At 40.3% G+C, this 126,621-nt stretch overlaps 3 protein-coding genes across 4 annotated transcripts; 1 reads left to right on the top strand and 2 right to left on the bottom strand.

Annotated features, from left to right (window-relative positions):
- Positions 1-7,414: 7,414 nt before the first annotated feature.
- On the bottom strand, positions 7,415-38,173 carry LOC140122231 (transient receptor potential cation channel subfamily V member 6-like). Of its 2 annotated transcripts, XM_072142871.1 has the most exons (15): positions 37,907-38,173; positions 35,949-36,040; positions 34,944-35,066; positions 28,227-28,367; positions 25,907-26,005; positions 24,432-24,604; positions 22,239-22,385; positions 20,161-20,361; positions 18,668-18,754; positions 17,594-17,670; positions 16,455-16,620; positions 15,170-15,236; positions 14,121-14,389; positions 10,794-10,903; positions 7,415-7,677 (listed from the first exon to the last, which is right to left on the bottom strand). In XM_072142871.1, exons 1-15 carry the CDS (start codon positions 38,014-38,016, stop codon positions 7,551-7,553), a joined length of 1,989 nt encoding a protein of 662 aa, XP_071998972.1. In that variant the 5' UTR covers positions 38,017-38,173; the 3' UTR covers positions 7,415-7,550. The 2 variants fall into 2 exon arrangements, with proteins under 2 accessions (XP_071998972.1, XP_071998974.1); XM_072142873.1 differs by lacking the exon at positions 28,227-28,367 and having other exon boundaries at positions 7,416-7,677.
- An 11,187-nt stretch (positions 38,174-49,360) lies between these two features.
- Positions 49,361-80,764, top strand: LOC140120607 (uncharacterized). The gene is made up of 7 exons (XM_072139576.1): positions 49,361-49,517; positions 56,179-56,329; positions 63,151-63,244; positions 63,411-63,529; positions 66,029-66,171; positions 68,133-68,330; positions 80,256-80,764. Exons 1-7 carry the CDS (start codon positions 49,507-49,509, stop codon positions 80,368-80,370), a joined length of 831 nt encoding a protein of 276 aa, XP_071995677.1. The 5' UTR covers positions 49,361-49,506; the 3' UTR covers positions 80,371-80,764.
- A 12,528-nt stretch (positions 80,765-93,292) lies between these two features.
- LOC140122230 (transient receptor potential cation channel subfamily V member 5-like) lies at positions 93,293-125,904 on the bottom strand. Its single transcript, XM_072142870.1, has 15 exons — positions 125,862-125,904; positions 124,162-124,256; positions 116,691-116,813; positions 114,448-114,588; positions 111,163-111,264; positions 108,549-108,721; positions 104,196-104,342; positions 100,665-100,871; positions 100,469-100,555; positions 100,272-100,348; positions 98,378-98,543; positions 96,202-96,268; positions 95,077-95,342; positions 94,753-94,862; positions 93,293-93,456 (listed from the first exon to the last, which is right to left on the bottom strand). The coding sequence occupies exons 1-15, from the start codon at positions 125,882-125,884 to the stop codon at positions 93,312-93,314; spliced, it is 1,929 nt and encodes a 642-aa protein (XP_071998971.1). The 5' UTR covers positions 125,885-125,904; the 3' UTR covers positions 93,293-93,311.
- Between the last annotated feature and the right edge of the window lie 717 nt (positions 125,905-126,621).

Here is a 126,621-nt window from a genome sequence, read left to right as displayed (position 1 = left end):
TATTTTTGTTAGGAGAACAAAGCCCCTATCGCCGTTTTATAAGTTATATTAACTTATAACTCGGTGCACCGCACTTGGGCACGGCGCACCATGCGCGTGCCCGTGCGTGCGCCGGATTCTAACGCGCTGGAGAGCCGGTGACGTCACCGAGCTCTCCAGCACGTTAGAATCTGGCGCACGCGCATGGTGCACCCTGCCCAAGTGCGGTGCGCCGAGTTATAAGTTAATATAACTTATAAAACGGCGATAGGGGCTTTGTTCCCCTTACAAAAATATGCTCTGGCACCAGCTCACCCCTTTTAAGTGGTAGGTTTCCTTTAATGTTTCCTTTGATAAAAGTAACAATCACTTATATGGACAACATGGGAAGCAAAGAAATCACAGATAATAAAGTGCTTAGTGCATATCCTCTATTGATTTTTGACATATCTTTATTACTGTCCGTTATGCAGTTTCTGAGAAATTCCCATTTTACTCTATATGCTAATGAGGCGGTTGGTCGTCCGGAAGCACTGGATTCCTAGCTGCACCTGTAATCGCTCTCTCAGATGAGCAGGAGATTTGTCCTTTGAGAAGCATGGGGAGAGACTGGGAGAAGAGATTATTGATTTAGGTGGGGATAGCAGAGCTCCGGCTGTTGACATGTCCAGGTGTGCCAACTGCCTTGTTGGCATGACAAAACATGTAAATTTTTTTTAGAGATGCCATAATGACCAGAAATAATAAAGGTATGCTGCAAATCACATTGCATTTCCCTACATTGTGCTCCCTGTAGATTATCATGTTTGGCGGCGGTAATTTTTTTTAAGATTTCTATTTAAAGGGAGCATAATAAATGCCATCCTGTAAATGCTCAGCCGTCTTCTATGTCTAGGTAAAGGAAATCTCCCATCAAAATCAAGCATGGATAAACCAGGGGCACTTACTCATAGATTCAGGCATTAACTGTGGTAATCTTCTTATGTTATCTGTGACCTCCTTCCTTCTAAAATTTACTTTTAACTTTGCCAAAAATAGATACCTGAGGTGATATATTTAAATATTTTTTCCTCTACACGTACAAACTTGGGGTCAATCCATATTGTGAGAAGGTATCCACCAATGTACAGTTCCAAAATAAAACACTTATTTCAAATTCTTTGAAAATATCAAGGTGCTATGGAGGTATAAAAAATTGTAGCTTCTGCCGCATTTCGAATCAAAAGTGATTCTTGGTCATAGATAAGTGTTTGTTTGAACAACTAGTAACTTCCGGTATAGTTTAGTATATCTTACCATGTATCAAAGACACGTCTACATAGTACTCACAAGAGTAAGTTTGTATAGAAATACTATGTTACGTTATCAATACCAATTATATTAAACATAAGTACAGATAAATTTGTCAGTAGATGTACATAAGGTTACAAACGGGCCTCTGGATATTGGTAATTTCTTGTACTTTAGTCCTAGGCTACAATGATCAGCTGTAACAGTTATCAAATGTGTCTGTAATGAAGCTTTAGTGTTAATATTGATTCTTATGACAACCCAACATTTTTAAAATCCAATTGTCACAGAGACAAAAAGTTCTGGCTGGGATTACAATGATAAAATATACAGTTCCGACTTACATACAAATTCAACTTAAGAACAAACCTACAGACCCTATCTTGTATGTAACCCGGGGACTGCCTGTACTGCCATACTGTAGTATGGAAGTATATGGTAGGATCAATCAGACAACCAAGGGTTAAAGTATCCTAGGGGGTCTGAAAAATAATAAAAAATATATATTTAAAAAAAAAAAACTAAAATTTCAAATCCACTTTCCTTAGAAGTCATATAAATGTAAATAAACAGGAAAATTCATAAAAACATTAGGTATCGCTGTGTCTGTAAATGCCTGATCTATCATAATATAATAACGGTTTTTCACTGTGTTTAGTCCTCTAACGGAAAATAGCACCCAAAGTCGCAAATGGCTTTTTTTTTTGCCATTTTGATAGTTCCACAGTCCTAAAAATGGTTATATTGAAAACCTGATCAAAAGTCGCAAAAAACTACACCACCCCCAGCTCTGTACACCGAAGTATGAAAAAAAGTTATTTGCAAAATGAAGAATTTTTTTTTTTTTTAACAGGAGGTTTTTATTTTTTGTAAATGTATGAAAACAAATTTGTATAAGTTTTATGTTATCTCCGTAATCATACTGAATAAGGTAGACCTGTAATTTGGGGCAAACAGAGAAAGCCGTAAAATCGAAGCCCACAAGAAAATGGAGCAAATGCTTTTTTCATCATTTTCACTGCATTCAGATTTTTTTTCCCGTTCCCAATAACATGGCATGGAATAATAAATACCATCACTATGAATTGAAATTTTTTTTATGCAGAAAACAAGCACAAACACAGATCTTTACATGGAAAAATAAAAAAGTTAGATTTTTGAAAGTGGGAAGTAAAAAATGAAAATTAAGAAAGTCCCTGGTCCTTATGGGGTTAAAGTTGTCTGATTACGAGCTATAGCTGTAGCTCCTGAGATGTGTTCTGCGATGCGTTTTTTCAGTTTCCTGATCGTACATCCTTCATATTGTACATGACATTGGGTACAACTTATTGTGTATATTTAATGATATCTCTGATTTTGTATACTGTGGATGTAAAAAAAAAGTACGATTAAGAGTTTGATATATATTTCCATATACAGGCAGTCCCCGGGTTATATACAAGATAGGGTCTGTAGGTTTGTTCTTAAGTTGAGTTTTTATGTAAGTGGGAACCCTATACTTTATTATTGTAACCACAGTGAACGTTTTTTGGTCTCTGTGACAATTGGATTTTAAAAATGTTGGATTGTCATAAGAATCAGGATTAACACTAAATCTTCATTACAGACACCTGTGATAACTGTTACAGCTGATTATTGTAGCCTAAGGCTAAAGTACAGTAAATTACCAAAATCCAGAGGTCCGTTTGTAACTAGGGGTTGTCTGTAAGTCTGGTGTTCTTAAGTAGCGGGCCGCCTGTATTACATCTCGGTCCATTACATTTAAAACTGCCGTCCAGGGATAGCCAGTTAGTATTTGTAGGATTTTGGTGAAACTGATTAGGGGCTAATACATTGGCTGGCGTTTTTGATCTCCTTGAAACAAATCAACAACCTAGTTTTAGAATCTGAGACAATATTTTATCTTCATAAAGAACTGGCGGAGTACTGAAATGCTTGCGATTTGGCAACAAGAACAATGGATTTTTGCATTGTTTATTTGAAAAGCGGGTGTTCTCAATCACAAGCATTGCAGATGAGCTTCTATTGAAATCAGGATAGCCCTCCACATCGCACTGCATTTCAAATAGCAATACAAATGCAGCATAGTCCTCCCACCCAGCTAACCAGTAGCCTGACTAAAAGGAGGAAAACTGAAAGCTGCACAGAAATGGTCTTTTTAGTTTAGCTGATATCCCTAGCGATGCTCTAGGTCAATTAAAGCATAACGATTTCCATGGTATCATAGCTATCCAGAGGTGACACTATAGAGAGAATGTAGCTAATTTACATATTTCCAGTGGGTGGCTACATTTCCATCCAGGGGCTACATCAACATAAGAAAACCCGGTGCTCTGAGCACTTCATCAGGTAAGAACAGAAGCTTAGAAGAGGGGTCATTCAGACTTCTATGGAGGTCCATGGTCTGCAAAAAAATAGTGCATGCTGCACACTATTGAAAAATGTAAAAAGACCGACAGAAATCAATGGTTCAGTCTGCTGCCCCCCCCCCCCCCCAAAAAAAAAATTGGAAAGCAAATTGATCCTGAATAAGTCTAATGCTACGGCACTAGGCACACGACACGTTTCATTCATACCTAAAACAACCTATGTGTCGCCTGTATTTGCCCTCTGTCCTGTTTTTCTCCAGTTTCTTCCCTGTATGGTCTGTGCATCTCTTACATTGTGTATAAAATACAGAAGACTGGCAAATTCTCACTTGTTTGTCCCAGTTGCTTAATTTTGTGTTATTTAGCAACCGGTCCGCAAATATGGAGGGCATATGGAGATTTGAAAAATACTGATGCCACGCGCAGATGTCCAAAGACTTCTATGGAAAGGAGGAATAGGACCTTCTTTAAAAAAAAAGAGGTGGATGTGACATGCATATAGGGACCTGTAAAAAAAAAAAAAAAAAGGGGGGGGGGGGGTGCCTACATTGAATAACCTTGTCATCCATATTTTATACAGTAGACTCCTGTTTCACACGTCAGTTAACCCTTTCCCGACATTTTGACGTAATAGTACTGCATGGCGTATTACTGAACAGAGCCGTTACCAGAAGCTGCCTGAGACACTTGTCTCTAACACCTGCGATCAGAGTTTCCTCTGATTTGTGGGTTTTTAGACTAGATTGGGGGTGAGGTTGGTAGCTCCAAGGGTCCTGGGTTTGTGCGATGTTCTCCGCAACACACCGGGTCCTATAACACACTGAGCATAATACATCTGTATTACACTGTGTAACATGAATAAGAGCTTGAACAAGCGATTATAGCATGTTCTAGCCAACCTGTAAAAAAAAAAAAAAAAAAAAAAAAGTTTGAAATCTTTTTAATGATTTTTATAAAAAAAAAAAAAAAAGTCCCCTAAAAACCAACATTCCCTATACACATCAAATAAAGTACAAAAAAAATCGCCAAAAAAACCCTGCATATTTGGTATTGCCGCTTCCTTAACTATCTGTACAATAAATCATAAACATTATTGGACTTGCTTGGTGAACGTTGTGTTAACAAAACCTGACAAACTTGCTAAAATAAAATTTTTCATAAAATCCCTTCACAAAATTGTTCCCAAAAGTGATCAAAAAAAGTTATGTGCGCCAAAATGGTGCCACTGAAAAGGACAACTTAACACGAAAAAAAAAAAAAAAAACCCCTAAACCAACTCTGTCAATCAAAAATATTAAAGTTCTGTCTCTGAAAAGATGGCAATATGAAAATAGATTTTTCTCTATTAGGGTTTCTTCAGTAAAATTGTAAAAATACCTTATTTATCTATCATTTAATATATCGTTGTAATCATAGTGATCTATAGAATAAACATATTTATTTTCATTGCAACAACATAAAAAGAAAAAAGGAAGCTGCCCGCTCACCCCTTCCTCGTCACAATAGCTTGTACTGCATCCAGGTAACCGCAGGTGCTGATAAAATAGTCCAAAGTCCACAGACCCACAATAGTAGAAAATGTGGCGCACTGAACCACTCTGGGATAAGAGTACATCAAAGCTTCTTTATTCCATGTAATACTTGCTGACAAACATGCAAGTACATCCAGATCATTGCGTTCAACAAACGCTGTCGATTATGGTGTATGGTCCCAAAAAACAATACAAATAGAAAGTAAACCAGAAATCATGATTTTCTTTTCTTCCATACATTCAAGAGTTAATAAAATCTCATCAATACATTCATTTAGCCAAAAAATAAATTAAATTTCAAAATTGCACACTATTTTGTTTTAACCCCTGTAAAACAGTTAAGGGGTCAACAAACTTCATAAAAGTTGTTTTACATACGTTGAGGGGTTTTGTTTCTATAATGGGGGTTATTTATATTAATTTATGGGGTTAACTATTATTTAGGCCTCTCAGATCTGAGCAGGTCCCTCAAAACCATGATTTTGCGTTTTATGAAATGTAAAAAATTGCACCTTAAATTCAAAGCCACACACCATCCTAAAAATATTTAAGGAGACATAAAAAACCCATGTCAACATAACTAACATTTACCGAATATCTGCTTTATCAAGTTTTTTTTTGCTGTTATGACTGTGTCGAAAAAGTAGAACATTTGGAATTTCGAAGATTGAGAATTTTTCCAAATATCAGTTTGTTTGGGTTTTTTTTATAAATAAAGCAAAACCTACCACCAATTTTTATTTTTTTTGTAACTAGCATGAAGTACTAAGTGTCACAAGAAAAAAAATTTCAAAATCACTTGGATATGTTAAAGCGTTCCAAAGTTATAACCACTTATAGCGACACTGGGGAGATTAGAAAAAATGGACCATGTCAGGAAGGTGAAGAGTGGCAAGGGGTTAAAAATAGTGTGCATGTAGCCTAATAGATGGGCTTCTGGCACCAGCGCGTATTAGTTTAGGAGCATCTCCAGTCAGAAATGGTCTTGTAATAATTTTACTAGCAGGGGTAATTCAGTAATATTAAATTCTCCTCTATCCACTTGGTTTTACTGATCAGCTATTCTTAGAATAGGTGATCAATATCTGATCAGAGGTAGTTCAGGCATCCATGCCAAACCGTCCTCAAATTTACAGCAGATTTCAAAAGAGTGGCATCTCTTGAGCCTGCCAAGTACAGCTCTGTAAAAAGAGAAAAAGAAAATTTGGTTGCAGCTCACCCAAAGTTGTCCTGGATTGTTCGGCGTCTCGGATTCCATGCGGACCGGGTGCGTGTGCATTCACAAATGAGGAGTAGGTAATGAATCCAGCGTCTATATCCAGGTGTTAATTTAAAAATTCATCTATATTAAAGGATACTTGTTCCAATGAAAAATAAAATGCACGATACCGCGTGTGTCACTTGTCATCCGGTGGCTAAGAATAGTAGCCAAGCCAGACTACTAACATTACATAGCCAGCTGATGACTAGTGACACAAGCGGTATCGTGCATTTTATTTTTCATTGGAACAAGTATCCTTTAATATAGATGAATTTTTAAATTAAAAACCTGGATATAGATGGTGGATTAATTACCTACTCCTCATTTGTGAAAGTACAGCTCTGTGACTATTATTGGTATTGCAGCTCATTCCTATTCATTTCAAATGTGAATAATTGGCAAGCAGTCTTTATCTTATACACGGCCATGAGGTTGCATGCCTGTGTATCGGAAATGGGGCAGATTAGAGTACTGCAACTATGTGTGAAATGGGTGTTCGGTTTGGGCATACCCCTGCCAATCCTTAGAATAAGTGTGGATTCACATTTGGCATGTCTGTTTCATGTTGTTTTAATTCTGTTTTGCATCCGCAAACAAAAAAAAAATTAAGGTTTTATATTGGGTAGAAAACACAACACAAAAAAAGCAGACCTATCTTATTTTGGGGGGTGGGGGTACATAAAAAAGGGACAGGTTTAAAATTTTTTTCCATGGACAATGGATCAGTGGAAAAAAAGCCAATGTGAAAACACCCATAGAAAACAATGGCCCAGTAATCCGTCAGTGAAAATCATATAAAAATCTTATATAAGAAAAGGATCAGTGATCAATAGAAAATATTCCTTCTAACAACTGAATCAGAGACTTTACCATTTGCTAACATCTATGTTATTTTGAGTGAGGCTTTGTCAGCATGTTAAGGGTATTACTATATATGAATCTACAAATCGGCTAGCGCAAGGTACAATGTATGGAGAGGCTAAAAAGTTTAGTTCTAAAGTATTTTATTCAAATGATATTTTTCTTGGTTTTACAATATTTACATTTAAATGCCGAATGTTCTTTCAGAAGATTCCTGGAAGCTGATAGAAAGCAGTACACACATTTTATTATACACGATTAATCTCCACTTATATAACCTGAGACGGAAATCCTCTTATTGGAATTAAATTGCATTTTGGCTTTTGCTGAATGTGATTGTATTTTCTTTCTGTCTGGAGAGAGAGTATCATTCTTCTCCTCAATTCTGAGAGAAAACAGAATTTAAATGTTACTATATCATTATGTAAACTTCTACGAGAATAGACATATTTTTGGGAGTTAACCCCGTCCTGCTTACAATTGGTACATTGGAATTTTGGTGTGAGGAACATCTCGCCTAATGGGGGTCTTTACTATCAGAATGGAACAATAGTGCTGGAGATCTATGCCACTTGATACTTTACTCATGTAGACTGGATGTTTCTGAAATGTATGTTTTAGCAGCACTGAAGTCCAGGTATGCTGGTCCGTAAAGGGGTTGGCAGTTTCTTTAATAAAGTAGATAAAGATACGCACCATGCTACACATTTCAAGAAAACTTCTATAGCATCCTATCCAGGTGGCATAACACACCTTCTGTGTTATATTGCATGGTTTTGGTAATTATAATTTTTGGCAATATGGTCAATCTGATGGGTCACATTTTGCAGGTCTTCTGGGCTTGTTTAGGCATCTATAAATTCTGGGTAGGATGTAAAGCAAACAATTGACCACATCAAAGATCCACCCTCTAAAAGCAAAATGGTTAGAAAAGATAGACCAAATATTCCGATTAGAGGACTTTGCCAGCAAATGGGCCACTTCCATCGCAAATACCTGGGAACTGCGACAATTCAGCTTTAACTCCCTATCTTTTAGTAGTTAGCCTACACACACACACATGTATGGGGGACGTATGTATGGCCGATATACGTCCCCCATACACTTCTATGGGCTCACGGCCCTGTATGTCCTATATTTTCCCGTGATACGGGGCTGTGTGCTGTATCTTCCTATGGAGAGGGGTGGGGTGAGCAGCACTCATCCCCTGCTCCTCTCCACAGCGCCGATGTATGCCCGCCGTACTACAGTGTGGCGGGCATACATCGTGTGAATGTAGCCTTAGTTATAACTACATGCCACATGTAACTAATACACTCCTAAGTTATAATTTGCAACATTAGTAAACTCTGTTATTTTGCTCTCTTAAAAGTCTTCATGACCTGATGCTATTCATGTTCTCCTTTCCCTTCACTTACATTTGCCCTAATTCCTTATCCTTTCTGCCTCTATTCATCGCCCTTCACTTTATAATGAAATGTATACTTTGGATACTTACTTAAGTAAGGTTTGTTTTTCTCTCACTGGAGAAAATTAGAACATTAGCCTCTCAAAAGTCAGTCTTAAAATTCACCATGTTAGCCTCTTAGTAAATGTGGACGAAAACTCCGCCAGTATGGTTCTGTAGACCAGAGTTTTTTGCTATAGTCTTTAGTAAATGTGGTGGAACGGCAGCCATGCCCTGGCCCACCCTCCATCTTTCCTGCTCCCAGACATATCCAAAGTGCAGGTGGGAGAAGCCAGAAAACTTATGGGGAGGGGAGATTCATGTGCCTTCATCGACAGGAACCTGGCGGAGAGGGGGAGATTTGTGTGCTTTCTCTGACAAAACATAATGGGGGAGATTCATTATGCCCTTTCCGCCAGTTTTCTGGGTGGACATACGATTGTACTGTTTCTCCCGGTTAATGGAACGTTACCATTTGATGTTTGAATCATTTAACTTCAAAAGTGGTTAAAGGGAGGGTGGCGTGGCCGCTGTTGGCCTTTTTTCTAATAATGAAAACATAATTGTGATGACCTATGTGTAAAATGTATAAAACCTTTTATTCTTAATAAAAGTACAGTTAAACAAAAAAAAGGGAGGGTGGCGTAAAAGGAGTTATATTGGCTGAGGAGTGGGAGAGGGCAGAGAGCTGTGGACGGCCAAGCCTCCATGAAGTAACGTCACATGGACATCCACAGATTTTTTTTTTTTAATTTGCCAAAAACAAACAGTGGTGAGCTACAGGTTGGAAAAAGGTCCTTTCATCATCGCAACAGTTGCTGAATGCAGGTGTGTGATTGACACTTTATTTAGCTTATGCTCTTTGTAATAGCTCACCACTATTTCTCAATCCCTTTCTGTCCCTAAAAGAAAATTGTATGAATCAATGTAACAACCTCAACTTCAATGTTGGAAAGGAATACAACTGGCAGTCGCAACATTAAGACTCATCATAACATTTGCTGAGTTCATTTAGTCTTGCCTTTGGAACACTATAGTGAGAACTTAATTTTTACAATAGTAGAATTTTGTGTTTCAATTTTCAATATGTTTAGGATTTCTGCTTACTGGCAGTAGGTGAAAGGAGTCTTTAGGGGAAATGTATCAGGCAATGCTGTATTATGCACCAGCACTCGATGTGCCCATGCATTTGGACAAATCTATGCCAGGAACTCTGCGGCTTGGCAAAGCCCACTCTATGTCCACTTGGCATGGAGTTGGTGTGTTGGGGAGGAGTAGCAATTCCTGGCCATGCCCAGGAATTATGTCTTTATGAAGGCTTGTATGCTTCCCCTTTTGATTGCAGTCAGTGATATGATTTGACCGGTCTTGCACACAGTACTAAACCTGGTTTAACATTGTGCCTTGTCTGCATTTCCAGACCGCTCTAAAATCGCCCTTTATGAGTAGGGCAAGATCTGGAGGGGTAAAATTTAAAAAACAAATGAAGGTTCTCATTTTCAACAATAAGCCGTTACCCTGCAAATAGCGAGGGAGCGGAACAAATGGGATATTAGAGAGTTTAATTAGTTTAGGTTCATGCTATAAAAGTATTCAGGTAAAAATTTAATGTCTAACTTTTTTCTCATGATATTTCAAGATTTTTTTTTTCATAGAAAAACTAGGATTACATATACATAATCACCTTGTATAATAACTTCTCGTGTGATATAAATATATGCACCATTACATAATGAGATTTTTTTTTACGTATATGGGCGTATATAAGGGCTAAACACATACTGTTGGGGATGGAACTTGGAACATATACCATAGATACATGATGCACGGAGTTACTGCTTTCACAGATATGCAGCAGAGTTGATACTGTAATAATTTATGTCAGCATTGCTGCGTATCAGGGAAGCAGGAACTCTGTGCATCATATATCTATATGTTCCAAGTTCCATCCTCTGCAGTGTGGTCACTCCATGACATTGCACTCTTCACATTCCGTGATTATGACAAGTGTATTTTAGCACTTTATTTCAAGTGATTTAATTCTATTACGGTACCTGAAATACCATTTACCAGGTTCTAGACCAATCATTTCTCCAGGTGTCCCACTTCTAGGCCAAAGGCGACTAGGAATGATTCTTTCCAGCATCACAGAAGTAGCTGCAACCTAAGAGAACATTGACATACACAGTACTTTATTAGTGTATTTTAAAGCTGTCCCTTTGGGTACAAATGTTATAATTTCTTATAAAATAATTTAACACCCTCATGAGCATAGTAATAATCTAACCTCTGAGAATCTAATATTACAACTCCTCTTTCCATAAAGAATAATACATGCAGTACAAGTTTTCATTTGATCCCTATGTTTATGAATCCCATAAAGGTATATTCATACATGAGAATGCCCCCTCCACCGGCTGTCATGCCTCTCCATGCTCACATAGTGTGGAGGTGGCCTATTTGCTATTTTAGTAGCAAATTCTGCACTGCAAAAGAATTTGCTATTATTTAACTACTTCTATGACAAGAGTATCTCCCTCATTTTGTGCAACATGCAAAGTCTTGGCTTCACTCATTTCCCCTTGGCTTATTAAAGAAAGCAAGTTGGTGAAAGTACTAACTTTTGTTTAATATTAGTGGTTTAAGGCTACCATCCCAGTTTTTAAAGCGAATCTGTCATCAGGATTGCACATTTTTTTCTAATGACATAACCCATAACCTGTTTAATACCAAGTTCCAATGTGCTTTTATAATTAACATTTAGTGGTTCCACTCATTTATAAAAGTTGATAAAATTATATCTGGTTCCATGCCAGCAAGCTATATTGAGTCACAGAGTCATCATGATTATCTTCACAATGCTGTTACAACTCTACTTTCTGCAAGGGGAGCAAGAAGTAAAATTGTAAGAGAAAGGTAAAGATAATGATGATGACTCCGTGACTCGATATAGTTTGCTGGCAGTGAGCCAGATAATCTTTGATCAATTTTTAGAAGTGAGAAGCGAATGTTGATTAATACTAATTCCCAATCTTCTTGTAAGCAGAGATGTAATTTTCAATATTCCACATATTTTTGGGAGCATCGTAAACGTTATAAAAAGGCATTGGACCCTGGAGAGGACTTTGCTGATTGTGTGAAATACTGAATAAAACTTTATAGATCATAAGCTGTTAAATTTCTGATGCAAGACTGGTGCATTGTGCGTCTTCTTCATAATAGGCACAGCTGGCACATGACATGTCAGGTGTATTAAGTGGTTTCAACCTCTTGGTATTTACAACACAGCAATTATGTGCCATAAGTGAAATCTACGCTAGGTCTAATAGTGGTGTGCGAAAAGGTTGCAAATTCCTTATTGTAGGTCAGGAAATGCAGCGGCTTCATGCCTTCTAAAGCTAAAAACTGGCACAGAAGGCATGATGCTTTACCATAAATGATATCCACACTGCTAAATATTATTGTATCCTAGGGTTGCACCGCTACCAGAATTTTGAGTGTGATACGATACCCAGAAAAGTATTGCAATACTCGATACCGATATGATACTTTCAAGGAAATAAAAAAAGTATCCTCTAAATGATTAGGTTGCGGTCACATGGGGCGTTTACATTGCGTTTAGAAATGCAATGGAAAAGTATGGGGAAGGGCTAAGCCTGATAGCATTTACATTTCATTTAAAACACTTCCGATCAGTAGTGGTCACCGGTGATTTGCCAGGAGAAGCTTTGGTGCTTTATGACAGTAGTATATGTATTGTAAAGGTTATCCTGGTAATGTTAATATAAAATACTATAATAGTATAATTTAGGGCCCATGTAGACGGGCGCTTTTGATGTTTGCATGTTATCCTTTTTTTCCTCTGGGTCTGTTCACTTGTTCATTTTTTTTACGGATGTGCAGACAGTGAGAAAAAAATAGCATGCGTTGTGTCTCACATGCAGACCACGTACATCCATAGAAGTCAATGGATCTGCAAAAAAATGGATGGCACATGCATCACCTCCATATGCAGAGTGTTTGTTTTTTTTCTTCAAATGTTTCAACCAACTGGGCAGGGCAAGAAGTAGATTAGAAATCCATCAGCCTTTTTTGCATATGTGAAAAAAACCTGATACAATGGGGGTCATTTACTAAGGCCCCGATTCGCGTTTTCCCGACGTGTTACCCGAATATTTCCGATTTGCGCCGATTTTCCCTGTATTGCCCCGGTATTTTGGCGCACCTGATCGGATTGTGGCACATCGGCGCTGGCATGCATGCGACAGAAATCGGGGCGTGGCCGAACGAAAACCCGACGGATTAGGAAACAATGCCGCATTAAAAAAAAAAAAATGTGTCACAAGACTTGCACTTACCTTCACCAGGAATAGGCCGGTGAACTTGAGTGCATTTCGGCGGGCATCAGGGAACTTCAGCGCAGCAGCGCCACCTGGTAGACGTCGGAGGAACTACCTTAGTGAATCCTGGCCGGACCCGAATCCACCGCAGAGACTGCGCCGCTGGATCGCGGATGGACCGGGTAAGTAAATCTGCCCCAATATGGTCTGAACACAGACATCACGTCCACATTTTTTGCAGATGAGCAGTGGAGACTCCCCTCTGAATGACTCCTTATTTTTTGTCTTTGTCATTTAATTGAACTGTATTATATACTTAAAATATTATAATCTCTATAATAATAATCATCAACATCTCAATAATAAAAATCTCCTTAATAATATCAATAATAATCATCTTAATAATAATCTCAATAATTAATAATAATCTCAATAATTAATAATAATCTCAATAAAAATAATAATCTCTGAAAAGATCCTTCTCCATATACCAGTATATTCAGCCTGTGTCACAGTGAAGCTCTTAGCTACATGAAAGTGGATAGAGGCTCTGTCTCTCTATGACGGGTGGAGTGTAGGTTCAAATCCTGGGCTGGGCAAAAAATTATTTAATTGAATTAAATAGAGACCTTGTGTCTGGGAGCTGTGGAGATCATGTATGGACAAATCATGATGTCTCTATGAGGACGTGGTCCCTGCTCTGCCGCTAACCCCACACATCTCTCAAAAGGATTCCCTGTCCGATGTCTGCTCTGGGGAAGCCCTAGGAGATATACAAACACCATATATGGACAGATGGTGATGTCTCCCTGATGACGTTGTTCGTTGCTCTGCCGCTAACCCGACACATCTCTCAAAAGGATGTCTGTAGATATAAGGAGTCTGTAGAGTCTGTGGAAATCATTCAGTACCGCAGTTAACAGAAACCTGGTATTGAACTGTTTTGGTTTTGAAAGCATTGTATAAGTACAGAGATTTTGATGCATGATGCAACCCTATTGTACCATTATTGTATTCTTCCGATAATCACTGACCTCCTACCTGAGCATGCCACAATGTAGTGCGTTCACTACTGACACGAAAATGAGTGTCTGTCATGAGTGCAATTAAAAGATTCAGAAGGAGCACAAAGGCAAAGAACATGTAGACCGTGTAGAGGAGGAGGATAATCTTTGGCACTTGCACTTCAGAAGGCATTGGTAAGTTTCCAAGACCCATCATTAACTGGAACAAGGTAAAGAGAGTGATGGGGAAGTTTCTGAACTGGGTGAACAAGGTGTCATTCATGGCTTGAAAGTGGACATACAGAGCTGGAAAAAAATAAAAATACTTATTACACTCACTAACCAGAATTCCTGTACATTTGGTGGGTTTACACATTCAGTCCAAATCAGGGTGAATAATAAATAGGCTGCCTTACAATGTAGCTTAGTGGCAAAGTATCCCTTATCCCATCATGGATGTGCATATTTCATACAGGTTGAAAAACTATAGTATTTCACTTTTTTCCACTTGCTCCTAGTTTTGGGCTTATAAGATCTTAATGTGTTAAAAGAAAAGTACAACTGCTTTACTGATTAGGTTTTAGTAACAAATGCCACAAATTATTGATTCTTCACCCTTGTTTTTTGAAGAAAATCTGTCCGAACTCCTGGAAGGACTATCCATGCACATGAACAGTGTCTTTGTCCATATGCTAGCTGTTGTTTAAATGGCTAGCGCGTGGCATGTTGTATATCAGTAGGTTCATAAACACACAAACATGGGCATGGAAAGGACATCACAGGTTGATCACACGTGGGTCCATTGTGTCTGGGAAGCCTTGAACCCATGGAAGTGAATGTATCAGTGGCCAAGCATGCAAGTGATTGCTTTATCCATGGGATATTCAGCTGCTGTGGTTAGACCCCAGTAGTCAGAATATAAGAAGACTGCCAATTAACTGCATTTGTAAAATGAGTATTCAGCTCAGTATTTTGTCAAAACTAGGAGTGGGTCAACATCAAATCTTCATTCTACTTTTTTCTTATCGACTTCTGGTTATGGCTTACATATACAGGTGTAAAATCTAAAATGTAAAGATGTACTACCTGAAGAAAATCCAATAAGAACGGTGAATAGGATGACACAGAATCGTAAAAAGTCATCTACTATCATCTAGAAGGGAAAATGCTGTCTGTTACTATATTGCCACATGCCAAAAGACAAGAAATCATTAAATAAACGTTAACAATACTTAAAGTCATTATTAACAGTAAAAATTAAAAGGGGAGAACACCGGTGAAGTTACATTACAGGACTAGGTGGAAATAAAGGTGGGTTATTACAACTACTACATGGGACTTATATATTTGGCTATTGGACGTGTTGATCACATGATCAGTTGCCTCCCTGTAGGCAAATACCACAGCTGAAATATAGCTATATGCATCACCTGTGACTATAAATATTGTATGAAATGACCAATACAAATATTTTTAATACTTTGTTTTGCAGTAATCTAAATAAATATATTTTTTTAAGATCCCAAACATTATACAAAAAAAGTACAAAAAGTTTTATCTCAGGGTTATAACTCCAGTGCCTACCCCCCAGTACTGTAGGTATACAGGCATCATAGAGGGGGTCCGAGACGGAGGACCACCCTTCTGTGATGTCAGTACATTGTATTATGGGGACCACTATTTATCTAAATGGCTAACCTATGATACTAAGATCCCTGTAGAAGAAATACCCACTGGCCCTAGATATCTAAAATGAGACCCTAAGTGCAGCCCTAAGTGTAATGAAATTTTTGGTATTTGGTGTTTGGTAGTGCAGTGGGTAAAAAAAAAATACAATTTATCCATCTCATGTCTGAAAATTGATCATTTAGGAAATATTTATATTTTTAATAGGTTCAAACAGATCCTGAAGAGATAGCAAATGGCTATAAATTTACCTTATAGTTTGCTATAAATATAATGGAGCTGGTGAGGATGGTTTCCTGCTGCAGGTGCTACCCTGAAATAACTGGCGTGCTTATATACCAGGTCATGGCAGGACCCAGAGCTATCACTTATATAGAAGGTAGGACAAACTAATCTCAGCCTGCTCAGAGACAGACATAGGGTCATACAAAGCAGTCAGCACCTCCATTACACAGTGTAGGCTGAGAGTTATAGAATGCTTTGCCCTCCTCTACAAGCTTTGGTGAATGATGGCTTCTCTTAGAGAGGTAAGAAGTTTTATTGATTCCACCATGAAAAAGAAATATATATTGAGAATCACTGATTTATAGATATAATCCCTGGGTTCTTCACAATAAGAGCTGAGCTGTGATGCTGGTAAGTACAGAATATGACCACTGAGGCCAGCGTGTGCTTTTTTTTTTACCTTTTGAATCATTATACATAGAGGACCAAGTAGCTGAAATCCACGAGCAAAATAGATCAAGTTGCACCAACCACTTATTAGAGCCAATGACATCACGGTTGTCTCCCCTTCTGTGTTTAGCAAGCGCATCATTATTATGCTTATGATAAAGCAGGCATAAAGAAGCCTACAAAACAGAGGAGAAGAAAACTCTCTTATCCAATGCCAACATCATCTTTTTGGTTGATCTCCTAAACATGAGTCCAAAGATCCCTAGAATGGTAAAAAAGTCCTTAAAATGTACTACATCAGAGCACCACTCCCACCAGAAATGATGGGTTTAAAGGACTGCCCACTTTACTTAAAGGGAAATTCCCATTTGAGCAAATAAATGTTTTTGTTTGTATAATGAAAAGTTATACAGTTTTCCAATACAGTTTTTGTATCAATTCCTCATGGTTTTCTAGATCTCTGCTTGCTGTCATTCTTTAGAAAGCTTCATTGTTTACTTCCAGTGGACAGAAATCTGACCATGGTCACACAGGTGCACCGCTCATTATATCACACAGCTCTGATTACTGTCTGTGATATAACGAGCTGTGCACCTGTGTGACCATGGACAGATTTCTGTCCACTGGAAGGAAACTTAGAAGCTTTCAACGGAATGACAGCAAGCAGAGATTTTTAACTGCTTTCTTGAAGTGTAAAGTAAACTCCTTGGTCAGAAATATCTTTTACCTCTCGAGCTGTCATTCATCTCCATAATATGCTGATATATGGAGGTTTTATGTGATCCCAAATGTCCATGTCCAGTCTACCTTCCATGACCTTATACTAGTATTCATGATTACAATCTTAAGGTCCTGGAAGGTAGATTAAAGGTGGACAGTTAGGATCACATGACCCTGTTCGTCAAGCTATTTTATGTACAGGAATGACTTTCTGATTTCTGACCCAGGAGGTTTTACTTTACATTTCAAGAATGCGGTGCACAGCTATGAATAAGTGTATATTGGTAAGTTACCTAATATTCTTACAAGAAAATAAAGTAAAGTGGCCAACCCATTTAACCTGTGTAGATAAATGCCCATATGGATGTTAAAGATCAGTCAAGTCAATCTACAATAATGTAGAATAATACTATACAAAATGTCACTTACATAATAATATGAAATGGTCCTCCTCTCACTGTATTTCCAAAAAAGCGTCTTGGTCCCTTCCTGACTAACTGGGCGACCTAAACAGTATGAACCATTGAAAAAAAACAAAACAAAATTGTGTGGGAGAAAACCAAAGCACCTGGGGAAATTTACACAAGGAAGAACGCGTACACGGTAATTGTCAGAAATAAACACTGTCAGATATGCTGAGCTTCCATATCTGCTTAATATATTCTAAAGAGAGACGGATCGCTCATTGGTTGACCAATAGGTAATTTATACCACACCCCAAGACATGCTCTTCCCCATGCAAAAAAGGCAGAACTTCATTTTGCCACCATTACATTGATTACCAACCTTGAATCTATGCTGCATTAAAGGGGTATTCCAGGAATAAGCATAATTCATATTCAAATGGGTCATTAAAATATAAGCTAATATGTAATTAGTTATTTAAATTTTGCTCCCATTAGCAGAAAAATGCTGTTGACATAGACTGTAATGAAGAATTAAAATGCTACTGGCCCTTTAATCACTCATGTGACTTTGTTCCTGTGGAGGAAATGCATGAGAGAAGATGGCCGCTGGTCACATGTTCATATCACATGTCCTGCACCTGCATGGACAGATCATGTGATCACCACTATGTTTGGCTGTAGTCGGGTGGTTGCAGTGCATCCAGTATGGCCAGTGTTTTGGTGAGATGTCATCTCAGTGAGATAATGTGCAGTGATGGCAGTTACACACATAATTATTATGGTAACAGAGCAGGACAGTCTGTTACATCATCACTGGGAGTATAGCGTAAGAGGGAGGAGGAGTTACTGAGAACTGCCGGATTATGAGACTTGTAGTTGCAGATGGAGGCCATCTTGGAGATAACTCCGCCTACCTTAGCCCATAAAATTTTGTTCATAAAAGCAAACTATTTAAACTCCGTTTTGTGATTAATGACATTGAGTTTTGTTGTATACATTTATTTATAGCATTATGGGTTTTTGTTTCAGAAGTTTATATTCTCAGAATACCCCTGTAATTGTTAATATGTCTTCGATGTGTATCCGACATACATACCTCAATTATAAGAATTAGAACTCCACCAAGAATCACAATTACTTCTCCACTTAATCGTAGATAGTCTTCTTTTGTGTCATACGAATCCTAAAAATGTCAATGGTAATTGCTTTAGCATTACCTAAACTGGGAAACTTAGCATTACTTAGTTACAAAAACCTTGGACCTCATATACACAATCTTTTAAGAGCATTATTTGTGTTGTTTTGTTCTTTTTTTAAGAAGTTCCATAACTTGTGGTAGTCTGTTATTGGTTCACCTCTTGCCTAATAACCACCATTACACTAATTGCACTGGCTAAGTAATGTTTGGTGCCAGTAAGATTCCACATTCTGTCATGCCTACCCGAACAAAGGGGCAGGATACCCCACATTTATCAAGCACCATCTGAACTAATCTTCTAATGACCTAGCCAAATCCAAATTGTAGAGCACTATGGTACCATGCTATGTTCACCACAGATGATATCATTGATAGTGATATTTGGAAAGGTCACATTTATATTTTTTGGTTCAGTCTTTACCACCTTCTACTTTCATGTCTCTAAAACCAAAATTCTTCAACTTACCATCTATTTTTCTTTTTTGCTAATGAAAGTTTTACAAATTGTTTTTATATCCCCTTGCCCATCTCCCTTCGCCAAGCTCTAAGATAAATATTCAGGCAAAGTAAATCCTAAAATATTTGATTCAGTGCCTTACAAATGCTAGATTTGTACATAATCTACAAACCAATGAACTGATTTCATCATCTCTATTTTTGGTTAAAATTTTGCAGAGGTTTTACTGTCCATTTAAAACCCTAAAGGGCAGTGGGGGATACAAACTTCTGGAATAATTGCCAATACAAGAGGGCATCTACAGCCAAAATATTTAGCTCACAAGTAGAAAGTTTAGGTCTGGTATAAATATTGGTATTTTTATGTTCACAAAAACTAATAAAGTACTACTATAAGTACATTAAGTATTTGATTGGTGAAGGGCATGACGGATGGAGCTGTAGAGGATTGGCAACCACCTCTCCTTTAACAGTGGCCACAAGACTGAGACCACCAGAAGACCTTGAGATAAGCGTGAGATGAAAATGTCTCTTTAATTTGTAATAAAATAATTATAAATGACAAGCTACAGTCACATCACTTGGAGCTATTACATCAATGATACAACTCTATATGAGTATCTCTTCAAACTGCCTCACAATAGTTTATCAGTTGCTAGTTATAATATAAAACTCATCCAAAACACATACTTCATACTTGACATTTTGGGAAGCTTTTAATTAGTGCTTGAATAAGCAATAAACTATGGTCCAATTTATGGTTTTGGAGAAACGCTTCTAATCTGAGCAGCAAATGCCTGGAAGCCTTTTATTAGCAATGGGGTCATTCATTGAAAGACAGATGTATGAGTACATTACTGCATTGTGCTGTCTCAAGACATTCTGCAATGAGGATGGATCGCTGTAATGAAATGAATAGAGCATATAACACTTACATAAAATGGCCTTGTGATGATCTTTCTATTTTCTCCATCTGTGATCTCTTTCATTAGCGGCCGATACAAGCAGCATAAAGTCAGGATTATAGTGTAGAGAATGTACAGGAAAGTGCACAGCAAAAAATATTTATATCCAAAAGTGGACCATTTGTACTGAAGCAGCTCCTTTAAGGGTGTAATTTCCAATAGATTCCTTGCCTTAAATTGGATGAGAAAAATACAAAGTAACATGTAAGAAGTTAGAAGGGAACAATACTTTGTGATGGCTTTTTCTCATTAGGGTGAGACATAATATAAAATATTCTTTTAGAGAAAAGATTAACCTTTAAAACCTAAATTAACCTTAGTGCAGACAGAATGGAGGCTGTAATACAAAAGATTAGCCATCACTTGTTATCAAATTGGTAGGATATGAAGCAAGTTTTCATTTGGACAAATTGAACAATTTAAATTAAATTAAAGGTCATCTTAGGTACAATACAATCTTTTCTTTTCCTGTTCTAGATGGCCACTGCACAAACTCCAGTGAGATGTCATTTTCTAAGGAGAGTTCACAGTATTATCTATGGTTGAGAGGGTGACTCAATATATAGAGCTCACTGGTATTACACTATACCGTAGTCCCTGATTATTTTTGGAAATTAATATTACCAATAGATCATTTTGAGACACTATTATTAGTAATTGGAGACGTTATGTGAGATGTTATAATAAAGGGATTTTTCAGCTTTTTTGAAGTGTGTTGTTAGTACCAGCAGGACTGTAAAAATGCATTTAAATTTCAGGATTGTATCTGGATATGAAGAAGTATGGTGCATATTGTTGCGAGAACTCTTCAATGTACCGCTGCTGCGCTATAGTTAGTAAAGAGATCTTACACACCAGTCCACAAAATTACCCCAAGTTCAGCTACAATCCTGGAATATAAATGCATCCCCCCCCCAAAAAATCTATATGCTACTAACACACACAAAGGTAGGATTACACAGATCTCCAGGATCTCTACTAATTAACCTACCACCACAGATCTACCAATTAAAGTAGATCTGGTGCCAGGTTTCTCTAATCTATAGTAGTATAGCCCTTTTACGGCTAATCCTTTAGTTGCCCAAATCTTTTATAGTTTTTAATGGACCTAATATGCAAATTTAGTAAAGAGGCTACCGGGGAGTGGAGTAGCCAGAGCTGAGGCTACATGGCGCGGCTACTCCATGCCTCAGTAGCCTCTTGCGATCCGCATACCAATCCTTCTTCAGCTCCTCATAGCTTTGCGCATACGTCCATGAAGATGTGTTCAGCACTTGCCCAGGCTGGCAGTTGCATGGTCCTGCTCCAAAACCAGAGCTACTGGCACTCACAAAACCCGGCTTTGCCGACAAGTGAAGCTGGATTGATAGGCAAAACGAAAGAGGCCACTGGGGCGTACTGTTAACGCAAATGTTAACAGTAATGTAATTGGGCAAATCACCTCTACTCAGCTGTTGTAATAGGTTTTAAAATGCAATTAAAGCGCAATTAAAAAGAAATGTAAATGCTAAAATTTCAGAATTTTCAAAAAAAACAGGTTACTGTGCAAAATTTTAAACATTTAAAGCATGTGTAATAATTCCAATTTACATGTTAATATATTGTCCATGAAAAAAAATCCTTTCTTTGCACTTGCCCTGGACCAGGTGCAGATTTGCGCATAAAAAGTCGCAAAAATAATCAAAAAAGTGATACAAAAATGAAAAGTTGCAGGGAACATTCTTATGCTAAACTGGTTAATTGTGTTTCAGGGTAGCTTTATTAACCTGTTTTATTACTATTTTTATGACAGGATCTGCTATGATTACTGCTTGAAACAACATTTTATAATCTAGACTTATTCCTTTTTTTTTAGAATTGTATATAATATTTTCTATCAGCGGCGCAATGTACATTGTCTCTAATTAGACTCCAGCCACTATCTCAATAGCTCTCCAGATGGCCTTAATTATTCTGTGCAGTTTTAGAGCTCATTATTTTTTTCATCTATTACCTATTACTCACAAAGAATGTTGCTACGTGATGCTATCCCGAAGTTCCATACTCACAGCACTATTGTCGCTGGTACATATAATATCTATAACCGATGATTTGTCTCTCCAAGAGTCTATTCCAGTTAGGTCATAGAACGTGGACATCAGCGGTCCGAATGACCAGAACACGCGCTTCCGTTTTTTCATAAAATAATTAAACATCTGCAAAATATATAGTTATTGAACAAGGGTCTCTTTATATTGTACACGATAGTTCATTGTTTTTAGCATAAGAAACAAAGGGACACAATAACATTATATTTATATAAAACATGACATGTTTCTAAAATTCTTGCTAATAACTGTTCTTTCATTTTATTTGGTAGGAGACCACTTTACAAAGCCAGTTTTTTGGATCCTCTCCAAAGTATGAGTGGGCAGGTGAGCGAGGTTAGTGAGAGGAGATAGGGCAACAGAAGACTCAAAAATAGTGAAGTATCTCAAAGGAGGAATGAAAAGAGATTCAGCCGGTGCCAGATATGGCTAGCGTAGGTGGTGCTTCCATAAAGACTTCACAGTCGTGTAGATCATAAACGATTCTGACACAATACAGAATAATTTATGATCTACTTGTCTGCAAAGTTTTTACGGAAGTGACCCCTACCCTAAACTTGTCCGGTAAGGTGAACATCTCTCTTCATGAAAAAAATTAAGCAATGCCTCTCTTAATCGCCTCAACTTCTTTGATCCTATTTATTACGTATTGCCACTTAAGTTGAGAAATGTATAAGAATTCTTTTCTGTGTCCCAGGAGATCAAGCATGTCCTTGTTCTCCTTGCTACTGGAATGGCATTGATATGTAGGCCCACTGTGCCACCTAACCAGTGTAGCTTAGGGCTAATCTTGTCCCAATAACAACCATTCCACCTCTGTTTAGGGATCTTGAGTCTGCTGTAACAGGGTAACCACTATTTCTTGAGGACATAAGGAAAGAAAAGTACTCCAGAATACCACACCGGTACTTAAAAAAAAAAAATTTACTTTATTCACACAGAGTGGGGTACATCAAATGGAAGACAGCAAGTTGGATTGACGCGTTTTGACGCTACTGCATCTTAATCATAATTATTGATTATGATTAAGACGCAGTAGCACCGAAACGTGTCAATCCAACTTACTGTCTTCCATTTGATGTACCCCACTCTATGTGAATAAAGTCAAGTTTTTATTGAAAAGCACCGGTGTGGGATTCTGGAGTGCCGTTCTTTCCATATATCCTGAAGATTTTGGTTGCTGAGCCGATAACCTTAAGACGTGCACCACCACATGGACTCATCACATGAAGGCAATCCTAGGTGATTGGGTGAGCAAACCGGACATTTCTTTGTGTTTAACCACTATTTCTTGGAGTAGTCATAGTATAGATGGCAGCTGAGCAAGGTGGTGCAAACAAAAAGGGGATCAGGCAAAGAATAGAACTTATGCACAGAGCCTAGAATCTGCCAAAAGATAAAAGAAAGGAGGGAGAAGAGAATAGGTTTTGTCTACTGGGATAGGTTAAATGCAGAAAGACAAGGACCACCAACATCTAGCCATGTGTGTGGCTGCAAGACTGCTATAGTAACCTCCTTGGCCTTCTCTAACCGAAAAATGAAGGGATCAGTAGGAATTAACAAAGCCTTAAGGGATTTTACTATCACCCAACTCAACCATGATAACATTGTTTAGAGCACTTTAAAAGCTTTCCAGACATATCTTTCTTGTTTACCTTTTTTTCATTTTAAGTTTTAATATTTTTGAAATGAGTTTCCCTGTGCAGCCCCTCTTTGCATGGACGGACATACAGCAGAACACTGAGTTTTTTCTCGAACATAACAAATCACTGGGAGACAGAAATGGTATTTCTGGAAAGCTATAAACATGCTGGTGTTACTTGTGGGTGAGTCGGGAGGGGGCAGGCACCCTTTAACAAACTAGTGTGGGCAAGTATACAATTATTATTCATTTTGAGGTTCATTGTTCCTTCAAAGATTTTCTAAAGAATAATTAACAGCGCAACCTTACATTGTTTCAAAGACCTAAAATTAAACACGATACAGCTTTGCAAAATACTTTTACAGATTTATTTGTCTCTTTTGTTATTGAGCACAGACAGTAGGTGTACATTTTAGTAACCATATACCCTTTGTGTTTTATTTATTTCCCAATGCCACATAATATCATAATCTTATTAAAATTCCAATTTAACGTGAATCAGCTTGTCTTACCATCACATCACCTTCTTGTGCCGCCAGTTTTAATGGTGTCAGTCCTTTGTCATTGGTGATATTTTCTAAATACACAGTTTGTTCCTTTGATATCAGTGACACTAAAAAATCATATGTCTTGCATGCCATAGATTTATTTGGGTGCAGAACAAGAATATGGAATACAGTGTTACCTAAAGACAAAAACAGAAATGTGTAGGTTATACACTGTTATGCTTAAAAATAATTGTGTGCTATAACTTTTAGCCACTTCGGGCTCATTCAGTGTGTGTGTAGTCTGTATTAAATCCCCATCCGTTTGTTTTCACATCTGCAAAAAAAGGTTGGTTTACTAATGTTGCTTTTGCCCTGCCAATTTGGTTTCATAGCAACATTTGTGAAAAACAGACGCAAACGGATGTCCTCCGTGTGCCGTCCATTTTTTTATGTCTATTGACTTCTATGAAGCATTGTGGACTGCATGTGAGAAAAAATATAGTGCATGCTGCAATTTTTTTTCTCAAACACTGCACATCAATGTAAAAATAGGACATGTGGACAGACCCATAAAATTCAGCATGCTATCTGCAAAAAAAGTCAGTAACGGGTAACATATTGTGGTCAAAAACGCCCATCTGATTGAGCCCTGTCAAACTAAATGCCTAATTGACCAAATGGTGTAAAATTTTTTATTTATGTGCAGTTCATGCTTAATAGATTGTATGATAATATATAGAACTAGATAATGTCACCCAGTGCCCCTGAAAATAGCACATTATAGTGCACATGTGTATGTAGTGCATACCATAGTCATAAGTCTTATGCCCCTTTCACACTTTCCGCGCATGCTTTTGATGTTCCAAACTCACATTACACTCTGTCTCATTGTTTTCTTTGGGCTTGTTCTTATTTGCATTTTTTTTTCACGTGCCTACATGCGTTTTTTTCACATGCTCTACTTTTGCATTTCACCCCCCATTAAAGTCTATGGAGACACAACAAAAACTCATTGCACTTGCAAGCATTGCAAGTGCAATGCGTTTTAAATGGATGGATTGCTAGGTAATATAAAAAAAAGGCAGGAAGCAGCATGTGGGTACCAATTAATGAACATGCGCATGAAAAACGCAGCGAAAAAGCAGTAAAAACACAAAAACCCTAATGACTCCTAACAAAAACGGACCAAAAAACGCAGTTGCACTGACCGTGGCATTTAACGGGGTTAAACTCCTGCGATCAGAGCCCACTCCGACCGCAGGTGTTACTCAGGGATGTCACCGGTAGATTACTGCTGACATACCGGGACTTCCTATGACGGTTCTGCTCCGGTGCAGAGCCGATTTGGCAGCAGTCCAGTGCCGTTGAGCGCTAAGGGGTGAAAAAGTTACCTTTTAATCTATGTCAAATCTTTCTTAGGAAATAGAGAAACAAAGGTTTACAAAGTCCAAAATATACAATAACAATTACAAAAATTTAGATGTCAGGTCATTCATCACCTTGATTATCTTTAGCATCCAGGGGGGCTCCATTTTCCACTAGAAATTTTAGTATCTCCTGATTCCCCACGCAGGCAGCAAATGAAATGATGTGTTCTCCTAAAATAAGAGCAATCATGGTCTCGCATCATTCAGGTTACAATTTCCAAAAAATTATGTGAAAAGTTATTTATTATCTCAAGCAGGAGAGGAGTGGAGTGACCCATAAATGCCTCAAGCAAAGCAGCCAGGGGTAATTAAATCCCGGCAATGCGTGGGCGCTACCATATTGGATTGGATAGCTGCCCCTGTGAGTTATCGGTTACTATGAAAGCCTCGGGTCATACAAAGACCCAAGGTTGTCTCGTTTTACACCAAGAATTACAATGTTTGATTTGCACTTTGTAATAGATGATGTGGAAAATCCTCATATACTGCCATACTGTAGTTTACATATTTACGGAGATTAACCCTGTAATGGAAAAAAGCGCCCAGAGTCTAAAAAAGCCATTTTTCTGACATATTGAAAAATATTAAAAATTCAATAGAAAGTGATCAAAATGCCATACAGTCCTTAAAATTGTAGCATTGAAAACGTCATTAAAAGTCACAAAAAAGACCCCCCACAGCTCTGTACACCAAAATATGAAAAAGTTATTAGCGCCAGAACATGACAAAATAAAGAATAATTTTTACTTGTAATTTGTACAGGAGGTTTTAATTGTTGTAAATGTATGAAAACATTATAAAACTTATGTAAATTTGGTATCCCCGTGATTGTACCGACCCAAAGAATAAAGTAGACATGTTTTACTATTACTGTGGTAATAGACCAATGTGATTCTTTTTTGCTACTTTTGTACTTCATTAGGTCAAGAAATTCTATGATATTCCCCCCTTTGTTTCTATTCTTAGTGGGGTTATTTAGCATTCGTTTTCTTTGGCTTTTTTAGCGTAAGAAAAGGTTTCAAAAAGTCGCGTTGAGGTTTTTTGCTACTTTTCACTGCTAAAATGTATCACAAGACTATCTCGAGGCTATCTCACTATACTGGCGTAACCATAGAACCACTATGGAACGCCATGCAAATCCATATTCATGACTTTAAACGGAGGGCTGGCGTTGGATGCGTTAATGTGGGGATCCACAGGTATGCATCAACGTGGCCAATTTCGCTTGATAAAGGAGGTGTATAGTAGAATGTCTCTCACCTGGTTTAGTGCAAAGTGCAGCGTGTCATAAATAGATTGAGGGGCTGCTGCTGACGGGACTCAGGTCTGGACAATCAGTGTTGGCGGACTCGGCTGTGTAGCGAAGATCCGCGAGGAGTCGTCCCGTTCTGGAAGGCGCTGTCACGCTCAGAGAATGGACCGGAGTGGTATATCCATAAAAGTAATTTTAATAAAAGTAAAGGTAAAACACTAAGCTTTTCGGCTCCGGGCTGGAGCCTTGGTCAGGTGGAAAATTACATACCTTTTTTTTTCAAATACACATAAGGAATGACAGTCTCACACCGATATGTTCAGGACAGGAGCACAAGATCTCAGGAGCTGGTTTAGTGCAAAGTGGAGCGTATGTAATTTTTCACCTAACGAAGGCTCCAGCCCGGAGCTGGAACACGTAGTGTTTTACCTTTACTTTTATTAAAATTGCTTTTATGGATATACGACTCCGGTCTCCGGTGACAGCGCCTTCCAGAACGGGACGACTCCTCGTGGATCTTCGATATTCATGACTTTGAAATTATTAAAAAATCATACAAAAGGTTGCATAGGCTCACCAGTCCCCTACTGGTGACTTTTTATGCATTTAACAACTTTTTTTTTTTTAATAAAAAACCCAGTGTGACAGCCTACCAGCCTGTGAAGATACAGCACAGAGAAACTCTGGTAATGCACCCCAGAGCCCTTCCGTCTTATTGAAATAATTTTAAAAGTTGATTTTAGAAGTAAGGAGCCCATGGATATAAAATATATACGAAGATTACCACAGTCACATTACCTGGATCTATGAGGAAGCGCCCCTGGTTGTATCATGCTTGATTTTGATGGTAGATTTCCTTTGTAAATCTACCATGTTCCCTACATATATAAGTATACAAGTATAACGTAGCATACATCAGCGCTTTTAGTGAAATGTTCCCAATGTGTACATGTAAAGGAAGGTTAAGGCTATAGACATGGGCTTATATTCCAATTTCAGTGACAATCTAAATATTCCGTTTTATTTTTGCTCTTCTTAGTCAACTTTCGTCTACCAATATCCATTGGGGTTGTGAAAACAAACTTTTTTTGTGTTTCTGTTCACATATTGATCCAGAACTCCATAATTTATATATTATACCATAATAATATCGTCCTTTGTGTCTCGGAGCAAAAAAAGTCCCAACAGCTCGAGCATTGTGCATGTCAGCCTTCCTGTCTATGAGCTCCTTCACCATCTCTAGATTCTGGTTCACAATCGCTATGTGTAGAGCCGTCTCCCCTGGGAAGAAGGAATGATAGGAATCATAAGTCTTTGATTTAAAGCCCATAACATTACTAAGTAACCTTCCACTTGCCAGGTCCGGTACATCTGATCGGCCTCAAGGAGGAATAATTTTCCATCCCTTACTCCAGATTTATGAAGCTCTTTTATACTGTTTAATATCATGTTAATCTCTGGAACATTATATTCTGTAAAAACAGATAATGTGATATTAATAAAAGGTAATGTTGCGTCAAAGGCAATGAATGGGGCATTTCCAGGATTGATGGAAATGATTTGCTAATAAGATAGAATCACAATTATCCTATTCATTAAGCTCAGGCGTGATGGTGCCAGTAAATGGCTTTCTGGTATTTAAGTCATGTTTAAACTTGCACCCATGCAAATCTTTAAATGTTAATGATTAGTTTAGAATTAGAAACTTATTCCAAGCCAAGTATTCAGTAATAGCTCACATTTCATTGGCTGCAATGTTCTTCAGAGAATTAGATATGCGTGACACATTACAAGGCTGTAGCAACCGTCACTAGTATATTGGTGGATTTACTTGTCTTGAGTTGTCAGTGATGCATCTTCTATACAGTATGTATATTACATTTCTATGTCAACATTATGCTATATGGAAATGTATGCAAATTCATAATATGCTCTCATGTCTCAGTCTCCTGACAGCTAATTAAATCATCAGCACAAACCTCAGTCCTGATAGTTTGCTACATTGAATCAGAAGGTACAACATATCTTTTTACTGCCCAGGTTGTATAGCTCTAAAATAGAAACGTACTAGGCTCTGATCACACCTGCACTGGGTGCTCTGTTCGGAATCTACGTTTTAGATTCCAATTTAAATGTCGGATCTAAATTTTTTCCAAAAAACAAGGACACAATCGCACTCTGCACACCCAATGAATTTAAAGAGGACATGTCACCCGAATATTGGCTGAGGGAGCTGCTTACTAAAGTAAGCAGCTCCTTAGCCCTACCCCAGTAATAGCAGTGTTAAATCGCTAGCTTTATCATAACATACCAATAAAGCTAGCAAACCCTGCGGTACATAGCCGCTCCGAACACCAGACCAAGCTTACAGCGGTGTGGCATATTCATGAGGGGTGGTCCCCTCTCCTTAGCTTCTCCCCTGGACTGCCCCTCCCATACCACAGGGCGGTAGTGACTGCCAGGCTTCACCGCCTCCTTGAACCACCCCCTCACGAATACGCTTGTAAGCTTGGTCAGCGTTCGGAGGGCTATGTAGTGCAGTGTTTGCTAGCTTTATCAGTATGTTCCGATAAAGCTAACGGTTTAACTCACTGGGGTGAGCCAATATTCGGGTGACAGGTCCGCTTTAAGTCACATATAAATCACTTTTATTAATTCAGAGCCACACAACAAACACATTAATATTCATAGTCTCAGTAGTCTTAACGGACACTGTTGTAGACAATAGGGTGTTTTGGGCCCTGTTTCTAGGACCTTCCAATTTTATAATTTCTCTGCACTTACATTGGAGATCAAAGTTAGAGAACTTATTCCTGTGGAACCTATGGTTGGCTGGGTTAATATATCTTTAGAGTATTACCATATAGGGCCACTAGGCCAATTTTAACCCTTGGGTGCCTATTAAAATTTAACTTTTAATTCTTTGTCTAAAAATATCGAGAAAATGTGACTCAGTACTTTGTTGTTTGTGAATAGCTCTTTCTCTGGATAAATTCCTAAAGGGCTATCTTTTTTAGCCCTATATTGCTGTGGATGGCGTTCAGACACACATTCAGCACTCTAACATAGGAAGTTAGTAGGGTTGGGGAGAAATGTAGGATTGGGGTAGGTCAGTTCACATCATACATGCATTCATTTCACCTATCTACCTCTTTCCCCCTTTGATTTTCCCTGTGGAGTTGGTGTCCCGATCCTCTATGTCTCCTAGCTATCTCCCTGCTTGGCTGGTCTCGTGCCCTGGATTTAAAACCTAGCGTTGCCCCCCCCGACATGTTTCGCCACCTAATGTGGCGTCCTCAGGGGTTTTGGGGCAATAGCAGCTGTATGATGCATGTATGATGTGAACTACCCTACCCCAATCCTACATTTCTCCCCAACCCTACTAACTTCCTATGTTAGAGTGCTGAATGTGTGTCTGAACGCCATCCACAGCAATATAGGGCTAAAAAAGATAGGAATTTATCCAGAGAAAGAGCTATTCACAAATAGGCTGATCTCGAATCCCTGATAATTTTAAAACAACAGTACTGAGTCACATGTTCTCGATATTTTTAGACAAAGAATTAAAAGTTAAATTTTAATAGGCACCCAAGGGTTAAAATTGGCCTAGTGGCCCTATATGGCAAAGTTAGAGAACACACAATTTCCTAAAAGTCAAAGTCATTTTGTAATCCTATCTGAATATATCGTAGTAACATGAGTAAGGAGATAAGTATTTTAAGCTCATTTCATAAATTGTATAGATTCTAAAGCACAGAATAAAAATGTAAATGAGTTAATTGAAAACGAACACTGCTCAAAACAGAGAAAACTTCCAGATACCTTCAAGTTATTGGTGTTAAAATGCTAATTTCCTTAATTATCTGACAAACCCTATGTAATTGGCAGCATAACTTTCAAGTTTCCACTGACTGCTTGAATGGTGTGCCCTTCCAAAGTGACTGAAACCCTCCTGCAGCAGGTTGTCCAGATGAAGGCAAGGGGGTGACACTATCAGCCATCGCATGTTGGTTGTTTCAAGTCTGTCATTTCATGAAAATTGCATCTTTACAACTAGAAAGTCATTGAATTAGAAACTCATTCACATCCCCAAGAAGGCTGGTCACCCTCAAGGTGCAAGAAAGGATAGGATAATGCAGAAAATCTGGCTGAAAAAGACTGAAAGCAAAGTGTCTAATCAAGTCAGTGGAAGGTGGAGGAACTGTCATGGTTTGGGGAATGTTTTCTGCAGCAGGAGTTGGATCTCTCCTACAGCTAAACGGCAGAGTGAATGCAGATATGTTTCAGAACCTTCATCAACAACACCAGGGCAGTGTCATAGACTAGTGATGTCCTGCTGCCGCAAACATTCAATTTATATTTGGTTATATTGTACAACACTGTTCTAGTGGTGCAATGTACCCCTTACAAAAAATTCTTCAAATGTTGATAAATGGAGATTATATTATTTCTGAAAAAAATCAAGTGATCATAAATTGTTCTCTAATTTTGATCTCCAGTGTATAACAGACAGAACAACCACAGCCTAATTGCAAACACATTTATTAATTTCTAAACATTATACCTTGTCCGCCAGGCATGTTGAAAGTTGCAATTCCAGGCACACGGACAGGAGTTGCAACATTTGGTCATGTTTTTTACCTACTATATTTACCGGTACTATGGTCTCCACCTGAGCTACTCAGTAAATGCAACACGCAATACATCTGGTAAATTCTGGTACAGATTCATAAATCCTTCTCACAATATAATGGAAAATTAAAAATAATGTTTTTTATGGTCTTTTCCTATGGTATATCATAAGTATGGGAATACTGGGGATCCTACTGTTGGGACCTCCACTGATCCTGAGTCTGTGCTCATATGATGCCTTTGTATTGTGTTTTGAAACGCATTGCAAACATGTAACATGTAAGTTTGGCTTTTTCTGTCTGTTTTTTTAGACTTTTCTTGGCTTTCCTGCTGGTCACATGTATCTGAACGTTTTTTTTTTAATTGATACATGTGGCGTTTGGTCTGTAGTGAATTTGCAAACAATTGCTCAGCTAATTTCTACGCCTGGGCAGGGGCAGCCTTAGAAAGTTGTAATCTGGATTTAGGTGATAACTCAGGAAACATTGCACAAAACTAGACAATGGAGAATTTTGAAAGGAGACAGTTTTAGGTGCAAAATGAGCTCAAGCACCATGAAAAGTCTCAAAAATCCAAGAAAAAGGCAAACCAGAAGTGTGATACATGTGCCCCAATGTCTGTTTACCACATGTTCTTATAACATACAGCACTTGGCTTCACTTAATGCAACACTTTTTAATGGATCAGTGCCCACAATCTTTTATTTTTTTTGAGCATGTCCTAGTCAGAACCATGTTTAACAGATCACTTATAGGCAATAGTTTATAAAGATCTGTGTAAAATAAATGCCAGATTAATGCAAATCAGCCCTGAAAAAACAGATGTTAGCGTTAACTATTGGCTTGTTTGTGTGCAATGATCTATCATCCAACATGCATATACAATATACCATTCCTGTTCTCTCTTACTTTTAGGTTGGTGTATTACCTTCATATAACCTATAAGTGGCACTGTTGGTACTTTCCTTTTCCTAACAACTAGCAGCCACTACCCATTAAGGTTTTCCGCCCACCTAGAGCAACTATGATAATAATGGCCATCTTACAGCCATTGTTTATGATAATTTTAGTTACTTTATTGCTCAGTACATATTCTTCACACTATTTTAATAAAGTTCATTCCATAATAGTTTTTTTTACTTCAAAGATTTTTGTTTTGATGACCAAACTGATGCCAAAATAGTAGACCAGAAAATTTTACGTAACTGGGCATCCCTTCTGACTGCAAGAATAGGGTAGTATATGAAAAAGTGATCAGTCACACATCCATATAGTTGTAATTGGAATGGAAGGAATGGCAAGGACCCTGCAATCTACACAAGTTACTGCCCCATCTCTCTTCTGAATGTTCATCTTTCTGAAAAGGTTCAAGCCATGAGGTTATCCCACTTCCTTGCCACTCTGATTCACATGGATGAAAGTTTTAAACGCCCTACTCCAGACCCATAGCCAGAATGTTCCCCTTTGTCTCCCTTTACCTTTCCCAGTTTCCTGTCTCCCTAACTGTGCTCGGTGTTTCCGGGAGGGGTGAGGGACACGCTGTCTGCCATTTTTACTATTCTTTTGCCATTTTCATCTACTTCAGCCCATCCTTGCCCATCCAGTACTACTGGACGTCTGGTCCCAGACTCCTTTTGAAAGCTGGATCCATAGAATTAGGGATGTTTAGACAATAGCGGACCTCACCGCTACTTTTCACAACACACAGGACTCTTTCCTTACTGCCTGGACCTGCTGGATTATGTTTCAGGGTACTTCGACCTACTTTTCATTTTCCCTTACCTTTACTCTCTCTTTCTTCCCTTTTGTAATTTCCTGCTTTTTGATCTGGATATATTTCCTCTCTTGGGGCTTTACTGTAAGCTTTAGACTACCTCTCATTGTTTATTGCACCAATCATATTCTCAGTCTAATGTACCCTTTGCTTTGAAAGTTATATTTTGTATTAGTATCCTCCTTATGATTGTTCATAATGCTGCACATTCTATTGTGTTTCTTTTTTATAATGTGATGTTCTGAATATCTTGTATTCTTTAAAATATAGAATTAAAATAAATCTACCTCCCAAATCCATCATGATAAACAAGGGGGTACTTATTCATAGATCCAGGCCCTATGTCTGTGGTAATCTTCTTATTAAAACATCATCTTCTGCAATGAGATTACAGCAGGCAGAGGGAGGGAGAACTGCTGAGGGCGCAGAAGGGGAGGGTGAGACAGTGTTACAACCTCTAAATCTGCAGCACAGAGGGTCTCTGGTAATGCCCCCCAGAGCCATTTTGACTTATCAGCGGTGCCTGGATCTATGAGTAAGTGTCCCTGGTTTATCATGATGGATTACAATGTTATATTGTCTTTAAAAAAATAAAGAAAACTGATCAGTACTGTGCTTATACATCCCAATTTGTGATTCTTTTTTTTTTTTCTTTTTTTACCAATTATTTATTCTAAAGCTCAACATTCATCAAGCAAAAGGTGAAACAGCAAAACAATTTGTCAGCTTCCAATATTACAAAAGTGGTAGGGAAAAGTTCAAAGTAGAGCGGCTAAGCGTGAGGACAGGAATTTCTTGGGCCTGTATTGGAGAGATTCTTCCAGCGAAGGTGAATAAACATACTCAATGTTACATTCTTCATAAAAGGAAATCTACCATCACAAGCAAGCATTATAAACCAGGAACACTTACTCATAGATCCAGGAACCGTGGCTGTGGTAATCTTCTTATATTTATTATCCATAGCCCCCTTTTTTCTAAAACCAACTTTTAACATTATGCTAATGAGTGGGAAGGACTAATCCCACACAGTGGTTGTAGGAAGTGCTCCTGGACAGTGTAACAGCCAGCTAGTAAAGCTACAGCATGGAGGTGCTCTGGTAATGGAGGGGCTCCTGTAGCTCTTCTGGCTCATTTGTGTCACTTGAAGAGTTGATTTTAGAAGGAAGAGGCCACATAGGAAGATTACCACAGTCACAGTGCCTGGCAGTATGAGTGCCTGGTTTATCATGCTGGGTTTTCATTGTAGTGTATAAATCCAAAGTTTCTCCAGCTCATCTTAAACTGTTGTATAGTGCTTCCTCCAGCAGGGATCCCACTTGACTGACGCAAGTGGCCATGTTATGACGAATAAAGGCAGTTTTATCATTGAATTAAAGCTGGATCCGTGCATTTTTCTATTGGTTTCATTGTAGTGTTCCTTTAATGTATGTGCCATTCACTCCTGCTTACCTTTATATATGTCACATTCTATTGGTGTGTTTATTAAGAATGGGAAAGCATCCAACAATGTAGCTAGAGCTTCTTTATTATTGTGAAGAGCTGCAACATGGACTGCATTTTCTCCCATAGCACCTACAACAAAAATGGTCACATTTCATATTTCGGCTGAATAATTTATTCTCAACAATCCTGTAAAATAAATCTCCAGAATAACTGTATGAATCCCAGTAATAGCTTATAGCTGGGGTCACTTGTGCAGTTTTGTGATCCAAAAGCAACATAGATCCAGTAAGATGATGGAGTGTAAGTCTTTCCTTTATAGTTAGGATTCCAGTCCATGCCACAGACTCTAAAGAGATCTTGTGTGGTTTTAGCATTAAAAGGGTAACCTGGGTTTTTCCCTCTATAGACAGTGGAGGTCACAGCAGTCAGACCCTCAGTAGATCTGGAGTATGGGGGTCCATTGTACCCCAAATAAATAGTAAAGTTGTGCTCCTCTAGTCATTCTATGCATACAGTCTAGGCTTCTAGCACCATACCAACATTATCGAGCTCTTGTATATTACTATATACTGAATATATAGTCCAAACACAAAGACCTACGGCATTGATCAATTACACTTTTATTTCCTTATTATTTAGAAAATTAATCAACCATGATCAAAGTAGTAATAAATAAGCAAATATTAAGCCTTTTAAGATTTTATTTGGCCTGAAATAGGCCATGGCCAAGAATTGCAACTATTTCCCCACCCATGCCACCTCCACGGCAAGTGGGAGTGTAGGTGTGTGAAGGTGTTGTGTCCCATGGCAGAATGGGGCGATGTGGGGTGTTCCTGCCCTCAGGCTCAAGCTATGGTACAATTCTACGCCAGGCCTGACCCTCTCGATAAATGAAGCAGGTGACGGACAGTGAGGATAACATCATACACTGGCACAGATAGCACCAGCGCATGATAAATCTCCCCCATTGACTTGTTTAGTATTCACTGGAATCTTGAGCCTCCAACAAACCTTTCAGAAGTGGATCGGTGTTGGCTCCAATCAGCCTTTTCAGAAGTTTGACATTATTTTCCTTTGCTGCTTTGAAAAAGAGATTGTTCTTCCTGTCAATATCAAAATAAGCGGAAACATTTACACAGACCTGGTGTGTGATGTATATACAATGTAAGGCTCCATACACACGAACGTATGGGAGGCGTACATACAGCTGCAAATTTACAGCCACATATATGTCCCCCATAGTCGTCTGTGGCCACCAAAAAGATAGGGCCTGCTCCATCTTCGGACGTCAATTCTCTATGGAGAGGGGAGGGTCGATCAGCGCTCTCTTCTCCTCTTCTCCACTGTGCACAACGTGTGCCCGCCTGGTACACGTTCGTGTGCATGGAGCCTAATTATGATGAATTACACAAATACAATGCACAAGATGCTTCTTAATTAGGAGTCCCTCATATAGATCTATAACAGAATTACTGCTATGGGAGAAGTTGGAGTAGACTAGACTAGCCATATACAATTATCCAGAAACCTGAAGTAAGGAATCTGCTATAGGACATATAGGGATTTACAAGAGATGCCACAGCACAGGTATAATTGATACAATTAAGTCACTGTATAGGGATGATATACACAGTGATGTCATAGTACAGGGTTACTACACACAGTGATATCACAATACTGAAATAATAAACAGTGATATCACAGTACTGAGATAATATACACAGCGATGTCACAGTACAGGGGTAATACACACAGTGATGTCACAGTACAGGGGTGATACACACAGTGATGTCACAGTACAGGGGTGATACACACAGTGATATCACAGTTCCGTGGTAATACACCCAATGATGTAACAGTATAGGGATAATTATGCATGTGCATGGATAATATACACTGTGATGTTCCAGTACTGAAATAATTTAGTGTTATATATATAATATAATATGTGATCACTGTTCAGGAATAAAACCCACATCATGGGAGATTTATCAGAAGTGTTTTAGGGAAAACTGTTCTAGTTGCCCATGGAAACCAATCAGAGCTCAGCTTTAATTTTATAAATAGCTGGGGGAAAATGAAAGCTGAGCTCTGATTGGTTTTCATGGGCAACTAGAACAATTCTCCTCTCAGACGCTTCAATGATTGATGTCACAGGACTTTTATTGCTGGGCAAAAGTTGTTTGTCCTCAGTGTAAAACTTCTCAAGTCAAATTTCAGAATTCCTGCTTTCTCATGATCAATTTATTATCCAAATACTAATACGGTACATAATGTACAGTAATGCTAATGTAAAGCATTTTTTTATTAAAACCATACCGTCTGGTGCATTTGATGCATAAATAGTATTATATGTTTGGGTAGACTTCAAAAAAGAATTAATAACATCTAAAGCAGATGATAATAGAAGATATTCTGGTTGTTGTAGTTTGTGAAATGTATCTTTATGTTATTATACATAATATGCATAACTAGTCAATTTGAGGAAACTCTCCACTACAACTATCAGTTGTTTCCATTCTGTATAGTTATAGAAAACTGTCTCTAAGATTACTACTTCTTGGGGTAGGACATTCTACTACTTAACAAGTCTAAGCGTAAAGAACCTTTAGCTACATATCACCGGAGCCTAGGTGCATGACTTTACAATTTATCAACAGAATATTTAATCTGCATGTACTTGCCAAAGTTTCTACAAAATACATTTCCTCATCACCTTTATACAATATTTAATTAATGTGTTCAGATGAATGAAGTCTTCGCTGGTGATTCTGCCCCGGTTGGTTTTAATCTTACAATAATATGGTGCACGTGCCTGCGCCTATTTATATGTTTCTACAAAGTTGTCTATTTTAATAAATGATCCTGGGTATTAAATACACTGTACAATCATCACAACTATTCAGTACATACTGTTACTATTTGGAAGCAGACGTTATCACTGTGTACATATCATGGAGAGGACTTACCTTTTTCTTCTGTGGTCTTGGATGTTCTGTATATTAATCACACTTTTTACAGTAGTCATATTGCCAAATGTATGTACAGACCAGATGTCCCGGCATTGGTGCCGTTTCATAACCCTGCTTCGCTTTATAGATAAATTTGTTCTTTTTGTTCAGACTCAAAAGAGTCGATATGTCCAAATGTGATTTAGTCTGTGTCATGTAACTACACATCCTGCAGCCTCCCCGGAGGCTGTGTACAGTAAACAGCTATGCAATATACCTGGCATTTCCCCCCTCACTCTTGTCTTCACATCACATACATATCACTTGCTGGAGTTGACCGTCTGCCTTTCAAACAATAATCAAAATAAAGTGATTCATAACTGAGCAGGTTGTGTATTGGCTGCGGCTCGGCCTTCTGTCATCTGGAAAACCTCAGTACATCACATGTATAGCACGTGGCTTCATACTAGATGTAACTGGATGTGCTCACGCCTGGAATCCACATAAGCACGTGTGACAATCACAACTAAAAGTCAATGGCCCAATAAATTGTAATTGTGACATAATACAAATATTGTACAATTAACAAACTGGTAGTTTTCCACTGACCTGAATCATTAGTAGTGAACATCTCTTATTAGATTTTGATGTAGTACAGCCTTTTGATACCATCCATTGTGGATGCTATAAGATAATGTTGTGACTTCTACTATGTTAACACAATTTCTCTTTTTATAGGTATATAAATAAAAATGAATTGGATTCCCTTTGATTCTATTTGCATGATGTATTATATTTTTAAATTGTATTCAACTTTTTAACCTGTGAGCCCCATTATACAGATGTAGGTTTTGCTGCCTATTGCAGCAAACACCCACTGCTAATACCCTGTGACGTAATCAGGGAGCGCCAATCGGTTGCCATGACAGCCAGTGGCACATTGTAATGAAGATATCCAAAAAGGCAGAAAATACAAAAAAATACAATGCTTCACAGATGAAAGACGTCAGTCCACACCCAGATTGCAAGGACATTTCAACAAATAGATGACATTGTCTGTTTCACAGTTCATGTAATGTCTGTTAGTACCGGTATATGTATTCTCTTCACGGACAAATGTCTCACCCTCCCTCATATATTAACAATTTACAAATGTCCTACATGGGAAACTACCTGTCTTCTGCCTCTAAAGTCGACTTTGTGTTTGTATCCCCAGAGAACCCACATTCGATTTAACCAACCTATCTTTCAACCTCTTAGACTTTCTGTATGACATATATGCTATATGTATTCTGCATGACAGGAGGATTACAGAATGCTGGAACATCAACTTCATGTCTATTTAAAACTGTCCAATGTTTCCTTATAATAGCTGCTATCTCCGGATTCAGATCATTATATGTGGAGACAGATGAAATGCTATCAATGGTATTTCTCTTCTCACCAGGTTTCAAAAGTTCCATCTGACTTATATTTGCTACCACATTCTTATTCTTATCAATGACACATTGAGAATAACACCCTAGCTTTACATTTTTATTTAATGTGATGCAAATTTCTCTCCAAGAATTGTAGTTAACTGGAGATACTTTTGACTCTCATGAACTGACTGTGCCGAAGAGATTCTTTCATAGGGTTAGGGGGACTGCTTTGAGAATGCAACAAATTATTTCCAGCTTTGTAAACTGGTCAGTACTGTAGTCAGTCCTTGTCCCGTATTTCTTACAAGTACGTCCAAAAATTGAAACTCTTTGTCTGAGTCTTCCATTATGAATTTGATGCTATTATCAATGTTATTTAAGCAGCCAAAAAAGGCCTTAGAATCTTTCCAGAGGAGGAACACCATCTATACACCAGAGGATACATCATCTATGTATCGCCACCACTGAAGCACATGGCTAAAATGGTTGGAAACATAGATGTAGTCCTCCTCCATAACTATTACCAAATAAAAATAGTTGGTGTATAAAATTAGATGCCATCATTAAAGAGAATATTTCTTAGTTTTTTAGAAATAGTCTGTAGACCACGTACATGATCACTAAGATAATGTAACATATGTAATAAGATGTATATAATGAAGTTACGTCAAACGACACAAACCAAACCTGTTCAAAATCCAAACTTTTTACTTCATTCAATTACATAAAAAATCTGGTGTCTATCTAATTATTGATCTATCATCTATCTACATGAGTCCTTCTCGAGCTTCCCTGTATGAGAAAGGCTCATGTAAGAGCTGAAATCAATCAATTATTTAGTAGAATTCAGTAAAATAAAGTAACAAGTTTTTTATTAATTTATTTGCCTGCTGGAGTGCTTTTTTTCCACTGTCATTTGACATTCATTAAAGCCTTTTGCGCCAATTTTCTTTCAGATTAGTGCGTACATAAAATGCTCTTCCGGTGCTCAGTCGGACCGTGTGCCACATTTATTACCGTGACTCGACAGCAGAGCCGGATCATCATTGGCGCTCTTGGAGCGCCAGCCTGGGGGCCCCCAATCAATAAATTTGCAATAAAATTGGGGCCCGGTGCTGGTGCTCCAAGATCCAATGATCCGGCTCCTGTTGTGGCCCCCGGCAGGCCTCGACCATCGGCAGTCGGGCAGGGGCCTCCATCCGTCCGGACTGGAAGCTCCTGCCCGTCACTATATAGTGCTCGATGCGGCCATTTCCGGCCGCTCGAGCACTATTACTGGAGCGATGTGGCCGGAAGACAACCCTGGCGCACATCGCTCCATGAACTGGGATGCGCGGCCGCGTGATGACGTCACCACGCGGCCGCGCACCCCTTCCTTCCCGGACGCGGCAAGAATAAGCAAGACACGGGACCTGAGGTGAGTAAAATGTTTTTTTTTTAATCAAACAGTATTAAAAGATGGTGGGGGCAGAAATATCTAAAATAATTAATTTGTCGTGGGCAGCACATTAAATAGTTTATTATGGGGGGGCAGCATATTAAATAGTTAATGGTGGCGGGGCAGCATATTTAATAGTTAATGGTGGGGGGGCAACATATGAAATAGTTAATGGTGGGGGACAGCATATTAATTAATTAATGGTGGGGGGCAGCCTATAAAATAGTTAATTGTGGGGGGGCAGCATATAAAATAGTTAATTGTGGGGGGGGGCAGCATATAAAATATTTTATTATGGGGGGCAGCATATTAAATAGTTTATTATGGGGGCATTAAGTAGTTAATTCTGGGAGGGGCAGCATATTAAATAGTTAATTGTGTGTGTGTGTGTGGGGGGGTGTAGAATATTAACTCCCTCACACTCTGAGGTTTACATGTATGGCACAGAGGTGCGGCGCCACCATCTTTATTCCTATCATCGGTTGCCATAATAGCCTTGGGTGTTCATCAGACCCGAGGCTGCATGGCATCTGCAGTTTTGTTACAATGTACCAGTGGCTCATTGTAATGAATACTTTATAAAAATGCCATAAACTGCAATACATATACAGTAGTATTGTAGTATATGGTAGGAATGATAACACCATCTAGGGTTAAAGCACTCTAAAAAGTAGTAAAAAAAAAGTATAAAAAATAAATCCCCCCCTTCCCTAGAACTGATATTAAATTTAATAAACAGTAAAAATCACAAACACATTAGGGATTGCGCATCTCAAAATATCTGATCTATCAAAATATAAAAACAGTTATTGCTGGTGTTGAACCACATTACTGAAAATAGCGCCCAAATATCCGAAACGCAACTTTTACACAATTTTACATCACATAAAAAATGTAATAAAAACTGATCAAAATGTCGCACAGCCCTCAAAATGGTAGCAATGAAAACGTCAGCTCATGACTCCTCACACATCTCAGTACCTTATACACTCAAGTATAAGCCAACCTTATATAGCCTTCCTCCTGCCCCGCAAACAGCCAGCCAGCCCCCATATATATCCAGCACCTGCCCCCGATATAGCCTGCCCCTGCCTCCGTATATAGCCAGCTCCTGCCATTGTATAGCCTTCCTCCTGCCCCGTATATATAACCAGATCCTGCCCTTGTATAGCCTTCCTCCTGCCCGTACATATAACCAGATCCTTCCCCCATTTAGCCTTCCTCCTGCCCTTATATAGCCAGCTCCTGCCCCTATAAAGCCTTCCTCCTGCCCCAGTATATAGCCAGCTCCTGCCCCAGTATATAGCCAGCTCCTGCCCCGTATATAGCCAGCTCCTGCCCCTATATAGCCTTCCTCCTGCCCCCGTATATAGCCAGCTCCTGCCCCCGTATATAGCCTTCCTCCTGCCCCCATATATAGCCTTCCTCCTGCCCCCGTATATAGCCTTCCTCCTACCCCCGGATATAGCCTTCCTCCTGCCCCCGTATATAGCCAGCTCCTGCCCCTGAATATAGCCAGCTCCTGCCCCCAAATATAGCCAGCTCCTGCCCCCGAATATAGCCAGCTCCTGCCCCTTGTAGCACTCAAAAAAAGAAAGTAAAAACGCACCTTTACTGTGCTTCTCTTGTTCCGTCAGCAGCGTCTACGGACCTGCCGCAGGAAAGGTGTATTTTGACTTTCTTTTTTTTTTATTGACTCGAGTATAAGCTGAGTTTGAGGTTTTAGCACATTTTTTGTGCTGAAAAACTTGGCTTATACTCGTGATGAGGTTTTAATTTTGTAAGATGTATTAAAACTCAATAAAACCTGTATAAATGTAGTTTCCCTGTGATCTTACTGAACCAAAGAGTAAAGTGTACAAAATTCATTTGGGGGCCCAGTATACTGCATAATTAATGGAGGGGGCAGAATATAAAATAGTTTAGAGGAAGCCAGTGTATGAAATTTATTGGGGGTGAGGCCCAGTATGTAAAATAGTTCACAGGGTGGGGTGAGGGGGCAGTATATTAAATAACTAAATAGGGGGGGCAGTATATTAAATAATTAAATTAGAGGGTCCAGTCTCTAAAATTCATGTGACGCCCCAGTATATTAGAAAGGGCCATAAATCGGTAAATTAATTCATTAAATGGGGCAATATATAAATTAAGTCATGGGGGAACCATATATTGTGTAATTGGGGGGTGACATATAATTAGGGGTACAGTATTACTCAGGGTCTGTAGTATAGTAATATATGCAGGGAACACAGAGGTTTTATTGTGGGGTATATTTGGGGGGGGGGGCATTCTGTTATCCAGGTGACATTATACTGTGAGTAACTGTGGTATTTTTAGGTGAACAGTGTGGGGTATGCGCTGCCAGGAGCAAAAGACATCTGGTGGAAGATTCTTCAGCCATAGGTTACGTCGATTCTGGCCCTGAAGTAGAAGAAGTAGAAATCACCTATGAGGTGCTAGACGCCACTTCTGCAGTACCGGTGATGTATTAACTGACTAACCTTCTAGCGCGAGACATCTCTGAGCTTGTACTGTACATGTCCTGTTATATTCCTAGTGTCTATAGTGAGCCAGCATTGTGGTGTGGGGTTATTGTCATCAGTTATTGTTATGGTTTTCAGCGTTTTCTTAGTTATCAAGCTTGATAAAGGTTCCCTGTGAGCCAAAACATCGCTCTACTTTATTGTACTCTTGCTTAAACATGGAATAAAGAAGACTACTTGTTTCACCTTACATTGGATATTTTGGAGTGGGTGTGAGGGGTATATATGATATATGTGGGGGCACAGTGTGGGCAGTTGTGGTGTGAGCGGTATATATGATATGTGGGGGTACAGTGTGGTCAGTTGTGGTGTGAGGGATATATATGATATATGTGGGGGCACAGTGTGGTCAGTTGTGGTGTGAGGGGTATATATGATATATGTGGGGGCACAGTGTGGTCAGTTGTGGTGTGAGCGGTATATATGATATGTGGGGGTACAGTGTGGTCAGTTGTGGTGTGAGCGGTATATATGATATATGCGGGGGCACAGTGTGGTCAGTTGTGGTGTGAGGGGTATATATGATATATGTGGGGGCACAGTGTGGTCAGTTGTGGGGTGATGGGTATATATGATATATGTGGGGGCACAGTGTGGACAGCTGTAGTGTGAGGGATATGTATGATACATGTGGGGGTACAGTGTGGTCAGTTGTGGTGTGAGGGGTATATATGATATATGTGGAGGCATAGTGTGATCAGTTGTAGTGTGAGGAGTATATATGATATATGTGGGGGCACAGTGTGGTCAGTTGTGGTGTGAGCGGTATATATGATATATGTGGGAGCACAGTGTGGTCAGTTGTGGTGTGAGGGGTATATATTATATATGTGGGGGCACAGTGTGGTCAGTTGTAGTGTGAGGAGTATATATGATATATGTGGGGGCACAGTGTGGACAGTTGTGGTGTGAGCGGTATATATGATATATGTGGGAGCACAGTGTGGTCAGTTGTGGTGTGAGGGGTATATATGATATATGTGGGGGCACAGTGTGGACAGTTGTGGTGTGAGGGGTATATATGATATATGTGGGGGCACAGTGTGGTCAGTTATGGTGTGAGGGGTATATATGATATATGTGGGGGCACAGTGTGATCAGTTGTGGTGTGAGTGGTATATATGATATATGTGGGGGCACAGTGTGGTCAGTTGTGGTGTGAGCGGTATATATGATATATGTGGGGGCACAGTGTGATCAGATGTGGTGTGAGGGGTATATATGATATATGTGGGGGCACAGTGTGATCAGTTATGGTGTGAGTGGTATAAATGATATATGTGGGGGCACAGTGTGATCAGATGTGGTGTGAGGGGTATATATGATATATGTGGGGGCACAGTGTGGTCAGTTATGGTGTGAGGGGTATATATGATATATGTGGGGGCACAGTGTGGTCAGTTGTGGTGTGAGCGGTATATATGATATATGTGGGGGCACAGTGTGGTCAGATGTGGTGTGAGGGGTATATATTATATATGTGGGGGCACAGTGTGGTCAGTTGTGGTGTGAGGGATATATATGATATATGTGGGGGCACAGTGTGGTCAGATGTGGTGTGAGGGGTATATATTATATATGTGGGGGCACAGTGTGGTCAGTTGTGGTGTGAGGGATACTACTACTATATGGTTACTATATGCTGGTAGATACTGGTCTGCGTGTGTAGGTTATTATGTAGTATTGCAGTATTATCCAGTCATTATGTAGCGGTGATAATCAGGATGTAATGTTATTATTTGGGCTTGTACAGAGGTGTCACTAGTGATATTGTCCTGTGCTGGTTGGTGTTTGTATTATAACAATATGGCTGTAAAGATCAACAGTAAATGGAGTTTATATGTGGTAAATTATTGGTTTTACTGGTCACGTTGTGGTAATCCTGTGGGTCAGTTTCAAGGTATCCTTTGCAAATAGTAGCGCTATTGTTTGGAATTTTGGTCTTATGGTACTTTTATTTGGTAACAGTATTGTGGTATCATTATTCGGTAATAATATGGCGGGAGTGAGGTGCTCCATAGCACTGGGACCCTTAATCTGGCCCTGCTCAACAGAATTGTGTCACATGCCCTATGTGAAAGGTGCACCAAAATAAGTTGTTGGAGCAGACCAGGTAATGCCAGATTCATGAAGAACGTGCGCCACAATTTACAACTCTATCGCACTCTGCACACTACACTGGCAAACTGCACATAGTACAGTTTACACTGCTTTTGATAAATGTGGGCCATTCTCTCTTTGGATTGAACTTTCTAAGACGTATCTATCATAGAGAAGCCTATTGCTGTGTTGCTTCAGGTGGGTATCATCAGGAAAAAGGAGAAGGTATTCTCCATGGAATTCATTAAAAACAGAGCTTTATGCCATAATTGATTTAAAAAACCATGATGGTGTGCACAATCTCAGAAAATAGCTGACGCGTTTCAGACGGGACACCGTCCTTAGTCGTAAGCAAGTACATAGTGAAAGTAGGACATGTTTATACAAGGAAGGATATGAAGGAAGGGGAGGGGAGGAGAAGAAAAAAAGGGGGGTTGGGGAGAGGAGGAAAAAGAAAAAGAAGAAATGAAAGGAAAAAAGAATGTACGGATGTAAGTCAAGATATGCGGAGGTACACTAAGAAAATGTATATAAAAAGACATATTGAAAGAAAAAGTTAGTACAAATATAGCATATCTGTTTTTTGATTTAAACCAGATGGGTATTGATGATCCAAAAGCCTTCTCGGAAAAGGAGGAGTTTTTTCTAATCTCCACCCCGAGAAGGAACATTAACTCTTTCTATGCCTTGCACATGCATGAAGCAAAAAGAGGAGGAGTGCATGTCGCGAAAATGTTTGGACACACTGGACATTTTTATGTTCAATAAAGAGTTGACATCAGTGTTGGCAGCGTTATTGTGTTCCATCATTTCTTAAGCTTGCGAATAGTGCAACCAATATGTTGTATATTGCAAATGTTGCAGGTGATGAGGTAAATGACATGAGTATTACAATTAATGGACCTATTGAAATGATGTTGTGAGTGGTTAGAACAAGAGGTAAGTGAGGTGCCACTGTGTATATAGCGGCACATGCCGCACCTTTTTTCACCACATGGATAATTGCCTTTGTGTTGTAGCCATGTGTGAACAGGGACATACTCTAAGGAAAAGACATTGGGAGACAACTTATTGCCCAATGTAGCGGCTCTTTTAGTTACAAATCTGAAATTATTGTTCAAAATTTGAGCAGTAATGTTGTCTTGTTTTAGAATAGGCAAATAATTACATATGATAGAAACGATTTTTTTGTATTCTGTACTCTAGGTGGTACTAAATGTAAGAAAAAAGAGACGGGTTGTCCGGCATCCAGGCAATGAAAATAAATATTTGTTGAATTAAAATTCCACTTTTATTTGGAAATCTTTAAAAACATGGAGACGTCTGATGCGTTTCGTTCGGACCAGCGTCGGTCCTTAGTCGTAGCCAGGCTCTTTTTCTTTTGGTGTTACCACTGGTCCCCGCAACGGCTCAATACCAAGGCGGTCATGTTAAAGGGGTGAGTACTATGGTACTAAATGTAACTTGGTCTTGATGCTGTTCATACTCAGAAGAGGAATGATTGTTAGAATTGTAAAAAAGGTAATTTTCACGAGATATGTTGGATACAATTGTTTTGGCTCGATGTAATATGGGTTTGTGGTAACCTCTATGTGTGAGTCTGGCATTGATACATTTCTATTCAGAATGAAGTTCGTCATCTGAACTGCACGAGTGTTTAGCGCGTAAATATTCACCTATAGGTAAATTTTTTGGAGTGTGTTAGTTATGGCAGCAAGGGGAATGTAGTGTAGAGTTTCCAGCAGTAGATTTTCTAAACAGATGTTTCGATTTTGTGTGACAGATTGTGACCAGTTAATAGAATGTCCAAAAAGGAAACCTTTTCCTTTTACCTGATAAATCCATTTCTGACAATCGTAAGTGGCCATAGCTAATTCTGAAATACTGAAGCAATTATAAAATAAAACAAGTAACATACAGCATGTTTTGCTGACACAGGACTGAAGTCCGAAACGTGTCCCCTCTATCTTCATCCCACTATTGTGTCTTGCATATTGCATGTTTTTTTGTTTCCATATGGTCCCCACGTATTTTTTTAATATTTTAAGTTTAAGTTTTTTTTATATTTTTCATTAAAGATGTAGCTTTTTTAGACTATTTGACATACGTGAGTGCTGGAGCCTTAAACGTTTTTATGTTTTCATGGATTGTTCTCCCTGGCAGCAGGACCAGCACTTTGGATTCCATGCACTCCAGCACCTTATCACACCTATACTATATTCCTGCTAGCGGAGAGCTGATACCTGTTTTCACACATATGATTTATCTTACCATGAAAATAAAAATCTTAAAATCAGTATGCCAGGAGAAGCAGAGCAGATTGTACATATCTGCAGGCAGCATTTAATGGAGCTGATAAGATTGTGCAGCTAGCAGTATGTTTTAGAGCGGAAGGGGCTGAGCAGTTTGTCCACAGTCCTAATGGCACTATGTGATAGAGCAGAAGGAGCTGAGTAGATTGTACATATTGTGGGTCATTTCTCTTTATTTTTCTTCATGTTTTTTCTGTCATTTTTGAGACATTTTTTTGGCGCATTGCAATGTTTGCGCCTTTTTGGGGAAATTTTGAAATGTCCGATGAACATTTGTTTTGCGTCAGTAAGACACATTTATCTTCCATTCCAGATGTGCTAAATGTTGCAATTGAAATGTATCATTTCAAATTGTCTAAAATTTGCGCCATTTTTTGTGCAAAAAAACTCCAGACCAAACCATACTTAAGGAAACTTAGAAAATGATAAGAATTGACTTGAGACATTTGTGCAACATTTTTGAGATCTGAAAAAAACCTCATTTAACACAAGGAAAAAGTGAGATTGATAAATTACCAAAGAAGCAGACGGAAAAGTGACAGGCAAAAGCTAGGCAAAACAAACAGGGATAAGATAAATAACTTCCAGTGTCCTATATGCAGGCAGCATGTTATAGAGCCAGATGATATCAACGGATTGTGTATTGTGACCATCTGCACAGCATGTTATAGGGCAGGATGAGCTGAGCAGAGTGTACATTGGGGCACATTTACTTACCGGGTCCTGAGCGATCCCCGCTGTGTGTTGTCTGACAAGGATGAACTTTGCCGTGATTCACAAAGATCGTGTGCCCGATTTCCTGCATGTGTTGCTTCCCCGCTGAGGTCTGCCGGTTTTCACCTTCTTGTTCCCGGTGTATGTAAGTTTAATATTCTCGCGACACAATTTTGAAGTCAAATCCCACGCTCTCTCCGAATCCGCCGGATCGTCCGACGGCCCGCCCCCCATTTCTGTCGCATGAAAGTCGTCGCGATTGCGCCAAAATCCTATCGTGTGCGACACAATCCCCTTCTAAATAGCTGTCACAGCGAAGCAAATCCCAAAAATTTCTAGAAGCCGATGAAAGTGTGATATAAGCACCATATCTGCAGGCATAATGTTATAGAGGAGGAGAGCTAAACAGTTTCTACAAAGTGCCCTATCTGTAGGTAGAATGTTATAGAGCAGAACAGGCTGAGCTGATTGTCCATAGTGCCTTATCTACAGGCAGCATGTTATAAAGCAGGAAGAACTGAGCAGAATGATATAAAGCTTTGTGAAAAAAAAGATTCAGAATAACTTATCCATTAAAAATAAAATGATTCATAATGGAACAGGTTGTGTATTGGCGATTTTAAGGGGTTGCCTTCTGAACATCAATGCCATGTGCTTTCATTTATGTATAAATACTTTGTATGTTTGTGAATTACCTCCTGCTTGTAGAGTTGTGTGTAAAGAGCTAATTATATATTATAAGGCCCTTAAAACATAATTAGTGAATGTCTGCATTAACAATATTAATAATAGATGTATATACTTAGTGTTGCCGCTTCATATTACTATAACATGCACAGGTGGCGACGCTCAGGTACCAGCACGATGCATGAATAGACAAAGATGATAAGAAGACACATGGATCTCTGGACAGCGGAAATGACGGAGTGTTACCAAGTAACAGATATTGTCCCCTGGGAAACTAGATCCATGGAGTCTTCCTAAAGATCCCACAGTTCCTGCACAATGCCGGCAGCAGTGGGTCCGCTATGGTGAGCACAAAAGACAAAGAAGTTCTGCAAATGAATATCACAAAGTAAAGGAAAGAGACATGTCTGAGAGGTAAGAGCGCAGAGGGAGATGTTCTGTCTTATTTCTTTACTACCAATTCGGGAAGCAAATGAAAGATAATCTACTGTTACAGGATTAAGTGTCTTTTTCAGAGACCTGAACAGCTGATAGAGGCTGAAATGAAAAGAAAAAAAAGAAGCCCTTTAATTGAATGTTCGATCTAATTAAATTAACCTTAAACTTTGGATGGCGGCTTATTTAGGAGGCTTTTTATATGAGCAGATTTAAGTGCCCCTGGAAATAGATTGAAATCATTTCTTCAATTCAAGCCCCATTTAAAAGTCCTTGGAATGAAGTTTTTATTTTACAACTAAATCTCTTCTGTACAGCCCGGCCCTGCGAGCAGCATTATCCCTAATAACAGCTAATTGCTCCCTGGAATGTAAAAATACAATGTTATCATTTTGAGCTATGCAATCCCATTACATCTCATTCCGAATGGCCTTGGAATAATGTAACATTAAATGCGTATAATAAAATCTACATTACGTATCATTTTACACCAAATGCACAACATTGCCATACGTTGCCGTCTATCTAATTGTGTCAGTCCTGAATGCAATCACTATCGCTTGTTGTATCGTAGAGCATATAACAGCAATGGATGCGGATTATGGCAGTGTCATTCTTCATATTTCTTTACACGGGAAGCATATGGCTATAAAATGCAGATGAGGACAGACTGAAAATGAATGTGTGTGTCCGTAGGAGGTTTGCATTGCCACAATAATCTCATAGATCGCATGATTTGCATAGCTTAGTAGACCTTCACTTTAAAAGAGGACGCTTATGAAAAATGCATGTTGAAGTACAGGACTGAAACTATTGTATTGCTGTAGTGTCAGAGTATTTATCACAGTAGAAATCCCAAGGACTGCAAAGAGTCCTGCAGAAATGAGAGAATATCTAAAAAGGCAAATGTACATTCAAGTCTATGATCAGGAGGCAGGTAAACTGCATATCTAGGTTTTATTACAACTACATCGTGGTACAGATACATGAAGCTATAGATGGGTATTACATGTGCTGTATCACCAGGTCAGGGGTGAACAGAAAGGGAATTTCACAGTTTTCTCCATGACACCTTAACCCCTTCCAAATGCCATTTTTCTCTTAATTATTCCTTTACCTAATACCATATTTTTCGGACTAAAATCCGCACAAAAATCCTTTGATTTTCTCAGAAATCAATGGTGCGCCTTATAGTCCAGTGCGCCTTATATATGAACCGTACTTACAGACAACAGCTGCCTTGAAGTGTGCACAGGTCTGCCACCTGCTGGTCATTCATCCTTATAATCCGGTGCGCCTTATGTTAGCAGGCATTTATTGATGGTGCACCTTATAATCCGGTGTGCCTTATAGTCCGAAAAAATACAGTAATAATGCTTTATTTATATACCACACACAGATTACACAGAGTTTTGCCAAATAAATTCTCTAAAAAATCTTTAAAAATCCATAACTTTTTTATATTTCTTTCTACGGAGTGATATAAGGGCTTCTTTTCTAAGCAGCAAAAAAATTTCAAATGCAATGAACTTGATGAAAAAGAACTTTTGCGCCATTTTCTTGTGGGCTCTGCTTTTATGGCTTTCCACTCCAAATGACACCATCACTTTATTCTTTGGGTTATTGCAAATATGGCGTTACTAAATTCATATTGGTTTTACTAGGTTTTAAAAAATAAAGGTCAATTAACGAAAAATAATTATTGTATAACTTTTTCTAACTTTGGGGCCACAGGACATCACTAGTCTGTCACACTGCTCTGGTGGGAATTTGGTTCACTTTTCTTCCAGTCTATTCCACAGTTTTGTGACTGTTTCGGGTTTTATGAAAGCAAATTAATTTCTGTCCGACAATCCGACAGATTCGGACTGAGTGCTGGATTTAACTTTAAAATTGGGTCGCAAGATATGCACTTACATATACCAGGAAGAAGAAGGTGAACTCTGGTGTACCTGAGCGGCGATGCGACAGATGCAGGATATCGGGCGCACAATATTAGTAAATTATTGTCGGAAGAATGCACTTCGGGTGAATTCCTCGGACAGGTGAGTAAATTTGCCCCCATGTGTCACCAGTCTTTTTGTGTAACACTCAATCCATCTTGCCCAGGGGAATCGGGGTCCCTATATTCTTCCTGTCTCTCTGTATTGTCTTAATCTTCACACCCACAGACAAATGGTCCAAACCATTGCAATTACAGTTTCTTGGCCATAGGTTTGTCACCAGAGCGCTCGGGTCAGCCGTTGAATTGTTTCAATGTTTTCTGTTTCAAGAAACTGCTCTACCCGTTTTGCTGTGTGACAGGGGACATTGTCCTGCAAGAAAATTGCTAGTTGGTTTAGTGAAGAACCAGATGTTGTTGAAGAAGGTTCTGATACAAACTTTCATTCACTCTACCTTGCAGCTGTATGAGAGGTTCAACTCCTGCTGCAGAAAACATTCCCCAAACAATGACACTTCCTCCACCACCTTTCACTGACTTCTTTACACATTTTGGGTTCAGTCTTTCCCCTGTTTGTTGACAAGCATAACGTTTCCCATCAGATCCAAATAAATTAACCTTTCATTCATCAATAAAATTAACTGTGGACCTTCTTTGTCTACACAACATGCTCCTCAGCAAAGGTGAGTCTTTGAGTCTAAGTGCCCTTAAATATAAAGACACTGGGGGATAGTTATCAAACACCGGCGCTTGTGCGCTGGCATATAATAGCCCCGCCGCTGCTTTTTTGTAGCGTGATTTGCGATACATGAGGAGGCTGAAGCCTCTTGATGTATCTGGTGGGATGCTGCACAGCGTTTATTTCCACGCCAATCCCTGCCTGGTATAGAAAGAAACGCAGTTGGTGAATTTGCAAATGTGAAAAGTCGCCAGCTGCAGCGAGTGCGCGGCCTCGGAGACAGTAATGGGGACAGCGTGGGGACTCTGTAATGCCGGGCATGCCCCATCCCCCTTCACACTGACATGAAGGTGGCGGAGAGGGCTAAATAATCGCAAGTGCTAACAATAAGCTAGCATTTCAGGGCTTCTATGCCACTGACGTGGTGCAGTGGCCCTGATTAGTATGCCCGACTGTGTGACAAGACATATCCTTACTCTGTTCATTGCTGAACTGATGACCAATTCCAGCAGCAAATTTAAACAATTACCCATGGAGATTCTTCTGTCCAATCTTGCATTTGTCTTTCGAGGGTGACCAGCCTTATTGGGGGACTTGAATGATATCTCCGCCTACTTTAGAAAGCCCATAAAATTTTGTAAATCATAAAACTAAACTATTTGAGCTACATTTTGTGAGTAATATTATTGAGCTTTGTTGTATTGACTTATAGCATTATGGGATTTTGTAGCAGATGTTCATATTTCTGGAATACCCTTTAAGGAAATTGTGTGTGTTCTCTAATTTTGATCTACAGTTTATGTATATCAATATATTTCTGTGTTACTGCCTTTCTACCCTGTTACATCTCTTACCATTATAACTTTTCGGATAATGAAACCAGAAACTCTGAAATCCAGAATGCTAATTTAATATATTACAGTATGCCATTGTACTCTAAAAAATTAAAAATGAATCATTTTTTTTGTCAAAAACAAGACAATTACTAGATATAAGTAAGGAAGTTCGGCCCCCTGTGCATTACATGACCGCAGTTTGTTTTCGACTTGTAAGATCTACGTACACGTTGATGCCAGTAGATATAGCACCTAAACATCTGCAGTGGAAACCACAGTTGTGTGTCTGAGCCCATGGAAATAATGGGGACGTGCGCAAGCCATTTAAACAAGTGCTAACACACATCCAAAATGAGGATTGAGACCTCCAGATTCAGTTATTGTTATAAATCAGATTACAGGCAGTCCCCGGGTTATATACAAAACAGGTTCTGTAGGTTTGTTTTTAAATTGAAATTGTATGTAAGTCAAAACTGTATATTTTATCATTGTATCTCCAGATTTTTTTTGGTCTTTGTGACACCTGAATTTTAAAAATCTTGGAATGCCATAATTACCAGGATTAGCAATACAGCTTCAGATTCATTGCAGACACCTTTAATAACAGTTACAGCTGTTTATTGAAGTCTAGGGCTAAAGTACAGTAAATTACCAACATCCAGAGAGGTCTGTTTGTAACTAGGGGTTGTCTGTAAATCGGGTGTTCTTAAGTTGGGGACTGCCTGTACACTGTGTAATGTGGGACCATACTGATGTTGGGATTTAAGGGTAAGACACTAGTGTTTTGCTTTGATGAAGAAGGCATCAAACCAATGAAATCAATAGTTACTACAAAAACAGAGATGTGTAGGAGCTTTTTGATTGTGACTCAACTCCTGGGATACATAAATTTGTTTGTTTCATGTAGACTTCATAGATTGTGACCTATGAAGTGATCCACGCATTATCGATAATAATAATTCCTTTATTGTGTAAAGTACTTTCCCTATGTTTAATATCCATAATGGTGAAGGCTGTAATCCAGTACATTATTTAAGACTTCATGATCTAGAGGCTCAAAGAGAAACCCCAGGAGATATCATCTAGACTTGGTGTAGATGGTCATTATAGTTGTCATTCCCCTGCACTACAGCTCTAAAAATCACTATATAAATAACACAAATCAGGAAACTACTGTAGTAAGAGACTAAATCAAGCAAAAATAACTATTTATTACACATAGTTCCTCCCACATCCTTATCTTCCTTATCTCATGCACATGACCATGTGCATTTTGTGGTCCGCAAACAACAGGCTGGGAGCCCTACTCATCCCACCGATGTCTATAAGAATTGACTTGTGGACAAGTCTCTACAACTTGCGGTGCATACAATTGGCACATTCATGCTATGGTGACACACATTGCATGCACCGTGCCTCCCTGCACCGTGAATATGCACAATAGATATCAATCGGGCTCACAGCACTCAAATATAGTCATGTGGATGAGGCCTTAAACTATTGTTATGGCAGTTGCGCATGCATCCTACTACTTCATTCAATAATATGGGGGGGATGGTAATTTCTGAGCACAGTAAGGCTGGGGTCTTGTTTTCTTGATGAGTGTAGGTCCCAGAAGAAGGGACCTTACCAAAATCTTGTTAACTCCTATCCTATGGATAGGGGGTGACTTGCTAACTTTGTGAAAACCCTGGGGGTGCTAACTTTTGCTGCACCCTTTGCTGTGTGCAACAAATATTTGGTCATATATCCATTGAATTGGCTGGATTGAAAAAATATGCAGGAATATTAAATATCAATAAAAATACACATATATCCTAAGTTTACCTCTTCACAGTATTTTCACATAAGATTTTGCACAGAGGTATAAAATATAGGAAATGTAAAAGCAATCAGATAATGATCCCGATGCGTAAATGGGGGTTATATTTGCTAAGTAATAGGAAATTCTCCTATCAAGTGCTTATGATGACATATTGGTCCGTAATTTATTTGGCCATGGTGTAGATATATAAATACTAGGGGTGTTGAAGAACAACTGTAAATCAATAGATCTGAGGATGTAGAACAGCTTTTCCTATCATCTTTGTTACCTATACCCAGCAGTTTCTTTGCTATATTCCTCAAATTATATCAGTTCTGAAGTAGCTCCTTACTCTGCCTGTGCTGATAAGCCCTGTGGATCCACCAGATAGACAAATCTATGCATTCCTCGGAGGGAAGGGGTTGCTGCTCCCTTCTCATAGAGGACAAGGTCTCTGCTCTCTGTGTATGTAGCAGAGCTGGAGTGTTCAGGATTGTGGATACAGATGTCTCCTACACAGAATAGTGAGGTGCAAGATCTCCCCTGTTCCCTACCAGTTTATCCATCCGAGTCTGTGATTCTACAGAACTTTATTTGTCTCTCTCTGCACCTCATGCACATGTAACCAGTTTACTTATGATTTCTTCCACTTATTAGATATTCCTTCATGTGATAAAAGCTGCTAGGCTAGTCACCATATAAATGCAGGGTTCAGTAAATTTATTTCTGGGAAGTTAAATTACTTTGAGTTAGAACACAAGGTATCATGGGATCTGTGGGCAGCTTGAATTGGACTCAGCTTGAGGGCAAGTACAGAAAGAGCATTTTTTTTCTCACTTCACCTTTGGTGGGAAAGATTTTTGTCAAACACCTTCAGAACAAAAAATGCCATAGGGCCAGCATCACAATATGGGCATTGTTCTGTTTGTTGTTAATGGGGGAATCACATATGAGAATTTGATAAAATCATTATAACTTTACAGTTATGCTTTAGGGTATTAATCACACTTGTCGCTGTTGGGTTCAAAGGCCGACAAACACTGAAGAAGACACCAGTATTATGCCCGCCATATGTCAGGTAGGGGCCTAAAATAGGTTTGACATTGGGGCTGAGGAGTCACTGTCATTGTCACTGATCAGCTCATGCTGTAATATTTGTATGGCAGGAATAAATGATATGGTGTAGAAAAGACAGTTTTCAGCTTCCATTTTCTCCAGCTGCTTATTCTTAGATGTAACTTTCCAAATGATGTGCTTTGTGAAATGAAATATTATGCATTAGCAGAAGGCTGACATCTGTTTGAGAGACGAGGAATATAATGCTGAAATGAAGCATAGCTTGTGATTTCTATGCCCTGCTTATAATATTATCTCTTCAGCTCCTCAGGTGTGAACACAAGCAGTAACAGCTTCTCCAAATCCTATTCATCGCACTGCTCTGATCTAAGCGAAACCAACACGTCTTTACCAGTCTTGTCAAGTAACAGAAGAGCGTTGCTGCAGAGCTGTGATTCCGGCATTTCGTCTCCAGTGAGTATTTCCCTATTTTCATATGTATACATGTAATGAGTTGGGCCGAGTGCGGCTACATATCTTGTTTCTTTATGCTGTGTTCATCTCTAGTTCAGTTTATTCTCTTCTCCATAATAAAATCACCCTATAAGTTGTGATGCATATGGACAAGTCGTGACTAAATACAGTGAGAAAATTAATCTAAAAGTTAAATCTTTATTGAATTGAGAAAACTAAACGAAGGAAAACAAACAGGAATGAAAGTATACCCTATATTCTCCATATTCTATTAACATATAATTACCAAATAGATTGTTTCTAGATAAAAGCTTTATAAATAAAGACCAAAATGACCAATAATATCACTGTACCAGGACAAAATAATATATTACTTTTCAAAACGATTATGAGATTGTTTTTTCCTCACGTTTTGTACTTCATTTTAGTGGTAAATTTTGGCTGATAAGTTTTGAATAAGTTGTTATGCAAATAATATTTTCTCATATTTTCCAAAATTACCCAATTGAATTGAAGTCATTGTAATTTCCCAATCATCAACTATTTGAGTATAATTGAAATGTTTTTGAACAAACTGCCTATGATAACAGGCTTTCAGATCAGACCTTAGGGCTGCCATAGGAACAATCGGTGCCCCACGTAGCCCACTCCGCGGGTGTTACTTTGTTCAACAGCAAAAAAATTTGATAACTAACATTTACTGAATGTCTGCTTTATGTCTCCATGGTGTTTTATGCATCCTCTCATTTTTGTAGGATGTTATGAGGCTTTGAACTTTTTTCATAAAAAATGCAAAATCACACTTTTGAGGGACCTGCTCAGATTTCAAGTCACGTTGAGAGGCCTAAATAATGGTAAAACCCCATTAATTACATCATTGTAGAAACTAAAACCCCCAACGTATGTATTCAACTTTTGGGAAGTTTGTTAACCCTTCAATTGTTTTACAGGGGAAAAAACAAAATCGTGTGCAATTTTGAAACGTCTATTTTTTTGGCTGAATGAATGTGTTTTTCAAAATATGTACACATTCTCAAAATGCCAAAATGCTTCAAAAAGTTTGATACCCAATTTCTTTTTATCATGCCAATACTGCAACTGCTGTATGGGCACACGCCATGACTTCGAAGGGTATCTGCACCATTCAGAGCAGATATGCATTGTCACTTTTTTGCCAATTTTTTGGGCAATTTGTACTTATAAGGGCCTATTTTCTGTGAGATTAGATGCACTTTACAAATGCTTCATTTTAGTGGGTCATTAGCTTATTGTTGAGATTTTATTAACTCTTGAATGTATGGAGGAAAAGAAAAAAATGAGAATTCTGGTTTCCTTTCTTTTTGTATTTTATTGAGACTCCACACTGTACCATAAAAATAATATATTATCTTTATTCTATAGATCACTTTGAATACGGGGAAACCTCATTTATATCGTTTTTTATATATTCTTACAATTTTACTGAAGAAAAACTAATGTAGAGAAAATGTCATTGGTTTTCCTATCACAATCTTTTCGGAGACATAACTTAAATATTTTTTGGTTGACAAAGTTAGTTTAGGGCTTATTTTTGAAGTGTTGAGTTGTCCTTTATAGTGGTACCATTTAGATGCACATAACTTATTTTGATCACTTTTTGGAACATTTTTGTGAAGGGATTTTATGAAAAATGTTCATTTTTGGCAAGTTTTTCGGGGTTTGTTTTTACAGCCGCAGCAATACCAAATATATGGGTTTTGTTTGTACTTTACTAGATGTGTAACTTTATTAAGTCTTTTAAACATTTTTTTACAGGTTGGCTTGAACAAGTGCTTATTCACCTAAAACAGTGTAATACAGATGTATTTACTGTGTTATGTAACACGACAGACCTCGGGGCTGCTGTTTTATGTAACATGGCAGATTTCGGGGCTGCCATTGGAGGCTCAGATCTCCCCCCCCCCCCCCGATAAGCGACGCGGGGGGTCAGATTCCCTTCATAAGTCCCTTACATGTTAACGCGATCAGAGGAAGTGGTTAAAAAGTGAAAACTCAACAAAATTACACCTCTGTACACAAGAGCCCTTTCAGGACCTTTGGAGGTCCTCCAAGTGTCCTGAATCTGCAGATAGAAATCCTATACTCAAGAAGCTTTATTCTAGTAGTTTATGTAGGAAATTAATTCTGGACATATAGGGGCTATAATATTCATACTACACAGGTAATCTGACCCTGGCACTACAAACTGAATGAAACCACTATCAATACATGGTGACAGCATAATATTACCATGCTTCTTCTTTATAATACAGCTATACCATAACCACTACCATTATTACCACATTATGCATCAATAGCTTTTGGCAGGTCAATACTTTTTATGGGTCCACCATACATATGGGTTCCCCAAGTGGCTACATGGTCTACCACTATTTAAGGCACTCCACTGATAGTGGTACTCCTCATGAACACACACTGGCCTTCTCTGGCCTAATATCTGCAAAGTCGGTTGAAGATTAGGTTTATTAAAGGGATATTCTCAACTGGGCATTAACATTTCATCTGCCATATACATACATTTCTTCAATTGGATGTTATTAAAAGAATGTAGCTTTGTGAGGATAATTTCCCATAAATATAGTCATGTTGTCCCTTAGAAATTAGATCATTGTCCTTGGATACAACCACCTGTGCTGTAGTGATTGCACAAATAAACAAATAATTTTTGCATATGAAACTACTGGAAGTCTCTGCATGTCCCACAGCCATCCCGTTGCCCACAGCCATCCAAGTGGTCAGGAAGTGCTTGAAAGTACACGCCTTTACACTACTACCAGGGTGCGGGGGTGGTTGTATCTAACTACAATAACACTTTGTTTCTAAAGGAACAATGTGGCTACATGGAAAATATGGAAAAGAATGTTGGTGATCAGTAAAAAGACTCCCAGCAATAGGACATTTTACCGATCCCGCAAATAGGTAATACATAATTTCTGTGGGCCAATCCTTTTGAATAACTTCCATACTTGTTGCAGTACAGACAAGTGTGTGCTAAGATTGCTAAGATGAAGTAAACAGACCTTCCCTTGTCTGTTGATAAAACATAAAAACCTTTTGACATTTAATTTGTAGACAACAGACATTTGTTGAACATATAAATACAATCGCTAAGGACAATCTGTAGTTTGACACTGCAGGGTTCATTGGATTATCAGTGTGCAGGTCACAGAGTAGACTGAGTCAATATTGCTAAGCATTCATCTTATCTCAGTATCTTTTTTCTATTTTTATTCAGTTTTTGTTAAAGGGGCATTCTCATGAAAACATGATTCTTAAATATACTTAGGATAACAAAATAACACATTCTCTTATTCACTGTTATTAACAGAAATGCAGCATTTCATAGATATAATTCCACATGACACCTGGTGTTTACAATTTTGGTTGTCTCTGGATATGAATGTAAATCTTTTGACTATGGTCAGATTCTTCTCATGAATACTTTATCTTATCTGTACAGCTGCAGTACTCTCTCCCTCCTGCATTACAAGTGAAGCTCAGACACAGGCACTTCCTGCCGGCAAGCAGCAGTATACAGAGGATTACTCTACTGGTTACAGGCAAGATAAGGTCTTTATAGCAGAGCTGACTGTGTGTTTTATTGATTAGGTGAGGGAGCAGAGCTGAGAGTGTTATTGTGTTTTACATCCATCTCATGGATCTCATCATCTCTCTTTTTCTATGTTAAAAATACTAGTAGAATGTTCAGAAGCTAAATAAAAGTGTAGTTAAACCCTGTACCTTGATAATCTAAGCACATTGTCAGCACACAACATCTTATAGCTCAGAGGGATCATAAGGTGTCTGCTAAGATAGTCCCCCCTTAAAAATATACATATTTGTATACTCACACATGTCAAGCAGTCTTCTTATCCCAGGCGGTTGTCAGAGGCCACACATCTGTTCAAGTTGCATTGAGGAAATTGATGGCAGGAAGTAGAAATGAGAAATTGCTTGTGCTGCCTGTCTGCTGTCCCCTCCCCTGACATTTCTTATCTGAGCTGCCAACTCAGTTGTGTATTGTAAAGGTTGTGCACTGTTATATGCATATAATGTACAATGTGCAGCATAACAGATATATATAATGCACATTCTCCTGGGCCCCCTGACAAAGTGGGCCCCAAAGCAGCTGCTAAGGTTGCTACCCCTGTAGTTACGCCTCTCCAATTCTTGCTGTTTTGGGTTTTAAGCTGTAAATTCTACTCTTGAAGTAGAACTATTGCAGGTTACCCTGTTAATTTTTATAGGGATTCCAATTGGAGAAACTTTACCTGCTATAACCAGATATTTAAATGGGAGGTAACTTACAATTATTTATATATCATCTATATAAGAACATTACAAATTACTTTATTGGGGTAAAATATTGTCCCGAATACTTGACATAAGTTAGTGCGGTAAGGAGGCAAAAAGATTTCACATCATACATGGGCTGTGATGAGCTACAAAGGATTAGGTGGTAATTTTTAAAAAGCTTCTTCAGGATCACAATATCGAGGGCAGATTGTTTAGATATGACATTTGATATCAACATAATATCTGTTTTGGTCTGACTTTCACAATCCAATAGTTGCTGTTCAAGTAAACAGACATATAAACAATGAACAGGCTGTAGCCCTTTCAAGCAGCTCAATCCTATTGTGCAAGACACAGTCCAGTGGTGGGCATAAAGCATATGCAATCTGTTGAGAAGAGAAGAGCCCCACTTCATCCACAGATTACTTAAACTTTTTGTTGACATCCAATATAAATGTACAAGGGATGACGCCTCTGTAAACATGGAAATAGCAGCAGCATGGTCCAGACCCAGGTATCTAATGAGTTAATAGTGCATGATCTAATTAGACCACAGCCTTGGTTTCCTAGGGTTTCCCTGAATTTCCTATGAAAGTAGAAGTGAAGAAGCAACTCCTCCTTGTGATGATTGGTGAAACCCATTCATTTGTCCCTACAACCTGGACCATTCTGATGGTGAATTTTACTATTGAATCCTACCTGTAAAATTGAAATTGCCTTCAGTTCTGGAGGTAAAGTAAGTGTACTCCTTGACATATCTTATAGATGAAACTGTAAAGTAAACCATTGTACTGTTCTAGACCACCATCGATGTTGGCATCGATCCCTTCACTATACTAGACCACCATCAATGTTGGCATTGGTCCCTTCACTATACTAGACCACCATCTATGTTGGCAACTAATCTTATAGACAATACAATAGACAGAACAATTATGGCAATAATGTGATCCCAGGAAGATTTATGCAGAGCCGGCATTAGGGGGTGGCAAACTGGGCATTTGCTGAAGACCCCCTGTCCTAAGGGGGCCCCCTGCATGTGGAATTTTGTGGCTAGAGGATGTATTGCTCTTTTAATACCCCTTGGTTGAATGCTGGTTATCATCTATTTCCTGTCTATATATCTATCATCTATCTGTCTAGTTTTCTATCTCCTATAATGTTCTATTTCCTATCTATATATCTGTCTATCTAACCATTTATCTATCTAGCTTTATGTTTATTTATCTATATATCTTATATCTATTATCTATCCATCTATGAAGCAATTGTTCTATATCTCTTCTGCTGTATCTACCTCTCATATCTATCTTCTATCATCTATCTAGCTATGTATATAAAATACTATTTATATATCTATATATCTATCTATAAATCTAAATCATCTTTCATATTTATCTTGTATCATCCATCTCCCTATCATCTGTCTATCTCCTATAATATTCTCATACAGCCCCATATTACAGATACTTACTACTGTGTGTAACTACAACATGTTATTATTGTGTAGGGCCAAAGGAGCCTCCTACTCACTGTGACTGTTCATAAAATAGCTTTATTTTGGGGCCCCACTTTTAGTTTTATTTTTGGGCCCCACTTTGCCTAAATCATTTTATGTTTTTATGGATTTATATTAACCCCATTCCGCAGGTTATGTTGAATATACTAAAAGGCTTCGGCCTCTTATTATATCCAGTGAATGATCATGCGGCTGGTCATTTCTACGCCAGGTCCCACATGGCATAGAATTGTCCTTTAACCATCTGGTTATTTTTCTTTATTTTGTTTTTCTATTCTGTTCATTATGTCTCATAACTACATCACATGAACATTGTGTATTACACATCAGACAACAGTTTTTGGCAGTGAATTACTTTAGTCGTATATGCATGTACCATGTTCACCTGAAAAACACAAAAAAATGTATTGTTCAAAAGAAAAAAAAAAGAATTGTGCTTTAACCTGGAACAGGTTACTGCAGGTGTCCCAACATGGGCGACCCCTCCGCAGGCCAGCTCACTGTGATCCAACATAGCCCACGCTGTGTCCCTCCGTGGTGTGGAGGTGGCATAACATACAAACCATGATAAATCCCCCCCCATTGAGTCCTTTGTTATAAGTGCATAGTGGATCTGTAGAAAGACAAAATCTGTACAAGAGTTGCCCTGTAACCATGACATTTTGTATGCATTTTGTGTATTTTACATTAGCATGATGTTTGGTAAATGCTTATAAGATATGATGGCTGATTATATTAATTATCATGTCACACGCCATAATGGTGCTCATGTTAAATGCTGTGATTTAGTTCTTTAAATTAAAACAGAGGTAACTTTTACCTGCATATTTAATCTCAATTGTCCTTGGGTGACTTTGGTGATTTCAAGGTGTTGCTTTCCGTGGTTTAATCATTTTCAAGTGTTCGGTGAATGCACATGAAAACACTTCACAACATAATTAGCTCTCTTTCTTCTCCGCATTTAAAGCTTCCATGTGATGCGTTCAAATATCTAACTTGGCACAAGTTGAAAGAACATGATGTACAGGGGACTCAAATTCGTTGTCCTAGAGTGAGAGAAGGTAAAGTAAAAAACCTCTTATCCGCTAAAAGCATTTACTAAAGTCCTACGAAAATGTTTATCCACTCGAGCCAAAGCATGTAGCGCTTCCTATTATTATTATTAGCAGATGAAAACCTTCCGCTGTTTATTCTTTTAACATGCACATACATTTTATATGAACAAAGGGCCGACAGAGGACGAACTTGTAATAAGAGGAGAGGCTCATCTATTCCAAGAAAGGACACACACAAACGATAAAGAGATATGGAGGCAAAGGCTGCAAGAAAACTGGGAGAATTGCCTGGTAAGAGAGGATACTTGTTTCCTGGAGCCATATTATCTTTTATCTAAATTGCGGCTGTAGTGATGTTAGAAAAGAATCTCCAATGCCAATGCCAGTCCAATGTGCTGCCCAGAAGCAAATACTTGCTACATGTGTTCTAAAGCCTGATTATACATAGCTATGCATTAAAGGGAAGCTGTCGGCAGAAATTGACCCAATAAATCATAACCAGTATGTTGTCAAATGGGTTAAAGGGAACCTCATTTTCACTAAAGACAGGTTGCAGAAGCTTATTACACCTGCAGCGTAAATCTGCCTATCTGCCTTTTCTAAGAATTTGCGTTACAATATAATTGTGTTTTATAACTTACATTGCACTCTGAGAAAATCCTGGGGTAGTCACAGGGGCTGGACTTTGGTTTGGATGCATTTCCAAAAACATCATTTGCCTTGTCTGTGTTACTCACTCCTCAGATCTTGGCCCCCACCTTTGTGCTCCTGTACAGCTCCACCTCCTGCTCCTTCTCAGAGGTCATAGCCTGGTGAGCTGCTTTCTTTCATGATTCAGTGTGGTGGCATCATTCGAACACCGACTTTGAAGTAAGATGTCAACTGGATATATAAAGTCAGAAGTGGAGAGCTCAGCACTGAAGTCCAGCTCTCTCCAGCTCTCTCCAGCAAAGAACTTCCACTTCCCTGTAATTGACACTCATGCATCCAGGGCATCACAAATCGGCTGTTCTGCAGTTTTATGTATGAAGTCAATCACAAAAGAGGTGGTGTTCTGGGTTGGGGTGAGCTTGACTTACATTTCTTCAATTAGATATTATTAAAACATTTTTACCTGTGTGAAAATAATTTCTCATAAATGTAGTCAATGGATACGGCCACCTCTGCTGGAGGGATTGCACAAAGAAACAAAAGGATTTTGTATATGAAAGTTGCTTCAGGTCCCACAGCCGTCCTTTAGTAATGATTGAAGAAATGTTTACATAAGGCAAATGGATTAAATTAAATGTGAATGCCCAGATGGGAATACCCCTTTAAGTACTAAACTCTCTGGTCCCTGTGAAAGAAACATGACAGGAATTTAATCTACTTGATAATTTATTAATAGTAGTTTATTGGGTCAGTTTTTGCTGAAAGGTTCCCTTTAACAATAAGGAAGAATTACTTTATCTACTTTATATTTCCATTGTGCCCTTTTATCAGGTACATTTCTGTCATGAGCTATTAATTATACTACTGTGATATTTGTGAGATATATAAAGTTAGTAATATTTAATGCAAAAGTTTTCTAATTTGCATAAAATCATGTTTTTTAATGTGTAATTGGGAACTTGTAGAATAGGCTCGTGCAGGTTTTTTGTATTGTATTTGGTATGAAGTGTCATTTTGAAATCATGAAAAAGTGAAAGAGAAACAGGCGGTCCCCTATTTAAGAACACCCGACTTACAGACGACCCCTAGTTACAAACGGCCCTCTGGATGTTTGCAATTTACTGTATTTTAGCCTTAGGCTACTATAAACAGTTATAACAGTTATCAAAGGTGTCTGAAATAAAACTGTATTGTTAATTCTGGTTCGTATGACAATCCAACATTTTTAAAATCCAATTGTCACAGAGACAAAAAAAGAATTTTGACTGGGGTTACAATTATGAAGTATACAGTTCCGACTTACATACAAACTCAACTTAAGAACAAACCTACAGAACCTATCCTGTACAAGGCAAACTGCAAGGAAATAACAGTGTCCATAGATGTGCAAAAACTGTAGCGTGGTCTGAGAGCAGTTGGTCTTTGCAAGTTTTCAGTCTGTTAAACATGTTCACAATTCATAGTGGGTGATATTTGATCATGTTTAGTGCTCCACAGAGACATAAATTGGCCTTTGCCGGTCCGAACTCGGTGTAACATTCCTTGAAATATATGTATGTATAGACAAAGAGCTGTCTGGTGTTTCTGAAAGCCTGAAACCATTAGAGACAATAAAGCCAGTATGACAAGCCTGAGTGACTGGTTTCCTTCACCGGTGCATGCAGAGTTTGCACTACAAGGTGTTGTAGACTGCCCCGGGGAGCCGGGGAGACTCTGGCTTACGTGCTGCCTGCTTACAATGAATTCATACATAACAGACTGTAAACCATGACTGACTATGTGCAAATGACTTGTAACGTAAGCCGTGATTGTTATAACGAAATCCAATTTTCTCCGAGAGCAGCTGAAGTGGAACTTTTAGCAGCTTGTTTGGGAGTATGATAAATCTCAGAAATCTCCCAGAAATAATATATTTTCATGAAAATTATATATTGCTGTTTTTCATGGTATAATAAAATTTCAATTTCCTTGGGAATGTTTTTTTTTTCCCTCTACATTTTTATTTATGCTGGTGTATAAATTGCTCATAAGGAAAGCAAATTATAAAACCGGAGAAATGGGTAAGACTGAACGTAGAGCATCGAAAAAAAGCATGGAAGGTCTTGTGATGGGCATTGACTTACATTTGTTCATTTGCAGAATATAAATCTGTCTTATCAAGGTCTTGGTGATCCTTACCAGGAAAATAACTTTCAGCGTATTCTTCGTCGTCTAATAAGAGTAGAAAGACTGTGGTTGGTTGACAACTCATTTAAAGACTTGAGTGCCATTCGATTGCCAAGGTAAGCAACTAGTGCATGCAAATGACTACTCGGAATTAATAGTGCCCATACCTTCAATAGCTGTTGGCATTACTCTTCTTCATCTAACTGAAACTTTGTCCAACTTCTTTCATCATGTCATTGTAATAAGGAAAGGAGAATATGATGCTTCCGGGCACCTATGCAAATGGATTATTTCCCACAGGATGATATCTTTCTTCTGTATGTGTTTGGAGGCATTAAAGAGAACCTGCCATGAAAATTAACCCAGCCAAAATAAATACTTGCTTAAAAAGCATTGCCCTTATCTTCAAATGATTCCTTCCCATGGCTGCAATGTTAAAAAAAGCAGTTTCTAAACTTATATACATCTCACCTGATGTGAGTCCAATAATAGTAATGGAGTCCAGTATGTGCAGTGTTCACTGCATTCCCCTGTTTCCTTGTTCCTGATTATCAGGTCTCACTGCTAGGATATCCTGCTATGTGAAACATTTATGTTATATCATTGTTCACTTAATGTCATGTGACCAGGGTGATGTCATCTAAGGTCCTGTTACATATGCAACGTCAACTCCATTTATGTATCTGATCACATGAAATCACAGCATGCCTCTTTGGAGGAGGAGTAGAAGTCCATGGAGGCATGATGTTATCATGCCATGATATGTGATACGATACATACCTGGGGTAGATGTTGTAAAGGACCTTAGATGAAATCAACCTGGTCACATGAAAACATAGGAGTAGATGGGAAGGGCAGACTAAGCAGGACACAACCCCTCTGATATCAGGTAGGCATCACCCACACCTGTCAGGGCCACCAGGGTAGAGAAAGATGTGGAGCAAGGCGGGAGCAGGGTAACATGGTTCCCTCTGTTTATAGGTCCCAGTAGATGGTATAGGGGGAGGCCTGTTAAGTTATTGACTTAGCTATGGACTCACACTTGGAAAAAGATATGATGAAAAAACTCACAGTTCCTTATTAGGAGAGTCCGAAACAGGTCTGTACCATTGACAGGCAGTGCGACTTTCCACTGTAAGGGCATGCAAATGGCTGTCTGATGGATAGGTCAAGTGTGGATAGCTTTAACCCCTGCTGCAAGGGAAGACTAACTACAACTCTACAGCAGAGGTCTGCAATGCTGGCCAAATATTCTGTGAACTATGCCAGCCCTAGTACATCAGCAGCACAAGTCTGTGGTGCGTCTCTTATCTCCAAAATCTTTTGCAAGCCTCTGGATTGTTCCGGGAAAGCAATAAGGCAGCCTGCATCTCCTCACGTGACCACAACAGATATATTTTTAGGTTAAATAGAGCATTACGCATTTGGTAACAGAGCAGAATAATATGCTTGTACAAACACCCTCTCTAGACAGTATATGGCAGCCAGGGATTACACAGGGTAGCTGAGCATATAGATAAAGGGGATGACAGCTCTTAAAGGGTCACTAGAGAGATTATTAAAGACCCTACTGCGGGTTATTACAACTGCCAGAAAGTCCTATTCCTGACCATGTCTTTGGCTCAGGCAGGCTTTTCTATGGCCATGTGACTGGATCTCACATCCTGATGACAATCAGTCATCATTTTTGTCCCAATCCATCACAAAAAGAATTTTCAAAAAATAATCAAGTTCTTAGATGTAGCTGCAGAAACCAAATCAAATTTCATTAAGAGGACATCACAATGCTGACCATATTCAGAAATGATAGTTGCCAGTCAATATTTGGCAGCTCTCATACTGTACGTTAGTAAAGAGGCCGGGTGAGTACTTGCTCAGACCCAAACCTAATTACAATAATATTCCAGAATGACAAAGTGAGGAGCAACTTGCTTTACGTAGACAATCTTCACTCAGTATTCAAGTAAGAACTTGTCTCATGAAGTGACCTAGAGTACATATCAATCAAAATATCTTGAGCTTGGAATGTTTTCCATGATAAATGTTGAAAATAACAGACTGGTTCTGATTGTTACAGGTGCAAAGAGTTAAACTTAAGCAAAAATCACTTTAGGTCCTTTAAGCATCTGCCAAAGCTTCCTGCAATCCAGCACTTATCACTCGCAGAGAATAACATTGAATCTTTGAGTGGTCTTGCAGTCTTGAAGCATTCTCCACTAGAGTCACTTGTTCTGAAGTCAAATCCTTGTGAGTTTTTGGAAGACTACAGACTACGGTAAGTTATAGTCGTTATGTTAATAGGAACTATAATGAATCCAGCTGTTCATTGTGAAGTTTTCTATTGTTTTGTGCTTTCATTTTGCTCATTTATTCAGAAGAATAAATTATATTTTCTAAAATAGCTTTTTTTGGACCCTGGTGACCATTATCTGCATTGCGGGTTTCCGCTTTATTTAACATTGATTTGCGCCTATAAAAGTGCAAATAATTGTGCAATAACACATCAGTCTTGACCATGCTTAGGAAAAGTAATGGTATGGTTTTGTGCAAAAAAACTTTACAGGCAGTCCCCGGGTTACATACAAGATAGGGTCTGGAGGTTTGTTCTTAAGTTGAATTTGTATGTAAGTCGAAACTGTATATTTTATAATGGAAGTTCTAGACAATTTTTTTTCTTTTGCCCCAGTGACAATTGGAGTTTCAAAATTTTTGGTGTAATTGGACCAAGAATTATCAATAAAGCTTCATTACAGGCATCTTACAGCTGATCATTGCAGTCTGGGACTATAGTAAAGCATTCAGAGAGCTTCACCAGAGGTCACAGTGGGCAGAGGGGTCCGTCTGTAACTATGGGTTGTCTGTAAGTCGGGTGTCCTTAACCCCTTCCCGACATTTGACGTAATAATACTGCATGGCGGGAGGTGCGTTCCCGCAAAATGCAGTATTATTACGTCATGCTTCTGGCGCCGGCTCCTGAACGGAGCCGGCGCCAGAAGCTGCGGGTGTCGGCTATATATTATAGCCGACACCTGCCTCTAACACCCGCGATCGGAGATTTCTCCGATCGCGGGTGTTAACCCCTAACACGCCGCGGTCGCGCTGACCGCGGCGTGTCAGAGGCATTTAAATGCAATCTAAAGGGAATCGGACCCCCCCGCGGCGCTTACCGGGGGGGTCCGCTGCTCCGATCGCAGCCCCGGGACTGCCGGTGCCCGGGGCTGCGAGATCTTCATCCGGAAGCCGGGTCCTGCCAGATGCGCAGCATGCTCAGTGTCTTACATTACACAGTGCAATACTTCTGTATTGCACTGTGTAACCTGTAAAATAGCTTGAACAAGTGATCAGAAGATCACTTGTTCAAGCTTAGATGTCATTACCTGTAAAAAAAAGTTAAAACAATAAATAAAGGTTTTTAAAAATAAAAATAAATAATAAAAGAAAGTGAAAGTCCCCCCAAACACCACATTTCCCTTTACACAAGTAATAAAGTATAAAATACACTAAATCACAAAAAAAACCCACTTATTTGGTATCGCCGCGTCCGTAACAATCTGTACAATAAATCCTAATCATAATTGGACCCGCTCGGTGAACGTGGTAAAAAAAAAACCCCAAAAACTTGCCAAAAATTAAAACTTTTTATCAAATTGCTTTACAAAAAATGTTCTAAAAAGTGATCCGAAAAAGTTACAAGCGCCAAAATGATACCACTGAAAAGAACAACTTGTCACGCAAAAAATAAGCTCACAACCAGCTCCGTCAACCAAAAAATACTATAGTTATGCCGCTATAAAGATGGCAATACTAAAACAAATTCAATTTTTCTAGTTTTCCTTCAATAAAATTGGACAAATATAAATAAAACTATATAAATGAGGTATCACCGTAATCGTAGTGATCCGTAGAATAAAGATAATATATTATTGTTATGCTACAGCGAACCCCCCCCTCAAAAATGCTAAAAATCCAAAACAAGAATTGATGATTTTATTTTCCTCCACACGAAAAAAGTTAATAAAATTGCTTCAATAAGCTAAAAACCCTCTAAAATAAAGTTTTTTTTACAGTGCATCGCGTCTCTCAAAAAATAAGCCCTTATTTGTCTAAATTGCTTAAAAAATAAAGATTGTATAGCCTATTCCCAACGCGCGTTGTAATAGAACGGTGCGGCGGGTAGTGACTTGCCAACACGGTTCAGACACAGTGATCGGGGCAAGATGGCAGCTGATCCTAACAGCCATCCATCCTGCCCCATGGACCAGAAGGGTTATGTCCCCCCCATACACCCCCAGTTTATTATCGCTGCTATTGGCTCATCAATTCAGACGAGCCAATAGCAGCGAATTTACTTATGACGTCAGTAATACCGGTCACCATGTCTGTAGAGACGGTGATCGGGGCAGAGTGGCGGCTGTTCCTGACAGCCACCAATTGTGCCTTGTGGTTCAGAGGGGTTTTGTTGCCCCCCTCTGTCCATGTTTGCCGCTATTGGCTGGTCGATTTGGTCCAGCCATAAGCAGCAATATTCGTCACAATGGGCATCGCTAGGGTGAATAAGAGCAACACTAGGCGATAATTTCCCTACTAAAACGAAGATATGGTACAAAAGCGCTGGCCGTGTACATTGTACAGATTACGCTGTACAACTCTTACGTGCTGTTCCAATGTGCAGGTCCTGCCGTATCATTTCTCCGTTTTCAAGAGGAAGATATTAGGAAACTAATATTGGGACAAGAAGGACGGGGCCCCAGTACCTCTGGTTTAGATGTTCCTGTATTTTGCCAGGACAGCATTTTCCCGGTGAATTCTGCTGCTTCTAATGGTAAGACTCAATAAAGAGTCTGTTCCAAAAGAGGAGTTAGGATGGACACTATATACTAAGGATGGACACTATATACTACTAAGAGACCTGCGACAACTCCAAGTGTGACAAAAGTTTAGATGGTCCCCTGGTCTATTCTACCTCCTTATACGCAACACATTCAAAATTCACGCCCAACCTGTTGTGAATTCAGTAAAATGAATAATTGTAACAACTGGTAGGTCACGTTGCTCCCTATACCCCTCCACATTATTTCATAAGGGGCGCCACATAACGGGCACTGAACGTTCCAGAAATAATTGCAATTTCCATCTTGGACTCCATCGCACATCGTATTTGGAAACCACCTGTATGTTCAAATGCTCATTTCACTACGTGTATTACACTACACCACATATTACACCTTGCTAAATTCCCCAAGGGGTGTACATTCAACAATTAGGGTCACTTTTCGGGTTTTCCTCTGTTTTGGTACCACTACGGCTCTCCAAATGTATCCTGACACATGTGAAGGATTTCTTGCAAATTTGGCCTCTAAAAGACAAACATCCCTCTTTTCCTCTACTGTGCGCCCATAAAGCATTTTATATGCACATGTGGGGTACTTCTACACTCAGGAGAAATAGTTTTACACCTTTTTCGGGGTTATTTAATATATTATCCCTTGTGGCTTACATAAATTAGGGGTAAAGTGACATTTATAGGAAAATTTTCACCTTTTTAATGTTTAGGGCCTAATTGGATCATTCACCTGTAGGGGCAAATACATATATTACACATTGCAAAATTCTCTAAGGGGTGTGTGTTCAAAAATTAGGGTCACTTTTTGGATTCTTATCTGTTTTATACCACTAGGGCTCTCCAAATGCATGTCAAACATTTCTGTCAAATTTGGCTTCTAAAAGGCAAACCTCCCCCTTTCCTTTTACTGTGCGCCCATACAACATTTTATATACACATGTGGGGTACTTCTACACTCAAGAGAAATAGGTTTACACATTTTGGGGGGTTATTACATTTTTTTTATCCCTTGTGGCTACAAAAAATTAGGGGTACAATCAGAGATCGCATTAACGCCTCACCACGCGTCATAGACGCGTGATGAGGCGCCATTACCCCCAAAAATAATTGCCATGCGTAAAGATACGCTTGGCAATTATTCCGTGTAGCGCGCAGGCTGAGCGGCCCGGCGCACGCTGCATAGGAGGGGAATGGCAGTAGAGTGATCGCATCGTGCGCGGGACCGCTCAGCAGGATGCAGCGATCTCTGGGATCCCTGAGCGCCGGACCCAGGGGAGACATGTGAGCCGCTGCTACTCGTCCTGCTCCAATTCTCTCTGCCTGCAGCAGCGGCCAGCAGTTATGTGATCCCGGGTGAGTGTGAGCCGCGGTACACTGCACTCTATGTGTATGTGAGTGAGTGCTGTGTTGTGCCAGTGCAGGGCCCACTTAAGGCGGGGGAGGTGTGTGACAGGGATATAATAATGATACAGAGAGCGGTTACTCTCTGCATCCTCAGTATCTGCACTGCACTCCCGTACGGGCCATGGCCGAGCCTCCCACTGTGAGCACTCAGTGCCTCCAGCCACCAGCGCTGCTCCGATCGGCCTCAGCATTATCAGCGTACAGACAGGAAGCAAAGCCCACTCCTGTTTGATGTATGGTGACCCTGTGACCTCGCTGAGGAGGACAGCCCTGTGTGTGCAATTAACCCTTTCAGTCTTGACTCTGACAGAGTCAGTTGTGTTTTTTTATGCCCACTTTCTGCCCCCTGCAATGTTACCTGTGTGCCACCTGTTCCACCACTCCTTTCCTCTTGACCTCCTATCTCCTTCCCATGTACAACCACCTAACTATATTTGCCAGGTCACCTTGCCTCCAAATTATGTCCCTGCTGCCATTCTATCTATGCTTCCTTACATTAACCCTGACGGTGCATTCACACAAGGCACATTTATTAGTGTCTGCAACAGTTTTCTGTCTGAGTTTGCACTGAAAAGAAGGTGCAAACTGCTTGTACATGTATTTATGAAGTGTCTGCGACAGATTTGTGTCACGGCAGCTGTGTTGTACCAGTGTGTGTGTGTGCGCTGTGTTGTGCCAGTGTGTGTGTGCGCTGTGTTGTGCCAGTGTGTGTGTGTGCGCTGTGTTGTGCCAGTGTGTGTGTGTGCGCTGTGTTGTGCCAGTGTGTGTGTGTGCGCTGTGTTGTGCCAGTGTGTGTGTGTGCGCTGTGTTGTGCCAGTGTGTGTGTGTGTGCGCTGTGTTGTGCCAGTGTGTGTGTGTGTGCGCTGTGTTGTGCCAGTGTGTGTGTGTGTGTGTGCGCTGTGTTGTGCCAGTGTGTGTGTGTGTGTGTGTGCGCTGTGTTGTGCCAGTGTGTGTGTGTGTGTGCGCGCTGTGTTGTGCCAGTGTGTGTGTGTGTGTGTGCGCTGTGTTGTGCCAGTGTGTGTGTGTGTGTGTGTGCGCTGTGTTGTGCCAGTGTGTGTGTGTGTGTGTGCGCTGTGTTGTGCCAGTGTGTGTGTGTGTGTGTGTGTGCGCTGTGTTGTGCCAGTGTGTGTGTGTGTGTGTGTGCGCTGTGTTGTGCCAGTGTGTGTGTGTGTGTGTGCGCTGTGTTGTGCCAGTGTGTGTGTGTGTGTGTGCGCTGTGTTGTGCCAGTGTGTGTGTGTGTGTGTGCGCTGTGTTGTGCCAGTGTGTGTGTGTGTGTGTGCGCTGTGTTGTGCCAGTGTGTGTGTGTGTGTGTGCGCTGTGTTGTGCCAGTGTGTGTGTGTGTGCGCTGTGTTGTGCCAGTGTGTGTGTGTGTGTGCGCTGTGTTGTGCCAGTGTGTGTGTGTGTGTGCGCTGTGTTGTGCCAGTGTGTGTGTGTGTGTGCGCTGTGTTGTGCCAGTGTGTGTGTGTGTGTGTGTGCGCTGTGTTGTGCCAGTGTGTGTGTGTGTGTGTGTGTGCGCTGTGTTGTGCCAGTGTGTGTGTGTGTGTGTGTGCGCTGTGTTGTGCCAGTGTGTGTGTGTGTGTGTGCGCTGTGTTGTGCCAGTGTGTGTGTGTGCTGTGTTGTGCCAGTGTGTGTGTGTGTGTGTGTGCGCTGTGTTGTGCCAGTGTGTGTGTGTGTGTGTGCGCTGTGTTGTGCCAGTGTGTGTGTGTGTGTGTGCGCTGTGTTGTGCCAGTGTGTGTGTGTGTGTGTGCGCTGTGTTGTGCCAGTGTGTGTGTGCGCTGTGTTGTGCCAGTGTGTGTGTGTGTGTGTGTGTGCGCTGTGTTGTGCCAGTGTGTGTGTGTGTGCGCTGTGTTGTGCCAGTGTGTGTGTGTGTGCGCTGTGTTGTGCCAGTGTGTGTGTGTGTGCGCTGTGTTGTGCCAGTGTGTGTGTGTGTGTGTGTGCGCTGTGTTGTGCCAGTGTGTGTGTGTGTGCGCTGTGTTGTGCCAGTGTGTGTGTGTGTGTGCGCTGTGTTGTGCCAGTGTGTGTGTGTGTGTGTGCGCTGTGTTGTGCCAGTGTGTGTGTGTGTGTGTGTGCGCTGTGTTGTGCCAGTGTGTGTGTGTGTGTGCGCTGTGTTGTGCCAGTGTGTGTGTGTGTGTGCGCTGTGTTGTGCCAGTGTGTGTGTGTGTGTGTGTGCGCTGTGTTGTGCCAGTGTGTGTGTGTGTGCGCTGTGTTGTGCCAGTGTGTGTGTGTGTGTGCGCTGTGTTGTGCCAGTGTGTGTGTGTGTGTGCGCTGTGTTGTGCCAGTGTGTGTGTGTGTGTGTGTGTGTGTGCGCTGTGTTGTGCCAGTGTGTGTGTGTGTGTGCGCTGTGTTGTGCCAGTGTGTGTGTGTGTGTGCGCTGTGTTGTGCCAGTGTGTGTGTGTGTGTGCGCTGTGTTGTGCCAGTGTGTGTGTGTGTGTGTGCGCTGTGTTGTGCCAGTGTGTGTGTGTGTGCGCTGTGTTGTGCCAGTGTGTGTGTGTGTGTGTGTGCGCTGTGTTGTGCCAGTGTGTGTGTGTGTGTGTGTGCGCTGTGTTGTGCCAGTGTGTGTGTGTGTGTGTGCGCTGTGTTGTGCCAGTGTGTGTGTGTGTGTGTGTGCGCTGTGTTGTGCCAGTGTGTGTGTGTGTGTGTGCGCGCTGTGTTGTGCCAGTGTGTGTGTGTGTGTGCGCTGTGTTGTGCCAGTGTGTGTGTGTGTGTGTGTGCGCTGTGTTGTGCCAGTGTGTGTGTGTGCGCTGTGTTGTGCCAGTGTGTGTGTGCGCTGTGTTGTGCCAGTGTGTGTGTGCGCTGTGTTGTGCCAGTGTGTGTGTGTGCGCTGTGTTGTGCCAGTGTGTGTGTGTGTGTGTGCGCTGTGTTGTGCCAGTGTGTGTGTGTGTGTGTGCGCTGTGTTGTGCCAGTGTGTGTGTGTGTGTGTGTGTGTGCGCTGTGTTGTGCCAGTGTGTGTGTGTGTGTGTGTGTGCGCTGTGTTGTGCCAGTGTGTGTGTGTGTGTGTGCGCTGTGTTGTGCCAGTGTGTGTGTGTGTGTGTGTGCGCTGTGTTGTGCCAGTGTGTGTGTGTGTGTGTGTGTGCGCTGTGTTGTGCCAGTGTGTGTGTGTGTGTGCGCTGTGTTGTGCCAGTGTGTGTGTGTGTGTGCGCTGTGTTGTGCCAGTGTGTGTGTGTGTGTGTGTGTGCGCTGTGTTGTGCCAGTGTGTGTGTGTGTGCGCTGGGTTGTGCCAGTGTGTGTGTGTGTGTGCGCTGTGTTGTGCCAGTGTGTGTGTGTGTGTGTGCGCTGTGTTGTGCCAGTGTGTGTGTGTGTGTGTGTGCGCTGTGTTGTGCCAGTGTGTGTGTGTGTGTGTGTGCGCTGTGTTGTGCCAGTGTGTGTGTGTGTGTGTGTGCTGTGTTGTGCCAGTGTGTGTGTGTGTGTGTGTGTGTGTGTGTGTGTGTGCGCTGTGTTGTGCCAGTGTGTGTGTGTGCGCTGTGTTGTGCCAGTGTGTGTGTGCGCTGTGTTGTGCCAGTGTGTGTGTGTGTGCGCTGTGTTGTGCCAGTGTGTGTGTGTGTGCGCTGTGTTGTGCCAGTGTGTGTGTGTGTGTGCGCTGTGTTGTGCCAGTGTGTGTGTGTGTGTGTGCGCTGTGTTGTGCCAGTGTGTGTGTGTGTGTGTGTGCGCTGTGTTGTGCCAGTGTGTGTGTGTGTGTGTGTGCGCTGTGTTGTGCCAGTGTGTGTGTGTGTGTGTGTGCTGTGTTGTGCCAGTGTGTGTGTGTGTGTGTGTGTGTGTGTGTGTGTGTGTGCGCTGTGTTGTGCCAGTGTGTGTGTGTGTGTGTGTGTGTGTGCGCTGTGTTGTGCCAGTGTGTGTGTGTGCGCTGTGTTGTGCCAGTGTGTGTGTGCGCTGTGTTGTGCCAGTGTGTGTGTGTGTGCGCTGTGTTGTGCCAGTGTGTGTGCACCGAGCAGACAGATGATTCTTTTTGTTTAAATAGCGTCTATTAACATTATAAACACCTATGAGATGTGTATATGTATTACCAAAATTTTCATACTCCTCATCGGCTAAAAATACTCCTCAAAAATGGTAAGAGGAGTATTATTACCCTTCGGTAAAAATGTTAGTGCGACCTCTGGGTACAATGACCTTTATAAGAAAATGTTCACCTTTGTCCTATTTAAGCCCTAATTAAATCAAACACCTATATGGACAAATACTCATATTACACCTTACTAAATTCTCTAAGGGGTGTGCTTTCCAAAATGGTGTCACTTGTTGGGGTTCCGCTCTGTTTTGGTACCACTACGGCTCTCTAAATGCATCCTGACACATGTAAAGGATGTTTGTCAAATTTGGCTTCTAAAAGGCCAACGCCCCTCTTTCCCTTCTGAGCTTCACTGCGTACCCATACAACATTTTATTTGCATGTGTGGGGCAATTGTATACTCGGGAGAAATGCTAGTACACATTTTTTGGGGTTGTTTCATCTTTAATGCCTTATGGGATACAAAAATTAGCCGTAAAAGTGACTTTTTTGGGAAAATGTCCATCTTTTTCCTTTTAGGGACCTAATTGAAGCAAACACCTGTGGGGGAAAATACACATATCACACCTTGCTAAATTCTCCAAAGGGTGCACTTTCCAAAATGGTGACACTTGTTGGGGTTCCCCTCTGTTTTGGTACCACTAGGGCTCTCCAAATGCATCCTGACACATGTAATGGATGATTGTCAAATCTGGCTTCTAAAAGGCCAAAGCTCCTCCTTCCCTTCTGAGCCCCACTGTGTACCCATACAACACTTTATATGCAAAAGTGGTGCAGTTCTGTGCTTAGGAGAAATAGTTTTACACATTTATGGGAGTTGTTTCATCTTTTATCCCTTGTGGCTTACAAAAATTTGGGGTAAAAGTGACTTTTTTGAGAACATTTTCACCTTTTTTCCCTTTTGGGGCCTAATTGAATCAAACACCTGTTTGGGCAAATACACAAATTACACCTTGCTAAACTCTCCAAGGGGTGTACTTTCCAGAATGGTGTCTCTTGTTGGGGCTTTCCTCTGTTTTGGTACCATTATGGCTCTCCAAATGCATCCTGACACATGAAAACTTTTTCAGCCATATTTGCCCTGCAAAAACGAAACAACGCTCTTTCCATTCCAAGTGCCCCCCTGTGCCCGTACAGCAGGGTACAGTGACAAAATGGGCATTGGCATGCTCAGGAGGAATTGCCTTAAACATGGTAAAATGCATTTTCCTTTTTAACCCATTGTGAAGGTGCAAATTTTAGTGTTCAATGAATCTATTGTAAGATAAAATTACATTTCTATAATTTCACTTTCATTTATCTTTCACCCTCATGAAACGCTCAAAGGGTTAACAAAATTCCCAAAGGTTGTTTTGAATATTTTGAGGGGTGTAGTTTCTAAAATGGTGTCATTTGTGGGGGGTTTCTGTCATGTGGGCCTTATAAAGTCACTTCTAACTAAACTGACCCTCCAAAAGTAGGTTTTGATGATTTTCGTGAAAATCAGAAAAATTGCACCTAAAGTTATAAGCCTCCTAGCATCCTAAAAAAAGGAAAAGATGTTTGAAAAATGATGCCAAGTTAAAGCAGACATATGGAAAATGTTAGTTATCAAGTTATTTTAGTGATATGACTAACTTTCCAAAAAGTAGAAAATTTTGAATTTTGAAAACATTGTTTTTTTCAAAATTTTTGGCAAATTTCCATTTATTTCATAAATAAATACCAAACATATTGATTAAATTTCTCGACCAACATGAAGTACAATGTGTCACGAAAAAACAATCTCAAAATCAACTGGATATGTTAAAGTGTTCCAAAGTTATAACCACTTAAATAGACACATGTCAGATTTTAAAAAATGGGCCGTGTCAGGAAGGTGAAAAGTGGCTTCAGCGTTAAGGGGTTAAGTAGGGGACCGCCTGTATTTGATAAAGACAAACAGGTGCAAAAAACAAGACTCTCAAAATGCGCAAAAAGAGCTCAGGGAAGAGGAAATAAGATAACTGATCCCCAATGATTGTGCCGATTGTGTTTGTAGTTTCTGCATGTCCTTCCCTGTACCATATACGGATACCATTAGTTGCGTACATCTGCACATTGACTTTTTATTTTTTAAAACAAGAAGTAAAGCAGATGTTTCCTTCAAACAAACTTCTAAAGGGCATGATTTATGCTACATAGTCTACTTTTTCATCTATCTAATTGTTGTTTGGTGACAATACAATAAATGTGATCTTAAGGTAGTTGTACAGACTGGAACAAAAATCATGACTGCTTTCACCAGAAATGTTTACTATGCTCGGGCATAACTTGTATTTGAGATACAATGCAAGATACAACCTATGGCCACACATGGCCCTGTTTCTGACAACAAACTCCTTAAAGGGGTTGTTAAAAAAATGTAAAACCCAGGGGTATTCAATCTATTTTTTATATCACGGCTAATATTTTAAAAGAAAGGCCTTTGTTTAAAAGTTATCCACAATCCAAACGTTGGATGTAACTATATATGACCACTGCGGTATTCCTCCCCCATCTAAATGGACAGGCAGGGTGTACAGGCACAGGGCCATACTATTCACATCTATGGGACTGTGGGACGTGGATGAGCAAAGTATTCAGTTTATTCATATACTGTAAATAGAAAAGAAACAGACGTCATTACCTGCCTTTCCATTCAAATGAGGAAGCAAGACCCATGTTCTTGCAATTGGTGTGTGTTCCAGTGTTTATGCCCAACCAATCAGATGGTTTCCCACTTTCCCAAAGCCCATTTTAATGCCTTAAAGGGGGATTGTCACAAAAATACCAAATATATGGACATGATAGGGCAACTCCATTGGGACTCTCACAGATGATAGATGTGGGGTCCGTTGGACCTATTTGAATGGGGTCATGTACAAATTGATGTGCTGGTGCTCCACTTATTACTATAGTAGACCAAGGGATAGCCAGGTATCATGGTCTCTTATCTCTGGCAGTGGAAAAGAGATTATTAGGGCATAATCGCTCTGTTACATCCTTAGTGGCCTTAGACTTGGAGAGGGAGATAATAGTAGCGTGTAACTATTCATCCCTGATATCAGATCTATAGTGACTGTCACACATGAGAGTTACCTTTGCTATCTGGATAGAGCTGTGCCTTTTGCTGGCCACTAAATTTAGTTTATTTAAAGAGAACCAGCCCCAAAGAACCTTTTTAGCCTCCCCCATGCTCCCACAGACAATTAATAGCATATCCCCAAACTGTTTTTATCAACATCCTGTCATTTTTGGATCAAATTATAGCTTATATTAAACTTTACCTGGCTCCCTGCCAGCTGTATCCCCTGTGTCCCTGCGTGTTCATCACAAAGCTCCCCCACCCCTACGGTGTAAAATGCTCCTCTTCCTTCACTTTGAAAAAAAATGTCCTCCCTCCTCCTAGTCACTTGCCCCGCCTCCTCTTGTGACAATTTGCAGTAACTGGGAGTAGTTTTTTCAAAGTCAAGAAAGAGGAGCATTTTACACAGGAGGGGTGGGGAACTCAGCTTTATGATGAACACGCCCAGGGGACACAGCTGGTGGAGAGCCAGGTAAAGTTTAATATAAGTTTTCATTTGATCCACAAATGATAGAATTTTGATAAAAACAGTTTGGGGTTATGCTTTTACAGCAATTGTATGTGGGGGCAAGGGACTGGCTAAAAAAGGGTCTATGGTGACAGGTTCCTTTTAACTCTAATACCAAATCCTAAACTTTTCAGAGATCCATTTAGAGTTAGAAAGGAAGTTGTAAATAGTCTTGATGTAAGGAGGTTATAACAACCCATTAATTCTGTGTCAACTAATTGTAGATCATAAGATTCTGGTTGCACACTCTTTGTGACCCATAGCCTTTGATAAAAAATAATATGATAAAATAATATGATATAAACTTATAGCCACAAATGATAAGATGACATTTATGTTTTTCTAATATTTCAGAGTGTTCTCCATTTTGCCAAACTTGAAAACTTTAGATGGAATTCCCAAACTTCCAGAAGATTGGTCGGTGGCAGAAGAGAGACATTTTTTCACAAGCAAGTGCACAATTTTATAACCATTTGCTGCATTGGTGCCTGAAATTTGAAATTTTTCACACACATCAGATTGGATTGGTAAAAAGTAACTTATTTTACCCGGTGCTGAGCGCATTGCATTTTTTAAAAAATAATTTAAAAAAACACAATACATTTTTCTCTGCTGTGTTTTCTTTCTGTGAACAGAAGAAGCCTAAATGCAGAAACAGCACAATTCATATGTGACATGTTAACTCTTTACCAGGAGTAACATGCTATGCATGTTCAGAAAATCTCCAGCAAAAAATGGATTTCTGCAGCAAATTGGCATGTGACTTAGCTAACGTTGAATTTATATGAAGACCCTTTCACTCCATAATCCATGAGAATAATGAACAGGTTGCAAAATGGTCAAAAATCATATTCATGGATATTATGGTGTAATTACTATCTCATTGACCTACTGCCCAGGACCACGTTTCTATGTGTTCATCCATATTGCTACCTTTTTATTTTATCATGAAACTAATAAACTTATATATTTTTATATAAATTGTGGCATTTTTTTTCAATTTCTTTGTTGGTAGTGTTGGAATAGAAATCTACTCCATTCCCGGTCTGGTGTATGTTTCAGCTATAGCTGCCACCAGTTTTTGGGTGCAGAATATTTTAAACCGGGTTGGTCAGAGTGTCCCCACTTTGGTCCACCTTGTTCCCCACCTTGTGTTTGTAGCACAAAAAGTTGCAATTTCAACAGCATGGGCCAGGTATTGCTACTTTTTTTCTCTTATAAGCCTTCCGCTCAGTACACAATAACGAATCCCTTTAAGACTAACACTGAATGCAATAATTGAATACTGGTCCCTCTTCCTTTGGTTTTAGCATGAACAATATTTACAGTGCTTTGCGAAAGTATTGGGCCCCCTTGAACTTTTATACTGTTTGCCACATTTCAGGCTTCAAAGATATAAAATTGTAATTTTTGGTGAAGAATCTACAACAAGTGGGACACACTTGTGAAGTGGAATTAAATTTATGGGATATTTTAAACTTTGTGTCGCATGAAAGCCGGCACAGCTGCGCCAAAATCCGATAGCGTTTGCCAAAATCCCCAGTTAAATGCGGCAGAAATCAGAAGTCGGCGAAATATCCGACGATAGTGCGTGCCATGGACCCTTAGTAAATGAGCCCAATATGTTTGGCGTAAAATCAACACAGCTCATCACCCTGAACACACCATCCCCACTGTAAAGCATGGAGGTGACAGCATTATGGTTTGGACCTGTTTCTCTTCAGCAGGGACAAGGAAGATGGTTAAAATTGATGGGAAGATGGACTTAGCCAAATACAGGACCATTCTGGAAGAAAACCTGTTGGAGTCTACAAAAGACCTGAGACTGGGACAGAGATTTATCTTCCAACAAGACAATGAACCCAAACATAAAGCAAAATCTACAATTAGAGATGAGCGAGCACTAAAATGCTCGGGTACTCGTTATTCGAGACGAACTTTTCCCGATGCTCGAGTGCTCGTTTCGAGTAACGAGCCCCATTGAAGTCAATGGGAGACTCGAGCATTTTTCAAGGGGACCAAGGCTCTGCACAGGGAAGCTTGGCCAAACACCTGGGAACCTCAGAAAAGGATGGAAACACCACGGAAATGGACAGGAAACAGCAGGGGCAGCATGCATGGATGCCTCTGAGGCTGCTTAAATGCACCATTATGCCAAAATTATGGGCAACAGCATGGCCATGACAGAGTGACAGAATGAAGCTAGATAGCATCTAAAACATCCAATAATTGACCCTGACACTATAGGGGACGGCATGCAGAGGCAGCGGCAGCAGCGGAAGGCTAGAGAGTGGCATGGCGACATACCCTAAATGGACTCAGGCTTCAAACCAATGGGTAGCAGAGAGGAACCAAAGGAGGTGAGCAAGAAGCGCTCAAATAATATTGGTACATGATAAAAGTTTGCCAGTATATTTTGTGGATTACACAGCAGGGTGGCGACAAAGTTAACATGGAAGCCATGAAAACAATCCAAAATTCTGCCTGACACAGCTCGTTTGATAAGGGGACGATGTATGGAGGCAGTGAACTAGTAGTAGATTAAAGGTGCTGCAGTTAAAACTATGTTAGTTGGTTCTTGGCATGGAGCTGGCGCTCCGCTGCCAGGCGAGCTTTCGCCAATCCAAGCCCCTGTCTCTAGGCTACTCCCCAAACAGCACTTCTAAGAACCTTTCGGATAAGATCAAGTGTAGTAGCGTTCTTATAAGTTTGGGATATGGCGGGTGAGGGGAATGTAAACATCTGCGCAAGAAGCGCTGAAATAATATCCGTAAATGAAAAAAGTTTTCCAGTATATTTTGTGGCTTACACAGCAGGGTGGCGACAAAGTTAACAAGTTTGATGTGGAATGCCCTGCAATAGCTCTTGGGCGGTGTGCCTTTTATCACCTAGGCTCAGCAGTTTGAGCACCGCCTGCTGTCGCTTAGCAACGGCACTGCTGCTGTGCCTAGAGCTACCGACTGATGGCGCCATGCCCACGGATGGTAATTCGGAGGAGGAGGAGGTGGAGGAGGGGTGGGAGGATTTGGAGGTATAGTAGGCCTTTGAGACCTGGACCGAGGTAGGCCCCGCAATCCTCTGCGTCGGCAGTATATGACCAGCCCCAGGGTCAGACTCGGTCCCAGCCTGCACCAAGTTAAGTGTAGTAGCGTTCTTATAAGTTTGGGATATGGCGGGTGAGGGGAATGTAAACAGATGCGCAAGAAGCGCATGATGCGCATGGAGCTGGCGCTCCGCTGCTAGGCGAGCTTTCGCCAATCCAAGCCCCTGTCTCTAGGCTACTCCCCAAACAGCACTTCTAAGAACCTTTTGTATAAGATCAAGTGTAGTAGCGTTCTTATAAGTTTAGGATATGGCGGGTGAGGGGAATGTAAACAGATGCGCAAGAAGCGCTGAAATAATATCCGTAAATGGTAAAAGTTTGCCAGTGTATTTTGTGGATAACACAGCAGGGTGGCGACAAAGTTAACAACTTTGATGTGGAATCCATGAAAACAACCCAAATTTCGGCCTGACAAACCTCGTTTGATAAAGGGACGATGTATGGAGGCAGCTATATGGACGACTTTTGGAGGTAGCAATGGAGACAACGTGTGGAGGCTGCTATGGAGACAATTCAATTTGGATAGTGCCTGTATGTGGCAGTCCAAAAAATTTTTCAAACCAGAGGAGCAGGTAGGTGGCCCTCCAGAAAAATGGAATAGATTGAGTGCCTGTATGTGGCAGTCCAAAAAATTTTTCAAACCAGAGGAGCAGGTAGGTGGCCCTCCAGAAAAATGGAATAGATTGAGTGCCTGTATGTGGCAGTCCAAAAAAATTTTCAAACCAGAGGAGCAGGTAGGTGGCCCTCCAGAAAAATGGAATAGATTGAGTGCCTGTATGTGGCAGTCCAAAAAAGTTTTTAAACCAGAGGAGCAGGTAGGTGGCCCTCCAGAAAAATGGAATAGATTGAGTGCCTGTATGTGGCAGTCCAAAAAAGTTTTTAAACCAGAGGAGCAGGTAGGTGGCCCTCCAGAAAAATGGAATAGATTGAGTGCCTGTATGTGGCAGTCCCCAAAAATTGTTTAAAACAGAGGACCGGAAAGGTGGCCCTCCAGAAAAATGGAATAGATTGAGTGCCTGTATGTGGCACTCCCAAAAATTGTTTAAAACAGAGGACCGTGTCGGTGGCTCTCCAGAAAAATTAAATGCATAAAGTACTATACCTAGAGCCAGTGGGCCCTGTCAAAAAACAGCCAGTTTCCTCTGCTTTACTGTAGAAAGAGGAGGAGAAGGAGGAAAATGAGGAGGAGGAGGAGTGGATAAATTATTCAGGTTGAGCTTCCTTCACCTGCTGGAGATTTGAAATTAGGAGAAATCCATGCTTTATTCATCTTGATAAGCGTCAGCCTGTCAGCGCTGTCAGTCGACAGGCGTGTACGCTTATCGGTGATGATGCCACCAGCTGCACTGAAAACCCGCTCTGACAAGACGCTAGCGGCAGGGCAGGCAAGAACCTCCAAGGCGTAGAGCGCCAGTTCGTGCCACATGTCCAGCTTTGAAACCCAGTAGTTGTAGGGAGCTGTGTGATCATTTAGGACGATGGTATGGTCAGCTACGTACTCCCTCACCATCTTTCTGTAAAGATCAGCCCTACTCTGCCGAGACTGGGGAAAGGTGACAGTGTCTTGCTGGGGTGACATAAAGCTGGCAAAAGCCTTGTAAAGCGTACCCTTGCCAGTGCTGGACAAGCTGCCTGCTCGCCTACTCTCCCTCGCTACTTGTCCCGCAGAACTACGCACTCTGCCGCTAGCGCTGTCAGAAGGGAAATACTGTTTCAGCTTGTGCACCAGGGCCTGCTGGTATTCATGCATTCTCACACTCCTTTCCTCTCCAGGGATGAGAGTGGAAAGATTTTGCTTGTACCGTGGGTCCAGGAGAGTGAACACCCAGTAATCGGTGCTGGAATAAATTCTTTGAACGCGAGGGTCACGGGATAGGCAGCCTAGCATGAAATCTGCCATATGCGCCAGAGTACCAACGCGTAAGAATTCACTCCCCTCACTGGCCTGACTGTCCATTTCCTCCTCCTCCAACTCCTCTTCTTCTGCCCATACACGCTCAACAGTGTAGGACTCAACAATGGTCCCCTCTTGTGTCTCGCCAACATTCTCCTCCTCTTCCTCCTCATCCTCCTCCACCTCCACCTCCTCCGATATGCGCTGAGAAACAGACCTAAGGGTGCTTTGGCTATCAACAAGGGAATCTTCTTCCCCTGTCTCTTGTGAGGAGCGCAAAGCTTCCGACTTCATGCTGACCAGAGAGTTTTTCAACAGGCCAAGCAGCGGGATGGTGAGGCTGATGATGGCGGCATCGCCACTGACCATCTGTGTTGACTCCTCAAAGTTACTCAGCACCTGACAGATATCAGACATCCACGTCCACTCCTCATTGTAGACTTGAGGAAGCTGACTGACCTGACTACCAGTTCTGGTGGAAGTTGACATCTGGCAGTCTACAATCGCTCGGCGCTGCTGGTAAACTCTGGATAACATGGTCAGTGTTGAATTCCACCTCGTGGGCACGTCGCACAACAGTCGGTGAGCGGGCAGTTGGAGGCGGCGCTGCGCTGCCCTGAGAGTGGCAGCATCTGTGCTGGACTTCCTGAAATGCGCACAGATGCGGCGCACCTTCGTGAGCAAATCAGACAGATTGGGGTATGTCTTGAGGAAACGCTGAACTATCAGATTTAACACATGGGCCAGGCATGGCACATGTGTCAGTCTGCCGAGTTGCAGAGCCGCCACCAGGTTACGGCCGTTGTCACACACAACCATGCCTGGCTTCAGGTTCAGCGGTGCCAGCCACAGATCAGTCTGCGCCGTGATGCCCTGTAATAGTTCTTGGGCGGTGTGCCTTTTATCGCCTAGGCTCAGCAGTTTGAGCACCGCCTGCTGTCGCTTAGCGACGGCACTGCTGCTGTGCCTAGAGCTACCGACTGATGGCGCCATGCCCACGGATGGTCGTTCGGAGGAGGAGGTGGAGGAGGGGTGGGAGGAGGAGGAGGCATAGTAGGCCTCAAACACCTGGACCGAGGTAGGCCCCGCAATCCTCGGCGTCGGCAGTATATGACCAGCCGCAGGGTCACACTCGGTCCCAGCCTCCACCAAGTTAACCCAATGTGCCGTCAGAGATATATAGTGGCCCTGCCCGGCAGCACTCGTCCACGTGTCCGTGGTCAGGTGGACCTTGTCAGAAACGGCGTTGGTCAGGGCACGGATTATGTTGTCTGACACGTGCTGGTGCAGGGCTGGGACGGCACATCGGGAAAAGTAGTGGCGGCTGGGGACCGAATACCGAGGGGCGGCCGCCGCCATGAGGCTGCGAAAGGCCTCGGTCTCTACTAGCCTATAGGGCAGCATCTCCAGGCTTAGCAATCTGGAGATGTGCACATTAAGGGCTTGGGCGTGCGGGTGGGTTGCACTATATTTGCGTTTCCGCTCCAGCGTCTGGGGTATGGAGAGCTGAACGCTGGTGGATGCTGTGGAGGATCGTGGAGGTGACGATGGGGTTTTTGTGGCAGGGTCCTGGGCAGGGGGCTGACTATCAGCTGACACAGGGGAAGGAGCAGTGGTGTGCACGGCCGGAGGTGAACGCGCTTGTTGCCACTGAGTGGGGTGTTTAGCATTCATATGCCTGCGCATACCGGTGGTAGTTAAGCTAGTAGTGGTGGAACCCCTGCTGATCCTGGTTTGGCAAATGTGGCACACCACAGTCCGTCGGTCATCCGGTGTTTCCTTAAAGAACCTCCAGACTTCTGAAAATCTAGCCCTCGCCGCAGGAGCCCTCGCCACGGGAGCTTCACTAGTTGACACATTTGGCGCTGATGCACCAGCTCTGGCCCTGCCTCTCCGTCTGGCCCCACCACTGCCTCTTCCAACCTGTTCTGGTCGAGGACTCTCCTCCGTCTCAGAAGCACTGTGTTCACCCGGCCTCTCAACCCAGCTTGGGTCTGTCACCTCATCATCCTCCGATCCCTCAGTCTGCTCCCCCCTCGGACTTCCTGCCCTGACAACAACTTCCCCACTGTCTGACAACCGTGTCTCCTCATCGTCGGACACCTCTTTACACACTTCTTCCACTACGTCAACAAGGTCATCATCACCCACAGACTGCGACTGGTGGAAAACCTGGGCATCGGAAAATTGCTCATCAGCAACCGGACAAGTGGTTTGTGACTGTGGGAAGGGTCCAGAAAACAGTTCCTCAGAGTATGCCGGTTCAAATGGCAAATTTTGCTGGGAGGGGGCAGACTGGGGGGGAGGAGGCTGAGGTGCAGGAGCTGGAGGAGTGCCGATTTCGGTGACATGGGTGGACTGCGTGGAAGACTGACTGGTGGACAAATTGCTCGAAGCATTGTCGGCAATCCACGACATCACCTGTTCGCACTGTTCTGGCCTCAACAGTGCTCTACCACGATTCCCAGTAACTTCAGACATGAACCTAGGGAGTGTAGCTCTGCGGCGTTCCCCTGCTCCCTCATAAGCAGGTGGTGTCTCACCCCGCCCAGGACCACGGCCTCTGACCCCTGCAGTAGTTGGACGCCCACGTCCCCGCCCTCGTCCTCTACCCCTAGCCCTCGGGTTAAACATTTTGAAAATGAGAGTTATAACTTGTATTTTTTTTTTAACTTTTTTTTTGTTTTTTTGTTTTTTTTTTGTGTTTTTTAGTTTTTAAAACCAAACGATGCTATCCTATTGCTATGGCTATTTTCTAGCCAAGTATTACAGCACACTACTATGCCAGATGAGATGACGCTGAGTTATGAAAAAAATAAACGTAAAATAAAAAAGGAAATGGCAGACTGTGCCTAGTTGAAATACAACCCCGGGCACTAATAAATTTTCCCACTTCGGTCTTTGCGATGGATATGTGCGTCACTAAAACACAGTGGTCGCAAGTCTGACTCCAAATTGCTCCCAATTTGATAGTAGATGCACTGCAGCAAGTACAGCCACCAGCAGATCAACCAGAAATCAAATATATATAACGCTACTGTAGGCGTAATTAAGACGTTTGTATTCTCCTATGGCTATTTTCTAGCCAAGTATTACAGCACACTACTATGCCAGATGAGATGACGCTGAGTTATGAAAAAAATAAACGTAAAATAAAAAGAAACTGGCAGACTGTGCCTAATTGAAATACAACCCCGGGCCCTAATAAATTTTCCCACTTCGGTCTTTGCAATGGATATGTGCGTCACTAAAACACAGTGGTCGCAAGTCTGACTCCAAATTGCTCCCAATTTGATAGTAGATGCACTGCAGCAAGTACAGCCACCAGCAGATCAACCAGAAATCAAATATATATAACGCTACTGTAGGCGTAATTAAGCCGTTTGTATTCTCCTATGGCTATTTTCTAGCCAAGTATTACAGCACACTACTATGCCAGATGAGATGACGCTGAGTTATGAAAAAAATAAACGTAAAATAAAAAGAAACTGGCAGACTGTGCCTAATTCTACTCAAACCCCTAATAAATTTTCCCACTTTGGTGTTTGAGGTGGATATGTGTGTCACTAAGAGCTAAACACAACGGTAGCAAGTCCCCCTGCTAATTGCTCACAATATGGTACTAGCTGCAAATAAAAAAAAAAAAAAATTATAACGTTATTGTAGCCCTAAGAAGGGCTGTTGGGTTCTTTTAGAATCACTCCTGCCTAACAGTAAGCTAATAGAACACCCTAACGCTTTCCCTGAGCAGCAGCAGCTCTCTCCCTAGCGGCATCCAGACAGAGAATGATCCGAGCAGCGCGGGCAGCGGCTAGTCTATCCCAGGGTCACCTGATCTGGCCAGCCAACCACTGCTATCTACGTGTAAGGGTACCACGTCATGCTGGGTGGAGTGCAGAGTCTCCTGGCTTGTGATTGGCTCTGTTTCTGGCCGCCAAAAAGCAAAACGGCGGGAGCTGCCATTTTCTCGAGCGGGCGAAATACTCGTCCGAGCAACGAGCAGTTACGAGTACGCTAATGCTCGATCGAGCATCAAGCTCGGACGAGTATGTTCGCTCATCTCTATCTACAATGGAAGGTTCCCAAATAAACATATCCGGGTGTTAGAATGGCCAAGTCAAAGTCCAAACCTGAATCCAACCTCCAACTGTTTTCCAAGGAAGAATGGGCAAGAATTTCAGTGTCTCGATGTGCAAAACTGATAGAGACATACCCCAAGCGACTTGAAGCTGTTATCGCAGCAAAAGGTGACGCGACAGGATTAACTTAAGAGGCCAAATAATATTGAACACTTTTCAGTTTATTATTTTTTACAAAATTTTAAAATATCCAATAAATTTAGTTCCACCTCACAATTGTGTTCTACTTGTTGTTGATTCTTCACGAAAGAATTACAATTGTATATCTTTATCTTTGAAGCCTGAAATGTGGCAAATGGTAGAAAAGTTCAAGGAGGCCGAATACTGTATATATTTATAAGGTGGGAGGGGTATTACTCTAATCAAGAGAAAGGTGAATTGTATCCACCAAGTGAATGGAGCACCAAGTGTGCATATATACAGCACTACTTAAAAGGGTTTTCCCAACAAACAAGTTTCCTGTGAATAGGGCCTCAGAGATGAGATCCTCACAGATCACGAGAACAGAGGTTCTGACAGGGTCCGTGGTACCTCTGTTGTACCCCTTGTCGCTCCCCTAGATAAGTGAAGCAGACCGCCGTGCATATCCGTTCTGCTCCATTCATCTCTAGAGATAGTTGGAGCAGAATGGACATGTGCGGGCGTCTGGTCCACTCATCTCCTGGAGCGACAAGGGGTCCAATGGTGGGAAAACTTGAATAGTTTATGCACATGCATAAAAGACATGCCACTTGCCATAGTCATAAACCACACTATAATCATTCACAAAAAGCAGTCTGCAAACATAAAGCCAACCCCCACAAGTTCAGTTCCACCCAGTATCTATGTGAACGGCTATTTGTCTGCTCATGAATATAACCTTTTGTTTTTTATTTGTTGTACCTTTTCTCTTAATAAACTCATTAATTAACTTTTTATAAATAAGTCAATGCTTTCATGTATCGCTGCCTCCCCCTTCCTGTAGCTGGTGTGAGGGTTCTAGAACAGGTCTGTGTACTAGCTAAAATTTGTGCAACAAACAGGACCCTTGGGAAGGGCCAGGGACACATGACCATGGTCAGCCTATGAATCCCTGACTGTGCACTGGGCGGATTTCTTGGACTAAACACAGTGCCAGGTATAGGACTCTGTGCATCATAGTTATATATGACGCAAGTATGGTAGTCCCTTCTTCTCCATGGAATAGCAAACTGTATATGCCACCTCCTGTGCATTGTGCACCAACTGCGGACAGATTTTTTCTAGAAGTGACACACCACCCGAGTTATGCTAATTTTGTTTTTAATCTGACACACGAAGCACATAAGGTTGGTCATCACTGATCTAGGATGTGCTATTTTACTGTTCCGTTTACTTGTTATGAGCAGTGCATAATATCCTATATCAGACCTTTCTTATTTAAATAAAAATAATAAGATATTTTGATCCCCACCTTGTTTGAGTATCTCTCTCATTGTCTATTTTATATCTTACAAGACCAGGAATGTACTTAGCCTCGGGATATTCCTCATCTGATATTTGCTGTGTAGCCATAACTAATACAGCACCTATGTAAGAGTTTCAACTAGTCAAGTGAGTTAGAACAAGCAGAGCTGATGTCTTATAAAAGAATGAAGGGCAAAAATGGGTGGATATGTCATTTCTGACAAAATCAATATAGATTGGTAAATGAAGCAGGTAGCAAAGCCCGGTCCGCTCCGTGCCACCGAATGACTCTTGTTGATTAATACTCTTCAGAGCTCTAGTCTCATTTCTGCATTCAGCATTGACTTCAGCCTGCAAATGACTTACAAGAGCATCCCAACACTGAGTACATTGCAGTAATCTAGCCTTGGGGTGATTAATGTATATGCCACAGAAAACAGCTCATATAGTGACAGGGCACTGCCGATGAAGAACTCGGACACGATAAAACCTATTCTTAAGTGCCCAAGACACCTGCAACGTGGTAGTGACTACATATAAAACAGCATTCCCCTTCATTCCGCATTGTCACTGTATACTGTCTATGGATGCTGAAAGAGAAAACTTGACTAATGAGTACACAGGGGTCACAAATCGCTAAAAGTTATAGGCCATTGCAGGGTTATTGGGAAAGGGCTGTCAGGGTGAGTTTCTATATGGTAAATTTGATACTAAATCGTGCATGTACATTTTTACAAATGAAAATACAGCAGAACACGGTTTATGCATTAGTTGGGGTGATTCCCAGATGTGTTTTCAGTTCATCATGGAAACGAAGCCTATGGATAGAATATCAAAAGTTTTTATTGGAAATCCCCTTTAATGATTGCTAATTATAAGTGAGAAAGAGATGTGTCTGTTTATTTTGGTTTGGCGCAGTGCTTGTGCCTGATTTTCCCGTTGCTTTCTACGGAAAGATGGAGGATATTATTTTGAGTTCCAGCATTTATAGATATAAAACATGTGCTTGTAATTCCATCACAGAGTGTTATCATTGTTCAACGTTAACATTGTGCTCCCTCAAGCCAACCAGAATTAATGCATTAATTAATCACATCGACTCTTAAAGGGGTTTTCCCACCAAATAATTTAGGTCCTATCCACAGGATAGGGCCTAACTTGCTGATCGGTGGGGGTCTAAGTGATGAGACTCCCACAGACCATGAGAACGGGGTGGTCTGATTAGGTCTCCATCAGCTCCATAGAGATTAATGGAGCAGAATGGACATGGCTGTCTGCTTCATTCATATTGGAGAGTGACGAGGGGTCAGACTGAGGTATTTTAAACCCCATAAGAACCCCATTCTCTTGATGTCAGCAAGTTAGGCCTTATCCTGCGGATATTGCCTAACTTGTTTGGCGTGAAAACTCCTTAACCCCTTAACGCTCTGCGCCGTAGCTCTACGGCGCAGAGGTATAAGGGATGTATGAAGAGGGCTCACGGGCTGAGTCCTCTTCATACAGAGGTGGGGGTTTTTGCATTTTGCACAAAACCCCCACTGCTAATAACCGCGGTCGGTGCTTGCACCGATCGCGGCTATTAACCCTCTAAACGCCGCCCGCAAAGTCGCGGGCGGCGTTTAAAACACGGCGGCGCGCGGGCGCCGCCATCTTTTTTTCGATCGCCACGCCCCCGAACGTCGAAACTACATGGTTTATGCAGGTTCGTTACAATGAGCCAGTGGCTCATTGTAATGTAAGACCTGCAAAAACGCCATATATTGCAATACTGTAGTATTGCAGTATATGGTAGGAGCGATCTGACCATCTAGGGTTAATGTACCCTAGATGGTCTAAAAAATAGTGAAAAAAAAAAGAAAAAAAAAAGTTTAAAAAATAAAAAAAATTTATAAAATATTAAAAGTTCAAATCACCCCCCTTTCCCTAGAACGGATATAAAACATAACAAACAGTAAAAATCACAGACATATTAGGTATTGCCGCGTCCCAAAATGCCCGATCTATCAAAATATAAAAACGGTTACGGCCGGCGGTGACCTCCGAGGCGGGAAATGGCGCCCAAATGTTCGAAATGCGACTTTTACACCTTTTTACATAACATAAAAAATGAAATAAAAAATGATCAAAATGTCGCACAGACCTCAAAATGGTAGCAATGAAAACGTCGCCTCATTTCGCAAAAAATGACCCCTCACACATCTCCGTGCGCCAAAGTATGAAAAAGTTATTAGCGTCAGAAGATGGCAAAAAATTTTTTTTCTTTTTTGTACACATTCGTTTAATTTTTGAAAATGTATTAAAACACAATAATACCTATATAAATTTGGTATCACCGCGATCGCACCGAACCAAAGAATAAAGTAGGAATGTTATTTGGAGCGAAGAGTGAAAGTCGTAAAAACTGAGCCCACAAGAACGTGACGCACATGCGTTTTTTTTTCAATTTTTCCACATTTGGAATTTTTTTTCAGCTTCGCAGTACACGGCATGTTAAAATAAATAACATCACGGGAAAGTAAAATTTGTTACGCACAAAATAAGCCCTCACACAGGTCTGTACACGTAAAAATGAAAAAGTTATGGATTTTTGAAGTTGGAGAGCGAGAAATCAGCCGAAAAACCCTGCGTCCTTAAGGGGTTAAAGTTCATCATTTTTCATGTGTATAATTTGCCATGATAAACAAACAATAAATATTGTATAAGTGAAGAACAATTAGCAGAATGACAATACATTTGTACTGTGTAGCAAAATCTGTAAAGATTGTCCTGTCCCCTGAGTATGTTCTGAAGTCCCATAACACACACCCCAGTGTTTACACATAGCAAAATATGCTATTGCTCCAAGTGGTTTATAACACAGTTATTTCTAGGCTATCATTCATGCTTATAATCAGTGAAATATTTCTTCTGATTTTATCCCAGCATAACTTGGACTTTTTATACATTGATACTTTCATTCCTTCGGCCATATTCTCATCTAAAATTTCTTCAACCCTAAAATGAAAAAGAAAATCATACAAGGAAATAAGTAATAAATTGTAATAAAGCATCCTATTACAACTGTATTGCACTGTAAATGATACTTCAAGTATACCTAACGTTTCCACCATCATCAGTGTATGTATAATATTGGTTCTGATCCCTATATAACTGATAATCCAGCAGTTTACCTCTCCACAGGCATAATGGAGGTGCTGGCATATCATGATGCTCATCCCACTGTATATGCTACGAGGCTCTGGCTCTTTGTAATTCTATACTGCCAGATGACTGGGGCCAGACATACTGGGGCACATTTACTTACCTGTCCCTGCGCGATCCCCGAGGTGCGTTGTGCAACAATCCTGCACAGCTGCTACAATTCCCAAAGATCGTGCGCCCAAGATCCTGCATGTGTCGCTTCCCCGATCAGGTCCGCCGGAGTTCACCATCTTCTTCCCGGTGCATGTATGTGCTTGGTATTGCGACGCAATTTGAATTTTAAATCCTGCGCTTAGTCCGAATCAGTCGGATCGTTCAACGGCTACGCCCCTGATTTGTGTCGCATGAAAGCCGGCGCCGATGCACCAAAATCCAATCGTGTGCGCCAAAAACCCCTGTGAATTGCGTTGCAAAAGGGAAATAGTCTGAAAACCCGACGGAAATGCGGTCCGCGGAACCTTAGTAAATGTGCCCCACTGTGTAACCTGAAAAGGGTTAGCTGGCACAGGCATTGACAGGCTACAACAAGCTCCGAAGCTCGGCTTGTACAAACCTCCCCCTGCCGATATTTGTGATTTTCAGTACTATATTAGCTGCCAGCTGTAAACCTAGCTGCTGTGACTCACTCTTCCTCCATGACCTCTGCATAGAGCCTTCATCTAAATGCACACCTCAGTAAACTTCTGTCTGTCTTGCTGGAGGAATAGAATACAGTAAGGATTATATATATAATATATATATATATATATATATATATATATATATATATATATATTTACATATTGCAAGAAGTTGTGACATGGGCAAAGAAATCATCGGACAAGAAGGGCTGATTTAAGGAAAGTGCTATTGAGAGATTGAGGCCAATGATTCCAATAGATATGGAGACACTATGGAAAATGGAGAAATTCAGCATGACATTCAGGGTTTGGATGTTGGAAAAGTTGTTGTTTTTTTTTGTTCATTGAAAAATAAGACATCCCCTGAAAATAAGACCTACTGCCTCTTTAGGAGCAAAAAATAATATAAGTCTCATTTTCAGGGAAAGACGGTATATACATTATAATATAGCATTTAAGCAATTCTTACCCGATATACCATTTTTCATCATCTAAACCCAAGGAGCTACCCGGTATTCCAGTCCTTACTTTCAGAAATCGAGGAGCACGGCGTTCTATCAGCAGAATGGTTGCAGCAACCTAAAATTTTAAATAGATCAGAATTTATGGAATTATCTTATAATTATACTTATTAGTATTTATCGTTATATTGGTTATTAGTGATTATTGGTAATAGAGTGGAGAAACAACTTCACAATTTTTCATGTAGTCCAGATTTTTCATTATTAAAATGTTAAGAAGAAAAGGGTTTTAGATTTGCCATAGTGTATGTTGGAGTTTGGGGTCCACATACCTGTATTTTCCATAATTCTTGTCTTTCTTGTGCTACTCGCCAGTACGTGTTTTCCATCATTGCGATGAGCATGTTTAACAACAGAAGGTACACAAAAATCATGTACACTGAGTAAGCAATATAGAACAGAGGGAACGATGTATCTTGAGGAATCTGCAAGTCAGTCAGTCCCATCATCATCTCAATAGAAGAATACAAGGTCATGGAAAAGTCATTCGGAAAGGGGTTAGCCTCAGGTGGCAATATCTGGTACATTACATAAAAAGCTGTGGAGTAAAAATTTAGAGTTGAAAATGGGACACAGTGGGTCTGATTTATCACTTACTACAGTTTGCCACATGAATGTGCAGGGTGCGGCAGATTATTGAATACTGGTGCACAGTCTTCAATTATCTCCCACTTCTTGGGAAGGGTGCACCAACTTTTTTTGTTGCACCTTTAACATACAGCATGCAACAGAATTCTCTTGAGCCGCTGTATTAAATGTGTTACAAACAACACAGAGGGGCAAATTTACTTACCTGGTCTTGTCGCGATCCCCAATTCAGATGGTCTGACGCAGATGAAATCCGGTGCGATTCATGAGGCTCGTACGCCCGAGTTCCTGCATCCGTTGATTCCCCGCCGAGGTCCGCCTTAGTTCACCTTCTTCTACCCGGTGCTTGTAAGTGCATTGCGACACAATTCGATATGTTAAATCTCGCCCGTAGTCCGAATCCATCGGGTTGTCCGACGGCCCGCCCCCCGATTTGTGTCGCGTGCAAGCCGGCACCAAAATCCTCTGTTAAATGTGGCGCAAAACGGATATTGTCGGAAACCCGAAGAAAATGCACTCAATTGACCCTTAGTAAATGAGCCCCAGAGATTCACGTTCTGTACTTTTTTCCAGGTATTGCGGATGCTTATTTCGTATGTTTAGTATAATTAGTGTTTCGCTAACATATATAAGAGTTTTTCCATTATCATGACCAAATTAAACCGCAATTTTATTAGCTAGCAATGCAGAAATGCAGTAGATTACAAAGAGTTAATTTGTTTGCCTTTTTTTACCAAGTAAAAAAATTGGCAAGGAAATAATATCAAACTTTTGCATAGAAATAATATGTAAAAGCAGTCATCCCTTACCAGAGCTAAATCCGATTATAATAATGAACACTAAGCAGAACCAACACAGAAGATCCGAAAAGATTATCTGCAAGGAAGAAGATGCGAAATGTAAGACTTTGCCAGTTAACTTCAATAAAGAGTTATTCTCAGTAGATGACTAAGGAAAAGGCGTGTTTTAGGGCATTACATTGGTGGTACACTTAAAGATAGTGGTCTTTACCTCTAATCCCAAATAATAAAATACAAAAATTTTATTTATCTTTTATGTATCTACTTGTAGTCTCAAAGGGGTTGTCTGAGCTTTCCAAAATGTGGCCTTGGGGTGCTGTAAAAACCAAAAAACACTGAACTTAGAAAAGTTTTGGTATAGAGATGAGCAGACGCGTTAAAATGTGGTTGAAGCCGAATTTTAACTTCCTGTTCAAGTCCGGGTGCTGGCACCGATTGTAGGTGTTAACTGTTTAAATGCCATTGGCAAAATCGTCAGCAGGATTTAAACTACTGCTGCCATATCCACTGGAACTAACCTGCCTGTGAAGCTGTGTACCACCATTTTTGGGAGGGCTGTCGGTCCCTGATGACATGATGGGGAGCAACGACCTCCCAAAAATAGCCGCAGACATTAAAATGTCTCTTGCAACTATATATTTGTTTCACATGGACTGTGACGCGTTCCTGATGCAGGCTACATGTTGTGTACATAAAGCACATTATAGCCTTTAGTAGAAATTGTTATTTTATCCCACTAATCCTAGTAGCAGAGCAGAGCCAGTAGTAGATCCAGAGTGTCTACCTTGTAAATCAGTAGTCCAGTGTGTGTACAGGAAGGCTATAATACCTTCTGAAGATCTGACTTGTAATCGCTATATGTGTACAGTATAAATCAGCCTTCTCTGTGCTCTTATGTATAGACCGAGCTGTTGGGATTCCCCCACACGTGTAAAAACCTCCCATTTGATCTGACACCTCAGCAAACTTCTGTCCATCTTGCTTGCAAAATGGAATTCAGCTGAGCTATGAGAGTAAAAAGAAAATAAGGACAGAGGGAGGGATTGTGAGAAAGAGGCACTTTGATCAAATATATTACATGTTTCTTGTAGTCCAGAGTGAACCTAAACTCTCTGCTGCCTGAAACGAGCTATAGAATGGCACCCACTCTATCACATGCAGTAGAAATATATACATTTTTTTAAAAAAACTAAGTGGGTTCTCCATGCAGTGTTTTACACCCGTACTGACAGTGGGTGTGAAGAGACAGCATTTTTAAGTGTCAGGACCTGCTTTGTAACATGTGACTGCACCCCTGATGCTGCCCCCACCTTGCTGCAGGTGGTGCTGTCCAAGGCAAGAGGCTCAACTCGCCTCATGACTGGGGCACCCCTGCTTGTAGTCACTTGTACTATTTATTCATGCAGTGTTTTTAGAAAAATTACTGACCTTTTCTGTACTTTGTTTGGCCTGGGACAGTAAGGAGCTACTTATAGGTATCCATGTAAACTAAACAGGATAGATTTTTCTACAGTTTTAAACACACAATTATGCATTTTCACAAAGATAAAAAATATACAAAAATTCAGTGATTCTATTTAAAGGAAATCTACCATTTATACAATTATAAAATTCAGGACCTCGGGAAAGCTGAGTGCAGGCAGGCTACCATAAAGAAACTCATTACTTCTACATAAACAGGAGTTGCCTGAACTATCCAGACAGGACTAATCAACCTGAGCTGGATGACTCATATACAGTGGCTGGGGGATGGTGCAGCGATTGATTACTTCTGCATTTCAGTGACAACACAGTGATTACATATTACCAGCTTATGTTGGGCAGGACAATGCTGAAGCAGTGCATAATAACAGATCCTCATTATCATAATTTTATAATTGTTTTTTCAGCAAAACCCCTCAGTTCAGGGATTAAACAAGATATGTTTCTGCATCAGTGTAGCTACAGCATTCTCAAGGTATATTTGGTTCATAATGCATAAAATCAAATGGTAGATTTCCTTTAAGGACCTATTGCTCTTATCCTTAAGTGAAGAGTGACCCTTTGAGTACTAGTTAATTGAGCCTTGGTTATACAGTCATATATAATGTACTGTTTTGAAAATTCCCTTAGTTTATTAGCAGTAAAACTACTGTCATGCCGGTTATTTTTTGCTCTGTTTCCATTACATCTGCAGGCTTCTTACCTTCTGAATCATTATTGAAAATTGGCCCAGCATTTTAAATCCTCTGGCAAAGTAGATTGAATTGCACCATCCAATTATTAAAGCCAGAGAAAGTGGAATTGCTTCTCCTTCATGTCCCAGAGCTCTCAATATAGCTGCCAAGAAAATTAGCAGCGAATATCCCACCCTATGGAAAACACTATCTTAGTTAGTGGGCAGGTAGATGATGCTGCAGAAATCACATAAAGCCATTGACAGAAGATTTATGTACTTGATCTATTTCTGATTTGCTTTCTGAATTGTTCGCTGTATGCTGCAACATCAGGACTGCCATATAAATGAATCAAAACTGATGGAAACAAATTAATCTAATAGGCAGAGGCCTAAAGAGCTTTATGTTACCAGTGCAACCCCCAGGCTGCCTATTCATAATTCGGGCTGTCAATTTGGAGTCTATTAAGCTGCACAGACAGAACTTGCCACAATGACAGTGTGCCAGGCAGATTGTCACTCCGACATATTTATAAGCAAAAGTAGATGTGTTACTTTGGATTAACATAGTAATCAAATGGATTGCGGATCCTGGCAGACACTGCGTTCTTTATTAGGGTTAATAGTTTCGATTCTACGGAAAGACAAAGGGGTTGTGTGCATTTCCATTTCATTGCTTTGAATGTGCAGAGCAGAATGGGTAATCCTGTGCATATGGGAGATGATAAACATTGCTCGCTTTGCTTGGAAAACCATAATGCTCCTTGATGATCAGAATAAAACATGTTTCTTTTCTATGTAAAGCTGGCACCGCAGTGAGCTATGCAGAAAACACATTGGGTAGTTGGCACAGCATAACGACATTGCAACGCCGTTCACAGAGAAAAGCTCCCACTATACCTTCTGTGAATACGAGTTCAGTAACAGAATTATAGTGGTGGAACGAAAAAAATAAGAAAAATGGAGATAGCAAATCTCTAGCCGCCACAGAAGCACAATATTCAGCCTTCACTAAAGTCTAATGTCTAGTAATCTAATACAGGGTATGCTTTTGTCTAGAAAACATTAAAGGGGCTGTTCAACTTTAATAGCTGGCTTGGGAGGGCGATTTTAAAAAATAAAGCTTTTATCACCTGCTCCAGTGCTCCCGGTGCCCTGCGCCATAGTCCGTTGGAGCCGTGGCCCTGTTTGGAGCTCCATTCCAACAACTTCTGGGTGGCCAAGCAAGCCCACCTATCTCCTTTACTAGTACTGTAGTTGTCAGAGCAGGGGCCCGGCTCTCAGGGACCGCGGGAGCACCGGAGCTGGTAAGAACAGAACCAGAAGACAAGACCAGAAGTCACATATTTTAGAGCAAGTCCCCACTGGTTTCCTATCAGGCGTAGGAAATAGCATGGACCTGTTTATAGCATATCTGTTAAATGCATCCATTAAAGGGGTTGTCCTGGTATACAAAGTCTTCCATATATGATTGGGGGTACTTTAAAAACAATAATGAGCTAATATTTACTCTCTCTGTGCCTGCATTAAGCCACTGCTTGTCTCTGACTGTATACTGAGGACGGTGTTGTTGTCCTGACCACAGCCGCCTACCTGCTGCAACGATAGTTTGAGGCAGAGTTAGTGTTAGTTAGTGACCGATGGCACATTCACATAACAGGAGATTATTTTGAAACCCCCCAGCCATATTTAGAAAAACTTGTATACCTGGACAACTCCTTTAAGAATTGTATATTGGAAGCAGCTGAAAATGTTCTGCCTCTGGCAAAAGGCAATTCCTTCTTTAGTGATGGTGTCCTATAGTGATGGCTTTACTTACACTACGTGTGCTACTAACTATTGATTCATCTGTAATAAACTTTCCATAAGATGTTTTTTATTTCCACAAACCATTTGGTAAAACCTGAGTATTGGGTTACCGTACATTAGTAAGGAGAAAGGGCCACCAGTTGATGCGTTTCCAATATATTTTTTTGGTCCGAGTTTAATAATCAATGGGATCTGAATAAATAAAAGATAAACATGAAATGAAGTTTCACGGGACCTTGATGACATCTCTTACTTCTCTAGATTCATGCTGCTATCTATAGCCAATGTACAAAAGTTCCAAGTATTGTATACCTCGCTGACAAGAATGAAGATAGCTCCAAAGATTGTAATTATCTCCCCCGCCAGCCTCGCAAAGTCTTCTGTACTTTCATAGGATTCCTTAAAGAACATGAAATACATTGTGTTCTATGTAAAAGGCCTGTATTACACCAAGTAATTTTACTTATAATTGGTGATAATTAGATCAAGAAAACCTTTAACAACTTACGAATATATCCTTTTGTTTCATCACAGTGATATTATCCCCTTCTCCAGGTGCCAAGGGCTTCAAAGGTCGAAAGAGGGTGACGGTTGTGAATATCACCATGTATGCGACATAGCTGAGCATCCACACTAGAAAACTCTTGTAGCCAAATGACTTCCACTTCTGACTAAGAAGTTCTTTGACTGGTGTAACATCTACAAGTTTACGTACCTGAAGGGAATGCAAATGCATATACAGCATTCAGTGTCAGAACAGGAACTTTATCTACAATGAACCAAAACGCTGTCACCAGATTTTACCCCATTAAAATACCAGCACACTCAGATAGGCTATGAAATGTTCTTCCTAGAATTCCCTTTTTAATGTGAAATATCACTGATGTACCTATAAAAATTTCCTCCAAACACATGTGAAAATAAAAGCAGAAGAGTTATTTTTTGGCTGAGACGGGTCAATCTTAGAGGCTCTAGGGGCAATATAACTCCAGTTCCTAATTTTGGTCCTTTAGTACCTAGACAGATGTTTGTGGTTGCATTTTAAAGATAAACATCTCATCTTTCAGATTGAATCAGGCTTGTGGTAATGTAAGCTACAGGACTAGATATAGAGGCATTTAAAAAAATAGTTGCAAATGCAAGCTGCAGCTAAAGATCCAGTTCCCTCCTATTTCTATATCTGCCTATATCTTTAGCTCTGTAGCTCACAGAATCACAAGCCTGATGGGGTGTAAAAGCATGGTTTGAAGTACTAGAAAACCAAAGGCAAATCACCCAAAAGAGCATAATTCATAAAACCTACAATAGAGTCCCTTTAAGGTTACATATACATCTTGTTTTTAGTCCTCTGTTGTAGGGATATCCTGGGCAAATTTCTCACATCCTAACATTGGAGGGTTAGAAAATATGCTCATACAGAGGGATACATTATCCTGTTCCACCCCTCACCCCAGAAAGTGGGATGTTTAGGGTGTTTCCCACAGTAATTGTCCTTTTATGGAACATTATATCACTGGGAACCTCCATGAGCATACACTATGCAGAGGCCGGGGGTCGATGCAATATACTTCAATCCAAACTACAGATGGCGGCGGTGAGCTCTCTCTGTGCCGCCATTGACATGTATTGTGCTTGTCTGTGCTGGGCAGCTGGACTGCAAAAGATAAAGCTAACCCTAGTTCTGTCCAGCTTTGCGGCGTAGTCTTTCAGCTCCCTATTGAGAGGGGAGGGGTGAGATGGTACACTTCTGGTCATAGGGACGTGTGGATGCATCCTTAGTGCTTTACTGTTATTAGGCGAAAATAGATGAGATAAAGACCATTTACCTAACTTAAGTGACCTGTCACTTAATAAACATCTAGACGGTGAAAATGCCTGATTTACATAGTAATTCAACTAAAGTTAAAGGCTCATTTACATGCAAAGATAATCTGTTCATGATAAATATTAATAGCATGGCAACCAGTGCTCATTTGCTACAATTGAATGGAATCATCTAGAGTATGTAAACTGCATGATAAATTGTAAGATTGATCAATTAGCCTCATATTCCCTTTATGGCAGGGTATGTTCACATACGGAATTGCTTGAGAACAAGTGCTGCACTCTTTGTTCATCAAAATTGTAAATTAATTCAAACAAATCACTCTCATCCACAAAGCTCTGCACAATGCTGCACCATGTTACCTCTTCTCGATCTATCTCACTACCTGTGTTCTTTGATCTTCCAGCAATAATCTAAGATTATTCTCTACTTTAATCCAAATCTACCATCATGGCTTCTCCCAAGCTGATCCCATTTTCTGGAATGATCTACTTTGGACTACTACCAAAGCTTCAAACGTGTCCTAAGACTTCTCTTCTGGCAGGTCTATCACCTTGCCTAATTGCATAAAACTTTGACTCTCTTTTAACTCATCTACATTGTTTACTCTCCCTGCCTATGTTATTTTTCAATACAGATATGCACTATATATTCAGTACATATACTTGCAGATAGTGGCTGGTGACTTCTCATGCAGCATTATTTATTTTTGTTTTTTATCCCTTATAAAGAATTGCTTCACTTTTCAACAGGCACTGTTACCCCATCCTCCTCATAGATTGTAAGCTCTTGTGAGCTCATTGTTAATGCTCTGTAATCTGGCAAATTTAGTTTTTTTCTACATGTAGTCCATGGTCTGTAAAGCGCTGCTGAATATGATTGCAGCATATAAATAAAGTTTTATTATTTTTTATCTGTATTGGTGTCTTCAGGACGTCAATATGGTTTTTACAGTTGAAAAAAAATAATGTAGTATAAAAAAAATAAAAGTTTTAAGTTTAGAGATTCACTCCCATAGCCTAAACATTTTATTGTTTTAAATTGAAAACCTGTCTACCTGTAATTATCTCATCATTATCTACAATCCTCGGGTCATGCTGAATTCTTTGTGACCTTCTATGCTCTTGACCAATAGTGGCATACCAACGCAAAATGGCACAATTTACATATCTGCACAATTTTAATTTCAACAGTTATAGATCTCCCACAATGAGTTGTAAATCGTGAACTCATTAAAAAGAAATAATGAGCATAAATGGACCAAGGTTACAGGAAATTAGGCAGAACAGTCAGACTGTCCCTCCGCTGTAAGCGGCAGTGTATTGCACTTTCCTCCAACTATGAACTAGTTAATTGCATTTTTTTGGAGCCATATTAAAATTCATATTTAATTCATCTGGATATTATTAGCATGGCTTTTAGCTAGGAATAATTGATGACACAAACTGTTTTACTTCAGTTTAAAAAAATAAATATTTATGATGTGCGCTTCTGTGCTCTCTGCGCCTTCTGAGAATTTCGGATCCTTTACTTAATGGTGTCTTAGGAACTAGTAAAAGAAAATATGCATAAAGCGTGGCTCTTTAGAAGACTTCTACTATAGCTAATCCTCTTACAAGAAAGTATTTTAATCCTATGCAGCTCATACAGTACAGGTACTCGAAAAATGAAAACATCAATTAGGTGTGAAGAGAAACACGATTGCCATGAATTGCAGGCACTGAGCATTTAAGTCAACATGGAGCAGGTGAAAAATGGCCAATAAAGGGCATTCGCAGAAAATAATGGAATGAGATTACTTGCAAAGAGCACATGTTCATTTCTCTTGGTAGCTGGTAAAAGTATGAGGCAATAAAGGGATAATAGAGAGCAAAATTAAAGTGTACCGAGTCCTTGGAACTAATGCGATGATATTAGTGGGTGATGGAAAAATGACTCTCATTTCAGAGTAAGAGTCCTAAACAGAGTAAAATATACAAAATTGGAACAGGTCACAAAGACTAATATTACTTGCACTGGCCATAAACCGTGACTTGTCACATATTGCAAAACTACAACTCCCAGCATAGCCTTCACCTTTTACAAAACCTCATCTCCAGGTATGCCTGCAGCAGGGGGTGGAACAACTGGCACTATTTCTAGTATGTAAAGCAGTGTATGATATAGTTATACAATAAATATAATACAAATGTAACCAAACACGTAATGCTTTACCTGAGGCTTTTGACTGGATGTTATAATATCCAAAACTGATTTTTGAGTCATCCATGTATCAATATTTGTCAAATCATATATGCTGTATGATATCGTCCCAATTGTCCAATACACCTTCTTTTGCCGCTTGACAAGATAGCTGAACATCTGAAATAGAAATTTTAATAAGCAGATAAAGCAAATCTGTCACCAGATTTTTTAGCTGATGACACCTTCTAATGAAGTATGCGATGCTGATTTAAAATTTTCCTTTATCAGTCTTCTGACAAAGAAGTAGTATATAATAGTTTCATTTACATTACCTGGTTCTCTGACTGCAGTGGGGGTGAGTCCTGGGGGGGGGGGACAGGCTGCAGCACCCCCTCCACCATGGGACCCACCACATGCTGCTGGCATGGAGCCAGCATAGCACAGGCTATCAGAACCTGTCACTAGGTAGAAATCAGAATCCTAGTGACAGGTTTCCTTAATACCTTTACCATTGCTGATATACTAAATGGATGAACACAATTGGTTTTTACGAATAGATCCATATAAGACAATTCCACCCAGTAAATATGTTGTTAACCACAATTTACCGGAATCACCTAAGACATGCACTGAACTACATAAGTTATATTGCCCTCATGACAGGGATCCATAACCCATAGAACCACCCTGTGCACCCCCCAACCATTAGGCTGGCACTAATGTGAGGAGGGAGTAATGTGTAGCTCGCATGGAGGGAAAAGTGGAGAACACAACTACATGGGCCAAAACTTTTGCTATTTTTGAAGCAAAATGTGACAAATATGACGAAGTTAACAAAGTTAACTCTATAATGACAGAATGGAAAAAGCGTCAGAAGAAAAAAAGAAAAAGAAGGGGAGGATCTACAAGATGAGTCAAAAGTCTCTGGACCTTTTATTCCAGAAATGAAAGTGAATATGGCATATCTAAATATCACAGAATGTAATAGGTGAGCTGGCCTGTCTTTTGGGCTATGTCCAGAACATGACCACCATCTTGAAGACCTACATATTAGATCAAGAGCAAGTTTTTCAAATGGGAAGGCAGTCATGTGGAATAGCAAAAAAGACTAAAATTACCATAATTAGGGACTTAGGTAGCTATCAACATAGCAAGTTACAACAACAACCAGGAATGTTCCCTGTGATACATAGGTACTTTATGACTCAAATTTAATTCTGTCAAATTTTGCGCATTCTTTTCAGTGCAAACAGCTTGCACATGTATTTAAGAAGTGTCCATGACACATTTGTGTGACCCTTTTGTCGCACAGCTCCACTATTATTTATGCAACGCAAATTTCTGCACTGAAAGGGGCGTTCTGGTGCTCAGTCAGACTGTGCAACACATTTATCATGCAAAGTCCATGGAATTGTGTTGCACATGCCATGTTAAAGGTGCACCAAGGCAGCACTGGGAGGGCCCGATTCATGAAGAACGGGCGTCACAAATCGTGAAACTGGCGTACTCTGCACGCTCCGCAAACAAACATAGTACAGACTGCACTGTTTTTATTAACTGTGGGCCCATGTGTTCAATGTGTTGTCCATGGTGCTGAACATAGAGCTGAAGGTGTGGAATCTAATCCTTATAAACCTGCGTGAGAATCACTGGAGAATATCTTTGTTGGTAACTTTTGAACCACATAATATTGCAAAATTGTAGCAAGTGTAGAAAAAAAAGGCTCCTTTAAGGGTATTCCCAAGAAGACAAGATTATTAAATATAGCCAGGATAACAAAATAACACATTCTCTAATTCACTTTTATTAACAAAAATACAGCATTTCACAGATATAATTCCAACCTGTCTCTATCAGTCGTGGTGTATACAATTTTGGTTGCCCCCAGATCCAACCCTCAATCGTTTTCTGACTAGGGTCGGGCAGGGTAGATTCTTCTCATAAACATTTTCTCCTGTCTGCTCCCTGCAGGGTCTCTGCAGCGGTCCCCAAGACCAGCTCAGACACAGACGCTCACATGAGCATTTTCTGCCAGCAAGCAGCATGGTAAGGGGACTAAATCTATAAGCTACAGACAAATAAGATCTATATAGCAGGGGAGGGATGCATATAGCAGACCTGACAGTGTTTGTTATAGCTCAGATATAGCAGAGCTAAGAGTGTCATTGTATATAATATACATCTCATGGATCTCACCATCCCTGATCTGTCTCATCTCTCTTTTTCTATGTGTCAGATACTAGTGAATGTTCAGAAGCTACATAAAAGTGTAGATAAACCTGTACCATGATAATCTAAGCACATTTTCAGCACACAGCATCTCATAGCACAGAGGAATCATGAAGTGTCTGCTTAGAGAGTCCCCACCCACACTCTGGAATTTCACACTGACCATCACCGAGTAATAGCTAAAACAGAAAACTAAGTAAAATTGTAAAGTAAGGGGGTTAAAAATGATCTTTATCGTGTAAACATCACTAGGGGATTAAAATTTGAGAACTTTCTGCAACACCCTCGCCGATGCAAGGCATATGAGTTGTTGCGAATACGTCCCACCATGTAGCTTGCAGCCTATGTAGGGTCTGATCAACCCCACAGCATGTCACTACATAACAACTACATAACACAGATGAGCACTGCAGAGGTAGAGCCTGCCTGGTAAGGCAGGAGTTAATTGTTTTCTGTGATGCAATTCCAGCAACCAATCACATGTGTTATACTCTGTTTCTGTGAGCTGAGATGTAATTGGAGGAGTAGCCACCACCTGACCAGTGGGAGTAACAAAACCCCTGGTCAGGAAACTTTTAGAGGGCAGAAGAAGAGTTCTCTCTCAGAAGAGAGTCCAGTGTGAGGAGAGAGTTCACTCTCTCAGATCAGAGTAGAGACTCTGAAGAGTCAGTGCAGCTAGCACACCAGACCAGAGCAGGAGAGCCCAGCTCCCTGCCTGAGTGTAATGAGTTAGACAGTGAGAGGAAAGAGGTATCATCCTACCTCCAAAGGTGATATCTGAAGCAACCCAGGACAAGCTGAAGCATCCTACTAGGACACAGCTATCTTCCAGCCTGCCCAATTGCATCCAGGCTGATGATCCATCCTGTGGCTCCCTCCAACTGCATCTCCAGCATCCTACCATTCTGTTAAGGCACGTTGCTACTGTTCCTGTCGTTTCCAATAAAGAACTGTAAGTTATTTTCGTTCAATGTCTGCCTTCGTCTGGTCCCTGCTACTATGGCTGTCACCATCACGGGCACCCTATCTACTACACAGGGACTCATACTCCTGACCCCACCGGGTTGCCCCAGGGAGAACCGCTATAGTAGCCTCTTCCTCATCATTTCTTGCCAACACCACCCTGCTGGAGACCTACCAGGTTGTAGGACAGCCCTCTGGATCCCCATATCAAGCACCGTGACACTAGCGTGCCTAGGTCGCAACCGCCAGCCACTCAGGTACTGCGGGCCCCTGCTGTCTCCAGGCCCCAAGAAAAGGCTAGGCCCCGGTGGGGGATGTTGCATTTCTTTCATGGGAAAACCCCTTTAACTCTCCCTCCTCTCATTATAAGTTATAAGTTGTGTATAGAAGTCCATCGCTTCATACTGTACTATGCACCGGTGTACATCTGATACAGAGAAGAGCTTCATAAAATTTTACAAAAAACAATGTCCTCTGTTCTATTTGACATAATATTATATACAAAATGTGAATGAAAGTTAAAAATTTGGACTTACCATACCATGTACCAAATATTCTAGTCTTAGCCAATATTGAGATATTTTTGGGCTGGTATTTTGAAAATTATAGAAATTGTCATTTAGCATCCCTATAAGCTGTGTAGTGACTAAATAACCCATAAAAATGATGCCATGTAATGTGTTCTCTTTTGGGTGACACCAACGCCTGAATACAGGTCTGTACAAGTTAGAAATTGTACAGCCATGTAAAAATCACATAGCGGCACTTACACTGGTAGGAGGGCACTTGACAATGTGAAAGTGTCATGAGCGCGAACACTTCACCGTTACAATGACTTGTATTGGCCGCTGGCAATGTTCCATGAGCCGATAAGATACTTTCATGTATGGTCACTTAGGGAGAAGACTTGGAAGTACATTAAATACCTTTTCTACATATTATTCATTAAATTTCAGAAAGGAAAGATGATGGATTTTAAATTATAAATGAATATTTTTAAAGACTCTTAAGTGGCAAAATCGTTTTCCTACCAAACATCTTGCACACATCTCCCATATGTGGCGGAACACTGCATTATTTATGGTCTCACAAGAAAATGGGATTTCAGAAAGTTAACAAAGTAGGAAGACAGCCAATACTTATAGTCAGGATAGCAGATCAGATGAATAATTGAAGAGTTTAGTGACTAACTTCGATGTTTCCCTCGTTGGCTGCCAACTTTAATGGAGTAAAGCCATCATTATTTTCTAGATGCTCTGCACACTGAGAATCCTTAAGAGGCACAAGGTCTAGGATCAAGTCGTACATGTGACAGGCCATCGCTTTATTCTGCTGCAGGACCAGGGTATGAAGCACAGTGTTCCCTGGAACAGAAGAGTTCAGATGTAAAAATAAGACCACATTTATTTCTCTCTATGGAGAATACAATAACAATCATCATGCTTTAGTAATTTATCTACTGACATGAATGTACTAGAAAGTGCTGCAGATGGAAAACTCAAAGCAGCAAATCCCTCTGCCATAGATAAACATGGTAATAAGGAAATCTAGGACAAGGGATCCTAAACTTATCTAGTTTTCTTTTTTTTAAGTATGATGAAACATTGACAAGGAATAGAAGGAAAACAGCAAACAGGGCATTTATATTGTAAATTCACTGTCTATCATTAGGATACATGTTCTACTCAAGATAAGACTCCCAGGATTTTTAGCAGTTATCAGATTCTTGTGCTGCAAACAAATTTTTCTTCCCGCTTCCCAGTACATGGCATGGAAAATTAAATACTACCAATAAGAAGCAATATTTGTCTCATAGAAAACAAGCCCTTAACAAGCGTTGTACATGGCAAAATAAAATAATGTAGATTTTGACAACAATTCTAGTGATAACTATAGCATGCTTCTGGCCTCTTTATATCCTAAGATATTGGGCTGATAGATATACAAGTCTATCTGTAAAATTCTCTAAGCATTTTCTAAAGTAGGCCAGAGCACCGAGGACATTCACATGAACATGCACAATCACGCTCAAGCTTAGCCAATCAGGACACTTAATCAGTGTTACCCGCTTGTACAGTGAACTAGTGTAGAGCAAGGTAGGGAAAACACAGAGCCGACAGCACAGGGCACCGGAGCTCTGCATCATACGGTAATCTATACCACAAAGAAAAATATATATTAACACATGTCCAACTACACTATAAAACACCTCCACAAGAGTAAAAACATAAATACATGGCACAGTGTATAAATATATATATAATACACACGTGATGAAACCTCTCCAGAAGACCACCTCTTTGAGAGGACCCCTTCCTAAAAGAATATTTTTTTATTCAATCACTGATTTTTAAATTTTTTGGCCATTATACTATATAGAAGCTGACCCCTATCTGCAGACCACCCTTTCACTGTATATATATATATACTGTGCTGTGTGTACAGGATCTGATGCCAATTCCTTATAATTGATAAGGAGCTTTATCTCTGTCTTTATTTGTGCTGCCTTCACACTTTTATACATACACAACTCTGCTGCATTCAAACTTTCAAACATTGCTGCTACATACCATTCCTAGGGAAATATGGTTACATGGTTCTGACATCACTTAAGTTTTTTACATGCTGCCCAGATAGTCAGGACTGATATTCTCAGGAGCGTGCACCTCCTCTAATGCCCCTTCCAACAAGATCTACCCTCCTCTCCAGAGTCTAGATATGGATTCCCATGGCAACCAACCAAGCAAAGGCAGCCAGGGCGACAAGGTGAAACCCCTGCTAGCAGGCAAATGGCTGAGAGTAAAATAGAGAATTGCTTACATTAGCTTGGTGCAGAGTTAGGCAAATGTTTTTATACTTTACAGCTGTTCTTTAACACTTATGATCGGGGCCAGCACTGATCATGGGTATTAATAGTTGAGGTTGAATCGAACACAAACCGCAAAATTCTTGCTGAAGTTAGAGCTTGGAGACAAACATGCAGGTTTTGGTCCACTCATCACTAATCATAAGCATAACTTTCTTTAGAAAAACTATGACCTAAATGCAAAGAAATTTTTATTTAATTTTATTTATATTGAAATGAGATTTTTGTAAATCATGGACTGGTACTTTGGTGCATTTTGACTGGCCAGTGCTTTCAGAACAGCTTTATTTAAAATTACTTCCCCACCCACCTAATCCTGTAGATTAGATAAAAAAATAATTGCCACAGCCATTTTAAGACGGCTCAGAGGGGCTAAACTGTTAATAGAGTAGGTCATTCATATCAATTGTCCTGGTTGTTACAGTTTACTGGTAATGTATATATATATATATATATATATATATATATATATATATATACAGGGGGTCCCCGGGTTACGAACAGGATAGGTTCCATACGGTTGTTCTTAAGTTGAATTTGTATGTAAGTCAAAACTGTATATTTTATAATTGTAGACAAAAAATTTTTTGCCCCAGTGACAATTGGAGTTTCAAAATTTTTGCTATAATGGGACCAAGGATTATCAATAAAGCTTCATTACAGACACCTTACACCCTGGGACTATAGAAAAGCATTCAGAGAGTTTCACCAGAGGTTACAGTGGGCAGAGAGGTCAGTCTTTAACTAGGGGTTGTCTGTAAGTCGGGTGTCCTTAAGTAGTCCTTAAGTAAGGCTGCTTTTTTGAGAGGAAGTTGTAGAATAGTCACAGAAATGTTTCCAGTTATGTAATTGGTCTGTGACTTTCTGTTGTATGACACTGGTCAGCCTAGAGCAGAATCACAGTATTTTGAGAAATGAAATAAAAACCATGAAATGTACCGAGTGAGTCTTGAGCGGTAACAGGTGCTCCATACTTCACAATCAGAAGTTTTGTGATTTCTTCATTTCCTGTGCATGCTGCAAATGATAATGGATATTCTCCTGTTGAAGTAAAGAACTTTATAGCGTTATATATACAACACGCAGTACAGTGAATATACATGAATCACAACTATATCAGATCGTTTATCTATCAGAATTTAGAAATATAGTTTCATTACAATATACCATTATAGACACAATGGGGCACATTTATTATGATTTTAACCTTGCCCCCTTCCCTTTGGTTTGACAAATTTATTAGGAGGCTCGGACCTTCTAACAAATCTGGTGGGCGGCAGCGCTGTTACACCAAGGCAGTTGTATGCCAGGTCTGGTTAGGCATAGAATTCTGTTGTAGCCTATGCCTACACGTGTTAAGGCTCTAGCTTGTGCACAGGCTATAGTGAAATGCTAGGGAGGCCAGATCTGGTGTACAACTGCCACCCACCGGCTTTATCAGAAGGGCGGGGCCTCTGATAAATCTGGCACAGCAAGGTTAACATCATATACCGGTTAAATAAGAACCACGTATGAGAATTGTGCCAAAGTCAGACGCGACTCTTTCACATGGGGGCGTAAGGGGAAAATAGGCACAATTCTTGCCTGTGCAGCAGATTATCGGTGTAAAAGCCTTGATACCCCTGACAATAGGGATGTGAGGCTTCAGCCTCCTGATATATCCAGCGGCCGGTGAGCAGTGGGGCAGATCTATGCCATGCCGACTTAGCGTGGAGGTGGGGCATGGGGAAAATAGTCACAGTTCCAAGCTGTGCACCTGGAATTGTGACTCCAATAAATCCCCCCAAATGAATTGTTATTTTTTTCAAGTTACTTTCTATTTCTGGTGAGCTGAATATTTTCAGAAACTTAATTTCTATGGACTTTTTAGACAGAAACACTTTCCAAGGTGACCCATTCTTCAGCCCAGGGGACTAAGCATGTCCAGCACAGATGTAAGTCATATGGCAGTCTGTTGCTTGAAATATATAATCAGTTTAGCTTTTATTGTAACCATCCCATTGATACAAAATCACAGCTTGGAAACAGAAACAGTAAATTGCATTTGGCATTCATCCTGTCATAGACATAACTTTGACCATCCTTCTGTCACAGCAGAGAGAATGACACCTAGATGTGAATTGTAGCAAGGGCTTGAGACAGAGCGGTAAATGGCACAATGATGAAGTGCAGTCTACACACTAATGAACAATCATTTGGACAAGTAACGTGGGAGCTGATTGCCGAGGATCCACGTAGCAGCCATCTAAGTATATCTAAATGGCAGGAATTATTGCACACTTTTACTGACTAAATGCAACTCATGAACTTGGCACAAATGCAGAAGAGACAGAAGGCACATTTGTATGAATATTTATGGTGGCTGAAAAATGAGACCCGATTGCCAAAGTCATTTTTCCCAATAGAGAGAAGACTTTGAACAGTTTTATTATGGTCACCTCAAGTACATTCAAAGAACAGGTTGGTGACACTTCTCAGTATGGGAAAGGATGATCATTTATATGCATCTTATCACAGAAATCATGATTGTATTAAATATTCTATAGTCTTCTATATGCAGGGTAAGTTGTATGTAAGTTTAAGGGACTCTCACCAGATTTTACACAATTAAACTAGCAGAAGCCTCAGGTAGAGTATGAAATGCCCTTTCTAGAATCTCATCTGTTTACCTATAACTAAAATTACCTTCAAAGTCAATGAATATAGAAGAGTGACTATGAAAAAGCTCGGGTAGCCTGAGCCTTGGAGGAAAGCACCCATAGGGTCCATTATATCGTATAAAGTATATGAATATTCCCTTTTACTTCAAAAACATGTTGTACCCACAGTATAGATGACATACTCTTTCCAAATATTTTTTGTGAAAAAGTGCCAGAAGAATTGCTTTAGGAAAAAGAAGCAAGTGATGAATGGATGATCAATACGAAGGGCAGGTGTTGGCACGCCGCATATCAGTCAATGATCCCCACAATTCCGGGGTAACCTCTTAAAGGGAACCTGTCAGCAGAAATAACCACTAGCAGCATGTCCTCAAGCAGCTGAACACATTCTAGATCATGTGTATTCCCTGACTCACTGTGCAGTGGCATCATCAAGAAAATTAACTTTGAAGTGAGATGTATATTGGTTGTATAAAGTCAAGGAGGCGGAGAGTTTTACACTGAAGTCAGGCTTTCCTCACCGTAGAATGCCCTATTCACTGTAATTGATGGTCCTGCATCCAAATGCATCACTAACCAGATTTCCATCATTCTGAGATGGGGAGAGCTTGACTTCAGTGCTGAGCTCTCCGCATCCTTGACTTTATACAAACAATTTTACATGTCACTTCAAATTAGATTTTCTGGATGAAGTCACTACACTGGACCATGAAAGAAACATCAGCTGGACAGTGTTAATCTGCATCACAACATACTGGTAGTGGTTAAGTAGGCCAATTTCTGATGATAGGTTCCCTTTAATATTGGTTTCTTTTCTTGTTACAGGCGGAAAATTGAACTTTGGCAGGGAGATCTGAAAATCTGCTTCACCTTTCTCCCTTTTACTCCTGGATACTAGAGTAGAATGACATGAGACAAAATAATTGGGCTCTTTCACCCTTGGGTGACTTACATAGTCTCTTACCTAACCCTCCCATTGTTCGTACTCCTTCTCATTGCCTGTCTCTGTGTTCTGTATCTGCACTATACATTAAAGTTAGGAAGAGGCAGCACTCCAAAGATAGTTTCAAAAAAGTGGGGTGTCTTTATTCCATAAGCGACGTTTCAGCTCATTACAAGCCTTTTTCAAGCATGGTGAGTGCCGGCCACCTCTCACCATGCTTGAAAAAGGCTCGTAAGGAGCTGAAACGTCGCTTATAGAATAAAGACACCCCACTTTTTTGAAACTATCTTTGGAGTGCTGCCTCTTCCTAACTTTATATTACAGTCCCCCTGCCTGGGGACTTACGGACTGTGCACCCACCGGAGTTGCTGTGCTGCTCTAAATTTTCCTTTTTTTTGCACTATACATTAGCTACTCTATGCCATTATCTGTTATTGAATTGGGTAAACCTACCTCCCATGCCAAGGTAGCTTTCTGCTCATCTGTAGTGCTGAACATTATTTTATTACTTGTGGGACTATTTTCCCTATTCATCGGATAATTTCCCTACTGTCCTTCTGTTATTCTTTACCCTTTTTAATAAAATTTTTTTATAATACATATGATTCGATATTCTCTTACCAAAGTAGCAGAGACATACATTGCCTGGCACAATGCAGGTACAGGTGGCTCTGGAATTACTGACATCGGCTCCATTTTCCAATAGCAAACGAACAATGTCTAGATCCTGTTTTAGAATTGCTATATGAAGAGCGGTTTCACCTGATAAGCAGAAATAATGACTCCATAAATCACATGGATAATGAGGGGCTATTTCCTACCATATGTGTTATTAAGGGAAGTACAGGGAGCACTCAGGTAGTACTTTACTTGACATGATATATATACATATATAATGAATCAAGATAATTCATAACATGATATAGAATGCAATTATATTAATGTTACTATAAAGAGAACTTGGAGCAGTGAAATTATTTATTTTATGGAGAAAACCTCTTTATGAATGTTTTAATAATATCCCTCCATTTCATAGCCGGTTTTCTGACAAGGCAAAAAAAATGGCTATTTTATAAAATACTTCTTACTATACCGAAAAGAACTGTCAGCCAGTTCCTTATTATAGTTGATTTACATGGAATTATGGGAATTATACACTGCAAAGAAGCCAAAAAGCGGAAAAGAGTTCTACAGAGTATTTTGTATGGAGCATATTGCTTTCTCCAGGTCAGGACAGTTCTTGGGCCTAGTAATCCATGTAGAATCCATTCAGAAAAGTAATTACAGGGAACATCCCACTATCAATACTTATGCTTATAGATAATTATACACCCTGTACAAAGCCTATTTGACTAATTTGTCGCAATTTCTTATGGCTGTATCAATGGAATCCCTCTTATGGTAGATAGCCCTACGTTGCAGTCAAAGAACTTATTCTTACATAGAGCCAAGTGGAACCAGCTTCATAGTCAGAGTTCTCCTTAATAAGTTTGTCTAAAGATAATCACTTTTTTTATATCGGTAATCTGTTTGTTGCCATTGCTCCAAAATCCTGAAGAACATTTTGAACACAAATGTGAAAAGAACATACTTACTGTAATTCTAGTGGATTTATAGGTTTTCAGTTTCCACAAATTCTAATTGTCCTGATAATGGACAATTAAAGGAAACCTGAAATTTGATGCATTATGAAGCAAACATACCTTGAGAATGCCGTAGCTACACTGATGCAGAATCATATCTTGTTTAATCCCTGTGTTGAGTGATTTTGCTGAAAAAACAAAGTATAAAAATCAGGACCTTGAGAAAGCTGGATCCACATTACACACAGAGCACACTGAACAGCCAAGACATAACTAATCAACCTGAGCTGAATCACGCATCCCCAGCAGCACACTGTGCTGAGTGTTTTTTCTGAAAAATTAATGATAAAATTATAATAATGAAGCTCTGTTGCTTCTGTGGCTGGGCTCAGTGCTTTTCCTTTCACATTAGTTATGCACTGCACCGAAGGATGATGCAATCACTGTTCTCCCTGCCAGGCAGAAGTAATCAATTGCTGCACCATCCCCCAGCTGCTGGATATGCGTGATCCAACTCAGGTTAATTAGTTATGTCTTGGCTGTTCAGTGAGCTCCGTGTGTAATGTGGATCCAGCTTTCTCAAGGTCCTGAATTTTATACTTTCAGGACCTTATATTTTCAGGGAATATTAATTGACTATGGAATTTTTTAGTGGAATCACTTCCTGCTTTAGATCATGTTAAAGCATTGTGTCAGCCAAGTAGAGCTTGGTCAAACACATGTGGGAAGGGTGAGCTGTGCCTAATTTTATTTACTTCTTCATATACAGCTATATAAATGTCTCAAGTTTCTCAGACGACCCAAGTCAGTAAGAACTATCTATCTTTAGTGTAATCAGGGAGACCTGAAATTTATACTACGGTCCCCACAGAGCGCTCATCTCAACCTGCTCAATTATGTCTGGTTTCAGAGAAAGAGACAGAAGATCTGTGGTTAATTCTCCAACAACCTCCGTGCAGAGTTCATTCACAATTCCAGGTAGAAGAATTTATGCTTTTTGAAAAGAATAGATGGTCGCAACAAATAGTGATTTCATTTTTAATTTCTCTTTTGTTTATTCATTTTGCTAATTCCTAAAATAAACAATTAATTTTTTTTTCATATTTTGAAAGCATTCTGATTTTGCAATATTTCTGTGTACCTGCCTAAAACTTGTTGCTCACTATTTGTCATATACTATGTTGCCTAGAAAGAGAGATTATTTTTATTCATTAAAAAAATAATATGGCAATATTCAATTATACCAGGAGTGTACATCCAGTGGTGTTCTTATTTCCATACCTTTGTACATGTCAGACACCATAGGCTCATCAATTATCGATTGTACACAATCTAATATGACTTTCACTGTTTCCTTACATCCATGTAATACGGCATAATGTAAGATTGTCTCTCCCAGACTGCCTATAATACAGATTTAAATAAGAAAGGCATTGAGTAGCTTGTATAATATACAGTAAAGCCATCATATCATGCATGTCTTGAAAAAATACATTATGTCAATAACAATAGAATGTCATGTTTTCCAAATGGCAGTGAGTAACCCTTTCTTTACCAAAGAACAAATCCATTTACAGGAAATATGAAGGCTGGCTTCATATTAAAAATAAATTAAGAGGTAAAATATTACCCACAATAAAACAATGTATTACTTGTTTGTCAGAACTCTCTAAATGGATTCTTGCCATAGTGTTCTGGGCTTGTGACCACACACATGGCTATGCTATGTTTAAGGTTATGATTGACATCTTGTCTCTGAGCAGGGAGTGTGTCAGAGTGTTATGGTACTGGTTTCAGTCATATCAATCAGCTGCAGGGGCGGTGTCCAGGAACTCTTTTTAAACTTCCATGTTTGTTCATCCAATGCCTGATATTGGACCTTCTGACTCAGTGGTATTCCTCTGACTCCAGTTATTACTCTCCTGACTATTTCTGGTTTATTTTACTTTCTGAGCACATACACATGGAAGGGACCATCACCCAATTGTCACCTGCCGTTTTATGCAATGCTGGCAATTAGGCAGGGAGAGATGTTTTTTTTTAAAACCTCTTTTTATATGGTTTTCAAACAAAACATACATATAAAACATTCCATTGTGAACATTTTAACATTTTGGCAAGATGCATTGTACATGATACATAGTGATTACGTGCAGGCTACGTTATCCAGTTTCCTTGTGTTTCTAGTGCACGGGAGGGATTGCCTGCATCATCTTGTTCCTAGCGACCTTTGCAACCCACTGCTTGGTTCACTGGGGGATGCTGTCTCCATCATTTGACACCTCCCTCTGTCGTGGCCCTCACACCTGTAACTCACCTAGGGTTCCTTTCAGAACTCCTGTGTTAGGCAGGGAGAGATGTTGTGGAAAGCGCAAGTTCACAATCTCTTTCTTTCCTGGCATTACACTGCTATCTTTGTGTTAGGGTACACAAAATTACTTGTCAATCAGGCAGGTATGGAAGTGAAGAAACCCATGTCTAGCTCATTCTAAAAGGGAACATTTTAGTTCATAAAGTATCCCACAAGTAAAATAGAACTGCATATGGCATTTTAGATCTTTATATATATACCTTTCCTGTTTCCCAATGAACTGTCATTTAGATGAAATAAATAGTACAGATGAGTGCACAATTTGTGTACCAGTAGGCACAGACATGCCCATGGAGCACCAAGAGGCACACCTGCATATAATATTATAATAATAATTTTTATTTATATAGTGCCATCAAATTCCATAGCGCTTTACAGATTCTGGGAACTTATACAAATAAAATACTACATCACAAAGTAATAACAGTCATATGAAACAATAGGAATGAGACAGAAAAAATGCCAAATGTATGTCTGGAAAACTTATGATGTGCCGTACACAATTATTGTTTTACTTGTTGAAAGGGTGAAATGGAAGCTGAAAGGCTTTTCTTAAACTTTGGTTTTCTGAAAGCCATAACCGATGAGCTGACAAAGGCTCAGGCAGCGTGAATCTCGTGAACACTTTTTATACTATACTCTCTTATATGCATCTGAAATTGCCATCAAAGATTAGTTTTCAGCCTTAATTGTAAAGCTGTTTTTTTTTATCAATTGATAACAAAATTATTCTATCAAATACTGAACTGGTATTCAATATTGGTTAAATATTTAAGTTGGTAGCAGCACAATTTGTGCCATCGAAATCAAGAAACCTTAACAGATGCTGGCACACTAAGGCTACATTCACACGATGTATGCCCGCCGTACCGTAGTACGGCGGGCATACTTCAGCGCTGCGGAGAGGAGCAGGGGATGAGCGCCGCTCACCACCGCCCCTCTCCATAGGAAGATGCAGCGCACGGCGCCGTATTACGGAAAAAGATAGGACATGTCTACGGACATGTCTAGACAGGGCTACGGAGCGGTGCGGTGCCGCACGTGTGCTGCACCATACCGCTCCCGTACAGGGCCGTGGGGGACATATATCGGCCGTATATACACTCACCGGCCACTTTATTAGGTACACCATGCTAGTAACGGGTTGGACCCCCTTTTGCCTTCAGAACTGCCTCAATTCTTTGTGGCATAGATTCAACAAGGTGCTGGAAGCATTCCTCAGAGATTTTGGTCCATATTGACATGATGGCATCACACAGTTGCCGCAGATTTGATCGGCTGCAATCTCCCGTTCCACCACATCCCAAAGATGCTCTATTGGATTGAGATCTGGTGACTGTGGAGGCCATTTGAGTACAGTGAACTCATTGTCATGTTCAAGAAACCAGTCTGAGATGATTCCAGCTTTATGACATGGCGCATTATCCTGCTGAAAGTAGCCATCAGATGTTGGGTACATTGTGGTCATAAAGGGATGGATATGGTCAGCAACAATACTCAGGTAGGCTGTGGTGTTGCAACGATGCTCAATTGGTACCAAGGGGCCCAAAGAGTTCCAAGAAAATATTCCCCACACCATGACACCACCACCACCACCAGCCTGAACCGTTGATACAAGGCAGGTTGGATCCATGCTTTCATGTTGTTGACGCAGCAGAAATCGAGACTCATCAGACCAGGCAACGTTTTTCCAATCTTCTACTGTCCAATTTCGATGAGCTTGTGCAAATTGCAGCCTCAGTTTCCTGTTCTTAGCTGAAAGGAGTGGCACCCGGTGTGGTCTTCTGCTGCTGTAGCCCATCTGCCTCAAACTTCGACGTACTCTGCGTTCAGAGATGCTCTTCTGCCTACCTTGGTTGTAATGTGTGGCTATTTGAGTCACTGTTGCCTTTCTATCAGCTCGAACCAGTCTGCCCATTCTCCTCTGACCTCTGGCATCAACAAGGCATTTCCGCCCACAGAACTGCCACTCACTGGATGTTTTTTCTTTTTTGGACCATTCTCTGTAAACCCTAGAGATGGTTGTGCGTGAAAATCCCAGCAGATCAGCAGTTTCTGAAATACTCAGACCAGCCCTTCTGGCACCAACAACCATGCCACATTCAAAGGCACTCAAATCACCTTTCTTCCCCATACTGATGCTCGGTTTGAACTGCAGGAGATTGTCTTGACCATGTCTACATGCCTAAATGCACTGAGTTGCTGCCATGTGATTAGAAATTAAGTGTTAACGAGCAGTTGGACAGGTGTACCTAATAAAGTGGCCGGTGAGTGTACTTCCCCCATACATGTGTGTGAATGTAGCCTAAATGATAGGTCATTGATTGTGTTGGGAACCTCTTGTACATACCATAAATAGTATCTACAACATTTATGGGTATATGAAACTGTCAGGTGCCCCAAGTGGTCAATGAGGTGCTATAGGGGAGCGATGTACAGTAAATCAGGTCTAATAACCTGCACCTTCCTTTGTCTGGCTGCACCAATCTCATAAGTGGCATCTTTATCTGTTTATTGTATAATTATACTGGTTTTATTTTTTTGTTTTATTATATGATTTTGCACCATTAATGAAATTCAGGATTTACCATCATGTTGTCACTGGTGAGGCCTGAGTAGAAAACATATGAGAAGCCTTGATCTAACAAATGGTAAAAAAAAATCACACACTGACCTGAAAAGAAACTCTATAGACCTTTTGTGTTTTAAAAGAATAGGTTCCATAGACAGAACACTCTTTGTTGCCAGGAATCTTTGTGCAGGTATCGGAAGTGAGGATTAACCTCTGTTTTATTTATAAGAAACACAATTATACTATGAGCTAAATCCAACACAATCCTTTAGACAAGAAAAAATCTGACACCATGCTTATTCCACACTTACCTGCCTACTTATCTATCTGTATATCTAACTATCTTAAGGATTGTGACAGTAATAAATAATAATAATCTTTATTTATATAGCACCATCATTTTCCGTATCACTTTACTAATCATAGGGGACATGTACAAATATAATATTACATTACAGATTACAAACAGTTATATGGAACAGTAGGAGGGAGGACCCTGCTCACAAGAGCTTACAGTCTATGAATGTGGAAAATGGATTTTGTAAATGTGTTTCCAGTATGTTTCACTGAAAAAACACCAACTGGGAACTAATTTTTAATGTTTACTGTTGACAAAACTGTAGACAAAAAAGAATGAAAGGTGAAATTTTTCTTCTTGTTGCCTTTCCACATTATAAAAAAGAATACTGGTCCAGCTTTCCAAATAGTATAAATTTTCGGGTGTGGATGATCTTAATAACACCCCTTCCCCAGGTAAGCCATATTGGAATAAAAACAATTATACTTGATGTATCAGGCTGTTGATCTTTGGAGTTAGAGCACCTTGATATCCATATTGGAAGTGCAGTCACTAAACTACCTATACCCCAACAACTATAAGCAGGCCCGAAGTTACCGAAAAGTGAACAGGTGATCTACTGAGCTACAATGCCCTCCACCCCCTGCATGAGAAGTGCAGCAACTACTGCATATATTCCTGGATTAGAGAGCTAAGCAGGCCTAAGTTTAAGGACAATAACAGTACAGGGCAAGAACAACTGAAACTAATTTGTCTTGACTTAATTATTTGTGAATGGGTGTCGAGTATTAATAGTATGGAGCTGTACTATGTTCGGACTGAATAATGGATTTAACAGATGGGCCCTTGTCATGCCAGTCCATTACTTAGTATAAGGGTGTCCAGTTTGCCACTCTAGTGACCCTTGTTGTTTTTAGTAGTCCATCAAAACAGTGTTATATTACAATCAAATATTACAAGTGATTGTTCCCAGGACTTTTTAATATAATAAATAATAATTCCTTTATTTATATAGTGCACACACATTGCGCAGCGCTACACAGAGCTTACAATCTAATCAACCTACTAGTATGTTTTGGAGTGTGGGAGGAAACCAACGCAAACAAGGAGAGAACATACAAACTCTTTGTAGATGTTGACTCTGGGACTTTTTATATCCCTTTATGAGGATCAGATTACCTTACTATAAAGATTTTGCATTCAGCAGGTTCTGCGTATATAAAGTTCTACAGAGATGATTGACTATGGAAATGTAGCAATTCTCCCTTCCTACAAGGTGCATTGTTATTATTAATATTTTCCTCATTAAGCTGGAATAATGGATAATAATACTGCACAGACTACCCTGTAAACAAACATCACTCAGCCAGATTTGTGATTTCAATACTTGACAGAATGACAAGACAAACATGAGCAGAGGGCCTAAGCTTGGAATTAATTCACAGCCTCACTACATTAAGCTAACCATGCACATGATACAAAAGATAAAGGTTTAGTTCTGCTGCATAACCTTCCTTTAATTATGTTAAAATAATTCACAATTTAATGCTCCAAAAGCCTTAGCACATCATTTATAAACAATGAGTGACCTTACATCACAGAGGTCTGTGGTTCAGGTTCACTGTTCTCGAAATAGGGATGTGAGGATTTTGGCATCCGCCAAGAACCTAATTATAGAACATTTATTAACTTTTATAACATTTATAATAGCAGTTCTATGCTGCTCATTACATTTAGGAAATCACTCTCATAATTTCCATTGGTTTGACTAGAAGTATTAGAAAAAGCTGGACCAATGTTTTACAGTATGTTAGACACTTACCTTACAAATGTGTTTTATCAGTCAAGTTACATTAAACCACATGTACATCTGTCACTGAGTTTTAGCCCACTAAACCTCTGGTGCCCTGCAGTAGGGTATGAAGTCTCCCGTGTAGAATTCATGTGGAATCTCATCTGTTTACCCATAAAAAATATCCCCAAAGTTAAGTACAGAGGCCTGATATAGCCCTGGTACAGAAGATGGGTGGGTGTGCCAGGCCACCCGGCAGTTGTTGTAAACAAACTTTCCCGATTTGGATGTTCCTGAATGACCAGTTGTGGGAGCATAAAGATAGTTAATGAGCTGATCCCTCTTCATACCTCTGTCTTTATACTCACAAACACCGCAGCAAACACCGTCGCTAACAGCTGCGATCGGTGCCAGTGCTCCCTGTGACATAATCGGGGTGCAATGATCAGTTGCCAAGACAGCCAATAGTTTATGTCAAGCTCCCAGGCCTGTCTTTAGGCAGCATCTGTAACGGTCTGTGAGAAACAGACTGATACAGATGCACTGCAGTATTGCAATATTACAGTAAGTGTATAAAGATATATAGCCAGCCCCCTCCCCCTATAGAAAGCCAGCCCTCTACCCCTGTATATAGCCAGCCCCTGTCCAAGTATAAAGCCAGCTGTAGTTTGCCCAATTTATTTAAAAAAAAGAAAGTAAATACTCACCTTTCCGATGCCCCCTGCATGTCTCTTCTTCAGTCCGTCAAAGGTAGGTTCGTGTGACACTCCGGCGCAGAAGCTGTGACGTTGGCACACACGATATGATGATGTCACAGGTTGGCCGCCAGAGCATCACACTGACCTGTCGCTGCCGGCAGCATAACACGGACCTGCCGGCAGCTGCCGCTGCCAATCCGAGAAGGAGGTGACCTGCAGAGGGCGCATCGGAAAGGTGAAAAAGCTGACTATAGAGTAATAAAGTATAAGCCAATTATGGGTTTTTCAGGACATTTTTGGTTTATACTCAAGTATACTTGATATGTAAAATATTGCCACGTCCCAAAATTCCCAATCTATCAAAATATAAAAACGGCTATTCCCGCTTGTGATACCGTCACTAGGAAACACAATTTATTGCATCGAAAACAAGCTCTTATACAGCTCTGTACATGGAAAAATAAATTATAGAATTTATTATAATAATATATAATAATTAATAATGGATTTTTGAGGGTGGGGAGCAAAAAATGGAAACACAAAAATGAAAAAAGGCAGTGGCTCTAATGGGTTAAAAGTAATGGTAAGTCAATAAAAGGGTCCTGATGGTTTTTTCTACCTTAATATGGATCAGCTCTAGTCAAAGTAAGCAGTGGAATGTTGATCTAGGCCACCGTAGAGTATAGTTTACTACCAGCATAAGGCACATGATATTACACTTTTAAAAGTGTATTTGCATATCATTATCTGGACAGCACTAACCATAGATATGTCACAGTTATAGCATGGACCTTAATCACATTTATTGCTCATATCAAGAGTGAAAGGCAAACTGCAGAACTTCCATCTTACTCCTCATTTTTTCTGGTCCTCTTCAACACAAATCTTTTTCCCATTGTCTCTATTTACTCCTCCTGTCATTGTTTATTGCATTATTGGACATAAACTAAAACACATGACACAAAAATAACATGTTAGGATGACATTAAGAATAGGCCCCCTACACGGGATATATTCCCACCTCTCACATAAGGATCGATAACTTCCCTTTGCAGAAGTTCCCTCACTGCTGTACAGTCATTTGAAGCAATGGCCTGGAACAAAAGGCAGCTGCCCCTATACGAACAGAGGAAATTAGGCAACATGAGTAATGTAAAATCTCAATAAAACAAGATGCAAGGTTCCACAAGACATATTGGATGTATAAAGCTAAGAATACTGCTGTGTTTGATCTCTCCAGCTCTAGAGGGCATTGGATAGTTATAATATTCTGAGACCTTTTCTGGAAAGATAGCTGAGGGTTAGCACAGAGTTACAGGTAGTTCAGAATAATAACATCTACGGGAATGGAAATAGCATGGCTTGTTACAAGACCATGCAATAGCAAGGCAATGATCACAGCGTCTTCAGTTCTGTATGATACGGCTTATCTACTTACAAAAAGTCATATTTATTTTAGGCAAGTCTGTTATTTAAAGTGTATTTTTTTTAGCTAACAGTACAAAGTGTTCCATAAATCTCTATCTTTATAACTATATATATCCAACTGAAATACTACACTATATATAAAGACACTCTATCACTATCTGACATGAAATCAGAATAAATCTTTCCTGTTTTAGGTCAATTAGGATTTCAGATTTGACATTTAAAATATCAGATAGAAAGAAATTTCTGAAAGTCTGGGAGAGAGATGAGAGGTCACAATATGAGAAGGAAATGACAGGGCCATAATATGAGGGGGAGATGATGGGGCCACAATATGAGGGGGACATATGGAGGTCCACAATATGAGGGGAGCTGAGAGTGGCCAGAATATGAGGGGGAGATGAATTTCAGAAGAAACTCAGCACTCCTCTCTTGTTGAGTTTGTAAAATATATTTTTTATTCAAGTGAGTTGGCAATCCAAAAATAAATGCAACGTTTCGGTCCTATAACATCAGACCTTCATTAGGCACGGAATGCTAGGCATGTGTAAAGAGGGAAGGTAGCGGTACAATGACCCTGAGGCGCTGTGGTGTGTGAGAAGCGGGAGACCCCGCAACAGGATGGCTGTGCTGATGAGGGGAAGATGAGCGTGACCACAATATGAAGGGTGGGGGGAGAGATGGGGGCAAAAGAGATGAGAGGGACACAATATGAGGGGGAGATGAGAGGGACACAATATGAGGGAGCTTGTGGAGGTACAGATTGATTTATATAAGAGGTCCTGCCTAATGCTGGACCCTCACAGAATGTGCTTGCGTTTTAAAATGTATTTCAATGCGCATCTGGAGCATCAGCAGATTTGTGAAGACCTGAATACTGGCATTTTGTAAGTAGCAACAGGTGTTTTGTTAACATGGAAAAAACTTTGCATGCTTTTAGCTCTAAAAACATCTGCTTACACATTCGTTAACCGCATGTGATGTCTATTCTCTTTCTTAATCCATCCTATGTCCTATCTCCTATCTCCTGTTATCCAGCAAACACCAGATGTATACCTAACTCCAGGCTTCTCTGCAGTCACATTCACCTTGGACCTTGTGTACACAAAAGCGGCTGATGGCTGGTTCAAGTAGCAGAATTTTTATTCATTAAATTATCTCTAACCAATGACAGTATTTTTCTGAACCCCAAAGCAGCAAACTAGTAGATAGCTGCCACTAAGTGTTCAGTAAAATGATCACAAGATGATCATAAGATACATTAGATAAAATCAAAATCCATATATTCCTTACCCAGTTTGCAGAGTTTGATCCATAATGATGCGAGTCTCCTCTATCATCTATAAAAATGTAAAGCAGATTATTATAATTAAAAACTATAAAGGATTTTCTACATGAATCATATAAACATTCAATTAAAGATAAGGTTCTGATTGTGAGGAAGATGTTCTCCTACAACGTTTGCTTCATGTCCTCTATCTATACAAAAGTCCCTAATCAATTTGAATTCTCAACTGTGATAAATGTAAACAAATAATAGAAAGATTTTTGGAAAATCTAAGATTATTCTTGAAAACACAAATCAAATGTACTTTTTTGTCTCTCAAACCTGAAGTACTGTTTCTAACATTGCACGACATTACAGGAACTATGTGGGTGTACTTTCTTATTGCTAGGATGTTTTATACAAGCATAGGGGTGTAACTACACTGGTAGCAGCCATAGCTGCTGCTACAGGGCCCACAGTCTCAGTGGGCCCTGACCTGCCAAACTAAAGAATGGAGGATGCATGCCATTATATACATATCATGTTGCACAGTATAATTAAGGTAACAGTGCACATCTTCCAGATTACACAGCTGAACCGCCAGCTCAGATATGAAATGTCGGGGGAGGGGTATTAGAAAAGCAGAGCTAGTAATTGTCAGGATCAATGGTAGTGGACCCACTGTACCACCGCGCACAATGACATAAGCCGACACCTGGGACCGGAGTCTAAGTGGTAACCGGTTTTCACCAGAACCTGACGCAAAGTGGGTTGGACTTGCTGCAG

This window comes from Engystomops pustulosus, chromosome 3 (assembly GCF_040894005.1).
Source record: "Engystomops pustulosus chromosome 3, aEngPut4.maternal, whole genome shotgun sequence".
In the NCBI taxonomy this organism is placed as follows: domain Eukaryota; kingdom Metazoa; phylum Chordata; class Amphibia; order Anura; family Leptodactylidae; genus Engystomops; species Engystomops pustulosus.
Note: the sequence above shows the minus strand (reverse complement) of the source record. Positions and strands in the feature narration are given on the sequence as shown.

Coding starts and splice junctions, on each gene's coding strand:
- LOC140122231 (XM_072142871.1), bottom strand. CDS start 38,016: ATGAAACGGCACCAATGCCGGGACATCTGGTCTGTACATACATTTGGC. Junction 18,755..20,160: donor TCATCACAAGGCCATTTTAT/GTAAGTGTTATA, acceptor TGACATTTTTAG/GATTCGTATGACACAAAAGA. Junction 10,904..14,120: donor CTACATTGTGGCATGCTCAG/GTAGGAGGTCAG, acceptor ATGTTCTCTTAG/GTTGCAGCTACTTCTGTGAT.
- LOC140120607 (XM_072139576.1), top strand. Junction 56,330..63,150: donor ATTCCGGCATTTCGTCTCCA/GTGAGTATTTCC, acceptor CCGCATTTAAAG/CTTCCATGTGATGCGTTCAA. Junction 63,530..66,028: donor AAAACTGGGAGAATTGCCTG/GTAAGAGAGGAT, acceptor GTTCATTTGCAG/AATATAAATCTGTCTTATCA.
- LOC140122230 (XM_072142870.1), bottom strand. CDS start 125,884: ATGGATCAAACTCTGCAAACTGG. Junction 108,722..111,162: donor TACCGCTCAAGACTCACTCG/GTACATTTCATG, acceptor CTTCTGTTCCAG/GGAACACTGTGCTTCATACC. Junction 98,544..100,271: donor GGCCCTTTCTCCTTACTAAT/GTACGGTAACCC, acceptor TGTTTTCCATAG/GGTGGGATATTCGCTGCTAA.